Here is a 144,179-nt window from a genome sequence, read left to right on the forward strand (position 1 = left end):
ACATAAGTATTGAAAATTTTAAAATCAAAATAACAAATTGTAATTGAGAGAGACAGTTGAGATGAGATGAAATGAACATAAAGATGAGACTCAAACATATGCTGTAGTTTCAAATTGTGAAACTGAAATCAAAATACATAAGGAAAAAAATGATGAGGTATGGACAGAAACAATATATTCTGTCCACAAAATCACATATTTTTTTCAAAATTACTTGGGATTCTGAACCTATTTGGTATCATTTGCCATGATTATTATATAGATTAATTGTGGAAAAAAAAAAAGCAAAGCCCATTTGATTTCTAAATCAACTCATGACCATTCACATGACGGAAATCAAATCAGCCGAGAAATAACAAACAAATTTTAAGGGGGAAGAGTTGATACATTCTCTTTTTATTAGGAGGTCTACACAATTTCTGTTTAGATTTTTAGTTATTCTTTCCTAATTTTTAATTATTCAGGTAGGTTATCTTATCTCCTGATTTGTAACTCATTTAAGTTTGTCAACTACTTGTAAGGAATTTTCCTATTTTGTTGGGACTTACCATTGTATTGAGGCCTGTTGTATACGCAAGTAAATAATGAGATAGTGCGTGGAGTAATTCCCTAGCACCTTGGTGTATTTTCATTACAAATTTTGGTTCCCTCAATGTAACCAAATTAACCATTCCACCTACCTTTCCTTTTTTACTATCTTGTTAGCATTTAGAACTCTTAAAGATAAGGACTTCATCAACCAGCCAGCCTATACCAGAAAACCAAAACAACACAATGCCACATGTCATTGTGGATAAATTGTGGGACTCTAGCATTTCTCAATAACCCATAGAATCTTCCAACCCATCTTCGGGTTAGAATCATATTGTGCAATCAAAACCTTCAATTGATCAATAACATTATACATTTGATGATCAAGCACTAAAGCATACTACCCTAAACAGCAAAATAATGGAAACCCACAAATTTCCAAATGCAATCAGACAAATGAAAGTTACTATGTCAGTTCGCGAAATCATCACTGGTGGTAATGCAAGATCTGTAACAGTGAAGTAAATGCAATTTCAACAAAATTTTCATTCAAAAAACCATGCAGACAGACTGAAAGACTGTATGCTTGTAAATTTGAAAACAGGGAAACGAAAAAATGAAGAATAAAGTTAATAAGAATATCTATAACCCATTTACCATCATCAGAAAGAGTGTCTTGCATCCATTCCTCATCAACAATATCTATAAGAACACCCAGGCTCAGTTCTACCATGCTCGGTGTACTTCAGATAATCTCCTTTCACAAATACAGAATTAAAGAACAATAAAATTTAATTATAGATAAAATCAAATCCACTCCACAATCACTAAACCCAACGGTATAAAATTTGGAACAACAAAATAATTCACTCCACAATCAAATTTTTTTCAACATTCCTTATTTAATTTACTTGATAATCTGAACCCATTTTGTAAATCAGAAATCACATAATAGGTTCACATAATATAGGTTCACATAAAATTTTACCACAAATTTTACCAGAAATCACACAATAGGTTCACATAATATAAATCACATAAAAATCACATAATATAAATCACATAAATCATATAAATCACACAATCAAACCCGAATGAGAAACAAATCACATAAAAAATTAGACACCCAACGAAAACCCAAATAAAATTTTTGAGGCATTTTACAGAACATAAAACAAAGAAACCTTAGATACCAATCTCTAAAGGCACAAAGAGACACACATAAAACAAAGAGAGAAACCTTAGATATGCGTAGAAAAGGGAGGAAAATTTTGAAGAGGATACCGACCTCTTTCTTGTTGGTTGCGTCGACCGATCTACCGATCTACAGTGCAATAAATTACGAACACAAAATTACCGACCTCTTTCTTGTTGGTTAAGTCTAAAAAATTGCGAACATTTGTGATAGTGCAAACAAACAAACAAACAAACAAATCAAAATACGAACACATAATAAATTATACGAAAACATAATAAATTATAAACACATAAACACAAAAATAGGAACACCGTTTTTTTTTAAACACACACACGCACACAAATTAAGTAAACAAACAAACCAAATTTTTTAAAATTGAATTTATGCACAATTTGTATATACAAAATCTTTTTATATAATACACCTAATATTTTCTTAGTTGATGATTCAAATTATTATTATTATTATTATTATTATTATTATTATTATTATTATTATTATTATTATTATTATTATTATTATTTTCAGGATCTTAGAGTTTGCTAGGGATGAGTAATTGAGTTAATACTGTAGGAGTAGACATTCTTATGGGATGATTTTTGAATATTGGAATTATAATTTATCTAGAAATAATCTGGAAAGGTGATTGGTATGTATATAGCTAATTCAGTTGCTTCCTAGAGTATATTAAAAAAGATTAGCCTTGGTAAACTGACCAAAAGATTAGCCTTGCTTCCTGGTGATTGGTATTTATCTAGAAACCTATTTCAAAACCAAAATATAGAGCCGCAAACATACAAACCGAAATCATACAAATCCGAAATCAAAATACATAAATAGAAATACATAGAAATACATAAATACCAAAATACAAAGATTCGAAAACTTATTTCAAAATCAAAACTGAAATCATACAAACCCATTTCAAAATCAAAACCGAAATCATTCAAATCCATTTCAAAATCAAAATTAAAACTGAAACCATGTCGAAATCATATGCAGAATTCTGTAGAAATCATATGAATTAAGCCTTAGACAATGAATTAAGTGGTCTAGTAGTTAAGCCGCCTTTGTCCCCATTACAATTGCCTCCTAAAAAAAAAAAGGCTATAATTGCTTTTGTCATTGTATATTCTGACTTGTGTAGAAGAATGATATGGACATTCAAAGTGAGCTTCAGACCAACCAACTTAGATGCATATTATGTAATGAATACAAAATTCAAAGTCAATAACCAACTTGATCGCAGATTATGTAACGAATACAGAGCTTAATGCAATAGATGTGTTTTGACTGAAATTGTTGCTGAAAACACTTGAATTCTATTAGTGAAGACAAAAAAACATAGCAAAACAATATTTGAATTACAACTTGACATAGTTTACAACAACGTTTATACCTTGGGGACAAATAGCCGTTCCACTTGAGACCAAGGGATTGATCAGCCAAAATTCTGCAGAATTCATATGCAGAATTCTTGCCGAAATCATATGCAGAATTCTTCTTTAGTTTTACTCAATAGCAAAGCAATATATCAGTTGGCTCAATATCAAAGCAAAAGCCAAACGTTACCAAAGCAATAACAAAAGAAAAACAATAAGAACCAAAGTAATAAACTAACTGAGCAGCCGAGCAGGATGTCGAGCAGCCGTAGTGAATAGCTGAGCAGCCAAAGTGATGAAGGCAAAAGCTCTGATGAAGGCAAAAGCTGAGAGAGGGAAAAAAAAATTCAAGAAGAAGAACAATTACCCGATGAAGAAAAATTCAAGAAGAAACTCTTGGTTATCCTCCATGTGAATGAAATGATAATTTGTAATGATAAATGCTGTGAATTGGTTGATTCCTATTCATGAAAATGCTAATCATGAAATGCTAATTTGTAATAACTCTTGGTATTCTTCCATGTGAATGAAATGCTAATCATGAAAATTTCTGATGACTATTCAACTGGATAGCTATTGTAAGTTTTAGGATGTGCAGTTAAGTAGCTTGAACTGAATAAATTTTCTTTTGGCAGCCAATTAAAAGGAAAAAGAAAGGAGAAGAGAAGAGGATGACCCAAGAAGAGATGCTTCTGGAAGCAGCTCAAACAGGTTTTATGTTATAAGTTTGATTTGAAGAGATAGTCTACCAATTTTACTTGTGGGATGATCTCAAATATTCATGATCTCAGATAGTCTACCAAAAATTCAAGAAGAATACTAAAGTCATGTTTTCAATAACTCTATTGAACCCAGCAATTAAAAACTATAGTTAAGAACCCAGCAGTTAAGAACTCAATAACTCAATATATATATATATATCATTCAAATAACTCAAAATCCAAACCCAAAACCAAAAAAACAGAGCAAGGAAAATGTGAGCCAGACGGTAGACAGAGAGGGAAATGGAACCACTTAAATTGTTATTTCCCTAACTTCTGATCCTTTTGATGCTCAAAAGTATTTCTTATCCATACTTTTTCTAAAAAAACAAATGCAATTGAAAGAACATTTTAGCTCACAGACTGGGTTGTGAAAACATTTGTATCACAACACAAACTTCTATTATTTTCATTTTTTTTCCGCCCGAAGGCAAATGAAATCAAATTATGAATCGGATATATGACATAGTAGTTGATTTCACAAAGGGATTATCTCATTCCTGATCGACATATAATCCAAGTAGCAACAGGAAGTTGCATATTCTTTTCCAACCTTCTCAAATCAATTTTGCATGTTATCATCAAATGCTATAACAATATATACAATACACACCTCACTATCTACTTCTCTCAACTCTGCAGCAGTATTTGTTTGTCCTTCATTCACATTATATTTTCTACAAAATGGTATAGCCAAGCCAAGCTTCTCTTCAGAGAGTAGGAATGGGAAGGTAGATAGAAGGTATGGGAAGATAGATGGTGGACAGAGGGTATGGGGGAGACACATAAATGTGTTGGGCGGGAAATGTTAGCCATCCAAAGCAAATCTAAACCATTGAAATAAACTTGGGATTAATCTCAGCCATTGGATCAAAATGTATCTCACATACATTTTTGACATAAATTCAAAAACCATTGTGAATTATTATACAGAAATTTGTATTTCTATAATTATTATAAAATTTCACAAATTCACAATTGGTAATAGTATTTTTACGTATTTTAATAAACAATGAACTCCATGCACATGGAGCTTACATGCGACGGTGACAACAACGTAGGGGGCAGATGGTATACTCATTTAAATAGGTACTCACTTCTAATCTATTTAAACAGAGTGGTCTTTACCTTTAGTTTGAAAAGAGTGAGCGAAGTGATCGACTCGAGACAAAAAGAGAAGGGGAGCGAGCAGTTCCGACAGAATTAGAATCTGAAACCAACAAAAAATTCTTAGAGTAGAGCTCGATAGAGAGAATTCTGGTGCGACGCAGAACAGCCCAACAGAGAGAAAATCTAACCTCACCACATATAATTTTAAACAAACAAACAAAAAAGAGAGGAATTTTTTTATGGATTTTGAATAACAGTATTTTAAACAATGAAAAGTTGAATCAAATAACCCAAACAATCCCAATGTGGCCAACAGCTAACAAAACAACAATAAATAAAAAATAAAAAAAATCAGCAGACAAATCACCAGAAAACAAACACCAAGGATGCGGGGGTAGATGTCAATCCCATGTCCATTATTAGTAGGTTAAGAGAAAACTGTGTAACTATACCTTAGTATCATTCCAACTTAATGTAGATCAATCATAAATGTTGATTGGTCAGCATTCATAAATTTGCTTCCCATGGCACAAAATATCCTATTTGAGAGCCATCAACCCCATTCGATACATATGATCGGCTATGGACTCTGGATTCTCAACATCCCTTCGCTCCCATCCCGTTCTCTTCGTCGTCTGATCAAACCCCAAAAAACCCCCAAACCCAAAAAACAAAATCACAAATTTAGGCAATGATATTCGAGAGAGAATCGATACATATATACATAGAAGGGTTGGATGAGGAATACCTTGAGACGGTGACAGAGAGACAGAAAATCGATGGCAGAAGAAGCGGGGACCGAGGATGAATCGCCATTAGAGGAAGCTGAAGCGGAGTGTGGTGGTGATGATGAGGATGAAGAAGGAGGCTCGGTGGCCATTCGAAAAACCCTAGAAGGGTTGGATGAGGAAGTTCGAGCTCTGAAAAACTTGAATCGAATGAGTTCGGTCGAAGCGAGTGAAGGTACCGAGAAGGATTTACAGAACACTCGACTCCCATTTGAAATCAAGAAGAAGAGAGGGAGAAGGGTTAGGTGGGAGGCAGACCTGTGAGAGACAGAAGAAGAGCAGTGTTTGATACACTTGGTAGAAATGAGAGGAGTGTTTGAGAGACAACCGCTAGATGTTGATCGGGAAAGATCTCAACCATTGATATAAATGTATCTCTCATACATTTTTACACATTTTCAAAAACCATCCTCCCTTATTATGTAGATTTACTATTTTCAGATCTCTGTGCACTCTATTGCTATAAAACCCTCGTTTTTTTTTTTATAAAAAAAATTCAGTTTGGAAATTTCAGCACTGATTTTTTGAAATTATACACTTAATTTGAAACTTAACTTCTAAATAAAAGTGATTAGTTCTACAAATTTGTTCAAAAAAAGAAAAAATTCAGCAGTTGATGTCTGAATATAATAAAATAATTCGGTACTGATTGTCCGACTGAAAACGCGAAAAAAAAAAGTTCTGCACAAAAAAATTAAACTTTTCATCACTAATAAAGTATAAATCTCGAAATTAAAATAATATGAGAGTTGTTATGAGAGTATTATTTTACAAGTAATAGATAAATATAGAGTGTGTAACAAGTAAAGTGATAACAATAGAAAACTATGGTTTAAACTTTTTTCACTTAAAAGATATATTAGATTTTTATTTTTTATTTTTAAAAGATATATATAAAAAAGGGATTTTTTTTTAGGGTTCCTGGTATTAAGATTTTATAGTATAAAGGACATCTAATATTTTCATAATGTCTAAGGTCCCTCAATTTGATCCAGAGAAATTCTGCTCTAGAGAAATTCTGTCCAGAGAAATTTCAACCCAGAGAAATTTCCATCCAGAGAAATTTCAAGCCAGAGAATTTCTCTGGTTTGTTCAGTTTTTTTGATTTTCTATGTTTTGAAATTTCTCTAGGGTTGAATTTTTTCTAATTTTCTCACAACTAACTCTGTGATTTGCTGCTTTGGTTCTTCATGTGATGATTGAGCCTTATCATCCAAAGCTTTCACATATTATAGGGATGAAATACTGGAATATCTTGTCAATAATTGCCTTAAATCACATGTGGTTTTCGTTTTGGGGGAATAAAATGAGCAACTTCGTAAAGAAATTTTAATCAATGGGCAAACAAAGAAAAAAGAATTCAAATGAATTAGAGCATTAAGAGAAGAACTCTGTGGGTTATAAAATGAATTCAATTCTCAAGTTGACATCATTACACCTTTATACATACCAAAGATTAAAAAAACATGATTTCCAAATCAAAGAAAATTCACAGAAAAAATGTCAAATTTCTCTAGACAACACTTGAGGATTAGTTCAATTCAAACTAGAGAATTTCTCTGGATCAACCCAGAGAAAATTCAGTTCAAACCATAGAATTTCTCTGGACCAATCCAGAGAAAATTCAGTTTAAACCAGAGAATTTCTCCGGACCAATCCAGAGAAATTTCAGTTCAAACCAGAGAATTTATCTGATTTCAACCCAGAGAAAATTCAGTTAAGGTGATCGTGATTTACCATTTCTTTCTGATAATGGATCATCTGAATCAGCTTTTCACTGCCACCGCAAACCTGCCCTTCCTTTGGTTCTTCATGTGAGGATTGAGCCTTGTCATCCTCACCATCAAGAGAGAGAGAGAGAGAGAGTCTCCGATTAGAAGAAAGTTTCAACTGTTCCAACAATGGCGAAAATCTCAGAAGTAGAACCACCCGTATCTTATTCACCAGACTCCCCAGAAAACAACAACAAATCAAAAATTCCTTTGGGCTTCAACCCCAACACCATGCGAATCACCAAACCCGGATTGAAGCGTCTCATTCTCTCCCTCACCGTTCTCTTCTCCTTCCTCTTAGGTCATTCTCTCTCTCTCTCTGTATATATATATATATATATATATGTATATGAATTTGGTGTTTCGATTGTGTTGACAAGTCTTCCATTCTTGCTGAAATCCATCGAGATATACCGTGCACCTCTTCCATTTCGCGACATCGATTCACTTTCAAATGCAATCGAATCGACTCCACTGGTCTTCCCTTGCCGCTTTCACGCAGTCTTTGTAGGTTTCGATCACAAATCCTCACTCGAGTCGAGTGCGGATAAGCTAGGGTTTTCAATTCTAGGTCATATGACCAAGTTTACTGGCGATGATTCGGTCTGTGGCTGCTCTGCAGTAGAGGAAGAGAGATAAAGAGTCAAATTTCTCTGATATATGTTTAGGGACCTTAGACATCAAAAAATAATTTTGTGGATCTCTTCTATTACGAAAAGTGGGAGGGGGACTCTAGACTAATTTTTTCACATAAAAAATATTTTTATATAATTATTTTAATTAAAAATATAATTATTATTAAAATAATATTTTATTAAATATGTGTTAATACGAAAAGGGGGTATCACCAGTTAATAGGAGAGGGAAACGGAAGAGAGGGGAGCGAGTGGGAAAGCGCAGGTTAAGGGAGAGGCTATAGACGGGCAAATGATGGTTAAGAGAGGGAAATAAGAACAGAGAGAAGGAACTAGAGAGAGAGAGAGCAGATTGATTGTTGAAGAGATAAGAAATGACATTGAACGCGTCGGCGACGGCGACGGCGACGGCGGCATTCGCAAAACCCTTGTGTCCTCCTTGTTGTAAAATCCTAGTCAAGCAATTTCTTTTATCTTCTTCGAGGCATGTTTTCATAACAAATTCACATTCTATGTCCAATTCTACAACACTTACCGCCAAACCCAACAAACTCAAATTCAGGGTTTCTACTTGTAGAGTTTCAACTTCCAGTTTGAGCTCTGTTCAACTTCAACAACAAGAAGAATATGAAGAAGACGACTCCCAGTCAACTCAGCTATTCGAGGTAGGTGTGTCACTAGTTCATTTCCCCCCTCAAATAACACTGCTGCCCTGGTTTTGCATTGCCTTGTTTGCCTCTAATGAAAAAAATAAAAAAAACATAAATGAAAAAAACAACTAAACTATGAGAGATTTTATCTGATCACCAACCAACAAACAGGATGTCAGTAGGTTGTTTTATGGCAGATATTACTTTCTGATTTGTGATATTAGTTTCTATTTTATGGACATTGGTAGATAGCTTGCTTATGGACAAACTAGCGGTAGTGATGCATGTGCAACTCGAAAAAAAGTCATATTGTAAGAATAATGACAAAGAGGAATGCTTGTATGTGTTGTTCAAGTGGTAAGTGCCTTCTTTATCAAACGCATGATCTTGGTTTTGAGTCACAATCCCTCTTAATATAATTTTTACATAAACACCAACTATAGGAGTACCCAAAATTTGAGACATTAACACCATCGTAAGTCTTCACATAGATAATAGTATAGAGAGTTTTATAATCTGAATCATTTAAAAGTCTATATACATTGCATGGGTTTCCAGAAGTTGAAGGATGTGGAGAGAGAACACATAAATAAATTGGAAGAGCTTGGGAGAAAGGCTAATATTCAGTTAGAAAGGCAACTTGTTATGACTTCAGATTGGAGCAGGAAGTTGCTGACGATGCGGGGAAAATTAAGGGGATCAGAGTGGGACCCTGAAAACTCACACAGAATTGACTACAGTCAATTTTTGAGACTTTTCAACTCAAATAATGTCCAATTTATGGAGTACTCAAATAATGGGCAGACAATATCAGGTTGGAAAATCTTCTCCCTACTTATTAGTTACTTCTTTATTGCATTTTTTTTTTTCTTTTTGTTAGCTGGTATGTACATGCCTTAGTTTTACCTCAAATTGAACACTTGTCTCTAATTTGTAGACAAATAGATACGCAGATATTTGGTGCCATTTGGTAACGTTTAGAGTTTATTGTTTTTTGTTTTAAAAAAATAAATAAATATGTTTATGTTTTTGGTGAAAGCAAAAAGCATAATTGGTACACATGTTTTTAAAAACTTTGTTTACCATGAGAAAACAATAGTTGACGTAGCGACAGATTCACAGAATATTCAAAAAATGATTATTATTACTCTCCTCATCCGTCCTACACATAATACATTATTGAGGGAACAAAATACAATTAGTTTGGATCAAATCATTGGTATCGAGCTTCTTATGTGCCAAAGGCATGTAAATACTTTAACTTTCAGAGGCACTAATGCTTTTCAAATCTTTTAGTGAGAATTAAAAAGTGATACATTTGCATTATCAATAAGACTATCAAAGAAGGATTTACAAGAGAACACTTCGAAAGGATGAATAAACCAAATCTTCCTATCCGTTACATTGTCAAAGAAACATCATGAAGAATATATGGCATAGATGTCAACTCGTGAGCCTCAATCGTTCTACTTCTTAAAGAAATTGAATTTTTACGAGATCGGCACTACAAAAGAAGGAAATATTGACGCAATAGAAACATTTTGATTTCGCGAAAAACAATACCAATTATGGAATAAATAGTAGAGGTCACCTCCCTTTTCCACACATCTTTGCAAAATCAAATATTCTTCCCATCACCCAAATTGAAATGAACAAGCTGAAGAAAATGGGAGTATCCCTGAGAAATACATTTCCATGGAGCTCAAGAGCTTTCCCTGACAACTACTTTAGAATTCCAACCATCAGGTTGCAACCCACACATACTCCTACTAACAGAGTACCGTAATCAGTATTGTTCAACTAGAAACCTTCCTAACCACTACCAAAAAGAGCCAAATTCTTAGCTACTATTTTACCGACTCCCAAGCTCCCTATTATTTGGAAGGTACACCATCCCCTAACTGATAAAATGTCCCATCCCTTGTCACTACCCTCCCACACAATGTCTTTCATTAATTTCTCTATTTTATTGGGCACCCTGCCGAAATTTTGAACAAAGATATAAAATAGGAACACTAGATAACCCCAATTGAATGAAAGGAAGCCTGCCGCCCTTAGAAATCAAAGTGCTTTTTTTCTTGTCCACGCGTCCAAAGCATTTTGGATTTCAACCTGCATACATTCCAGTTGCTTTCAATTTAATTAAATAGCTACATTGCTTGATTGACATCAGTTTATGAAAGTTTTAGGACTCGCAGCCCATTCGGATTGTGAGGTGAGAAAAGAAAAGAAATGAATTGAATGTGGTCTGCCACTATCATGTTTGGATAGGTAAGAAAGCAAAGCATGTGAGAGAGGGATGTGAGTGAGATTTCTTTTTCTTTCTTTGTATTTTAAGGGACAATCTTGTTACTATAAATATTTTATAGGGGGAAATTCATTTTTTACCCCATGTGGTTTAAGCCTGGAGCACTTCACCCCTTGTCTTTTAAAATAGCCAGTTACCCCTCATGTGGTTTTGACCGTTTTACAATATTCTCCCTACTGTTAATAAGTCCGTTCAAATTGACAAAATTTGTGACGTGCGCCGAAACCTAGTTTCATCTTCTTTCAAAAACCTAACCCTAATCATCTTCTTCCCCAATTTTATTGGCCTCCCTCGCTACCCCTTCCTCTTCCTCTGTCCCCCGCCACCCCTGTAACCCTCTCTTACCATCACAGTGCTGCTGCCACTTTCTCCTCCCACACCCACACTCCCATAACCCACTCACTACTACACTCCCGCTGCACTCCCTCTCCCCTTATGCACATCCCCGCGACGCCTTGGCACCATCCCATCACCACTGCCACTCGCTCTCCCTTCACCTACACCTCTGTGAGTAGTTGGATTTTAGCATTAAGGTTGAATATGGAGAGATAATAGAGGCAGAAAAGAGAAAAGAAAGAACGCAAAAGTTTAATGTGGTTCGGCTAATATTGGCCTACATCCACACACACAAAGCCCTAGGGGACTATATCTTTCATTCACTTAATTTGATACTCTTGTTTACATGATACACCATATATATAGAGTGGGAGATACAATCAAATCCATTTAGTTAAGGAATTGAAATAAATCAAAGATACAAAAGAATCATAATATTCACAAATCATGGGATCTTCATATATTTTGATATCTTCATATCTTCTGATATCTTTGACAATATAATTTTATTTCCAATATGAATCTGTTCTTATTTGTGAAAAATAGATTTATGGACTTAGATGGCTAGTCATAAGATGGAAACTTGATGCCTACAATATGGAAATTGATGCTTGACAACTTGTTTCGAATGCAAAATGCTCAGATCTGTTCCAGATGTATATATAATGTTTATATAGGCGTACTACGTTACATGGACTCGAGTGCCGATATCGGGTGCCGGTGCACATCCGGGGGTCGGACACTTCAAAACTAAAAATTGAGGATACGTGGATATGGGTCCAAATTTGGATACGGGTATGGAGATACGTTAAATAATTTTTTTGAAAATATATTTATTATATGAAAATGAGTTAAATAGTTATTTTTTAAATATATTTATTATTTTTTATTGATAATATTTTAAATTTATTTATATATATATAATTTATTTTTAATTGACATATATATATTATAAATAAATATGATTTATAAATAGTTATTTTTATTGATATATGACATATATATTAATTAAATATCGTTTGAGAGAGAGAGAGCAGAATAGAGAGAAAGAGAGAAGAGAAGAGAAAACAGAGGAGAGAGAGAGAGAGAGAGAGAGAGAGAGAGAAGATAGATTGAAGATCATCGAAGATGAAGCCAGTGAAGATAGATCGAAGCTCGTTTTACGGTAGTGCTCGTCGAAGTCGAAGGGGCCATGCCCCGCTCATCGAATTCGAAGGGGAAGTCGAAGGGTGTGAGATCGAATTCATCGAATAGAGGATCGAAGCCAGTGACCAGGTACTCTCTTTGCCCTCTCTTTCGTTTCTTCTGCATTTAGAGCAAAATAGAGCCGTATCCATTTGTAGAGGGCCGTATCCCGGCCGTTTCTCGGATCAATACCCGTGTCGTGTCGACACGGGTACCTCCAAATTTCAAGGAGTCCGCGTAACGTAGTATGCATATACACAAGTATAATTAAAAATCAATTTGTATAATCACAGTTGGTAAATATATGCACAGTGTGTAGGTGTGTATGTGCACTATGTGTATATCTATATGTAAATATATTGTATATTATTTATTATATAATATAATGTAATATGATATTAAATTAGAAATAAAGTTAAAAGTTAGAGAAATTAAGTGATTATATATTATTTAATTGGTTAATTGTGATTAAATTAAAATTAATTGTATAATAAAAAAGATAGAAGGAAAAAGAAAGAGAAAAAGATGGGTGTTAAGGTCGTTTTATGTTTAAGGTTAACGGTGTCAGTGTCACACTTCTGTCCAAAACGACATGAGGGGTAATCGACTATTTTTAAAAGAGGTGAAGTTCTTGAAGCTTGAATAATCAGCTTAGGGTATGATGAGATATCACTCCTTATTTATAAATGAAGATTAGGGTTTACAAACAAGACAATTACAAGATGATCCCTGAGGGCATAACAATGATTACAGACCCTAGTGCCTTTCGGCTAATAAAATACTAAGTGACTTTCGGTGATTATAATATGCCAACACTCCCCCTCAAGCTGGTACGAAGATATCTCTCATGCCCAGCTTGCCTAATATGTCATGAAACGGTTTATTCCCAATTCCCTTGGTGAGAATGTCAGCAAGTTGTTCACCAGACTGAACAAAAGGAGTACAAATGGTACCACTAGTGAGTTTCTCCTTAATGAAGTGGCGATCAATCTCAACATGTTTTGTCCTGTCATGTTGAACTGGATTGTGAGCAATGTTGATGGCGGCCTTATTATCACAATATAACCGCATGGAGTCCGTCTGAGCAATACCTAGATCACTCAACAATAATTTGATCCATAAAAGTTCACACACACCTTGTGCCACAGCTCTAAACTCAGCTTCTGCACTTGACCTGGCAACCACATTTTGTTTCTTACTCCTCCAAGTAACTAGGTTGCCGCCGACAAATGTGCAATACCCTGAAGTTGATCTCCTATCAGTTACTGACCCAGCCCAGTCAGCATCTGTATAGGCTTCTACACGAAGATGATCATACTTTGAAAAATACAGACCCTTACCAGGAGCAGACTTCAAATACCTCAAGATTCTCATGACAGCCTCAAAGTGAATCTGATGAGGAGCATGCATAAACTGACTAACTACACTGACAGCAACAGCAATATCAGGACGGGAGTGAGATAGGTAAATGAGCTTACCCACTAATCGTTGATAGCTCCCCCTATCCACAACTTCCCCTCCTTCATCATCTCCCAATTTTTGATTGGGTTCCAGTGGGGTGGCACATGCCTTGCAGCCAAGCATCCCAGTTTCCTTCAACAGGTCAAGCACATATTTTCTCTGTGAGATAAATATCCCATCCTTAGAGCGAGCAACTTCAATTCCCAGAAAATACTTCAAGCTTCCCAAGTCTTTGATTTCAAACTCTTTGGCTAAGTATTTCTTCAACAGAGGTATTTCCCCACTATCATTGCCTGTAAGAACTATGTCATCTACATAAACAATAAGTGTTGTAGTCTTACCGCATGAGGAATGTTTCACAAACAATGTGTGATCTGCCTGACTTTGTTTGAAACCATATTTAAACATAGCCTGAGTGAATCTTTCAAACCAAGCCCTTGGAGACTGTTTGAGACCATATAATGACTTCCGAAGTTTGCATACTTTCCCTTCTGTTTGATGATCCTCAAAACCCGAAGGAATGTCCATATATACTTCTTCTTCGAGGTCACCATGGAGAAAAGCATTCTTGACATCAAACTGATAAAGCGGCCAATCTAGATTAGCTGCTAGAGAGAGAAGTACTCTGACTGAATTCATTTTAGCCACGGGTGCGAAGGTCTCCTGATAATCAATGCCATATGTCTGAGTAAACCCTTTTGCCACAAGTCTTGCCTTGTAACGCTCAATAGACCCATCTGCTTTGTGTTTCACAGTATATACCCATTTACAGCCCACAGGTCGTTTGCCCGTAGGTAACTCAGTCAATTCCCAAGTGCCATTCTTCCTAAGTGCTTTCATTTCCTCAATCATGGCTAGTTTCCACTCAGAGATAGCAAGAGCATCCTGAAAATGGTTAGGAATGCTAACAGAGGAAATATTGGACACAAACGCTCTATATGAGGATGACAAATGAGAGTATGATACAAACTGTGAGATAGGATGTTGAGTACAAGATCTCACACCCTTCCTTTTGGCAATAGGAACATCAAGATCAATGGACTCACGAGATTCAAAGTTACCTAGACTCTCATCAGAAGCAGGAGATGGCAGTGGAGTAGCAGAAACGGTCCCTTGTATCCAGTTAACTTGTTTTCTGTCGATGTCCCGGACATAAACATGCCCATCCTTATTCTTGGTGACAGTGGGTTCTATAGTTCCAGTAGAAGAGGGGGGTGCAAGAACAACTGGTTCTACCATAGGAGGCACAGGACTCACTTCTACCATAGGAGACACAGGACTCACTTCACACCAAGGCTCCCCCGGAAATGAGGACGGTGACACCGGAGAGGACTGGGACTCAAAGAAATAGGACTGGGACTCAAAGAAAGTGACATCCATGGACACAAACCACTTACGAGAAGAAGGGTGGTAACATTTATACCCCTTTTGAGTAGGAGAATAACCAAGGAAAACACACTTGAGGGAGCGAGGGTCCAACTTACCACGAGAGGGAGAGTGATTATGGACAAAACAGACAACCAAATATTTTGGGAGGAATAGAAAACAAGGACTGAGAACCGAGGAGGACGTGAAGCGGAGCCTGTTTGTCCAAGACCTGGGTAGGGAGACGATTAATAAGATGGGCAGCGGTGAGAACAGCGTCGCCCCAATAGGGTTGAGGCACGTTCATAAAAAAACACATGCACCGAGCCATGTCAAGAAGATGCCGATTCTTGCGTTCGGCCACCCCATTTTGTTGAGGGGTATTGGTGCAAGAGGTCTGATGGATAATGCCATGAGTAGAGAAATATTGTCCTAACCCATAATCTATGTATTCCCCGCCATTATCAGAACGAAATATTTTGATAGTGGCCCCAAACTGAGTACAAATCATCTTATGAAAAGTGCGAAACACAGAGAAAACTTCACTCTTATCTTTCATGAGATACACCCAAGTAGCACGAGAAAAATCATCAATAAATGTAACAAACCAGCGATGACCTTTCACAGACAGAACACGAGAGGGACCCCAAACATCAGAATGTATTAATGAAAAAGGAACTAAGCTTTTATTCAAACTGGGAGCAAAAGAAGCTCTATGTTGTTTTCCAAGTTGACAAGACTCACAAAGAAAGTCAGACACATGATGATTTGCGAAACTAGAAGGAAATAAATGCTTAAGTAAATGAAATGAGGGATGCCCAAGACGCCGATGCCACAACCATACATCAGCGGGGGTAGTAGGAGACGTGGTGGAAGAATAAGCAAGTTTGTCCGGTTGATCTAGGAAATAGAGACCATTTTCTGCACTACCACTGCCAATCGTCCTCCCCGTGACAAGGTCCTGAAAAAGACAATGATCAGGAAAAAACGTCACACAACAATTCAAATCCTGGGTAAGACGACTTAAGGATAACAGATTAACAGAAAACTTGGGAACATGGAGAACAGAAGATAGATGCATGGTAGGAGTGACTTGGACTAAAGCTTTTCCAGAAATGGAAGAAACGGTTCCATCGGCAATCCTAACTTTGTCCTGACCTGAAGAGGGCTTATAGGCAGAGAAAAGATCAGAGGAGCCAGACATATGATCTGAGGCACCAGAATCAATAATCCAAGGCAAAGATGTATGACACAGGAAAGCACAAGGAACAAATGCTAAGTTACCTGAGCGGGCAAAGGACGAGGAAGCGGTACTGAGAGCAGTAGAAGATCGGCGGTCCAACAATTGGCGCAAAGCATCCTCCAGCTCAGTATCAGAAGCTTGGGTAACAGAAGTAGAATTAGAATCAAGGGTATCAACGGCACTAGACTGATGAGCCCGGGAATAGGAATCACGTCCTCGAGAGTGGCCTGACCGACCTCCTCGAGAACCTGACCGATCACCTCGACCCCCAGATGGAGTCCCATGAAGCTTCCAACATGTCTCACGAGTATGCCGCGGCTTCTTGCAATAATCACAGAATACAGACTCCTTAGCAGCAGACGGAGGAGGTAGGCTGAGGCCATCTCGAGGAGTAGACAGTAATGCGGAACGGTCAGTAGAGACAGGGGACATCATAGCTGACCGACGACTCTCCTCATTTTGTACATAGGCAAATGCCTCCTGTAGTGAAGGAAGGGTGTCCATACTCAGAACTCGACCCCTAACTGGATCATACTCCATATTTAGGCCGGCCAAAAATTTAAAGACCCGTTCCCGAGCAATGAACTTCTTGTACCCGACAGAATCAGTAGGGCAAACGGGCTTATAGTCTTCCAGGTGGTCAAGGCGTTTCCAGCCGTTGGTGAGGAAAGTGAAGTACTGAAGAACAGTCTGCTCCCCCTGAAGTGTGCTCTCAATAGAGCGACGCAACTCAAATGCCTGTGAAAAATTTCCTTTGCGGGAATAGGTAACAGCCACAGCCTCCCAAATGTCCTGGGCAGTCTCCATAGACAAGTAGCCCTCACCAAGTTCTGGAACCATCGAATGGATAAGCCAACTCATAATCAAAGAGTTGGTAATCTCCCATTGGCCATAACCTGAGTCAGTGGTACTAGGTGCCTGTATCCTGCCATCAACATACCCCATCTTTCCTCTGCTTTTCAAAAACAAAGTCAAACTTTGAGACCATGCTAGGTAGTTCTGACCATTAAATAGAGAGGTGGTGATTTTCAGACTAGGGTTGGGATTCTCAGTCATGGTAGTAGGTAGAATGAGACTCTCACTCTTTGGTGTTTGAGACGAAGAGGACACACTAGTGGAATCTGTCATGGATACAATACTACCAAACCCACAACAAACTAGTAGAAATCACAAACCCGGAAGGTGGTAGTGAGATAACAGGCACAATGACCACTATAAAGACATAACAAAAAATTAAGAAATGATTTTTTTTTTTTTTTGAATATATATATATATTTTTTTATTTCATATTTATTTATTTATTTATTTATTTTTAATTCTAAGTTGATTTATTATACATGTCTTTATATATAACTATATATATATCCGGCTCTATTTATATATATATCAGGATATATAGGTATATATATATATATTTATATACCACAGTGAGATCAGAGGCTGAGGACGACGAAGAAGACGAGCGACGAAATGGCTGGAGGAGGTCGCCGAGCTGCGGTGCTGTCGGCCGAGTGACGATCGACAGAGGAGGTCGACGAGGAAGATGGCTGAGGAAGACGAGCTGAGGGGATGAGGAGATCGACTGAGGAAGACGGCTGAGGAGATCGACTGAGGAAGATCGACTGAGGAAGACGGCTGAGGAAGATCCACCCAGGTAAGCTTCGAACCCTAGAGTGTTGTTGGTGAAAAGGTCTACCAACGAGGGTGAGCCGAAACCCTATAGGTTCAGCTCTGATACCATGAAGCTTGAATAATCAGCTTAGGGTATGATGAGATATCACCCCTTATTTATAAATGAAGATTAGGGTTTACAAACAAGACAATTACAAGATGATCCCTGAGGGCATAACAATGATTACAGACCCTAGTGCCTTTCGGCTAATAAAATACTAAGTGACTTTCGGTGATTATAATATGCCAACAGTTCTCTGGGGCTAAACCACAGGGGAGTAAAATGAGTTTTGCCCTATTTTATAGCTAATCAACTTGTTTCTCACCAAATCACACCACTTTTGGTGAGAAATGAAATGGGCAAAATAAGAGAGTTCTCTTTCTTAGCATTGCTTCCTATGTCGGACCTAATTTATAAACCTAACATGATCAAGAGTTCTCTTTCTCACCAAATCACCCCATCCAAGCAGAGTGCTAAGTTCCCCTTTAAATTTACTCACTCCAGAATTGATGATAAATGGAATACTGAAATTAATCTGTGAAAGTTTTACTTTACAATCTTACTTTTAACTTTCCCTTCTCGGCCTCCTCTTTTCCCAATCCTTTCCATCCGGAACTGACGTTCATTAATTTGCTCATCTTTAAGCCTTTATACTATTGCATTCATTTCTATTGTATGTCAATCTATTATGTATGTATATGTTATCTGATGTGCTTCATCATGTATTCCATGATATTGTTGTATACGAGTTTGTTTCTGCATCGAAGTGTACATCTGTTCTAAGAATTTCAGCATTTCCATTATAATCTGACTTAGGTCATTGGGTGGTTCTTGTGATTCCATTTGCTTAGGCTTGGGAATACATAATTATTGTTTGACATAGTTGCATATCTGATGTAGTAGAATAGATAGGTTAAGTGTTTGTTAAATGGCCAATTAGTTGTACTCTATAAATAGGTGATGTAATATTCCATTGTACTTAGTTTTTGATTAAAGAATATACATTGTGATTGGAGTAAAGCTTGGTTTCTCTCTCTAGCCCTTGGGGGTAAAACCCCTAGTTGGGGCATTTGTCTTCTCTCTCTCAGTTTGATCTTTGATTTGCATTTGGATTGTATTATCATCACTTAAAAACTATATAACTATTTCCATTTTCTTCTTTCTACTGTCAATTTTTTTTAATTACTTGTCCTTTTCTGAATCTCTGCAGTGATTCTCCCATACTACAAAGATGAAAAAATGGAAGGACCAGGAGATTCAAAGAAAGAACTTATCTTTTGGCACCATGTGGTTGACCGTATGCCAATTGATTGCCGGAATGATGTTTGGGGAAAGTTGCGTCAACAACTGATTAATGTTGATGTTCGTCATGTGAGTACAGTTCCTGCTGAAGTTTACTCTACCATTGCAACTGCAGTGGTTTGGTCTTTGCGGCTTGCTCTTTCTATTACAGTATATCTCTGGATTGATAATATGATGAGACCGATTTATGCAAAGTTAATACCTAGTGATTTGGGGACACCTCCAAAAAAGACAAGGCAGCCTGTGAAGCTTTGTGCTCTTGGATCATTAGGCAAGAGTCGGTAAGTGGATAATGATGTTTTTCTAACTTGATTGTCTGATATGAATTTGGATTTCATACTTATTTCTGAGTACCCTATAGCATTCTTTCTGTTTTCCAGTTGCTATACATTCACTTTTTGGGGTGGTGGGTGGTGCCTGGGTAAGTGAATTCTATGTCTGGAGTAGGCTAGCCTAAAAGGTGATTCCATTTACTATTATGATATTCATAGAAACTGACTACTACTTGGTGTAGAACTAGAGTAGACGAAATGACAAATAGGGCTCTGAAAAAACTCTCAATTAATATGCATTCATCAAACACAAGTATTTTCCTCATGCTATCCCCATATATATGTGTGTGTGTGTTCCATAACTAATAAGAAAATTAAACTTAAAATTCTAAATCTCCTAAAGTTAAACTAGGTTTCCAAATGATGCCTCTTGCGCATTAAATATGCTTTCATGCCTCCTATTCCTTGATCCCCATCATTTCTCCCCAGCTGAGGACTCTCCTTAGGAGAGTCATGACTAAGATAATGCTCCAAAAGTTTGGGATCAAGACGACAAAACTCATCCTATGTGATGCATGTATAATCAGTGTCTGGGCGATTCTTCCGTCTAAAAAGATAGCGGCTATAACCGTGGAAAGAACCAACGTCCCGAGTGTCAAGAGCTTCGTCAATCTAAGCATCATGAAACTATAGAGATGCTCGAGGACAAGGACAAAATGGCACTGATAGAGAAGGAAATCTTGTAGGCAAACCTGTTGACAAGGTGGGAGGTTTAAAGTGCCTCGGTAAGAAAACAAATTCTTAACATTGACAACATGACTAACATAAAGCAAACAAATTGGCATCACTGAAACGAGACTAATTTTCGTAGATGAAGGAAAATCTAGTAAATATGCATTAGGTTTCAAGTTTTCAAATGATATGAAAAGGTTCAGTGGCTCGAGCATGAAATTTCTCGAAAGAATTCGTAGGACAGCACTCAGGATGCACACAGACCCTGACATGGTCCCCTTCATTAAATTTTAGTTTCCTACGATTCACATCAGCAACAAGTCTATAATTGTCATTACTCATGATATTTTTCCTAATATTGACATTCAAGTCATTGAATGTATTTGGAAAAAGATTCAGCTGATTCATAGGGATGAACGTCAAGAGGCAATATAATAAGGTCAATGGGCTGGTCTGGGGGTATACCTTGAACAATCTCAAAAGGACTACCAGTAGACCGATTGACTGAACTATTGTAAGCAAACTATGTAGTTGGTAACACTAATCCAAATTTCCCAATTTGTCACCCACAACGCATCTAATCAAATCACCCAAACTTTTGGGGTTGAAAAACTGAAGAACATTTCAAATTAGTGTCGAACAATTTTCAAAGTATCTTCCATACGTAATTAACAACCCTAACGTCTCTATAAAACATCATAGAATTAGGTAAATCATGTAGTCTAACAACCTCCGTGGAAAACAATTTAGCGACATGTAAAGTATCAGTTGTTTTACTGCAAGGAATAAAGTGGACTGTTTTAGAAAACCTATCCACTACCATTTGATGTGGAACGTGACATGAAAATTTTATTTATTTTGTAATTTTATATGTATGTTTTATTTTATTGATAGTTTAATTAGGATTTTAGTATATTTAGTTACTTATTTTGTTAGAGATTAAGTTTCCAAATAATGTTATGAACACGCATTCAAAGGATAGACAACGGGCCACATCAAGGACATTCATCCCTAGGAACACGCATTCAAAGGATAGACAACGGGCCACATCAAGGACATGACGATTTTTCCTTTCAACAACACCATTTTGTTGAGGGGTATTAGTGCAGGAAGTTTGATGAATAATGCCATGAGTGATGAAATAACTGGCAAGATCAGAGTCAAGATATTCCCCCCATTATCAGAAAAAATCAAAATTTTGACAACTGCCCCAAACTGAGTGCAAATCATTTTATGGAAGGTTTGAAATACAGAAAACACTCCAAACTCAAGTTGGTTAGTTTCTATCCTCCTTGAGTTTGCGGGGGGCTGTTAGAATTTCCCATCTTTACCTTCACCTACTCCACTACACACTCCACTTCACCTACCTCCACTTCACCACACACTCCACTTCACCTAACCCACTATCACCTCCACTAACACCCTCTCTCCACTCACTCCTTTTATTATTTTTTATTATGCACACACTCAGACTCCATGTGCTCTTTGACCCTTTTTATCCACCCTTACACACACCCACAAATCTATTTTGATTACCCTTCCAAACCAAACACTCTCTCTTTTTTTTTATTTGTTCTGATATTCAACGTAACAAAAAAAAAACAAAACAAAAAAACAAAAAAAGAAGACGAACTGCACACCAAACTCATTTTATCATGTCGGGGCTCACCCCGATCACCATTTTACACCACAAAAAAACAAAAAAACAAAAAAACAAAAAACAAAAAACAAAAAACAAAAAAAAAAAAAAAAAACAACCCACACACAACAACCTCATCCACAGGCGGGGTTTTTTTCTTCTCTACTCTGCCGTCGGTCTTTTCTTCTTGCCTCCGTCCTGGGTGGCCCTTGCCGGTGTTGCCTCCGTGTTTCCCACTCCACTGGGCATGATCACTACTCCCTGCTCCTCCACTGCAGCATATGGCGGACCTCCAAAACGGAACATCACGGTGGCCTTCCGCTTCAGTTCCTTATTTTCCGCCTTTAGCACACTTATCTCTGCTCGCACATCCTTATACATGCGTTGGAGCAGAGCCAGCTGGGAGTTTAACTGTTGCACCTCATTTGTCCTGCTCTGCAGCCGGTGCGACAAGTTTGTGACCGCAGTCATGGTTTCCACACATGACTTCAGAGTATACTGATTGGCCTCCACATCCGACTGCACTGCCATTCTTTGCTCCACAGACCGCATCGGAAAGTTCAGCGGAGTAAACTCCGGGGCACTCGGTTGAGGTTCCAGTGCCACCGCTCCAGTTCTCTCTCTTGTTGACTCGTTGAGGTCGGGAAAGAGAGTGAGCAGACTCCGGGAAGATGAAGCCATTTTCTGGGCTACAAAGTGTTCCACAGTTTCTCTCTCCGAAGAGGCAGAGTTTTTCAGAGAAGGGTTGGTTTCAGAGGTTTCAGAATGGTATGCCTCAGCCTCAACCTTCGTCTTGGTTAAATAGCCGAGGCAGCCACGCGTATCGCGCGCCACTTGCCGCCAGACGACACACGGGCACGCCAACCAAGGCACTCACGTGCCTCGCCATCATGTCCGGCACACCTTTTGATGAATTGGGCGCGCCTTTTGAGGGCGCGACTTTTGAGGGCTCACTATATATATCCATATATATATATATTTGGGCAGCCTATATACACCATCATACAGTGTATTTTTTTAAAGGGTCCGACAAGACTCTGTAAACTGTCCCGACATAGATTCCGGTTAGTTTCTACAAGGGTCCGACAAGACTCCGTAAACTGTCTTCTACAACGGTCCGACATGACCCCATAAACTGTCTTCTACAACGGTCCGACATGACCCCATAAACTGTCTTCTACAACGGTCCGACATGACCCCATAAACTGTCTTCTACATCGGTCTGACACCACCATACAGTGTCCTCTACAACGTTATGACACCCCCATACAGTGTCCTCTACAAAGTTATGACACCCCCATACAGTGTCCTCTACAACGTTATGACACCACCTTTCAGTGTCTTCACCAACGGTCTGACACGACCATACAGTGTCTCCTATCCTTTTTTATTTTTATGTATTTTCTTGTTTTGTTACTATCTCCAAACTCAAGTTGGTTAGTTCCTCTCCCCTTTGAGTTTGCGGGGGGCTGTTAGAATTTACCATAAACCTACCACCACTACCACCTCACCTACTCCACTAAACCTAACCCACTACCATAAACCTACCACCACTACCACCTCACCTACTCCACTAAACCTAACCCACTACACCACTACCACCTCCACTTCACCTACTCTCCACCTACTCCCAAACACACTCCTATATAATAGGAATCCTTGTAATTGTAATAACAACACATCAATTAATCAATAAAACAATTATTTCTCTTTATACATTAAATTTCTACACACTTCACTTTTATCTTTTAGCAGATAGGCCTAAGTTGCCCTAGAACAATCATCTATGAAAGTAACAAACTCTTTTTGAACCTTTTAAAGACACAAAACGTGAGGGACCCTAAACATCAAAATGAATCAAAATAAATGGAACTGGATTTTTATTAATAGAAGGAGCAAAAGAAGCTCGGTGTTGTTTCCTAAGTTGACAAGACTCACATTAAAAATCAAATACTATTATTCTCAAAAACAAAAAGAAATAAATGCTTAAGTAGTAAAAAAGAGGGATGTCCTAAACAACGGTGCCACAGCCAGAGGTGTTCCTTGGTGGATGGTAACTGAATAGATGAGTGAGCCAGTCTGTCTGTTTGATCGAGAATGTAGAGACCATGTTCCTCTCTACCACTGCCAATCTCTTTCCTCGTGATAAGGTCCTGAAAAAGACAATGATCAGGAAAAAAACGTCACGCTACAATTCAAATCACGAGTAATACGATTCAAAGATAAAAGATTAACATTAAAATTAGGAACATGGAGGACAGAGGATAAAGGAAGGGAAGAGGTGACATGAATTAAACATTTCCCGGATAGACCCAAACTGAGTGCAAATCATTTTATGGAAAGTTTGAAATACAGAAAACACTACACTTTTATCTTTTAGCAAATAGACCCAAGTTGCCCTAGAATAGTCATCTATGAAAGTAATAAACCTTTTTTGACCTTTTAAAGACACAAACGTGAGGGACCCCAAACATCAAAATGAATCAAAGTAAATGGAACCTAACTTTTATTAATAGGAGCAAAAGAAGCTCGTTGTTTCCCAAGTTGACAAGACTCGTATTAAAAATTAGACACTATTATTCTCAAAAACAAAAGGAAATAAATGCTTAAGTAGTAAAACAGAGGGATGTCCTAAACAACGGTGCCACAGCTAGAGGTCTTCCTTGGTGGATGGTAACTGAACAGATGAGTGAGCCAGCCTATCTATCTGATCGAGAATGTAGAGACCATGTTCCTCTCTACCACTGTCAATCTCTTTCCTCGTGATATGGTCCTGGAAAAGACAATAATTAGGAAAAAACGTCACGCTACAATTCAAATCACGAGTAATACGACTCAAAGATAAGAGATTAACACTAAAATTAGGAACATGGAGGACAGAGGATAAGGAAAGGAAAGGAAGATGTGACATGAATTAAACATTTTTCAGATATAGACAACATAGTACCTTCAGCAATACACACTTTTTTTTGACATAAATGAAAGGAACCGGACATATGGTCGGAAGCACCAAAATCAATAATCCATGGCACAGTGGTATGAGATAGTAATGTAAATGGGGTGGAAGCCAAGTTACCTGAATTGGCAAAGGAAGAAGAGTGTGCACCTGTGGCAAAAGTGGAGGCACGACAGTTTAGCAAATGGTGAAGGGCTATCTTAAAATTTAAGGCAGATAACCCCGAAACATCAGCAGCCGGTGAGACAACGGGAGATGAAGGTGGTGGCTCAATCGTGTCTAAAAGATGAGCCCGAGCATTGGCTCCTTGGCCTCGAGACGGGCCAGATCTACCCCCGCGAGTACCAGGACGGTCTCCGCAACCACCAAAAGGAGTCCCATGCAGCTTTCAACAAGTCTCTCGGGTGTGTCGAGGTCTATGGCAGTAGTCACAAAAAAGATTATCCTTCTCAGAAGGACGAGAACCATGAGACATATGCTCCCCAGCTCGGGAAGGTGCAGAAACCAAAGCAGAACGATCAGTGGTGGTAGAAGGAAGTATCGTAGACCGGCGACTCTCCTCATTCTACACAAAAGCAAAGGCTTCCTGGAGAGAAGAAAGCGCATCCATCCAAGTACTCTACTCCGAACCGGATTATACTCCACATTTAGGCCTTTCAAGAACTTGAAGACCCGCTCTTGCGCTACAAACTTCCGGTAACCAGCAGAATCAATAGGATAGACAGGCTTGTAATCTTGAAAGTGATCAAGTCGCTTCCATCCATTGCTAAGGAAGGTAAATTATTGGAGGATAGTCTGTTCACCTTGTACCGATCTTTCAATGGAGCAACGTAACTCGAAGGTCTGTGAGAAGTTTCCTTTCCAGGAATAAGTAGCAGTTACGGCCTCCCAAATATCTTGGGCAGTGTCCATAGACAAGTAGCCCTTGCCAATCTCCGGAACCATAGAATGGATCAACCAGTCTATAATTAGAGAATTGTTAATCAGCCACTGGTCATAACGAGGGTCTGTGATACTGGATGCCTGGACCCTCCCATTAACGTATCCCATCTTCCCTCTGCTCTTCAAGAAAATAGTCAGGCTCTACGACCACGCTAGGAAGTTCTGACCATTGAATGGAGATGTGGTGGTTTTAAGGCCATGGGTAAGGTTATCAGTCATAGTAGAAGGGATGACAAAACTCTCACCTTGAGAGGGCTGAGAGGTAGTAGATTCATTAGTTAAATCTGCCATGGAGGTGCTACTAACTATTCCTCAACCACAATACCAATCACAAACCCGGAAGATGAGAGTGGAGGAACAAGCACAACAGTAACTAAAAACTCATAAAGAATTAAGAATCAATATATATATATATATTTTTAATTTTATTTTTTCTTACATCACTAGTTTGTTTGTTTGTTTGTTTGTTTTTTTTTTTTTTTTGGTGTGTGTTTAAGAGAAAAAAGAGGTTTAAAGAACAACCATTACAACCATTACAGACGAACCAGACCTTGTTTGATGAACAACCATTACAGACGAAGGAAGAAGGCCAACAGAGGTAGATAGAGGCTGCCGACAGGGGCCACGTAGGCCAGAGGAGCTGTTGCCAAGCCCCTAAATGGGCAGAGGGACTGCCAACAGGCCCTTAGAAGCTTAGAGAAGTTGCCGACTAAGCCTAAGAGACTGTCGAAAAGTGCAGGAGGAGAGCCAAAGACTTGGGTATGGGATTCGGGGCTATGGGTTGCCTGGAGGTACTGCCGACAGGTCTGTTGGAAAGATAGAACTACCGATAGGTGAGAAGAAGGGCAACAGAGCGATGGGCTAGGGTTTTGGCTCTGATACATGTAAGTTTAGAGAAGAGAGAGTTAGGGAATAGGTTAGACCTCATCCCCTTTTATATTGATAATACTGAGTAATTACAGAAGTGCCATAAGGTATAAAATATGGGCTAGCCCATTACATCAATTAAGGAAAAAATAAATTAAATAACAAATATTCTTTCCTATTCTAACAATTATTTGGTCTCCAACTATACTTGGTGACCAAGACTAGTACTATCCTAATTAATTAGTTTCTTATATTTGGTCTCCAATTATGCTTGGTGACCAAGACTTTATCTAGTATAAATACTCCTGTAAGCCTATAGGCAAGAGTCCTTTCACCACTCTCTCAGTACAAGGTTCAGTGTTTTGAGTATGAGGTCAAGCTGTAAGGTGCTGTAGGGGGAAATGGTGTTTGGAAATTTCTTGATTTTTTACTGCAAAGAACTGTTATTTGGTGGACAGAACTGTTATTTGTTTTGAAGTTTGTAATGTGGTTTTGTGCGCTGATGCCATTCAGAGAGGTGACCAAATCTTTCCATGCTGCATTGCTCCAACTGCTAGGGTTCTGAATCAGAAATTTGTTTAAGGAAATTCAGAAGCTGGGTACCTCTCTGCAACATCAAGGCATACCTTCCTGCTATTTTTTACCACAGGGAACTGTTATTTGGATGGGAAATAAGGTGGGAAACTGTTGAGGAAGTACCATGTTGGAATACAGTTGCTATGATTGTTCTGGATCAATTTATCACCAAGAATGCTACCTTGACAAATGAGATGGAAGTTGCTATGAAGTTTTTTTTTTTTTTTGAACGAAGTTGCTATGAAGTTTGTAATGTGGTTTTATGCGCTGATGCCATTCAAAGAGGTGGAAAGAAGTTCAGAAACTGTTGAGGAAGTACCACGTGGGAATACAGTTGCTATCAATTTTTCAACAAGAATGCTACCTTGACAAATGAGAAGGAAGTTGATGCAAGTTGTTTGTGTGAATGTCCTGTTGGGGGAAGATCTGGAGAGGTTATCCATTATATCTTTTGGTTTGCAGAAAATTAAAGAAAGTTTTTGAAAACTCTAGCGTTTGAAGTTCTTTGGTTTCTAAATTTGATAGGTTCATATGCTATTAGGCTTTGGTTAATTGCTTGGTAGATTATTGTAAATTGCACTGTTTAATGGTAATTTGCATTAGTGAAATTTATTTATTACTGCGCTTTTAATTACTATGATGATAACACTTTTTTTCTTTGAAAATAATTTTTACTGTTGTATGCGAGAAATCTACTGAAAGTCTGAATTAAGCTCTTGTTTCTTCTCCTAGTTTCTTCTCCAAGTATCTACTTACTGTTGTGGATGCACATTCACAACAGTGGTGACTGTAGGTGATAGACTGGCTTATGGTGAACATTCACTGACAACATGGGTGATTGGTAGTGACTGTGGGTGATTTTGTTTGTCTCCCAATGTTACCATGAATTACTAGTCACTCTATTCGGTTATGATTTTTCAAAAACAGTTTTTGAGTTTTCAATTCTTATTTTTTAGCTCTAGTATTTTTTTTTTCTCCTCATACTTTAGTTAAATTTTTTTAGTTTAAAAAATTGATTTAAATATGAAAAATATTCACCAAAAATTAATAACCATTTGAGGCAACATTAAGAGCAATCGAAATACATTCCGGTTAGCTCGATTGTTGGTCAACTAAAGACTATAATCTCTGGAGGGTATGGATTTTCCCTCTGTATTGAAAGTTGTTCTTCTGAAGCAGACACAGAATCCAATAACCTTGCAGTGACCTTCAGCATACAATGATGAAATTTGGCACTTACTGAAATGAAATTTTTTTAGGGGTCTTGCTAAAGGCGTCAATTAAGGAACGAATAATGATTAAGTAAAATAGGACTTCAATACACATTTCACATATTTCCATGTGTTTTTCTTGTATTTCATTATACTTTTTACACACACATCAAGGTTACCAAGCGCTCAATGGCCAGTAATTAGTAGTTCTCTTTCTAAAAAGAAAATAGAAAAAGTGAACAAAAATGTTTAAATGTTTCTATGTATCATTTGAAACATTTCCCCGTAGAGTAGAAAATATATATAGGAGGGTACTATGATTGGAGTCTCCTAAAAAGGAAAGACCTTCAAATTCTCCAACAATTGGGTACTTGAATTTTGTTAGAAGAAAAACAGAGCTGGTATGTCAAATTGAATCATCACTCTGCTCTCATCCCTGCCTCTTCACCCCATTTTCTAGTTCCTCCCCTCCCCTCCCCTCCCCTCCACTAGACCCTCCACGAGGTTCTCAACCCTGAACCAATTCTCTCACTCTCGTTTTTGAGCTGGGCATTTTTTCAAACCTCTCTCTCTCTCTCTCTCTCTCTCTCTCTCAATACATATATGCACATTAACATATGGATGTGTATTATATTACTTGGATTTTTTTGTTTTTAACTATGTTTCATTCTACATCTGTAGGAATGCTGTTAATGAAAAATTTGCCATTGAGTGTCGGAATCTGAGTTTCTCAATCACCACAGGGCAGGGTAAATTTGTGTCAATTCTTAAGGACTGTTCACTATGCATACCTTCAGGACAGTTTTGGATGCTTCTTGGACCAAACGGTTGTGGAAAATCTACCCTTTTGAAAGTACTTACACTTTTTGCAACATTATTCTTTCTTAAATTGCTTTCAGTATGTGCTTTTTGCATAATTCTGTTCAAGCATTTTGTGCAATAAATGAAACTGTAACTGGCACAATTTTGTTCAATTAAAACTCTTTTCTGGTAAGTTTGTTTAACAAAATCATGTTTTTTTTTCCTATGTAAAAGTAATGATTTTCTGAATTATGCAGATTTTGGCAGGTATCTTGAAACCGACTGATGGATTTGTGTATGTGAAGAAACCAAAGAGTTTTGTTTTCCAAAACCCTAATCATCAGGTCAGCATCAGTTGAATTTTCTAAACTTTGGGTTTATGTTCCTCAACTATCAAAAAGTCTGTGATCATCCTTTTTCTTTCTTCTTTTTATATTTGTTTTGTACTAGATTTGTTAACCAACCTTGCTTTTAGATGCATGGTAAATAGATTTAGGTAAGAGAATTAAAGTTGATTATAACATATTTGTAGGAGATGTAAGATGCATGTGCTAAGAATGGAATGCTAAAATTAAAAAGAAAAAAGGAAAATATACTCATCACAAAAATGGAAAAAATGGAACAGAAGTCAGAAATGTGTATTGAATTGACTTTTAAATATTACACTTTGAAAATAGTCTTAGAACTGTGAACATCATTTCCATTTGCTTATTGCATCAAAAACCAAGAATCTGGTTAGGTATCTTGCAAAGCTTTGTAGATTAAGAGTGAGCCATTCTTGTATCATAGGTACCTTGTCTACTTTTCTATGTATCCAAAAGATTGAGAGCCCTTTTATACTATACCACAATGGTCTTCTATGGGACATAAAGGAATGAAGTACCATAGCTCCTTATTTATTTCTTGGAAAATGATATAGAAGTCTGCTGTGTAAAAGAGATGATTGGCTGATGATTAGAGAAGACACGAGAGAGAGAGAGAGAGAGAGAGAGAGAGAGAGAGAGAGAGAGAGAGAGAAAGTTGCCTTAGATATTCGAATAGACTACCAGATCATTGGGTTTCAGAAGTGGGTCTAACTTTTGGGCTAGAGTAGAACTACTCTTGTTTCTTTTATTAAATTTGAAACTTCTTAGAGGAAAAAAATCAGAGTTTCTTTTTGTTCATTACTTTCCAGAGGGCTGAAATGTTATTTAATAAAACCAACAGGACTATGCTTGCATGGTTGTTTGCTGCAACTGAAATAATTTAATCTGATGGAAGATTACATACTATGTTGTGATCATAGTTGTCAAATTGTGAATTGAAATGACCTTTTACCAAATCGTGATTTGTAAAGATTCAGTCACTTTTTTTAAATTACTTAGAAAAATATATCTACACACTTGTATGGTAAATATATCTTATGAATATAAAATATTTAGACTTAAATCAATGAAAATGTTATTTTGAATAATGTTCATGTGGTCTAATAGGTGAAGTTAGTTCTTATGTAAGATTACCATCTTACCTTTTCCCTGTTTTAGATATTGCTTATCAACCGTTCTTAATAAAGAAAGAAAACAAAAAAAAACTCTCAATTTTCAAATAACAATAACTTAAGAATGAGGTTGATATTTTATAAGCATACATACCTTTAGAAGTAACAATGACCCAATAACAAAGAACTTGCAGAACCATTAGGTTTAACTAACCTCAACCATGTAATATTGAAGCATATTTATTTCAATAAAATAACAATAGATAAATTCATATTGAAGTTATTTTAACCTTAAACATCTTTAGAATATAAATTATGATTTTTTTTAACGGAAAAAAAAATGAGAAGAAAATGTTAAAAACATGTTGGGTTTGATTGAATTTGATTGGATCCTATTAAAAGCTCCTTGATCTCCAAAATAACAACAAATCATATGTATATATATTGGTTATTTTCATACTAAATACTATTAGAAGTTGTATTATGTCATTTTAACTTAAAAAAAGAGAAACAAAAAATCATAATATGTCAAAAATGATAGTTTCAAGAATTGCATGAATCGTAAAAAGTGAATCAAATCGTTAATCGATTATCGATTGTGATTCACTAGAGATTAACCCATAGATTAAAAATCGTGAATTGAATCGTGAATCGTAAGATTCTGATAACAAAGGTTGTGATTATTTTATATACCCTGAAACGCATTCCCTTCTGCCTATTCATTTTTATAGCAGCATTCTCAAAACAATGCTAAAACTCTACAAAACAGTCTGGCCGAAACTGTGTACTCCCAAATCCATCTGCTGTGTTGCATTCATAATCAAAGTGATTAACTGAGGTGCGCTACAGTGCTAGTTTTTTGTTCGTGAAGTTATAGAATGATTGAATGAATTTTGTATTCGTGAAAGAGTTACTACGCTAAAGATGCAGACTTTTCCATTTCTTTAGTTTTCACAAATGCAAATGCATGTTTCTGACAATTAGGATAGAGAAACTCAACCCATTAAAGGACCAATTTTAAAACTTGCAGTTTGTTTTCTGAGTTGATTTTGATTTCAACATATTAAGTGGCAGGTCAAACTATGCAGTATGCTTCTTCTTTCTATACAGGATTAGATGAAAGTATGAGTTTGGTATACAACCATGAAGGATATAAGGTGCCTAGATGAATATTTCTTGTGCATTTCATAACTTTGCAATTCCATTTAAACTGTTAAACAATGAGCTAGGCAGCATCCTTGATTTAAGGTCTTTCATTTTTATTGTTGGGAGCCACAACTACCCTTTTGCTTATCAATGGCAAACCTTCTGTACGTGGTGCAAATTTTAATTACCTTTTCAATTTGGTGGAACAACATCTGCATATATGGTGCCATGGATACTCGTATAAAACTACATTTTAGGTTTTGACAAAGTTTTGAGCACACAAAAGCAGATTGTTTGTCTAATACATAATTTTAAGTGGGAAAAAGTAAGATTGCTGGTAAATTTTGTTTCTATTACCTTTGTGATTGTGGAATTTGTCATGCCTTGGATCCGAAGAGCTAGAACTGTTAACTGTGCTATGTTATGAAAGGACAAGTGACAAGTGATTAATATTATAAAGATTCATTAAATAGGGTTAATAATTAAAAGTGATGCTAATCCCAATATGCAGTCATCTCATTATAGAATTTCTGAACTAACTTATCCCGTTGTGTGGAAGTGCGAATAGTCATCTTGAGCTCATATTGCTTAGCAAAAATGGACTTGAGATACATAGTCTTCAAGTAATCCCAAACTTTCTTAGCTGTAGTATACTTGGAAAAGTTCATACCAATGCTTGGTTGTACAGAGTTGTGGAACCAAGTGAGAATCTAGGCATTCTCTTTGTCCCATTTGGCAACGTTGGTCCCATTTGGCAACGTTGGCCTCAGTTTCTTATCAGCCTGTACTGTGACACCAGTAACATAGCCCCACATGCCTATGCCTACTTTTAAATTTTTTTCATGACATATGACCAATATGAATAGTTGGACCCATCCAACCTAATGGTGATAGCATGTAGTTTACATCAGACATATTTGCAAAATTTAATGAGAATAGCAACCAGCCCAAACAATATTCACCAATCAATATGCAATGGTAACCGGCCCAAACAGTTCTCAGCAATACTGATAAGAAAACTAAAGTACCCAGCAATGAAGAACAACCAGAGAAGAAGCAGAAGTTTGATCAAAACAAGAGGAGAAGCGGAAGCAGAAGTCGTAGTACTCAAACACCAAGTAAGTCGAAATTGGGAATCCAAGAAGAGAGCAGGAGAGCCAGCTGGTCAATGGGTCAGATACCCACAGTAAGATGGGTCAAAATCTTCAACCCGAATGACCTGAATGGTTCACAAGAGGCTGGAGAGAACTTGCGTGAGAGCTGGGAGTTGCGAATGGCTGGAACGAAGTCGTTTGAAGGTTGTGATGGCTGGAGGGAAGTATTACGCAGGGTTTGCAAGTGGTTGGAGAGAACTCGCGTGAGAGTTGTGAGTTGCAAATGGTTGAAACAAACTTGTCTGAAGGCTTCAAACACGATACAGGACCTGCAAAAGATTTCTGGGTCTGCAATCACACGTATGCAAAGGGTAAAAGGACAAACCAAGAGAAGGCTACTCGTATGTGCTAAGGCTGCTGTTGTAACCTAGCTCTGATACCATATTAACAAAGGTAATATTTTGTATTATTCAATGATTAACCGAAAGCTGAAGTACAATATATATACTAAACTACCAATACCCTAAAGTCCTAATTACATGCATAAGACTAAAATACCCTTAAGTAAAAGACAATAAAATAATATAAGCCTCGAGTTGCCATGGATGAGTGTAGTTTTTGGCACTAGAAGGGTCATTGGAAGCCTGCTTTTCCCACGCTTTTGCAGCCCAAAGGTTGTCCTCCAACTTATGCATCATCTCCATCCCGTCAACGACCATCCCGTCGTTCAGCTGCTCTTGCTACCCCCATGTCTGATCCAGCTCCATCTCCCACTCTATATTCTATGTTTGAGCAGTTCACATCTTTCATGGTGGCCAATCTGAATATCTCATCCTAGGCCTTTGCTATAACTACCACTCAGTTAGGTTTGCCTAATTCATCTTTCTCAGGTGGTATATCCACTTTGTGGATTTTTTTATTGTGGTTGTTCTCATCATATGACTCTTATTGCATCCCTTGGTGATTGTGTGTCACCCTCTTCTCCTATTACTAGTGCGATAACTAATGGTTCTTCTATGTTTGTTCATTCTGTTGGTTCCATTTCCTCTCCCCACTTACCTGTTTACCGTGTCTTTTATGTGCCTCATCTCTCTCTCTCTCTCTCTCTCTCTCTCTCTCTCTCTCAGTCTTATATCTATTAGTCAATTGTTTGATTATGATTTCGATATTGTTTTCTCTTCTTCTCATTGTGTTGTGCAAGATTGGATATTCAAGAGGCAGATTGAGGTTGGACATAGAGTTAAGAGAACTTTACATTTTGAAAAGCTTACATGTTCCTCTGGATGTGTCTTCTACTGCTTTATCTTTGTTTTGTCTAAACAATAACTCTTCTTTATTTTATATTTGGCATTGTAGGTTAGGTCATTGTTTGAAGTTGTAAGTTTAGTTTGGTTATTTAGGTAATTTGTCCATTAGTGGTATTTCTGAGTGCATTGGTTGTAAATTGGCTAAATTGTCCGCTCTCCTCTTTAATGAAAGCATTTCTTCTTATCCCTTTCAATTGGTTCATACTGATATTTGGGGTCTTTCCCTTGTTACAAAGGGTGGTTCACAATATTATGTCTTTTGTTGATGATGACAGTCGGTTACATGGGTTTATTTGATGACACACAAATTTGATTTTTACGAAATTTATTCCAATTTTCACTCCATGATTTGCACTGAGTTTTCTATCACCATTAAAGTCCTTCATTCTGATTTGGGGAGTGAGTATAATTTGTCCCAATTTACAGAGTTCTTAGTTGCTAATGGTACTATTCATCAGTCTTCGTGTTCTTACACCCTTGTGCAGAATGGTCGACCTGAATGCAAGCATTGCCATCTCCTCGATACAGCTTGATCACTACTTTTTTCATTTTCTATCCCTTGCGTGTTATGGGGAGAAGATGTGCTCACTGTTGCATATCTTCTTACTCCTCTTCTCGAGTTCCTCTCCATATAAGCAACTACTTGGTACCATTCCCAATTACTCTCTTCTTTGTGTTTTTGGCTCTACATATTTTTTCTTCCTACACGGGATTGTTCCAAGCTTAGTTTCTATTGTGTCTTGTGTGTATTTTTAGGGTATGGCATTCATCAAAAGGGTTATCAGTGTCATGATCTTGTGACCAAAAAACTATATGCGTCTCAACATGTAATTTTTTTTTGGAAAAACTACCTACTACACTGTATCTTCCATACCTATCCCCATTGTCAAGGATGAGTTGGTTTCATCCTAATGTTCTCCCTCAATGAGTTTGTTTCTGATCTTGAGGTGTCAACTTTGCCTCTTGCCAGTGCTCCAGATCCTTCGCCAGCTCCTTCTTCACCGGCTTCTCTTCTTGTTTACAAGCGTCACAAAGCACCTCCTTCCTCTTGCTCTACTACTCCTCCCACCCTCTCTAGATCCCGCTCTTGAATCTTGCTATCCCACTAGGGACCGTCATCCTCCGATAATACATGTTTTATTGCCTCCTATGAGTCTTTTCTCTTTTGTCTACTTATTTTGAGCCCAGGTCTTACAAAGAAGCTTGTCATGATCTAAATTGGATTGCTGCCATAATTGATGAGTTAACTGTTTTGGCTAAAACTCAGACTTGGGACTTGGTTTCATTACCTGCGGACAAGAATATTGTGGGTTACAAATAGATCTGTAACGCTAAGACACTTTTTGATGGTTCTTTGGAATGGTACAACGCTCGTTTGGTTGCATATGGGTTTTCTCAGGAATGTAGGATTCATTACGACCACGCTTTTACCCCCATTGCCAAGATGACTACTACTAGCACTCTTTGCTGCTACGCATTAATGGTCCTTATTTCAGTTAGATGTCAAGAATGCTTTTCTTAAAGGGAATGGACTTCTTGCTGAAGAAATGTATATACGTCCTTTGCCTGGCCTCTCTCACCCTCCTAGTCTTGGTTGTCATCTTGGCCGTGCTCTTTATGGTCTTAAGCAGTCTCCTCATGCTTAGTATGTGATATTTCACTTTGTTGCACTTTAGCTTGGCTTTTGCCCTAGTCTTCGTGATTCTGCTTTATTTGTTCGTCATACTTTTGTTGGCCTAGTTCTTCTTTTCTTGTATATGGATGATATGATCATTACCAAATCTGATTCACACTATTCAGGAGGTTAAGCGTCAGCTGTTTTAGGAATTTGAGATAAAGGATTTTAGATTTCCGTAGGTATTTTCTTGATATTGAGGTTGTTACTTCTCTTACTGGGTGTCTTCTGTCTTAGACTAAATATGCTAGTGATATCGTTTCTCATGCCAATATCACTAATGACAAAACTGTCAGCACACCTATTGAATTGCATGTAAGTTTTCAGCTTCTGATAGTGTTCTTCTTGAGGATCCTACTCTCTATCATGAGTTGGTCGGGTGCCTTGTTTATTTCATTGTATTCATCTCGATATCTCGTATGCTATGCACATTCTCAACTAGTTTGTCTCTGTTTCTCATTCCACCCACTGGGCTGCCTTACTTCATACTCTTAGCTATCCTTGTGGTACTTTGTGGGTGTTTGGGAAGTGGGTTTTTATGTAGGTTTTTTTAGTTATAGGATATTATTGGATAAATTTTTTTTGGTATTTGGGAAGATAGTTGGGTTTTTTTGTGGTTGGATGTGATGTTTGTGAGAGAAAAAGTGAAATGATTATAGGGTTGGATGTGATATTTTGTTTGGATTTATTTTTTTTGGTTTTGCAAAAAGTTTGTCTTTTAGTGGAAAAAATAAAAAAAAAATCCAACACACAAACTTCCCAAACACCACCTTTGTTGCAGTGCCTCCTTCTATATGCTTTTTCGGATTTGACCCTTTATGCCTATGCTGATGCTGATTAGTCCAATGACATCTCTGATCACAAATCTATCTCTTGCCTGTGTTTTTCTATTAGATTCTCTAATCTCCTAGAAAAGTAATAAATAATTTGTTGTTGCTCGCTCCACCGCTAAGGTTGACTACCGTGCCATGGCTCAAGCTACTTGTGAGATAGTTTGGCTTCATTGGCTTCTTTCTAATATGGGTGTTTCTCTTTCTTTCCTAATTTTTTTATATTGCGACAATCAGAGAGTTGTACAAATTGTCCATAATTCAATCTTTCATGAGCGTACGAAGTATATTGAGATAGATAGTCACTTTGTTAGGAAACATTTTCAGACTGACACTATTATACTACCTTTCTTTCCCTTCTCTCTCCAATAGGTTGACTTGTTTACGAAGACTCATACTACTACCCGTTTTTGTTTTCTACTTGGCAAACTTTGGGCAACATTAGGAAAACATAAACAAAACTAAATCAAGCTTTAAGTCCCATCAAATGGGGTCAGCATGAATTTTTCTTCTCCATTCGGCTCTATTAAGCGTTATTTGGTTCGTCAAATTAAGGAGGTTCATATCTCTATATACTACACTATCTCACGTCAATCTGGGTCTACTATTTCCCACAGCACTTCCATCTACCGTAACTATATCGTATCTTCTCACTATTGCCTCTGTTGGTCTCCGTTGTATATTACCAAATCACTTCAATCTATTATCTCAATTTATTTTTCTATCGGTGCTACTTCTACCCATTCATGCATATATTCTTTCTTAACTATCTTTTCTAGTTTTGCCACACAACATTAAGAAAACATAATCACTGTAAATCACGTAAAACAATTCTTTTCACAATGTTACATAAAATAAAAAGGGACAATCATATTACTATGCACAAATTAACAATGATATGTATACATGCCAAAACAAACATGCATGCACCGTGAAACGAAGTCTTACATTGCCTTAGTACTAAAGTAATGTTAAGCATATAAGCATGAGGGCACCCTCACCTCTTGAACTAGCTTTTGGGGTTGAGTTCTACCATAAACCATATAATATGGTATCATAGCCGGAGTACTCACGGATGGATATGGTGTGTGTCCTTGGTCTGCATATGTCGTAGGTGTTAGGGAAATTTAGCTATAAACCCCTTTTACCTTCCTTTCATTGTTAAAAGGACTAAGAAAAAAATTATACTTTCTAAACCCCCTCATAATTATAAAATCTTGCATAAAGGACAATTTATTATTTAAATATTTTATAGGACTATTATACCCTCAACTTCTGCATATATAATCAGCTTCGTCAGCAATTGTATCATAATCACCATAGTTGCATCTTCTAAGCTTCAGCAGAAGGTCGTCGACAAGCCGCCGCCATAGTAGCGTCTTCCAAGCTTCAGCAGAAGGTCCTCTCTTCATCTTCATAATTAGCAACGATGAGGCTTTGAGTATGTTGAAATTGAATGAGGATGTCGTTGGAGATTCGAAAGCTAGGGTTTCGGAGCAGATGGAGATTCGGAGTGCGGTGGAGATGGCTCAATTGGAAGCGGAGAAGAAACATGATGAGGTTGTTGATGAGATGCTGGCGATGTTGAATGCGAAGGCTGAAGCTTCGAGATTGAAAGAAGTTGAACAGGAGGTTGGGAAGGATGTGGATGAGGAACAGGAGAATATATGTATATATATATATATATATTTGTGTATATGAGTGTTGTTGAACACATGTATTCTTTTTCATTGAGATGTGTGATTGTTGATCGAGTTTTAGAAGTTTTTCGTTTCAATTTGATATGTGGATTTGTTGATTAATTTGTTTTGTTTTTGTTTGTTTGTTTGTTTTTTTTGAAGTTTTTTTTCTCAATTAGATATGTTGATTTGTTGATTAATTTGTTTTGTTTTTGTTTGTTTGTTTGTTTTTGATTTATTTTTGTTGTTTTGTATCTAATTTCATTTGACAGAACCAGAGTAAAATTTTACTCTGGTTCTATTGCTCTGTTTCTTTCATTTGACAGAACCAAAGTAAAATTTTACTTTTATACAGAGTAAAATTTTACTTTTGTGTAGAGTCTAACATTTTACTAGTTTTTCAGAGTAAAATTTTACTTTTAATTTTAGAGTGTAACATTTTACTCTTATTCAGAGTAAAATTTTACTTTTATACAGAGTAAAATTTTACTTTTAATTTCAGAATGTAAAATTTTACTTTGATACAGAATAAAATTTTACTTTCATACAGAGTAAAATTTTACTCTGAAATATATAGTGAAGATGGCTTAATAGGAGAGTTGATAGATATGAGGGTAATATAGTAAAAAAAACAAGTTTTAAAATATTAGGGGGTTTTGAAAGTACTTATATAATTCTTGTCCTTTTGAAAGACAAATTAGATAGTGAGAGGGCTATCACCAAATCCCCCTAGGTGTTATCAATTGAGCACACTGGGTGTGAGGGGGGAGAGAACCAAAGTTCCACATTGCTCGAGTACTAAAGTAAGGCTAATAATATAAGCTTGAGGGCACCCTCACCTCTTGAGGTAGCTTTTGGGGTTGAGTTCTACCTAAGACCATGCAGCATGCACATGCACATGCACATGCACATACACATACACATGCACACATTCCTGGGATTTTCAGTCATTCATTGCATTTGGTCTCAGCCTAAGTTAGTGCAATTTCTCACACCTTGCCTTAGCATAAGTTGAGTAAAATTCAGGCTTTACCGGTTACCACTTTGAGGGACCCGTCATCTCATCACATAGGTTCCTTTTTCCACTTGCCTTGTAGGCACAACACAATATCATTCCTCCCCAAGGGAGTGCCAACGTGATCAATACCCAGGTTACTTAAAACTTTACAACATTCCTCCCAAAAGGAGTACCAATAAAACCCTGTTTCAATTTTTCAACTCCATCTTGTAATTTCTCCCAAAAAAATGCTCAATCCCCCCCTTTTTGATTCCAAGGCTATACCTTTGAGTTATAATTTCATCGATTTGGCCACATTTTCAAATGTGTATTATACAATCAAATTTAACATTTAGTATGATTTTACCATCTACCAAGCTCTACGTTAACATGGTACATCCTAGCATTTCTAAGTTATAACCTGGCGCCAAGGTTCACAATTCATTTGTATGTCTAGTACCTTACTATGTTCAATTTCAATATTCACATTCGACTTTCAAACCCATTCTTCATGATTTGAAATCCCAATGCCCATGTTATTTCCATCCCTCATATGAATTCAAACTATACAAGTTTCACTACCTGGTAATCACCTATCACACACCCATATGATATTCAAATCTACAATTCCTCATAATGAGTAGAAAAATACCCTTCATATTCTTCAACAATTGAGTTTAGAAAACAATACACATGCATATTCTTATTACCAGGTAGTGAAACTTGTATAGTTTGAATTCATATGATATTCAATTAAATCTACAATTCCTCATAATGAGTAGAAAAATACCCTTCATATTCTTCAACAATTGAGTTTAGAAAACAATACACATGCATATTCTTTGGAACTTCAAGGTTATAACAAAACCTTAGCTTCCTCAAATTTGGGAGTTTTCTCCAACATGCTCGTATACAAATTAAAGTTGCTACATGCTTAAATACACTACCAATGACAACATTAAACTACAAAATCATGTATACATGCAAAGTAATACCAAAAACACTAACCCTAACATGATGGATCAGAAAGTGCAAAACAATAAACTAAGAAAAACATAATTATATGTAAAAGGAAGAAAAGAAATCCCCTACCTCAACCAAAGGGAGAGGAGGGTGAAAACCCTGATGAATAAATCTTGGTGAAACGAAAATCCAAAATGGTAGGATTCTAGCCTTCGGCGAGCTCGACAATTTTAATAAATGGTAGGATTATAGCCATCAGCAAGCTCTACAATTTTAATACTCGGACCAAAGATCGGTCTTTACTCTAGCTAAATCAAACAAAAGATCAAAGGTCTCAACAATGGTACGTGAAATGGGATTGGGAATGAAATACTCTACATTCTCTAAAATGTGGTACTATAGAATTTAACATGCTTCTGGAGCAATTTTCATTTAATAATTGGATTTAGCCTTTTCTTTTCTTTTCAATTTAATCAAGTTACAACACATTTTGTTAAGCATTATGTGACCAGCACGGGTAGCCTAGCAGCGAAGGTTTAGATCCTAGGAGGCTGGAATGAACTGTAAACTCAGATATCTTGAGTTTAACCAATGGAAAGCCCAGGCCACACTTCTCCTTAAAACCCAGATCTTAAAGAGAGGAAAACTGGAGTCTTATAAGCAGCACAGATGGCGTAACTCCAGGCGATGTGGGACACATTCCAACATAACTCTCGCTAGTGTCTCCTAGGCTTTACAATACCTATGGTTTGTGGTTTATTGCAGGTATCAGGGATTTACTTTGCAAGGGCCTTCGGGAGATTCTTCGTCATAAAACATATATATATATATATATATACATTTATATGTTAAGCATAATGACTCATTTTTTATGTTTTGTCAAGCTAAAACACCACTCTCCTTAGATTTTAGTTTATTATATTTTATTTTTTTGCCCTCTTGAAGAAACTTTTAAAATTTATATTGGAAATTATTTTGGGATCGCTTTGAATTGCTAAATTCACCGTTTTAGAATGAAAGTGTACCCACCATGTTTCAAATTGTGTTCTAAAACATAAATTGCTAGGGTATTAGTATTGTATGGTGACACTGTGCTTGAGTAAATTAAGAGGGCATGATCTCTTTTATTTTGCAGGTAGTGATGCCCACAGTAGAATCTGATTTGGCTTTTGGCCTTCATAAATTCAACCTAACCCCAGATGAAATTAAGTCTAGACTAGCAAGAGCTCTGGATGCTGTGGGCATGTTTGAGTACTTGAAAGTATGTCATCAATAGTTTTATGAAACATATTTTAAAAACTGTTGAGGCATTTTATGGATATATTCAACTTTTTGTTGCACTTCTCAGACACCTGTTCAAACCCTAAGTGGTGGTCAGAAGCAAAGGGTGGCCATTGCTGGTGCTTTGGCAGAAGCATGCAAAGTGTTGTTACTGGATGAACTCACAACATTTTTGGATGAAGGTGATCAGGTATTTATTGTAATTTGATGTGAGCAACCATGTTGTATTCCTTTATGGTAACATATTTACTTTGTCAACTTGTGGATGCAAAAGCTTAGTTATAAGATAATAATTGAACACGTGTTAAGCAGAGCACTTAGCTGCCTGAAGCAATATTGTTTGATATGCTTGTGGGCTTGCAATTTAGAAGGATGTGTTATCAATCAATATTGAGTCCAAATGCAGGTGAAATTGAAGAAGAAAATAAGTTAGTGAGAAATGAACGGCCTAGCAGCACTCGACTCTGCTGACTGTTTCCACTTCACATAATGGGGTTGCTTTCTATGAATAATCAGATCATAAAACTAAGTGACATACTGCATACATGTACTTCTGCAGATGCTGAGAAGGGCAGCAATACATAATTTTTTATTTTTTTATTTCTTGGCATCCTTGCCTTCAATTCATTCATTCAACTAGTTACTAATTCAGTGGAACAATTATTGTTATTATTATTTAACTGAAAATAATTGTTTTGGTTTGCCAATATGTTTTGTTAGATTGAGGTGATAAAGGCAGTCAAGAACTCTCTACAGAAATCAAAAGATGTTACAGCATTATGGGTGACCCATCGCCTAGAAGAACTCGAGTATGCAGATGGTGCTGTGTATATGGAAGATGGGAGAGTAGTCATGCATGGTGATGTTTCAACCATATTGGATTTTATTACTGCCAGACAAAACTCTTACATTCGCCAAATAAATTCTTGATCCTTGTATAATATGGATTTCATAGTTTCAGTCTTGTATAATATCAATATGGTTGGTTACTTTTTCACCTACTGTTTGTTGCACCATTTCTTTTCATGATGGTGCAGATGACTCACTATTTTCACTTTCTTTCATTTATATAGGAGCCATAGGTTAGGCATCATGTATCAGTAATCAACCTTCTGTTTGTTTTGTTTTTTAGAGCTGCAATGTTCTGCCAGTGTTGATTTTTATTTGTTGGCAACAGATTCACTTGAAAAGGGAGTTTTCCCAATCGAGTTGCCCAGTTTCGTTATGATTTTTATTTTTTATTTGCTTTTATATAAGAAGAAGAAAATTAAGTTGTGCCTGTATTGAAACCAGGGTTTTCTTTGGTCACCTACAGACTTGGAAAGATGTAGTCTGTCATTAGTTGGTATTAGTGTTGTGATTCTTATCATCTTGATCATGCAAGTGACCTTTTGTTGCGGTAGATTTTTTTAACACTAATCCAACTTGTTTATTGAGGTTGTATCAATTTAACATGTCATTAAATTTTTTTAATCTTAGTCATTACTACAAATGCTTGATTCTGGCAACACAGTCTACCATCTGTGGGTATATGGTCTTTGTTACACATTAAGCATATAAATTTTAGGGCAAATTTTACTTTATCTTCTTGTGGTTTAGGCTAGGTGCGGATTACTTTCTAACATTCGGAAATTATTATATAACTCACGTGATTTATAGATTAAAATGCACCGTTAATTTTTCTGTCTAAGATAATGGGTTATGGGAGTCACACGTCTATATAGAGTATGTCTACTTTTAGGACGAAAATGTCCTTTATACATCTTCAAATTTAGTTAAGAATGCCATTGTTTGTTTCTCTTTTTATTTTTTTATTTTATATATATATATATATATAATGTTTTCCAATCAAAGTTATATATATTATATGTATGTATATATATATACACAGGGAACTCTCTCTTTCTTCACTCTCATCGTGTGTAGATTTGCCTTGAGAGGTAAAACACTCATTTTACAGACCCCTTTCTTCCGATGTGTGGATTGCAATTTCAATCTCCATGTCAAGTGTGTTCCAACATTGCCACCAACTGCCAAAGATACACTTACACAGGCATCCCCTTACTCTCACCAATTCTCCTAACAAAGATCGTCCACTGTGTATGTATGTATATACACAGTGAACTCTCTTTTTCCCAATCAAAGATACATATATATATATATATATATATGCACAGTGAATCAAAGAATATAATTTTAAATTCTGATTCATCAAACATCACCAAATCATCTAGTTCATCAAATGCTCCCAAATCATCTAGTTCATCAAATATAATTTTAAATTTCTTTTATTTTTTTTTTCTAGATAGATGTTTTTACAGATATTGATGATTAAGATGAGGGATTGGTGAATCAATAAGGATTTAGTGAATCAACAAGTAAGGAGTGGAAAGAGAAGAGAATGAGAATAAAGAGGAGTGGAGGTGGTGATTTGGTAGCGATGACTGATGCCACGGTTGTTGCCATAAGAGAGAGAAGATGCAAGAAGAACATAAGTTAGATGAAAGGATGAAGAAGATAAGGGTGGGTATAAAGGTCAATTTACCATTGCTGTTAACAGAAATTAGATGTGCACTTGTCCATAAATCACGTGAGGCTTATGTGGTGATTTTCGAATGTCAAGAAGATAATCCGCATCTGGTCTAAACCACAAAGGGTAAAGTGAAGTTTGTCCTAAATTTTATGACAACTTGTTAGTAAAAGTTCTGTTAGGTTACAATCAACAGGTGCCTTAGAGCAACTTTCAAACAATGACCAAGCTATGTGTTGAGGTTAGATTTGCCTTGATAGATTCAAATTTTTTTTTTGGAATAATGCTATTTTGTTTGGGCGGAAAATATTTTTAAGGAAGTAGCTTGCCTCCAGTCCTTAATCGAACTGGACGGTAGTATTCGGCCCGTGGGGGTTTACTACGGGTCTCATTTGGATAATCTGAACCATTTAATATATAGAACTCGTTGTGTATTATATATTTGTAAAAATCACGTTGATCGGATATCGATAGCTATGTGATCAAATCAGTTTTGTATAAAAAAAATAAATGGTAAACAAATTAACGGTTGATAAAAAATTGATAAGATGAGATAGCTATCGATATCTGTTTAACATAATTTTTTACAGGCATATAGTACTCAATGAGTTATACATATTGAATGATTCAGATTATCAAAACGAAACCCGTGGTGGGCCTCAATGGGCCGAACAACATTGTCCAGTCCGATTAAGGACCGGAGGCAAGTTGCTCTCTATTTTTAAATGGAAAACATTTTTTAAGGAATTTTTTTTTCTAGAAAATGTTTTTTGGAGAGTATTTTTCTATGTTTGGTGGTGGTGACAAAGGTGTAGGTGGAGGTAGTGGTATAGTGGTGGGGTGGCGGCGACAACGATAGTGATGGTGTCAATGGCCGTGGTGATAGAGGTGAGAGTGGTAGTATCGTGTGGTGATGTTGGTAAGATTTTAATTTGAATTTTTTTTCCAAAGTAGAAAACATTTTTTTGTCCATGTAGGCTTATATTTTTGTTGATCATGGAAACTACTTGTAGTTGATTTTTGTTTTTCATTGTATCATATATTAAAAATTACCTAAAATATTTTTTTAAAAATATTTTACAGTCAAACAGACGGTGCTGGAGAGAAATGAAATGAATGAAAGAATTTCAAGGAAATGAACTATAAATTGAACTTCTATTGTGCTGATAAAAACAAAAATCTTCAAAGCCATATTTGTTCGAAAAATACACGATTAAAATTACTTCACCACGCTAATGTTTGATACAATTGTAATTTTGAGGAAAGGATAATTTTGTGATTCTCTTTCTTTTGTTTTGGCCAAAATTACATTATTTAGTTTTTTTTTTATTATCAATAATTTGTTAATTTTATGCATTAAAAATAATATTTTTAAATTTTTTTATACATAAATATATATATACTACGATTATTTATTTTTATATTTTCGTAATATCTGAATTAATTTTAATTTACTTAATTTTTTTAGAAAAAAAAAGATTGGTGTATTCATTATTTTAGAAAAAAAAAGATTGGTGTATTCATTATCAATTAAAAATTGTTGTATTTTATTAGAATTATAAAAATTATTGAATTTTTATAAGTGTAATTTACCCCCATATTTTTGGTACTCGAATTGCTTGTTGGAATTGTTGGAGAAATAAGGAAGAAATCAGGAGTAAAATGGAGGAGAGGGGAGAGAGAGAAGACGGGGGAAATAAGAAATAGAGAGTAGAGAGAGAGAGAGAGAGAGAGAGAACAGGTTGATTGTTGAAGAAGATAAGAAATGACGTTGAACGCGTCGGCGTCGGCGTCGGCGACGGCGACATTTGCAAAACCCTTGTGTCCTCGTCCTCGTTGTAAAACCCTAGTCAAGAAGCCATTCCTTTTATGTTCTTCCAGGCTTGTTTTCATTACAAATTCACGTTCTAAGGCCAATTCCAAAACACTTACCACCAAACCCAACAAGCTCAAATTCAGGCTTTCTACTTGTAGAGCTTCAACTTCCAGTTTCAACTCGGTTCAACTTCCACAACAACAAGATGAAGAAGACGACCCCGAGTCAACTCGGCTATTCGAGGTAGCTGTGTCACTAGTTCATTTCCCCTTCCAATAACACTGCTGCCCTATTTTTGCCTTGCCTTGTTTGGTGAAATAGAGATTGAGGTTTCTTTATCACTTGTTTGTGAAACAATAGTTTGATAGAGAGAGAGAGAGAGGATAGAGAGAGAGAGAGACACTGAATTGTCTGTCTGTGATTGTGTGTTTATTTTACAAAGAGAATGCACTCCCTTTATAGAGAGAATATGATGCATTGGATTCCCACCGAAAGCATAAAGTATTTACAACATAAAAGATAAAGTGCTAAAGGTAGAATGCTAAGCTATGATGCGCTATAATGCTAAGCTATGATGCTATAACAGCTATTAACAATTATACACTAACATAATTATACACTAACATCCCCCCACAAACTCAAGGAGGGAAAGCATCAACCAAGTTGAGTTTGGAAACAAGATCATTGAAGCGGCCAGGAGGATGAGCCTTAGTGAAGATATCAGCGGGTTGATCGACTGAAGCAATAGGGAGAAGATGAACAGTACCACAGGTAACATGCTGGCGAATGAAATGACAATCAATTTCAATATGTTTGGTGCGATCATGAAAAACATCATTGTGAGCAATCTGAATAGCACTCTGATTGTCACAATAAAGAGGGGTAGGACCAGAAGAAGAAACACCCATATTAGCAAGGAGCCAGCGAAGCCAGGGAAGTTCCTGAGTAGTATCAGCAAGAGTTCGGTATTCAGCTTCGGTGCTAGAGCGGGCAGTGAGGGATTGTTTTTTGCTACGCCAAGCAAGAAGAGAATCCCCTAAGAAGAAGCAGAATCCCGTGGTAGAGCGTCGATCCATAGGATCCCCAGCCCAATCAGCATCGAAAAAGGCACGCAGTTCAAGAGAGGAAGAAGCAGAGAAGTGAAAGCCATGGAACAGAGTGCCTTTGAGGTAGCGAAGGATGCGGAGTAGAGCAGTATAATGGGGAGTGCGAGGAGCCGACATGTACTGACTGACAATGTGAACAGCATAGGCAATGTCAGGACGAGTTACTGTGAGATAGACAAGACTGCCGACGAGCTGGCGATAAAGAGTAGCATCGGAGAGAAGAGTCCCATCGAGACGAGTGAGACGAATCTGAGGATCAACTGGAGTAGAGGTAGTTTTGCAATCAGTAAGACCAGCACGAGTCAGAAGATTGGATGCATATTTGGCCTGGGACAAATTGGAACCAGTAGAATCATGAGAGACATCAAGGCCTAAGAAGTAGTTAAGAGTACCAAGGTCCTTCATCTCAAACTGACGGTGGAGAAACTGTTTGAGGTGGAGAATACTAGCTTCATCATTACCAGTGATAATCATATCATCCACATACAGAAAAAGAGTGGTACCATGAGGAGTAGTCCGTATAAAAAGAGCAGAGTCATGGGAGCTAGAGGTGAACCCGAAGTCATGAATGGTAGAACTGAACTTAGCAAACCAAGCACGAGACGCTTGCTTGAGGCCATAGAGAGCACGCTGTAGTTTGCAAACCTGATGAGGTTGAAAAGTGGACCCAGGTGGAGGTTGCATGTAGACCTCCTCAAGAAGATGACCATTGAGGAAAGCATTTTTGACATCCATCTGAAAGAACCCCCAGTGGCGAGCAGCAGCAACAACAAGTAAACTGCGAACAGAGGTAAGCCGAGCAACAGGGGAGAATGTCTCCTCATAATCAATACCATATTCCTGGTTGAAACCCTTGAGCTTTGTAGCGTTCAATAGAGCCATCAGAATGTGTTTTGATTTTGTAAACCCATTTGCAGCCAATCGCAGTCTTGCCAGGAGGAAGATCAACAAGATCCCAAGTATGAGCTTTGTCCAAGGCCTGGAGTTCATCAGTCATAACTTGCTGCCAAAGAGGATTAGTACAAGCCTCACGATAGGAGGTAGGCTCATAAGTAGAGAAGGCAGCAGATCCAACAATATAATCACGAAGATGGATAGGAGGTTGAGTTACCCGGCGTGGTCGACCCGTAGGAGGATCGGTGGGAGGAAGAACCGGTGGAGAAGGAGGTGTGGCAATGAGAGGTAGACCTTCAGGGAGAGCAGGCTGGACGGGATCAGGAGTGAGCAAGGGTGTCTCGATGAAGGAGGAACCTGTATCAAAATCATCAGAGAAAAGATCTATGGAAGGATTAGTAAACAGTACAGTAGTGGAAAGTGCGGGTAAGTGAAAGGAGGATAGTGAGAAAAACATTTGGTGCTTCCAGAAAACGACATGGCGGGAGATACGAAGACGTTTAGAGAGAGGATCCCAACAGCAAAAGCCTTTATGTTCAATTCCATACCCAAGAAAGCAACAAAGACGAGAACGAGGTTCAAGCTTGGTGTGTTCATAGGATTGAAGCAGAACAAAGCAGGCAGAGCCAAAAACCCGAAGATTGGCGTAAGGAGGGGGAGTGCCATGCAGACGTTCAAAGGGAGTTTGATTATGGATGACAGGGGTAGGAGCACAGTTGCTAGTGTAAACAGCAGTGAGGGCAGCTTCCCCCCAAAAGTTTTCAAGGCAGGAAGAAGATAGAAGGAGAGCGCGAGTAGTGTCAAGAATATGCCTATGTTTTCGTTCAGCGTGGCCATTTTGCTGGGGCGTGCCAGCATAGGAACGATGAGGCAGTGTACCATGATGCTGAAGAAAGGAAAGAAAATCTGAATCCCGATATTCCAGAGCATTGTCAGAGCGAAAATTTTTGATGGCTTTGGAGAATTGGGTGTGGACCATTTGGGCAAATCTATAATAAATGTGTTTAAGTTCAGACCTATTTTTCATGAGAAAAAGCCAAGTAAACCGGGAAAAATCATCAATAAAAATAACAAAATAGCGGGATCCCCCCATAGTAGTAGTAGGGGAGGGGCCCCAAATATCCAAATGTATAAGATCAAAAGGTGCAAGGGAAACAGAAGTACTTTTATTAAATGATAAAGCAGGTTGTTTGGCAAGTTGGCAGGGTATACAATCGAAATTATTGGGAATTACATGACCCAACTGTCCACTAGAAATCAAAGACTTTAAGTGATTAACAGAAATATGCCCTAAGTGACAATGCCAAAGGTGAAAGGGAGAGAATGAGGAAGTAGATGCAGGAGCAGCGATCTGAGGAGAGGCAGGAACATGAGGGTGAATGAGTTCATAGAGATGTCCATGCTTACGGCCGATTCCAATAGTCTGTCCCGTCTGAGGGTCCTGTACCAAATAATCAGTAGCAGAAAATGTGACAGTTAGACCAAGTTCACATAATTGACCAATGGAAATAAGGTTTAAGGTGAGAGCAGTGATATGATAAACTTGAGGTATAGATAAAGATGTGGAAACAGTACCAACATGACGGACAGACATGAGGGAACCATCAGCAGTATGAATTGAGGGAATATGAGGAGATGAGGAGAAGGAAGAAAAGATAGTAGAACTAGAGGTCATATGATTACAACAGGTAGAGTCAAAATACCAAGAAGAGTTACCTGGGATCACAGACAAAGCAGTAGGAGGTGGTGTACCAGAAGGGGAGAGAAGTTGTTTGAGCATGGCCTCTACATCCGTTGGAGAAAAGCGAGGGGTAGACGGAACAGGTGACTCAGAGAACCCCTCAGAGGCAGCAGCATCAGTGTGATGAGACTGATTCCCGGAAGCAGCAGCAGCAGCAGCAGCAGCAGTGTGATGAGACTGATTCCCGGAACGATGAAAGCTTCCCCGGGAAGAGCCACCGCGAGAGGAGTGGCTATTGGAGGATGATCGGGATGGATTGCGAAAACAATCCTGTTGCAGATGACCAGGACCAAGTTTGTTATAGTAGTGGGAGGATCTGACGGGGCAATTGACTAGGAGATGGGTTGAAGGAAGGCCCCGATTCTGACAATAGAGGCAGGCAGTGGTCCGCTGGGTAAATGATGGCCGGTATGGAGGAGTGGCAAGAACAGAGTCCACATGATGAGTTTGAAGAGTACCGAGACGAGTCTCCTCTGATGGCAACTCAGAAATTGCTTGTTCAAGAGTGGGCAATGGATGGCGATGAAGCAGAGAGGCACGTACGGGCTCAAAAGAGGAAGTAAGAGCCATGAGAAAGTGCACCAACCTTTGCTAGTTGCGATAGATAGTAAATAAAACAGCATCGTCTTGGTTATGCCAAGTTGGTTCTGAAAGAGCAAGCTGATCCCAAACAGAGTACATTTCAGAAAGGAAGTCATTAATGGACTGAGTGGATTCTTGGCGCATGCGGTGAAGTTGGTTTTGAAGTTGATATTGATGGGCAAGACCAGTAGTCTGGTATCGTTCTTTCAAAAAATCCCAGATGTCTTTTGCAGGAGTAGTTACAGAGTAAAGCTGAAAGCGACCAAACTGAAGACTAATAGAGGTAACAGAGGTATTACGAAACCAGGTAATGATTTGGTAATTCTTACTGTCCCATTCCTCAAGTCGGTCTTCATATGTAGCAGTAGGAGCAGTAGTTTCATTAGTGTCACTGTCTTTCACCGGTTTAGTTACATCCCCGGTGACAATTCGCCAGAGCTTCTTTCCTTTGAGGAAAGAGGACATGGCTTGGCCCCACAGAACATAGTTTGAACCATTCAAAATAACGGAAATGGGATGGGAGGCATCATGACGATCCATAATACTAGTTGAGTCGGACTAAATTAATAGGAATTGACCTGTAGGAGCAAAATTAGGTAAAACAGAGTGTACCAATGAGTCCGGAAGGTCGAAAATAGCTAGGAAAGGTGTGCTGTGTAGAGATGATGTCAGCAGAATGCAAGATGATGTCAGCGGCGCACGTTAGCAAAATTGGCGCAGGCGCGGCTCACAATAGCAGGATGGCGCAGGCGCGGCTCACAATAGCAGGATGGTGCAGGCGGGTGCACGATAGTGGAACGGCGCAGGCGCGGCTCACGGTAGAGGGATGGCGCACGCGGGTGCACGGTAGCAGGCGCAGCGCACGAAGGAGCAGACCTGAAGGCGCGTGTGAGAGTGGCGATGGAAGAAGTGACACGCCGATCACAAAGGAGGCGCGTGAGAGCGCGTGAAGGAGTTTTTGATGACGTGCGTGGTGCCGTTGGAATCATAAGGAGATTCCGAGCTGTTTGGTGTAGTTCCACTGTGTACGGGACTAAACACCAAAATTGAAAAATGCCAGAATTGTATACCTGGGCTTTGATACCATGAAACAATGGTTTGATAGAGAGAGAGAGAGACACTGAATTGTCTGTCTGTAATTGTGTATTTATTTTACAAAGAGAATGCACTATCTTTATAGAGAGAATATGATGCATTGGATTCCCACCGAAAGCATAAAGTATTTACAACATAAAAGATAAAGTGCTAAAGCTAGAATGCTAAGCTATGATGCTATAACAGCTATTAACAATTATACACTAACACAATTATACACTAACAGTTTGGATGATTAATGAGGTGAGTAATGGTGAGAAAGCCAAATCAAACATAACTTAAATTTTGTTTCTCACCAAAAGTGGTGAGATTTGGTGAGAGACCAAACTTACTATTTTAATCATATTCTATCCAAACTAGAAGGTGAGAAACCACAATTATTTATTTTCTCATCTCTCAATCCAAATGGAGTGCTAGTGAAAAAAAGAAAAAGAAAAAAAAAGGAAGATAAAAGAAAGAAAAAGAAGAAGCTAAACTAGAGAAATTTATGTCTGATCACCAACAATCAGGATGTCAGTAGGTTGGTTGGTTGTATGGCAGATAGTAGTTTCTGATTTGTGATTTTTCAGTTTCTATTTTGTGGACAAATATGATTATCTTGGTAGATAGCTTAGCTTGCTAATGGACAAGTAGTTTTCTAATCTAATCTAAATCATTTACAAAAGTCTAAATACATACATTCCATGGGTTTCCAGAAGTTGAAGGATGCAGAGAGAGATCGGATAAATAAATTGGAAGAGCTTGGGAGAAAGGCTGATATTCAGTTAGAAAGGCAACTTGTTATGGCTTCAGATTGGAGCAGGAAGTTGCTGACCATGCGCGGAAAATTAAAGGGATCCGAGTGGGACCCTGAAAACTCACACAGAATTGACTACAGTCAATTTTTGAGACTTCTCAACTCAAATAATGTCCAATTTATGGAGTACTCAAATTATGGGCAGACAATATCAGGTTATAAAATCTTCTCCCTACTTATTAGTTATTTCTTTATTGCTTATTTTTTTCTTTTTGTTAGCTGGTATGTACATGCCTTAGTTTTACCTCAAATTGAACATTTGTCTCTAATTTGGAGACAAATAGATTTGCAGATATTTGAAATAATGACTTTTAACTTGCCTTGCCCTTTTCTCTCTTGTCTCTTCCCTTCACATTCTTTAATTTGCTTGTCTTTAAGCCTCTATACCATGGCATTAATATCTATTGTGTGGCAATCTGTTATGTATAAATATGTTACCTGCTGTGCCTAAAAATCATTGCTTCATCATGTGTTACCACAATATTACGAGTTTGTTTTTGCATCCAAGTGTAAATCTGTTCTAAGAATTTCATCATTTCCATAATAATCTGACACATGTCCTTGGATAGTTCTTCTGACTCTACTTGCTTAGCCTTGGAAGTGCATAGTTATTGTTCGAAATAATTGCAGATCACTTGAAACTTTTATAACTATTTCCATTTTTTCTTCTTTGTACCGTCAAAATCTTCCTAATTACTTGTCCTTTTCTTAATCTCCTCAGTGATTCTCCCATACTACAAAGATGGAAAAATGGAAGGACCAGGAAATTTGAAGAAAGAAATAGTCTTTCGGCGCCATGTGGTTGACCGTATGCCAATTGATAGCTGGAATGCTGTTTGGGGAAAGTTGCATCAACAACTTATTAATGTTGATGTCCTTAATGTGACCGCCGTTCCTGCTGAAGTCTACTCCACTATTGCAACTGCAGTGGTGTGGTCGATGCGACTTGCTCTTTCTATTGCATTATATGTTTGGATTGATAATACGATGAGACCGATTTATGCAAAGTTAATACCTTGTGATTTGGGTACTCCTCCTAAAAAGACAAGGGAGCCTTTGAAGCGTCGTGCTCTTGGATCATTAGGCAAGAGTCGGTAAGTGGATACTAATTCTTTGCTAACTTGATTGTCTTATGTGCATTTGGATTTCATACTTCTTCTTGGGCACCGTGGTAATTCTCTCTGTTTACCTTGGTGATGCTAGCAAGTGACTTCCATGTCTGGAGTAGGCTAAAAGGTGCTTCCATTTAATGCTGGTATGATTCTGATAGAAGCTGGCTACTTGGTGGTGTAGAACCACAGAAGACAAAATGGCAATTAGGGTTTTGAAAAAAACTCTCAATCAATATTCATTCATCAAACATAATTATTTTTTCTTGTACAATCTACATATGTGTGTGTGTGTGTGTGTGTGTGTGTGTGTGTGTGTGTGTGTTCGTTCCATAACTAGTAAGGACATTAAAAATATATGAGAAATAAATAAAAGTATAAACAAACCTAGGCTTCCAAATGACTCTTCTTGTGCTTAAAATATCTCTTCATGCCTCCCCTACTCTTCGGTCAATCCCCTTATCAGGCTCTGTATTCCCAACCTCCCAATTATTCCCTCCTATGTGTCTTTGAGTCTGCTTGTTTTGTCCTTCTTCCCCGTAAAGATCGGACCAAACTCAGTACCCGGTCTGTCTTGTGTGTCTTTTTGGGCTACAATCTTACTTAGAAAGGCTACCGTTGTTACGATCCTGTCTCTCGTCGCCTTTATGTCTCTCATCATGTTGCCTTTCTCGAACGTCTGTCTTACTTTCAACTTCCCCTTCTCACTGCTCCCATTGCCAAAGAGGATTTGGTTCACATTGACCCATTTTCTTCTGAGGTCCCATCAGATGATATCGCCACTGTTCCTTCTGAGGCTATTCCTAATTTTCCTTCGCCTCCTCCGTCACCTATGGCTCCTTCTTCACCTTCGGCTACTTCTTCCCTTCCGTTGTTGGTCTATTCTTGTCGCAAGGCTCCCCCACCACTAGTTGTCTCTACTCCTATTGTTACTCCTTCTGCTTCTGACGACTCTGATCTTGCTGCACACTGCTATCCTCATCGTGAGCGTCGTCCTCCAAACAGGTTGGGTTGGTCTAACATATGTTTTTTTGTTTCCTATCGTACTTTTTTGTCTGCTATTCACTATTTTTCAGAACCTCAGTCTTACAAGGAGGCCTGTCAGGATCTTCATTGGGTTCAAAAAATGGAGGATGAGTTGTCTGCTTTATAGAAAACTAGTATTTGGGGGTTGGTTCCTTTGCCTACTGGTAAGAATCTGGTTGGTTGCAAATGGGTCTACAAAGTCAAGACTCATTCTGATGGTTCTCTTGAGCACTACAAAGCTTATCTGGTTGCCAAAGGTTTCTCATAGGAGTATGATATTGATTATGAGGAGACCTTCGTTCCTATTGCCAAGATAACTACTGTCCGTACTTTGATCTCTGCCGCTGCTGTTCGTTCTTGGCCTCTTTATCAGATGGATGTTAAGAATGCTTTTCTTAGTGGCCATCTCATTGAGGAGGTTTACATGCGTCCTCCTCCTGGCCTTCACCATTCCTCTGGACATGTTGTCGCCTTCTGCGTGCTCTATATGGTCTGAAGCAGTCTCCACGTGTTTGGTATGATCGCTTTCAGACTGTTGTTACTGAGCTTGGGTTTCATCGTTGTGCCCAAGACTCTGCTTTATTTCTTCTCCATACCTCAGTTGGATTTGTTGCATTATTACTGTATGTGGATGATATGATCATCACTGACTCTGACTCTTCTGCTATCTCTGAGGTCAAGCAGCATCTCTTTCGCACCTTCAAGATGAAGGATCTTGGCCCTTTGTGGTATTTTCTTGGTATTGAAGTTGCCTCTTCTCCAAAAGGCTATTTTCTGTCTCAGGCCAAGTATGCTAATGAAGTCATTCACCGTGTTGGTCTTACTGATACTAAGGTTTCTGATACCCCTACTGAGCTTAATGTGAAGCTCAACTCTACTGATGGTGTTCCATTGGATAATCCCACTTTATATCGCGAGCTTGTGGGTTGCTTAGTTAATCTGACGGTTACTCGTCCTAATCTTGCTTATGCTGTGCATATGGTTAGCCAATTTGTTTTTGTTCTTCGCTCTCCACATTGGGCCGCATTGGTTCGGATTCTTCGCTGTCTCCGAGGTACTATCTTTCAGGGTTTACTATTGTCCTCTACTTCCTCTCTGGATTTGGTGGCCTATGTTGATTCTGATTGGGCTGGTGATGTTACTGATCGTAAGTCCACGTCTGGTTTCTGTATGTTTCTCGACAATTCCTTGATCTCTTGGAAAAGCAAGAAATAAACTGTTGTTGCTCGCTCTACTACCGAAGTTGAGTACTGTGCTATGACTCATGCTACTGTTGAGATTGTTTGGCTTCGTTGTTTATTATCTGATTTGGGTGCCCTCCAGTCTTCTCCAGCCTCCCTTTATTGTGACAACTGCAGTGCTATTCAGATTGCCCACAATACTGTCTTCTATGAACGGACGAAACATATTGAGATTGATTGTCACTTTGTCCGACAGCATCTGCAGTCTGGCTCTATCTCGCTTCCTTTTGTCTCTTCGGCTTTGCAATTTGCGGACTTCTTCACCAAGACTCATACTACCGCTCGGTTTTAGTTTCTTTTTAGCAAACTCTCAGTATTTTTTGCTAAAACACCTTGAGTTTGAGCGGGGGTGTGAGAAATATATTGTGTATAGAATTAGGGAAGATTGTATTGTTTATAGAATTAGGAAAGATTGTGGTGGTGTAACTATATGGCATGGTATCATAGGCATGGCATGGTATTTGACTGTGTTTCCTTTTTCGTATTTTCTTTTTTCCATCATAGGTTTAGGGTTATATAAATTAGTGACCTCCTCTTAAAGATACACAATTGAATATACAGAAAACCATTCAGAAAACTTACAAATATCGCTCCAAAAATGTGGGATCAAGACGACGAAACTCATCCTATGTGATCCGTGTATCATCGGTATCTTGACAATTCTTCTATCTCACAAGATAACTACGACACCTACCATGGAAAGAACCAACATCTTCAGGAAGATAAACAAACCTTAAAAGCTAAATCTCCTACAATTATTAGGCTTCCAAATGATGACTCGCGCTTAAAATCTCTCTTTGGCTCCCTTTCCTCGACCCCCATGATTTCTTTCCGATTGAAAAGGACTCTACTCCGGAGAGTAATGATTAAGATATTGCTCCAAAAAATGTGGGATTCAAGACGGCAAAACTCATCCTCTATGATTCATGTATCATTGGTATCTCGACAGTTCTTTCATCTTGCAAGACAGCTACGATAACTACCTTGGAAAGAACCAGCATCCTGAGTGTCAAGGATTTCATCAATCCTGAGTGTCAAGGATTTCATCAATCTGATCATCATGAAACTGTGGAGGTGGTGGAGGACAAGGAATATAAACTGGCATTGATAAAGGAAATCCTGTAGGTAAACTTGCTGACAATGTAGGAGGCTCACTAATTACTCCCACTATAATAGACCTAATAGGAGGGGATTATGGTGGGAGGAATTAGTGGGGCCCTTTCTAATTGGTTCTGGAGGGGATTTTATGTGGTTTGATTTGTGTCGGAAAAGCTTAATGGGATTTCATTAGATAGACGCATGAGGGATTTTGATACTTTTATAAGGGAATGTAGTCTTGTTGACCCTCCTTTGTTTAATGCCAAATTCAAAAGGTCAAACTTTCAGGAAAATAGGGCATGTAGTAGATTAGATCGATTTTTCTTCTCATTGGGGTGGGAGGATATGTTTCCAAATATCAGACGTGAGGCACTTTCAAGATTAGTTTTTGATCATTATCCTGTTGTTATTGAGAGTTCCTTTTAAGTAGGGCTCACCACCTTTTAGATTTGAGAATATGTGGCTGAAGCATCGCTTATTTAGACATTTTTACAGAATGGTGGAACAATATTAGTTTCCAAGGATTGGAAGGTGTTAATTTTATGAAAAAGTTGAAATGATCAAAGGAAAAAGTGAAGGAATGGAATAAGGAGATTTTTGGAGATCTAACGGAGACAAAGAAATCATTCATAGAATCGAAGAGGTGGATGCAATTGATGCTAGTGAGGGCTTGGATAGAGCTTTGTGGGAGGAAGGGTTGAGCTAAAAACGAAGTTTGAGTAGTTCATTTTTAGAGAAGATTTTTTTGGCTCGAAAGGAAAAATAAAAATTGTTAAAGGAGGGGGACAATAATTCAGAGTTTTTTCACAAGATTGCTAATGGAAAGAGGGTAAAGAATTTTATCAAAAGATTAGAGGTTGAACAAGGTGTGTTTGCATAATGAGGATCATATTACCAGTGGAATTTTTAATTTTTATTGAAATTTGTATTTAGATAGATGGGTTGTTAGGCTAGGGATTGAAGGTATTGAGTGGTCACCAATTGAAGAGTCTGATGCAAGGTGGCTTGAGACATCATTTGACGAGTTGGAGATTAGAGAGGCTGTATTTGAATGACAGAGCTCCATGGCTGGATGGATTTTTTATGGCAGTTTTTCAAGATTACTGGGAGGTGGTGGAGGGATTTGATTAACTCTTCGTGGAATTTCATGAGAAATGAATGGTAAATTTGTGAACAAACTCATCTTTCATTTGCTTGGTACCTAAAAAAGAGAATCGAGTAAAGATCAGTGACATTAGTCCCATTAATTTGGTTACATCTTTGTACAAGATTCTGGGGAAGATCCTATCAAAAAGATTAAGGGCAATTTTGTGTTCTACTATTTCTCTAGTTGAGGGAGCCTTTGTCAAGGGACGTTAAATTTTAGATGTTTCATTGGTGGCAAATGAAGTGGTAGAAGAATATTTAGAGGTTTGAAAAAGGATGGTCTCATTTTGAAGGTTGATTTTGAAAAAGCGTATGATCATGTTGATTGGTAGTTCTTGGATCTTTTTTTTGGGGAAAAAAGGCTTCGGGGTGAGGTGGAGTAAATGGATTGGGGGTGTTTGTCTTCGTGTAGTATGTCTGTTATAGTTAATGGAAACAATGTTTTGAAACCCATACCGTTGGCCAAACTGGAAAAAGGACTAGTTCTTGGTCTCTAGTTCAATCGCTGGGTCAACTGGAATTGAACCGTGATGCCATAATTATCTATATTAATTAAATATTATATTTAAATAAATATATAAGTATTAAAATATGTTGATTTAAAAGAATTTTTATATTTTAATATATATTATATTGATTGTTTGTAAAAAAAGAAGTTAATTGTACTTGTTTTTTAGAGAAAACATACTAGATGTAATAAATAATATATATGTTATTTGTATTAGTGATACTAAAAGTGGTTTAGTACGTTGTTATCAGAATCTTACGATTCACGATTTGATTCACAATTTTTGCAAAATTGATGAGAATCTATGGGTGAATGTATTTGGGGAGTGTATCTATGGTGAATTGCACGATTCACAATTGATTCACAATTTGATTCACCTTTTGCGATTTATACAGTTCTTGAAACTATATTGTTCGGCATATTTTGATTTACCTTGTTTTTTTTTTTTGTGCAAATAACATAATACAATTTCTAAGATGGTTTAGTACGAAAATAATCAATACCTATGCAAACCTTGTGTTTGTTGTTAGGTTACTAAAAAATATCGGAAGTGTAGTTTCTCAACCTTCATTGGGCACTACGTGCCAAACTACCCCGAATAATCCTACACTACAGATTACCAAATCTAAGCTTAATGGGTTCAATTATTTGTCTTGGTCACAATCTGCCAAGTTATCAGAAGTCCAAGGAAAATGGGGTATATACCTAGAAAAAGTGTGCAACCTGAGGAAGATGATCCTCTTTATGATCAGTGGGATTCCAAGAATTCCAGTCATTTCGTAGCTCCTCAACTCTATGGAGCCTGTAATCAATTGTGGTTATTTGTTCATAGATACTGCAAAGGAGATTTGGGATGCAGTTGCATAGGTCTACTCAAAGAAAGGGAATATGGCACAAGTGTCTGAATTGAAGTGCAAAGTTCACAATACTAAGTAGTGGGATTCTACAATTACTTTTTTCCACACTTCGTGCCTTATGGAAGGAGCTGGATCATTATTAGACACTTGAGATGAATAGCGCTAGGGATGCCTTAAAATTGCAAAATTTGATTGAGCAAGAACTAATTATTGAGTTTCTTGCCCGGTTAAATCAAGAATACTATGAAGCACAAGTACTCCAAAAATGTTGCCGTACAAGTATCCGGGTGCTTACCGGGTACACCATATACGGTATGGGGAAGTTGGGTATGCCATGGGTACACGGTGGGTACTCCATGGGCATGGGGTGGGTACGCCACAATAGTTGATTTTTGTTTTTTGTTTTTTTTTCTCCACAAGTTGGAATTTGATGCAAGTCTACAGTCTTATTCCTCTTTAATCATCTTCAAAAAATTTAGGTAATTTGGAACCACCCACTCTTTACTATTATTGAGTAACATTGCCCTCTTCTACATATTGTTGTATACTTAGTAGACAATTAGAATTATATAAAATAAAAATAAAAAATTAATGTTTATAGGAATATTGAAAATTATATTGATGTTTCATTGTTACTTTCATAATATGTTCTTAAATTGTTATTTGAATATTTGAAAATTATATATTTGAATGAAGTGAAAGAATTCACAGATTATTGTCTTAATTAATGGTTATAGGAATATGAGTTTGTAAAATTCAGGATTTTACTTTAGTATTGTGTTGGTATTGTTGAATATTAATTTATTTTGGTTTTGTAATCTCTTTTTAGTTATTGTTTTGAACTTTTATTTGTGGGTGGAATGTTTAGTTATAAATTAAAAAAAAATAAAATAAAATTGTCGCACTCCAGCCGTACTCGTACCTGTATCCGTACCTTTTAGATTTTATTGTATCGGTATACCTGTTTGTACCCGTACTAGTGTAGATTTAGAGAAGAGAAAGAGATAGGGATTGAGTTAAGACCTCATCCCTTTTTATATTGATAATACTGAGTAATTATGTGAGTGCTATAAGGCATAATTTATAGGTCAGCCCATTATACCAAATAAGAATAAAATAAAATACCACCAATATTAAATATTATTTTCTATTCTAACACTTCCCCTCAAGCTGATGCAAAGATATCTCTCATGCCCAGCTTGTTGAGAATGCCATGAAATGGTTTGCTCCCTAGTTCCTTGGTGAGAACATTTGCTAGTCGGTCCCTAGTCTTCACAAATGGAATACATATGGTGCCACTAGTGAGTTTTTCCTTGATGAAGTGCTTGTCAATCTCCACATGCTTAGCCCTATCATGTTGAACTGGATTATGAGCTGTTAGAAAAACTGATGTATTATTGATTGATGTATTGATATATTACAATGATTCCTATATATAGAAGAGAGGATGTGGGAAGAGAATAGGTGAGTGTGTAGTAGGTATGGAGTAGGTGAGTGTAGTAGGTATGGAGTAGGTGAGGAGTAGGTGGAGAGTAGGTGAAGTAGGTGAGTGTGTAGTAGGTGGTAGTGGTAGGTGTGTAGTAGGTGAATTTTAACAGCCCCCCGCAAACTCAAGGGGGATAGGAACTAACCAACTTGAGTTTGGAGAGAGTAACAAAACAAGAAAATACATAAAAATAAAAGAGGATAGGAGACACTGTATGGTCGTGTCAGACCATTGGTGAAGACACTGGATGGTGGTGTCATAACGTTGTAGAGGACACTGTATGGGGGTGTCATAACGTTGTAGAGGACACTGTATGGTGGTGTCATAACGGTGTAGAGGACACTGGATGGCGGTGTCAGACCGATGTAGAAGACAGTTTATGGGGTCATGTCGGACCGTTGTAGTAGACAATGTTGTGACAGTTGTTGTGACAGTTTACTGAGTCTTGCTGGACCCTTGTAGAAACTAACCGGAATCAATGTCGGGACAGTTTACAAAGTCTTGTCGGACCCATGAAGGAGCTAACCGGAATCAATGTCGGGACAGTTTATGGGGTCATGTCAGACCGTTGGAAAAGCTAACCGGAATCAAATGTCGGGACAGTTTATGGGGTCATGTCGGACCGTTGGAAAAGTCGCACCCTCAAAAGGTGTGCCCAATCTTTCAAAAGGCGTGCCATCAAAAGGCGTGCCCAATTCATCAAAAGGCGTGCCATCAAAAGGCGTGCCATCAAAAGGTGTGCCCAGGTTGGCGTCGAGCGCCGAGCGGCGCATGATGCGCGTTGCTGCCTTGGCTATTTAACCAAGGTTGATGCTGAGGCTGAGGCAGAGACAAAACTTGCTAAAAAAACTCTGAAAAACTCCGCGGTTGCTGAGAGAGAAACGCGGTAATACTCTGTAACACTCTGTTGCCCAGAAAATGGCTTCGTCTTCCCGTGGTCTGCTCACTCTATTTCCCGACCTTAACGAGTCAACAAGAGAGATAACTGGTGCGGGGGCCAGTGAACCTCAACCAAGCGCCCCAGGGTTTGCTCCGTTGAACTTTCCTATGCGGTCTGTGGAGCAAAAAATGGCAGTGCAAACTGACATTGAAGCCAATCAGTATACTTTGAAGTCCTGTGTGGAGACGATGACGGCAGTCACAAACTTGTCGCACCGGCTGCAGAGTAGGACAAATGAGGTGCAGCAGTTAAACGCCCAGCTGGCTCTGCTCCAACGCATGTATAAGGATGCGCGAGCAGAGATAAGTGTGCTAAAGGCGGAAAATAAGGAGCTGAAGCGGAAGGCCACCGTTATGTTTCGATTTGGAGGTCCGCCATATGCTGCAGTGGAGGAGTATGGGGGAGTAAACGTGCTCGGTGGCGTGGAAAACACGGAGACAACACCGGCAAAGGCCGCCCAGGACGGAGGCAAGAAGAAAAGACCGGCGGCAGAGTAGAGAAGAAAAAATCCCGTCTGTGGATGTGGTTTTGTTGTTTTGGTTTGTTTGTGTTTTTTTTTTTTTTTGGAATGTAAAATGGTGATCGGGGTGAGCCCCGACATGAAGAAATGACAAGTTTGTGAAATGAAAACGAGTTGGTGGTGAATGGATTTTTTTTTTTTGGTATTGGAATAAAAATAAAATAAAATAATAAGAGAATGGAAAAAGGATGATACTCACCAACTGTGTTGTAGAATATTGAAGTATTGATGAAAAAGAAAGATAGAAAAAATAAAAAGAAAATAAAATAAAGTTTTGTGAAAAATCAGTATATATATATTGATGAATCCGTGGATATAGGGTGAGTGAAGGATAATAGTGTGGGAAATATATTATAATAATAAAAGATAGTGGGGTTGATTAAAGTGGACAACGGGACCAGAGAGAGAGATAGTGGGTTGATTAAAAAAAAGATTGTGGGGAAAGAATAAAAAAAGAAAAGTATAGGTTGGAGTTTTTTTTTTTTTTTTTTTTTTTTGTTAAAAAATAATAATAAGAATAAAATAAAATAGAGAAAGAAAACAGAGAATATTTTTTTTTGGGGAGAGGATGTGCAGGCGGTGGAATATAAAACACTTAATTAAAAGGAAGAGAGAGAGAGACAATGCATGTGCAAGGCTCTTGAAGCTGTACCAGCAGATTCATGATTAGCCCCACTTAGAACATCCATTCCTTGTTCTTGGTTGTTTGAAGCCTGCCCGTGTATACGCTGGGGCTTGGCATTAAGATCAATTATTTTATTGTCCATCATGCCACTGTCATCAATATTCGTGTCTGGCACTGGAACAGAAGACACCCTGTGATGTTGCTGGTTCTCTCCCATTGTAGGCCTAGGTGGCTGATTTTGTTCCCTCTTTATTTCACCAGGTTGCATACCTAGCTCATCAATATGGCCAGGTTTATCCCCTGGAAACTCAACTCCTGCGGAGAGTACGGCTTTGAGGTCAGGAGGGAATGCGAAGCCGAACTCAGCTTCGGCTCGGGTAAACTCGGCGTCGGACAAGCCGGGGTGGACGGGTAAACCGGCGGAGAGAACCGCTGGAGTTATCAGAGTGCCTTTGGAACTTCGTGTTGTGGGATGAGCTGTTTTGCCCTTGCCTGTTCTTTCTTCTCGGATGCGACGACTGTGGGATGAACACACCAGTTCCTTTGCTTTCTCTTCTGCAAGTTTGCTGGTAGGAAAATGGTGGTGATGGGTTGACTGGGTGAGTCAAGGATAGCGACTCGAAGGAGTTGGGCGTGAAGGTGGTGAACTCGAAGAAATTTCAAGGTATGCGTAGAAAATTCTAGCGGATTAGGTTGAGGTCCGGCGGGCGGCTAAGGTGAGGTTGCCGCCCGCTGGGGAAGCGAAAATACTAGGTTCTAAACCTGCTCTGATACCATGTTAGAAAAACTGATGTATTATTGATTGATGTATTGATATATTACAATGATTCCTATATATAGAAGAGAGGATGTGGGAAGAGAATAGGTGAGTGTGTAGTAGGTATGGAGTAGGTGAGTGTAGTAGGTATGGAGTAGGTGAGGAGTAGGTGGAGAGTAGGTGAAGTAGGTGAGTGTGTAGTAGGTGGTAGTGGTAGGTGTGTAGTAGGTGAATTTTAACATGAGCTATGTTGATTGTTGCCTTGTTGTCACAGTATAGTCTCATGGAGTCGGTCCGATGGATCCCCAAATCACCTAACAATAGCTTAATCCATAGCAACTCACATACACCCTGAGCCATAACCCTGAATTCTGCCTCAGCACTAGATCGAGCAACCACATTCTGTTTCTTACTTCGCCATGTGACTAGGTTGCCACCAACAAATGTGCAGTATTCGGAAGTTGATCGTCTGTCAGTGACTGATCCAACCCAATCTGCATCAGTAAATGCCTCCACACTAAGATGGTCATGTTTTGAGAAATGGAGACCCTTCCCAGGAGAAGACTTCAGGTATCTCAGGATTCTCATAACTGCTTCTAAGTGGGAAGTTCTAGGAGCATGCATAAATTGGCTAACCATGCTCACGGCAATGGCAATATCTAGACGTGAGTGGGATAAGTATATAAGCTTGCCCACTAATCTCTGGTATCTGCCCTTTTCCATTGGCGCTCCCTCTTGATCCTCACTTAGTTTTTGGCCTTGTTCTAGAGGTGTATTGCACGGTCTACCTCTAAACAGTCCAGTTTCTTTTAGCAAGTCAAGTACATACTTTCGTTGACATATGAAGATGCCATGCTTGCTCCTAGCTACTTCAATACTCAAGAAATACTTTAAACTACCCAAATCTTTGATTTCAAACACCTTGGCTAAGTATTCCCTCAATCGAGCGATCTCCTCAACGTCACCCCCTGTCAAAACAATATCATCAACATAAACAATAAGAGCTGTAATCTTACCTTGTAAGGAGTGTTTCACAAACAAGGTGTGATCAGCTTGACTCTGCTTGAACTCATATTTTAGCATAGCTTTAGCAAACTTTTCAAACCAAGCCCTAGGAGACTGCTTTAGTTTGTAAAGTGACTTTCGGAGCCTGCATACTTTACCTTTAGACTTAGCGTTTGTAAAATCAGGGGGAATATCCATATAGACTTCTTCTCCTAGGTCTCCATGAAGGAAGGCATTCTTAATATCAAACTGATGAAGTGGCTAATCCAAATTTACAGCAAGAGAGAGTAAGATTCTCACAGAGTTCATCTTAGCAACCGGTGCAAATTTCTCATGGTAATCTACCCCATAAGTCTGAGTGAAGCCCTTAGCAACCAATCTTGCTTTGTACCGTTCTATGGAACCATCTGCTTTATGTTTTACCGTTAGGGGTGGACGCGGGTCGGTTGCGGCTACGGAACTTTCAATCCGCCATCCGTTCGCCAGATTGGCGGATTAGAAAAAATCAATCCGCATCCGTCCGCCAATCCGATGGATGTGGATTGAGCGGATTGGCGGATGGATGCGAATTGGTTTGGCGGTTTAAAATTTTATAAATTTTCAACATAATTCAACTTGTGCATTTTCTCCAAAAAAAAAAAATTACAGTCAAAGACTTAATAGAGTATTATAATCACTGTATGCCTCATCCAAAGAAAGAAAGTTTGAAACTTTATCCACATATTACAATCACAAAATGCCTCATCCACATAAAGTATTATAATATGTGGTTCTTAAAATATAAAAATAATTCAAACCACCGAAACCATGAACAGAGCAGTAGTAGAGATTTTATGCTTCTGTATTGTTACATCCATATCTGTTTTTGAAAACAAAAACCAACCAACATATATAATCTTTTTTATTTATTATTTTTAGAATTAGATTTAAAAATTAAAATATATAGATAAATAATATATTTATTTTTTTCAATTCAAAAAATATATTTAAGTTGAAAACTCTTTTTCAAGATAATATATTCAACAGAATGTTTAAACTCTTTTTCAATTGAAAATACAAATAGAATATATAAACAAATTGAAAACTCAAAGTCTTATAAATTACTAGGGGTGCTCGGCGTTTTGGTGGTTCGGTTGTGGCCAAATGAACCTCAAATCCGCCATCCGTCCAAAATTAGGCGGATTGAAAGAAATCAATCCGCAACCGTCCACTCGTCGTCACGCATGCGTCCAAAATGCGACGGATCGATTTGGTTCGGTTCGGTCGGTTTGGGCGGATCGGTATATCCGTTGCTCACCCCTATTTATCGTGTACACCTACTTACACCCAACTGGATGTTTGCCTCTAGGTAACTCCACTAACTCCCATGTGTCACTTTTGCTGATAGCTCTCATCTCTTCCATCATGGCATGCTTCCATTCAGGAATAGAGAGAGCATCCTGAAAACTGGTAGGTAGACTCACAGAAGACACTTTAAACAAAAAGGCTTTATATGACAAAGACATATTAGCATAAGAGACATGATTAATAATAGGATGCTGAGTATATGACCTAACCCCCTTCCTATTAGCGATGGGAACATCGAGATCAGAAAAATCAGGAATATAAGCACTAGAATCAGAATTACCAGGACTCTCAGGAGAGGGGGTTGACTCTGGACACTCACCCGGAGAAGAAGTTGGCAGTAGATGAGGGAAAGTAGGCTCTTGCATCCAAGTGACTTGTTGTCTGTCCTTGTCCCTGATATAAACTTTGCCTGCATCCATTTCCTCAACAATTGTTGGCTTATCATCCTTTATAAGTGCAAACCCTGGCGGAAGTGGAACAGGAATCTCTTCACACCAAGGCTCCCCCTGAAGGGAGGACTGTGATACTGGGGAGGGCAGAAAATAAGATTAAGACTCAAAGAAAGTGACATCCATGGAGACAAACCATTTGCGAGTGGGAGGATGATAACACTTATAACCCTTTTTGGTGGCAGAATACCCAAGAAGACACACTTAAGAGACCGGGGATCTAATTTACCACGAGTGGGTGAATGATTATGGACAAAGCAAACACAGCCAAAGGTCTTAGGAGAAAAAGAGAACCCAGAAGAGGTAGACCTGAACAGAACTTGGAAAGGTGTTTGTTTTTGAAGAACTTGGGTAGGAAGACGATTAATCAAATAAGCGGCAGTGAGAACCGCTACCCCCCAATAGGATCAAGGAACCCTCATCTCAAAGGATAGACAACGGGCGATATCAAGAAGATGGCGATTTTTGTGTTCGGCAACACCATTTTGTTGAGGGGTATTAGTGCAAGAAGTTTGGTGAATAATGCCATGAGTGGAGAAGTACATGGAACTCATGGCAAGACCAGAGTTAATATATTCCCCCCCCTCCTAATTATCAGAACGTAGAATTTTGACAACCGCCCCAAACTGAGTACAAACCATTTTATGGAAGTTTTAAAACACAGAAAATACTTCACTTTGTCTTTCATCAAATAGACCCAAGTGGTCCTGGAACAATCATCTATGAAGGTAACAAACCATTTGTGACCGGTTAAAGACACAAAACGAGAAGGATCCCATATATCAGAACGAATCAAAGAAAACATAACTAAACTGTTATTAAGAGAAGGAGCAAAAGAGGCTCTGTGTTGTTTTCCAAGTTGACAAGACTCCCAATGAAAATTTGACACATTATTTTGCTAAAAAACGAAGGGAAATAAATGCTTAAGTAATAAAAAAGAGGGATGTCCAAAGCGACGGTGCCACAACCAAATGTCTTCCTTGGTGGATGGTAACTAAATAGACGAATGAGCCAGCTTGTCGGGTTGATCCAGAATGTAGAGCCCATGTTCCTCTCTACCATTGCCAATCCTCTTCCTCGTGACAAGACAATGATCAGGAAAAAAATGTCACGCTACAATTTAAGTCATGAGTAATACGACTCAAAGATAAAAGATTAACACTGAAATTGGGAACATGGAGGACAAAAGACAAAGGAAGGGAAGAGGTGGCATGAATTAAACCTTTCCCTGACACAGATGAAATGGTATCATCTGCAATACGCACTTTTTCTTGACCTGAAGAGGGGTTATACTCTGAAAATAAATTAGAAGAGCCAGACATATGGTCGGAAGCACCAGAATCAATAATCCATGGGACAATCATATGAGAGAGCAATGCATGTGGGGAGGAAGCCAAGTTACCTGAATTGGCAAAGGAAGAAGAGGGTGCACCGGAAATAGAAGTGGAGACTCAGCGATCTAGCAAGTGGCGAAGAGCAATCTCAAAATTCGAGGCAGATAACGCTGAAACATCAGCAGTAGGGGAGACCACCGGAGATGAAGATGATGGCTCAACAGTGTCTGAAAGATGTGCCTGTGCATTGGTCCCTCAGCCTCTAGCCTGACCAGACCGATCCCCTCGAGTACCAGGACGGTCTCCTCGGCTACCAGAGGGGGTGCCATGTAACTTCCAATAAGTCTCTCGTGTGTGGCGAGGTCGACGACAGTAGTCACAGTAAAGATTATCCTTCTCAGAGGAAGGACGAAAACCACGAATCACACGGTCGCCATCACGAGGAGGCGCAGAAACCAAGGCCGAGTGATCAGTAGTAGCAGAAGGAAGCATCGCAGAGCGGTGACTCCTCATTTTGCACAAAAGCAAAGGCTTCCTGGAAAGAGGGAAGCACATCCATGCCACGTACCCTGCTCCGAACTGGATTATACGTCACATTTAGGCCTTCCAAGAACTTAAAGACTTGCTCTTGTGCCACAAACTTCAGGTAACCAACAGAATTAGTGGGACAAACAGGTTTGTAATCTTGCAGGTGATCAAGTTGCTTCCACCTATTGCTAAGGAAGGTAAAATATTGAAGGATAGTCATCTCACCTTGTACCGACCTTTTAATGAAGCGACGTAACTCAAAAGCCTGAGAGAAGTTCCCCTTTCGGGAGAAAGTAGTAGCGACAGCCTCCCAGATATCCTGGGCAATGTCCATAGACAAGTGGCCCTCTCCAATCTCAGGGACCATAGAGTGGATCAACCAACCCATGATGAGGGAGTTGGTGACCTCCCACTGATCATAACTCGGGTCCATAGTGCTGGGTGCCTATATCCTGCCATTGATATACCCCATCTTCCCTCTACTCTTCAGAAAAATAGTCAAACTCTGCCACCATGCTAGATAGTTCTGACTATTGAGTAGAGATGATGTGATTTTAAGGCTAGGGTTGGGGTTATTAGTCATAGTAGTAGGTATAATGCAACTCTCACTCCTAAGTGTCTGAGAAGTAGTGGACACATTGGTGGAGTCTGCCATGGAGACGCCACTACCCAACCCACAACAAAAAACTAGGACCAATCACAAACCCGGAAGATGATAGAGGGATACAAGCACAATGACCATGAAGAATATTAAATAATTAAAAATGCATAATTTCTCTCCTTTTTTTTTTTTTTCTTCTTTTGGGTTTACACGTAATACATAAGTATAACAAGGACAAGAATAGACCAGAACCAAAGACGACACTGAATAACCCTTACGTCATGCCCAGCAACCACCAACGACCCTTAAAGAGGCAGTCGAACGACACCCAACCAGCAACGAGGCTGGGCGTTGTGAGGAAGACCCTTAACAGGGCCTGGAGGAGCTTGCCGAGGGAAAGGGAAGAAGAGAAAATGGCTAGCGACGCTGGTGAGGAGGTGAAGAGAGGCTGTCGGTGCTGGTGCTGTGGTGTAGTAGGGCTGTCGGCGCTGGTGGAGTGGTGTAGGAAGGTTGTTGGCTTTGGTGGGGTGGTGTAGAGAGGCTGTCGACTGGTCTAGGTGAGTTACAAGATTGTTTCGGGTGTTGGGCAGGCAAATACGAACAGTAGTGTCGGCTAGGCTAGGGAGCTAGGGCATGGCTTTGATACCATGTATATTTAGAGAAGAGAAAGAGATAGGGATTGAGTTAGACCTCATCCCCTTTTATATTGATAATAATGAGTAATTACAAAAGTGCCATAAGGCATAATTTATAGGTCAGTCCATTACACCAAATAAGAATAAAATAAAATACCACCAATATTAAATATTATTACCTATTCTAACAACTAGTACTTGTATTGGCACTCGTGCTTCATAGCCAGAATATGATCAAATTCAAATTCAATTATTGGGTAACGAACCGATTTTGTCCCTTCAAGAGGTCTTTGCTTATGTTCAATATGAGGAGAGTAGGTGTGAGGTTATGCTACATCCCCAGCCCTTTCAGTGTTCAACTCTTTTTTCTACTATTCCTAGAGACTCTAGGTTTGGTGTTAAAAAATTGGAAAAAGGTTGGCCTAGTGATTCTTCATATGACAAGGATAAGATATTTTGTGATATTGCAACTTTGCGAGGTCTGATAGATAGCACTATTGGAAACTTCATGGTCGTCCTCAATAAGGATATAGAGGAGGTCACACTAGTGGCAGAGGTGGATCTTGTGCTCATCGTACCATTGTTTATCAACCTACTGCTACCGAGCTTGTCTCATCTGTTCCTGTTGCTGGTGGTTCCTCATCTGAATCTGTGGTTCTTACCAAGGAAGAAGTGGAAACCTTTTGTCGCCTTATGTTATAGATGGGTGCCTCATCCTTTACATTTTCTTTTGCCCATTAATGTAATGCTTCTACTACGTTGAGTGCTTCTTGTTAGCATTCTTCCCTTCTCTGGATCATTGATTCTGGGGCCTATGATCATATGACTAGTTGTATGTTATTAGAAAAAGCTAATACCCTAGCGAATTATGTATTGGTACGCATGTTCTGAAATATAATACACTTTCGTTTCAAAACAGTAAATTTAGTATTCCAAAGCGATCCCAAAAGTTTTTTTTTCAATATATGTCCTTAAATGTTACCTTAGGAGGAAAAAATTCAAATATAACAAACTAAAATATAAGGTGAGTTAAGTTTTGACAAAAAATAAAAAAATGGGTCATAATGTTCATAGAAAATATTACATTTTATTGGATGTTTAATAGTTGAAATTTTTTTTTACCTTAAATACTTAAGTATAATATGTACAAGTTTACACCTATTGTACTACATTTTAGAACACGTGGCGTACCGCGTACCACGTTCCCGTTCCCGTTCCCGTTCCCGTTCCACATACTGAAACGATCCACATTCCAGGTAACATAGGATTGTTTTATCCAATTTTCTCTTCATATACTATATATTTAGGACAATTTTAAATTGTTGATGGTTCTCTCCCCTACGTGTCTGGCAAATGTTCAGATTTTGTTACTCCATCCATGCCTCTCTATTTTGTTTTGCATGTTCCTAATCTTTCGTCTTTTCTCTGTATGTAGTCTAACCAAACAACTAAATTGTTGTGTGATCTTTTCCACTCATTGTGTTTTCCACTATCTTATCACGAGGTGGATGATTGGTAGTGGTGAGGAGAGGGGAAGGCCTTTACTTTTTGGATTCTTAGTGGATAGATGGAGATCAAGTTAAGTAGGCTCACCAGTCTGTGACATGCTACTTCTGAGGAGAAGCTTTGGTTTCTACATAGGAGATTAGGACGTCCTTCATTTCTGTTGTTACAAAAACTTTTTCCCTTTTATTTTCTCAGTTAAGACATTTCTAAATTTTTTTGTGAACCTTGTGAACTTACTAAACACCATCGAGTGTCTTTTCCTCTTAATAATAATAGAAGCTCTTCTCCTTTTAGTATTATTCATACCGATGTCGGGGGTCCTATTATGGTTTTCTATGAGTGTTCCCTAGGTTCATTAGGCTGATGATGTTCTGACAGTTGCTTATCTCATTAATCACATGCCTTCGAGGGTCCTTAGGTTCAAATTGCCTGTTGAGGTTCTGTAGCCTTTCTCCGTCTCCACTTTTTCCACTCAAATCTTAGTTTGTACTCATGTATTTGATTGTGTTTGTTATGTCTATGTCCCTCAGCGTCTCCGGAGTAAGCTTGATACAAGTGCGACCAAATGCATATTTATTGGTTATTCTCCCACTCAAAAGGGTTACTAGCGTTATCATCCTTCTTTGAGCAAGCGGTTTGTCTCCATAAATGTCACTTTTTATGAGACTATGTCGAATTACCCTCTTGTGACTTCTCTTCATGGGGAGCAATTGCATGAAGATCTGTCTTTGCCTGTGTTACCATATGTGCTTGTAGATCCATTGGATCAAGGTTCTAAGGAACCAGAGTAGGAGACATCTATGGAAAAAGAACTTGGACATGATCATGAGGAGTTGAAAGTCTATTCGAGAAGATAGAAGAATAAGATTGCCTCTTTTCCACTCACTTGCTAATCAGATTCTGCTAACTCAAGTAATCCTAGTTTTGTTTCTATTTGTGAACTCTCTGATTCCAATCTTGATCCTAATTCTAACTCTGATCTTCATATTCCTATTGCTCTTCGTAAAGGTGTGAGATCATGTACTTAATTATCATATTTCTAATTTTGTTTCCTCGTATCATCTCTCATCCGTGCTTTTGCATCCCAAATATCTTTTATGTCTATTCCACAAAATTTCGAGGAAGCACTTAAGGATCCCAAGTGGAAAAAGGCAATGTGCAAAGATATGCATGCTCTATAGAAGAATGATACTTGGGAGTTGGTAAAATTACTTGAAGGAAAAAAACCAATTGGATGTAAGTGGTTGTTCACGGTGAAACATAAAGCATATGTTTCTGTTGAGAGATATAAGGCTAGGTTGGTAGCCAAGGGATTTGCTGAGAATTATGGAATTGATTATCAGGAGATTTTTGCTCCAATTGCTAAGATGAATTCCATTAGAGTCATTCTCTCATTGGCAGCTAATTTGGGGCCTCTTTAGTAGCTTGATGTAAAAAATGCGTTTCTTCATGGTGACTTGGAAGAGGAGGTATATATGGATATTCCTCTTAGATTCCCACTTCCCAATAATAGTGGAAAGGTTTGCAAGCTAAAGAAGTTACTATAGGGTTTGAAATAATGATTGAGAGCCTAGTTTGAGAGATTCACCAAAGTTATGCTTAGATTTAGGTAGCATCAATGTCAAATTGATCACTTTGTTTGTCAAACATTCCTCATTCAATAAGATAACTATGTTGATAGTGTATGTTGATGATATTGTATTGACCAGGCATGATGTCGAGGACAAAATTGAAAAATTTCTTGGCCAAGGAATTTGAAATAAAGGATTTGGGAGATTTCAAGTACTTCTTGGGTATTGGAGTTGCTCAATCTAGACACGGTGTTTTCATTTCTCAACGCAAGTATATACTTGATCTTCTCAAGGAAATTGGGATGTAGACCAGTTGACACTCCTATTGAACAAAATCATAAATTGGGTTGTGAAAGTGATACTCTAGTTGATAGGGGTCATTATCATAGACTTGTGGGTAGACTTATTTACCTTTCATACACTCGCCCTGACTTAGCTTGTGTAGTTAGTGTGGTTAGTTTGTTCACTCATCTCGTGAGGTTCATTTACTGATGAATTCAAAGTCAGCACCTGGTAGGGGAATATTGTTTTCTGAACATAATGGCTTGTAGATAGAAGCCTACCTGTTACAGATAGGAGATCTACTTTAGGGTACTGCACCTTTGTAGAGGGTAATCTTGTGACATGGTGTTGCAAGAAGCAATTTGTGGTTGCCAGGTCAAGTGCGAAGGTAAAATTTAGAGCTATGGCTCATGAAATATGTGAATTTCTATGGTTGAAATTACTTTTGAGGGAATTAGGTTTTGATCATAAAGGTCCTATGTAGCTCTACTTTGACAATAAAGGTGCTATCAATAATAATATTGCCTACAATCCAGTTCAACATGATAGAACCAAACATGTGGAAGTTGATAGATACTTATTCAAAGAAAAGCTGAATGATTGCTTGATTTGTACTCCGTTTGTCAAAACTGGTGATCTAGGAAGCACGGATACGGATATGGGATACGGATACGGATACGGATACGATACGATACGGCGATACGACAAAATTTAAAAAACTAGGATACGGATACGGCGGGGATACGTTCGTAAAAAATATTATTTTAACAATTTTTAGTAATGCAGTATGCATAAAAATAAAACTTAAAGCAAAAGACAACTTGATAAAGAAGAAAGATTCCTACAAAACTAAGAGTCTTCAAGATCAATAGCTTCAACTTGTTCCCCTTCATCCCCTTCATCAGTGAATATCACAAGACCTTAGCTAAAGCTAAAGTCAAAAAACCATTCTTAAATAAAAATTTCAGCAAATATACTTTTTTAAGTCATCAATGATAGCCTAGGAAGCATGGATACGAATATGGTAATATGGGGATGTGGATATGGCGATATGTCAAAATTTGAAAAAGTATGATACGGGTACAACGGGGATACATTCACAATTTTTTTTTTTTTTTTTATATGATTTTAATAATGTAATATGCATGAAAATAAAACTTAAAGTAAATTAATAAATAAAGAGAGGGATTCCTATTAACCTAAAAGTGCTCAAACATTCATAAAACATCCAAAACTAAAAGCAAAAGCAAATGAAAATGCAAATGCAAATTAAACATCATCCTTACATGCCAACACCAAAAAAAGAATGAGAGCAGAGAGAAGAAACGTGAGAGAGTGAGAAAGCGAGAGAGAAGTGAGAGAGACAACAAGGATACATCAATTTGACAAATTCTATTACTTTAGCTCTCACTATATTCCTTTTATGAAAGAACTAAACAAAATATTATAAGTAATATGTAACTTCGAGTATCCGATACTTCAAAATTAAGTATCCGATACTTCAAAATTAATAAAAAATTAATTAAGAAGTATCCGATACTTTTAAGAAGTATCCGATACTTTTAAGAAGTATCCGATACGTATCCGCAGGTATCCGAGGAGTATCGGTATCCGATAAGTATCCGGTACGGATACGTCACCTTTTTTGAAGTATCCGTGCTTCATAGCTGGTGATCCACTTGCAAATATTTTGACTAAAGGTTATTCCTTTTTACTCTCTCTTCTTGGCATTGGCAAGTTGGGTGTTCACAATATCTTTGCCCCAACTTGAGGGGGAGCGTTGGTTATATTAGCTAGAAAGGTAGTCTTGTAATCATCCATTAAGTACAATTATAAGGGATTAAGGGAGAGAACCCTACTATTATTATTCTCTCCTTTTTTTATTTATTTATTTTTTTTTATATATGTTGTTGTCTCTTTGCTCGCTAATTCCTCTATTCTTTCTTCTCTTTATCATTCTTTTTTATTTTATTGTATTTTATTTTAATTCTTTTTTAAGTCAACAGTTGATAGCACTGTTATGAACTCAGTAGGAGGGTTCTTTTTACTAACAAAGTACTTGAATCTAATTTTTCCATCTTCCATTCATCTAGGGCAAAATTTATATCTGCGGAAGAAAGTACTGGTGTTACATTCGATGATTTTGCTGGGCAGGAATATATAAAGAGGGAATTGCAAGAGATTGTTCGAATACTAAAGAATGAGGAAGAGTTTCAGAATAAAGGCATCTATTGCCCCAAGGGTGTGCTCCTTCATGGGCCTCCTGGTACTGGTAAAACACTTCTGGCCAAAGCAATTGCTGGTGAAGCTGGACTTCCTTTTTTTGCAGCTAATGGTACTGATTTTGTAGAGGTGAGACCCATTTTCTTACGGCAATTCCAATACAAACTGATATAATTATGAGAACAGGAGACTGTTAAGAAATTGTTACTTCAGAAGAAAATGGTATCTGGGTGTTGCTGTCAATTGCTAAGGCTGCATTTGGATATCCCATTGGTGGTGATTATTTTTATTTATTTGCCACAGCATGAAAAAGCATTCAAGTTAGAGCTCCATCTTTTAGAATGGAGTCAGACATCATTACAAACAGCAGTAAAACAAGGAAATATTTATATTATGAAATTCTACAAAATTATCGCCTATATGTTGAGGGTTATGCACAATAAGAATGGTAAGTTTGACATGCAAAAGTTCTTCATAAAGCACAACGGACTAATTTTGATCTTGCAAAATTTCTGATTCTCTCAGTATATAAACTGAAAATAGTAAGGAGTTCATTCAGAAAAATTGATTGAAAATTACTTCAGAGTCAGATGAGATGTTTTAATGCTATTTGTTTATTTGTTCTCTTTCTCTCTTCTCTCTCTCTCTCTCTCTATATATATATATATATAATATTAAAAAGGACCAGTCTTTCATGCTATAGATCATGGCCATGCTTAAGATGTTGCATATCTATGTTTCTTTGTAGAAGCCATGAACTGTAGGCAATTAATTTCCATGGTAAGCTTTTGCCAAACTATTTCTCTTCGCATTTATGGCATGATGTTGATACCTATGAAAATACTTAGAGATCTAGCCACCCGCTTTGTTGTCCTCATCTGATAATTGTTTCTTGGTTAAATTAGTGTCTATGATGTGTAGTTGCTGTTTAGCATGGATATTTAGGGCTGCAAATGAACAAAGTTGAGCCTATTGGGCTGTCAAAGGTTGGCTAGACTGAAACATGTACCTTTAAGCTTGGCTTGAGCTTCTCCTGGTAGAGCCTGTTCTTTTGGACTCAACTTGCTAGTGTGGCAACATGCTCATAGCCTGTTTAACTTCCTTTGGCAATTTGTACCAAGCATTTCAAAAACAATTTTGCCCAGAAACTTAAAATAGTCTTGTTGTCTGTGAGTTTAAATTTTGACTATGTAACGACACAAGACAAAATATTAGTATGATGCATTAAAGTGTATTTTGAATTGCATATCATATCGTATTATGTATTGTAAGATATTTTAACATATTTAAAAATAGGTAGAAAATAAATATAGTTGTAGAAAAACCAAATATCTTGTAAGAATAGAACACTAACAATGTATAATTCTTAAAATTGTAAAATTAAGATTCGTTGAATTAAAGATATGCATGCATCATCAATTCATACGTATAACAAAAGATATAACACTTCAGTACATTATTATATGCTCCAATCTAATTTCCCCTCAATTTTTCTCATTTTTAGTAATTTTGTAATATGGTTTTCATATTGTCTCAACTCACTATTTAGATTTTAAAATTTAATATCTAATTGTGAGAATATTAGGTTAGGTTTATATACATGGTAGTGTATATTGTGTATATATATGGCAGTGTTTCCTTTTCCTATATGATAGTGTTAATATTAGGGTAGGTTTATATATATGGTAGTGTATATTAAGTATATACATGGCAGTGTTTCCTTTCCTATATGACAGTGTTTCCTTTTTAGTCTTAGGGTTGGGATTACTAAATAATCAGATGTATTCTTTGTATTATGACACAATTGAATATACAGATTCTTCAGAAACTTACATGGTATCAGAGCTTCTTTGGTTCTGATCTTTGGTTCGCTCAAGATTACCCATCATTGGATCGTCGGGTTTCAACCTATTGGTTCATCCCATCTATTCGTCGCTTCTGTTCATCGTGACTCATTGAGTTGCTTGATTCATCTAAGTTCATTAGTTCGACCCATCTAGTTGGGTCCTCGGATTCAGTTGGTTCGAGAGACCCATCTAGTTGCTTCGTCTCCTCTGTTCGTGGGCTTCTCATTCATCGTATTTGGTTACTGATTCATCTTCTCCTTTGCCTCGCGACCCATTTGCAAAAAACACTAGCTGGTTGTTCGTGATCTCCTGAGTCGCGATCTCTCTGGTTTCAAAATCGCGACATCAGGTTGTCGCTGGGCTTGTGAAGTTGAGTTGTCGTCATCTCTCAACTCGTGAGGTTTGGTCATCGTGACATCGAGCTGCCTTGTCTCTCTCTGCTTCGACTTTTGGTTCTCTGGCTCGTTCTCCTTCATTCTCTTTGCAAGTCTGCTCTTGAAGATTGGTTGTGAAGTTGGTTCATCGAGGCACTTGGTTTATCGGGTCATTGGATCTCTAGTTTGGCTGTTTTTGGTCTATTTTGAGTTTATTATACTTGAACCCCTTAAAATTTTGGTTTTTACTCTTCGACCCTTGGTTTGGGTCTTTCGGTTCTATTTTGGATTTACTCTACTTGAACAGCTTAAATTTCTGGTTATTACGATGTCTTTAGCTTCTGATGAGTGTGCTTTCTGTCATCATAAAGGCCATTGGAAGTATCACTGTCCCAAGAAGGGACGTCTGCCTGCCACGTCTTCTCAGCAGTCTCAAACCCAGTTTTGAGCTCCTCCTTTGAGTACTTTTTGTCCTTTCGTTTGTTCCATTGCATCTGCTCTGATTCTTGAGGTATCTCTTTGTCTATTTAGATTTTTGAGTCTAGTGCTTCTCATCATATGACTCCTTATCTCTCCTTACTTCAAAATTATATTCCCCCTCCCTTTCCTATTACTGTTAATGCTGCTAATGGGTTTAGTATGTTTGTTATATCTGTTGGGTCTGTCCTACCGTCTGCTATGTCTATTGTCTCTATTCCATCTGTCCTTTATGTTCCTTAGTTATTTGCCTGTTTATTATCTATCAGTCAACTTGATGTCTCCGGTTTTGATGTTATCTTTTCTTTTTCTATTTGCTCTGTGTAGGATTGGATGTCCAAGCAGCAGATTGGGACTTTGCTGTAGAGTTGGAGACTTCTATGTGGTGGAGTGCTGCATTTGCCTATGATAACTTCTCTGACTGCCTTTTCATCTTTGCAATTAAATTCTTTGTCCAGTCCTTTCTACTTGTGGCATTCTAGATTAGGGCATTTGTTTGTTGACCGTTTACGGTCTTTAGCTTAGTCAGGTATATTGGGTAAAGTTTCTCCTAGTGAACTTACTGAGTGTCGGGGGTGTAAACTTGCCAAAATGACAATCGTACCTTTTCGTAAAAGTACTTCTATATTTGATACACCGTTTTCTTTAGTTCATACTGATGTTTGGGGCACTTTTCCTGTTTTTACTAAAGGGGGTTGTGCATATTATGTTTCATTTGTTGATGATTTCACCCGTTACGCTTGGGTTTATCTTATGACTCATAAGTCTGACTTCTACCAGATATACCGTACTTTTCAGTCTATGGTTACTACGCAATTTGGGTTTACTATTAAATTGTTGCGGTCTGACTTGGGTGGGGAATACTTTAAAACTAAGTTCTGTGAATATTTGGCTAATTTAGGTACCATTAACCAAACTTCCTGTACTGATACAACTGCTCAAAATGGTCGAGCTGAGCGTAAACACCGTTATCTTCTTGAGACAGCTAGGTCTTTCCTTCTCTCTGCCTTCATTCCGGCTTCGTTTTGGGGCGAGGTAGTTTTTACTGCTGTTTTTCTTCTTAATCGTATGCCTATCCCCTTCTTTTTGGTCGGTCTCCTTATGAAGTTCTGTTTTCTCAACTTATTACTCCATCCTTTGTGTGTACGGGTTTGCTTGTTTTGTCCTTTTACCCCATAAAGATAGGACTAAATTTAGTGCCCAGTCTGTCTAATGTGTCTTTTTGGGTTACAGTCTAACTCGGAAAGGTTATCGTTGTTATGACCTTGTTTGCCATTGCCTTTATGTCTCCCGTCATGTTGCCTTTCTCGAACGTCTACCTTACTTTCAGCTTCCTCCTCTCACAACCCCAGTTTCCAAAGAAGATTTGGTTCATATCGATCAATTTCCTTCCGAGATCCCTTCTGATGAGTACATCTCTGTTGTTCCCCATGAGCTTATTCCCTCTTCTCCTTGTACTGAGTCCTTCTCTACTGATCTCAGTGAGTCTGTTCCCTCCTTTCTTTCTCCTTCTTCGCTTGCTCCTGCTCCTGCTCCTGCTCCTTCTTCTCTTCCTCCTCCTCCTCCTCCTCCTCCGATGTTAGTTTATTCTCATCGTAAGGCTCTCACTCCATCAGTTGTCTCTGCCCCTACTATTGATCCTCCTACTGCTGACGACTCTGTTCTTACTAACCATAAGTATCCCCTTCCCATTCGTAAACAGGTAGTCAAACTTTTTTATGCTAAAACATGTTTTTCTCCTTCGTACTGTACGTTTTTGTCTGCTATGTACTCTTTTCTAGAACCTCAGTCTTACAAGGAGGCCTGCCAGGATCCTCATTGGATTCAAGCTATGGAGGATGAGTTGTCTGCTTTGCAAAAAAACTAGTATTTGAGAGTTGGTTTCTTTGCTTGCTAGTAAGAATCTGGTTGGTTGCAAATGGGTCTACAAAGTTAAGACTCATCTTGATGGTTCTCTTGAGCGCTACCAGGTTTGCCTAGTTGCCAAGGGTTTTTCACAGGAGTATAGTATTGATTATGAGACCTTTGCTCCTGTTGCCAAGATGACTACTTTCCGTACTTTGATATCTGTCGCTGCTGTTCGACATTGGTCTCTTTATCAGATGGATGTTAAGAATGGTTTTCTTAATGGTCGTCTTGCTAAGGAGGTTTACATGTGTCCTCTCCCTGGCTTCATCATTCCTCTGGACAGGTTTGTTATCTTCGGCGTACTCTGTATGGTTTGAAGCAATCTCCTCATGCTTGGTGTAATCACTTTTAGACTGATGTTACTAAGCTTGGTTTTCATCCTTCTGCTCAGGACTTTGCTTTGTTTCTCCTCCACACCTCTGCTAGTTTTGTAGCCTAATTACTATATGTGGATAATATGATTATTACTGGCTCTGATTGTTCTGCTATCTCCGAGGTCAAGTAACATTTCTTCCGTACCTTCAAAATGAAGGATTTGGGCTCATTGCGGTACTTTCTTGATATTGAGGTGGCTTCTTCTCCCAAGGGCTACTTTCTGTCTCAGGCCAAGTATGCTAATGAAGTTATTCACTGCGCTAGTCTTACTGACACTAAGTTTGTTGATAACCCTATTGAACTTAATGTGAAACTTAACACTACTGATGGTGTTCCTCTGCCTAATCCTACTTTATATTAAGAGTTTGTGGGTTGCTTAGTCTATCTGACAATTACTCGCTCTGATTTTGCCTATGCTGTTCATGTGGTTAGTCAGTTCGTTTCTGCTTATTGTTTTACACATTGGGCTGCTTTGATTCAGATTCTTCGTTATCTTTGGGGTACTATATTTCAGGACTTACTGTTATCTTCTACTTCTTCCTTGGCTTTAGTAGCCTATGCTAATGCTGATTGGGTTGGTGATGTTACAGATCGTAAGTCCACTTTTGGTTTCTGAATGTTTCTTGGCAATTCCTTGATCTCTTGGAAAAGTAAGAAACAAACTATTATTACTCATTCTACTGCCGAAGTTGAGTACCGTGTTATAGCTCATGCTACTGCTAAAGTTGTCTGGCTCTTAATTGCACGAAGCGGGAGCGGGGGCGGGAGCGGGAGCGGGAGCGGGAGCGGGGGCAGGAGCGGGAAAGCGTGAGCCGATAGAAGTTTCTTAGGTTAGAGCGCCTCGGGGAGCGGTAATATATATTATATATATATATATATATATTTTTTTTTTAATACACATTAGAAGTTTTTTATAAATATTTTTATTTTAATACACATTAAATATTTTATTTATTTATTATATTTTTTAAATAATGTATTATTGTTAATTTATTTTTTTATTTTTAATTGATATATATTATAAATAAAAAATCATAATAAATAAGGAATAATAAATTATGTTAAAATAAACAAAAAAAAAAATTAGATTTTTTGTTTTATAATTTTTTTATTATATATGATTTTATTTTATAATTTTTTTATTCTATATGTTAATGTTTAGGATATTGAGAATATTAAAAATATAAAAAAATAAATAAAAGATGTAAAACGGTTTTTTTATTACTAAAAATAAAAAAAGGTAAAAAAAATAAAATAAAGAATAAAAGAGAAAGAGAGAGACAGCAACGAAGAGGGAAGAGAGAGGAGTCGAATAGAGGGGAGGAACAGGAGAGACGAACAGAGAGAGAGAGGAGACAAAGACGAAGATGAACTCAGAGAGAGGGAGATACGAAGGACGAAGGAGACGACGACGAAGAGCATCGAATAGAGGGAGAGCGAGAGTCAAAGAAGATAAACAGGTTCGACTTCGACGATGAACACAGAGAGAGAGATAGTCGAACACACAAATTGGAAGAACATACCTTTATCTAGTCTCGATTAGGGCTTCAACAGGTTTTTCCCCTTTCCCTTTCTCTTTCTCTTTCTCTGTCTTCAATGGGTTAGGGTTTCTGTCTGTTTTCTCTTTCTCTGTCTTCAATGGGTCAGGGCTTCTCTCTGTCTAGGTTTCTGAGTTGTTTTATTTCCACCAACGATCCCATCTTGGACAGGATCACGTTTCTCTCTCTACAGAAATGCGATTCTTACACGTTTCTTTCTAAGAAACGGGGAATCGCGTTTCTTACGAAGATTCGTCACCTGGTTGCACGATTCTACAACTAAGGTTTGACTTCGTTGTCTTCTCTCTGACTTCGGCGTCCCTTAGCCTTCTTCGACCTCCCTCGATTGTGATAACCATAGTGCTTTGACCTCTCTCTATTGTGATAACCGTAGTGCTATTCAAATTGCCCATAACAATGTCTTCTATGAGTGAACAAAGCACATTGAGATTGATTGTCACTTTGTCTGTCAACATCTGTAATCTGACTCTATCTCGCTTCCTTTCATCTCTTCAGCTCTGCAACTTGCTGACTTCTTTATCAAGACTCACACCATTGCTCGGTTTCTGTTTCTTCTCGGCAAACTCTACTTGTTTTCTGCTAAAACACCTTGAGTTTGAGCGGGGGTGTGAGAATATTAGGTTAGGTTTATATATATGGTAGTATATATTGTGTATATATATGGCAGTGTTTCTTTTTCCTATATGGCAATGTTAATATTAGGTTAGGTTTATATATATGCCAGTGTATATTGTGTATATATATGCTAGTGTATATTGTGTATATATATGGTAGTGTTTCTTTTTCTTATGTGGCAGTGTTTCATTTTCTTTTTAGTGTTACGATTAGGATTACTATATAATCAAATGTATTCTTTGTATTATGACACAATTGAATCTACTGATTCTTCAGAAAACTTACACTAATATCTATTCCTATTGATCATTTGAAATAGTTTGTTCAAACGGTTTCTCAAACATTATGTTGATATTAACTTTTTTCATTCTATTACTATATTTACACATTTTTAGCGCATACCCATTTCGCTTACCTAAAAGTTTGTTATTGCAGATGTTTGTTGGTGTGGCTGCATCTCGTGTGAAGGACCTTTTTGCTAGTGCCAGATCATTTGCACCTTCTATCATTTTCATTGATGAGATAGATGCTATTGGTAGCAAACGTGGTGGACCTGATATTGGTGGGGTATGATAATAGGCTTCATCTTTCATGCCATTTGCAGACTATATATATGCACAGACATATCTTCTTGAACATGCTCCACAGTAGTTATCTCTTGTTAGGATGTAACCTGTCTTGCAGTCAAAGTTTAAAACTTATTCTGCTTCATTAGTCATTTTAAAATTTAAAAAGTAGGCTTGTAATGGGTGGAAGTTTCTGAGAGGCTTGTTTTAATGGTTTGTTCTTTTTTCTGTTACTAGTTTGATTCAACATGCATTGCACCTGGTAGGAAGATGTGAAGTATTGCCACCCGTAGTCGTATTTTTATTTTGTAGTTTTTCTATTCCTGGGTGCTTCATCATGAAGTAACCTCCTTAGCTATTATATGTAGGGCTGTAATCTTTGTTTTAGGGAGGTTTTTGAGAAATTGAAATATCAGATTTTGGTATTTTGTTTTAGCATTGCTTTGCTACTTCCTAGGACTTTGTTTTATGCCCCATAGTTCGTGAGATTTGAACCTGTTTGCTGGATTTTGCAGAATCCAGTCTTAAAATCTGATTCTTTCATATTTTGGCCTTGATCCAAGTGTTATTTGGGTTCATCTTTGATTGTAGTTGTTGGAGCCTCCAACCAAACTACGTCACTCGTATTTCACATTTTTATTATTTAGTCCAATCCATATGCACTTGATAGTTCCAACTGACTGCCTAAAATCCTTATGAATGCATCTGGTTCTCATAGGGTGGTGCAGAGAGGGAACAAGGCCTGCTTCAGATACTAACCGAGATGGATGGATTCAGAGTGTCAACCTCACAGGTATTCCTATATGAATCTCCTATAGCAATAATCAAATGAATTAAAAAAAAAAAATGAGATTAACTGCTTTGCTTCTCAGGTGCTAGTTATTGGTGCAACAAATAGATTGGATATTCTTGATCCTGCCCTGTTGAGGAAAGGCCGTTTTGACAAGATTATAAGGGTTGGTTTGCCTTCGAAGGATGGTAGATTGGCCATATTACAGGTATAGTTCCCTTATTTTGCTTTCTGCAATAGTTTTCTGGTTCATGAAAATTTTGTTTTGGTATCATGATTCCCCATTGTTTGCAAACTTTGCACTATAGGTTCATGCTAGAAATAAGTTTTTTCGTTCAGAGGAGGAGAAAGAGACATTACTGCGAGAAATTGCAGAGCTTACAGAAGATTTCACTGGAGCCGAATTGCAGAATATACTGTAACCCATGTGTCCATTCTAGTCAATACATGGAGAGATCTAACATTTTCAATCCATGGAGAGATCTAATATTTTCTTATCTGAATTACAGGAATGAAGCTGGAATTTTGACTGCCAGGAAGGATTTAGACTACATAGGAAGAGAAGAACTTCTTGAGGCTTTGAAGAGGGTAGGCTAGAAATCTGAGCAAGATCAAACCTTTTCACATAAATGTGCATGACATGTACCTAATGCATTCTCATATCATTGTTATCTGAATTGCAGCAAAAGGGCACATTTGAAACAGGTCAAGAAGATAGTACAGAAATCCCAGAGGAATTAAAACTGAGATTGGCATACAGAGAAGCAGCTGTTGCTGTTCTTGCATGCTACTTTCCAGATCCCCACCGTCCTTTCATTGAGGTCCATAGATTAATACATCATCTACTATTTTTTTCTGAATCCATGCCACCAGTCTTTCTAGATCTAAAACCATGTTGATGTAAATTTTTGTTTTACCTTCTTCAGACAGATATCAATTCCATCTGTAGCCAGCCAAATATGCGTTATATGGAAACATCGGGAAGGGTTTTTAGAAGGAAAGAAGATTATATGAACTCTATAGTTGGTGCATGTGCTCGTAAGTTATGCAAAATTTTGTCTTAACAAAATGATCCTAAAATTGCTCTTGCAATCACTTTTCATTGTTTTCTATTTCCTGCTTGCCACACTTAATGATTACGTTGTAGGTTTATCCAGTCATTGGTATAACACAAGCCATGAGTTCCTGTTAGACAAGTTTTTACAGAATGTGGTTATAAATTTACTTTAAATCGCCTGTACTTCGTTTTGTAATATGTATTGAAAAAAAGAAGATACTTGTGACATAAAGCTAAACCAGATTGCGAAGTGGGCCATATAAATGAAAGATACCATACCTTATTTTTTAATATAAGTCGAGTGGATTCAATTACATGACAGCAATTTGATGTATCTTAAATTCATGATAAGATTGCCCTTCAACGTACTATGACATTTAGAAGTATTGATATACAGTACCTTATTTGCATCCAACAATATTATTATCAAGTCATCTCTGAAAAAATAAATCAAAAATTGCATCCAACAAATATTGCAAGGGCAGCCATCTGCTTTTCCTACAAACTTCAACTCATTTCACAACCAATTTCTACCATTACAAAACCTAATTACATGAAATTTATCAATATAAAGCACTTCAAAATCATATGAAACTCTTGAATTTCAAGTTCTTTCATAAAAATTCCGATTTTTTTTCTTTCAATATTATGATTTCCCACCAATTCACTCCTTCAACCTAGCCTCTTTTATTTTATTTTTTCTCATTTCAAACCTATTTTAAACATGAGTTCTACTAACCATGAGAATTGCTGCATGAAATATGGATCAAAATTTTACCTTTGAGCCAATTAAAAGTGATTTCTAAGTCAAGAATTCAAGTTTCTATCTTCCTCTTTTCTTCTACCCCTTTTTCTATTCTTTCTTCTTTCTTTTCTCTTTTCTCTTCTCTTCTTCTCTCAAGTTTTTTGCTCTAGCAGATTCTCTTTCTAAAACTCTTATTTATTTATTTATTCATTTTTATTTTGAGAGAGAGACTTGTCTCTCATAGGTGCATATATATCTAAACAAGCAAGAGGTATCCTAACACCTAAGGTGGTGTGTGTGCTTCATCTGTTCTCCCTAATCTTCCGTTAACCTAATTGATCAAGTTTAGTTCTAATTAATCAAGGTTAAGTCGCTAATCTCCATTGTCATAATCAATCCAGCTTAAGTTTAATCCAGGTTAATTTTTTTACACAATTCATGAAGTCAGCTAGTACATTAGTTCAAAGCCATTCAACACCTTGATTAGGATTTTAGAACACATTTGCACACTAAATTCAAAAGAAAGCTATCCCTTAACTCTTTAACACTTAGCAAAGAAATTCACATATTCAAAGCTCTCAAAACCATATAGTATTTCTAAGTTTCAATCTATTAACTTCATATCACAAGACTACAAATGTAATGCAAAACAGACAAGTATGAGTAAAAGTATGCTCATGTCATGCCAGAATGTCTTGGGTGTTACAGAAATTGTCCTCAAGTTGAAGGACCAACACAACACAACCGGGATAACAAGACAACCCTCCCGAAGTTGAAGTTTCCTCTTATGCACATCAATGGCAATTTTAGTTACAAATGTGAGGAAATGGCACATTGAACTTGCCTCTTGTAAGCCAGAGTGGCAACAAGATAGAGCACCACACAATGCACACGACATGCCAAAATATAGATTCCGTCCAAAGATCCATCAAGCAGTGCCAAGAACTCTTGCCTCTCCATCGATGGCAAGTTGAAATGATGTCTCAAAAAGTCAGTTTTTACCTTTAGAGGCTCCCATTAGTGGCAACAAAATAGATGGGCTTTGTTTTCAACTAAGGTTGAGAATGTCTTTGAAGTTCCAAAAGTTTTCGAAGAGACCAAAGAGCAACAAAACAAAGCCAACTAATGGTCAAGTTCACAATGTTTCTCTATATTCTCTTTTGTAGCAACAAAAATAGAGGAAGAGTCATTGGTTGTCACTTTTGTTGCCTTTTTCTGCTTCATGGGCAGCAAGGTGTATTGGTGGTCATCCTTGACAATGGTGTACGTATTTCTCTTGCCATCATGTATAGTTTGTCTATCATATTGCCATGGTTGACCAAGTAAAATATGACAAACATCCATAGGCACGATATCATTACACACATCATCAAAGTACTCACTAATAGAGAAGCTTACCAAACACCTCTTTGATACCTTGATTTTCACTACCTTCATTAAGCCAGGAGTGTTTGTATTATCTTCCGCTATGAGCTTCAACTTGTCAATCACCTCTTGAGAAACCACATTTTCACAACTCCCTCCATCAATGATCATGTTGCAAACTTTTCCGCCCACATTGCAGGTCGTATAGAAAACATTATTTCTCAACCAATCATACTCATTTCTTGGCTTTGGCACAAAGATTCTTCCTCATCATAAGAGCTAGGCCTTCCTTTTCAACTAAATCTCCTCCAATTTTTTTAATTATGGGTTGATCAAAGATAGTCGTATGATCCTCACAATCTTGCCTTATTGATCCTTCCCTAAAAAGTGTCTTTTGGAAATCCAAAGACTTGTGACCCGGTTCTCTGCACTTGAAGCAATTAAAGCTTCCACCTTGAGGCAGATTCCCCATTGGTACGGAGAACTTGAGGCAGAACAACCGTATCCACCTGCTCGATATCCACACTGGAAGACTAGCCTTGGCAAAGCTGGGAGTAGAAGGGCCCGGCCTAAATTCCCCTTGGATGCCACCTTGGAAATCACCTTGATAGTATGTCTGATAAGCACTATGATTATGTTGCTTCTCAACAGGAGGATTTTCCTCGACATCATAACCCAAATTTTGAGCAAAACCCCTCCACGGCCACCCCGTCATCCTCAACCTCTATTAGCCATTAAACAAGTCAACAAAGTGCAACAGTGTAATGTTGTCTCCACTTCTGAACTAACCAGAGAATTATGACTTCACTAAGGAAAATTACTGCACTCCTGAACTGAGATCGTCCAGAAGTGTAGGTAACAGTTGAAGCACAAGAGTAAATCAAGATCAACAAATTGTGACACCAATACACAGAATGAAACCAGCTCCCAATGTCATACACAAGAAATCAAAATTGCAAGGCAGGAATTGAATTGGAATCCTCAGAACCAGATCAAATCAAGTTGCAAAGTTGAATCTTGCCGAAGTCATCTCCGAAGTCAATATCAAATCACAATGTAAAGATCAAATTGCTAGTCAAAAGTTCGAATTCAATAGAAGTCTCACAATGTATTTCTAATTGCGATACAACTTGAGGAAGGTTTTTAGATATTGAAAAAAAAAAAAAAATGGTTGCAACAACTCTAAGACAAGATTGAAGCTATACGACTTTGAAACAGGTCTTGAAGTCCAAGACAAAGTCAGATTGCAGATCGCAATCAGGTCAAGGTCACAAGAAGTTGATTTTGCAGATCACCTACTCAACTATCAGGTCAAAGAATATTGAAGTTGTATCTGAGGGAGAAGTCGATTTTTAGATCTGAGTCAACAATTGCACATCAAGCGAAGTCACATTCCTTAATTGCAAGCATTGCTAGGGTTTGAGTTGCTGTGTAGAGGCAGAATCAGGGTTGATTTTGACTTATATCTTTGAATTCATAATTGATTCTAACAAGCTAGGGTTTGCCAGTCTGATGATAGAACTAAACCAATCAGGGCTCACATCCAGTAACAGATTTTGTTCTAATCTCCGATTGATAAATCCAAAGTTCCTAATAATTAAGTACAGAACCTAAGCTCCGACACACGCGCGCGCACACAAATAGAAATTGATGGAATCTAGAGAGAGAGAGAGAGAGAAGCTCTAAGACAATCTCAGGAAAATATCTATTACAAATGATTCAAAAGTTTGACACCACATGACCTATTTATGGACAGCCATTCATGTACTAGAGAACTCACGCTCATACAAAGTACTCACATACTAACTAAATTTGATGTAAATTTTTTTTTTTGTTTATATATATAATTTTTGGTAGGTAGTCATTAGAATAGTAGTTGTAACATGATGGGGTTGGAATTGGGCGGTCAAAGGGCAGATGCATATATTTGGCTCATATATCAGATGCATGCTTGATGCATGTGAGTCATCAAAACTTAGTGTGAGGTGTACAATCTACACATCTATTTACATAAATCACAAATAGTTTGGAAGCAAATTCAATGTAAACCAGGCATCATTAAATTAATGTCAAAAAATTCAATCTTATCAAACTCAAATATATATGATTCTAAATATATGCAAGTGTTAGAATATATGATAATTTATTTTATTGTTATTAATGGTTATTAGTGAGGGTATTTTTATCATTCTAATATAAATAGCAGCTGAGGTACAGGTTATTTTATATAACCGTAATGCCTATTCCTATAATTCTCTCTTCTTTGTGTCTCACCTTCTATATCTCTAATCCTAATTTCATAGCTTTCTACACTTTAACTTGTTATCAGAGCAATCCGATTCTGCTGTAGAAGGTCTAGTATGGCTCTAGATATCATCTATTCTAAGGTTCCACCCAAATATTTTTACAAAATTTAAAAAAAAAAAATAAAATTAATAATAACGATATTAATAGAAAATAAAGGTCAAAGGCTTGTCAAGTTGTGGGAGATCCTTTGTGCAATCATGTTTTTTTTTTTTAAATTTTTATTTATTTATTTTTTAAATGATATTAAAAAGAAGGTTTAATAAAGTTAAATGAATACTAGAAACACAAAAAGAAAAAGATCTAAATGCTTAATTGGGCAAAGGATTCATAAGAAATGCTAGATTCTAGTTGCAGGGATGGAGGAAACAAAAGTACAAGTGATAATATTTGTAGATATATATATATATATAATAACAAAGAAATGACTTAACTATATTCATTTTCTCAGCTATCTATCTCTCCGCCTCTCCTTTCTACTTTTTCATATTTTCTTTCTAATTTAAGTTTTTTCAACTCTTATATATTTTCTTTCAACAAAAAAGGTAAATAGAAGTAATACTTGTTAGATATTTGTAATAAGCGAAATAACTCAATTGTGTTGAATTTTTCATGGAGTTCATGTATTTTTTGGTGAAAACATTAGAATTTCGGTTTTTCACTGTTGTTTTGTCTCAGTTTCATAGAAAACAGATATGTTTCATCCATTTCAGTGGAAATGAGACAAAATTTTGTTCCTTGTCTGGTGTTTACTTGGTTGAGCTTTCAGACATTTGCTTGAAAGCCATTTTTTATGGTTATATTGTTCTCTTAGTCAGCCCTGGAGAACAGTTTTGGCTGAATACATAATATACTAATATTGTTCCTTTCATGTTTTGGTAATTGCTCCATTGAGTCACTGATAGCTTCAATTTGTAGCTAGAGTAATTGAGGAGGAGATGTTTGGCATTGATAATTTGTGTTGGATCTCTTCAAAGGCTACATTAGAAGCTTCGAGACTTGCAGAATTTTTAATTTTGCAGACAGGGATGACAGCATTTGGGAAGGCTTATTATAGAAATCGTGGAGATCTAGTGCCAAATGTGAGTTTGTGGGGATGGGATCTAAGTACCTTAAATCATAATTATTGAGATCCTGCTTCTTACGTAGATCAGTTTTCAACCAAGATTGCATGAACAATCTTAAGCATCTTTTGCAGCTTGCAGCCAAACTTGAAGCTCTCAGAGATGAGTACATGCGCTTTGCAGTGGAGAAGTGTTCAGCTGTACTGAGGGAATATCATTCTGCTGTAGAGACCATCACAGGTTAGTTTAGCTTCCTTTTTTTAAAACTCATTTAGTAATCACTTTCATGAGATTCTCCATTTGAACTATGCAAGCTTACTACTAATCTTGAAATATATGGAGCTTGTGATTGGAACAATGATCTAAGCTTTTGCATTATGAAAGGACTTGTTACTTTAACCGCTTCCAAACTCATTGGGTGCATGCTCTTTTTCCTTTGTTGAGTTTTTCCTTTTTTATTATTATTATTTTTAAACATTTTGTTGCATGTTTTCATTTTGTCCAGACATTCTACTTGAGAATGGAGAGATCAAAGCTGAAGAAATATGGGACATCTACACAAGGGCTCCTCGAATACCTCAGGTAGATTTTTAATTTGTTAACATTTTGATTTTCAAAAAGTGCTGCTTGGCCAAATGGTAAGGCTTGCCGTTAAAATGGGGTGGTTAAGGTTCCTTCAAAGCATTAAAGCATCCGCATCTTTTTGAATGTTAGTTTTACAATTTCTGAGAGGAAGACTAACTCAGGTTCTTAGAACATTGAAATCATAATTTAAAGTGCATTCCAGTGCATCCTATCTTTGGCACCCCGATTATATGTACGTACGATTTTCCCACAAACTTGTTCATCTTTTGGTGATTATGTATTCGATAATACTATGTACTCTTAAAATTAACCATTTTAGCTATGATTCATATTACACTAATTTTGAATCTACATTACACACCCTTTTAGGATAAAATTTTGGATGGACTTTTTTTCTTTTTTTTTTACATAAAGGACCCAAATTTCAAGACTCCGTCTTGGGTCCAAAAAATCTCAGGGCCAGCCCTATGTGTATTGGTTGGTTTTGGTCGGCTTCGGTATACAATATTTCAACCCCACCACTGAGCCAAAACCTAATTATATTTTAAGATGGAAATTGATCAAACCGTTTTATTTGCAAAAACCAACCAAAACTGTAATTTTCAGTTGGTTTTAGTAGGGTCATTCGGTCTGATCAGGTTTTCTTACACTCTTAATTGGAGGCTAGAACTCAAGGTTTGTTCAGGCACTCGCCGAGCTCTCCGTCAGGGATGAGACAAGCTTGAACTAGTCTTAGAGAGATCAAGGCCTGATATACCGAAGGTTGTATCATACCTAACTCTGAGTTGTCCAGGCATGCCCAGAAAGGAATATATCATCCTATCCTCTAACCACATCTGATACACTCACTTGAGGTCAACAATAGAAGTTGTCGAGTTGCCTCTGTTTTCTTCCATTTTACCTTGCCAAGGGGGTCACACCATGTGTGCTCAGCTAATATGGCTCGCCACACCCTATATAGAGGGGTCTTCAATGCAATCACAACCATCATCATCTACCTTGCAATCGAGCTCTCTGGTGCTCCATTGACATCCTCTATCTTTACTAAGGCTATCCTTGGCTCTCTTCTCTCCTATTTCTGGTGATCTCCAGCCGTACTAGTGTCTGCCATCTTCTCAGATGGCACTCCTAAACCAGCTCACTTCTCATCATCCACAAGGGGAGAAAAATGAGGATCTACCTAGTTTAGAGTTTCCAGATGGTGAAATAATATTGGGTCTGTTCGGCATGCATATATTTTATTCAAAGTAAAAAAAACTACACCCAGTTTAGTCCTCATTTGATGGGGTTCTGGGAGGGGTGGATTGGGTGCAAATCTAACATTTGGCATAATTTGCATGAAGTGGCTGCTGTTAGGTTTGAACTCACCACCTCAAGGTTAGTAGGCCGAATTGCCAGTCCCCTGTTATATTTGATTCAAAGTATGTGATCTTTTTCTTTCTTTTTTTTCTTCCTTTTTTTGTTGCTTTTGGTGCTCGCTATTCAGCCTGCTGTAAGTCCAGTTGATGAATATGGAGCCTTAATATATGCTGGACGATGGGGAATCCATGGCATTTCACTTCCGGGAAGGGTGACTTTTGCACCTGGAAATGTGGGATTTTCAACTTTTGGTGCTCCTCGTCCGATGGAGGTAATGGAAAAGGACACCTTAAGTCTGCTATATTTTGTTTACACATGACAACTGATAGTGGTATTTGTCATTTTCTTCCACAGACCCAAATTATCAGTGATGAAACTTGGAAGCTAATAGATGGAATTTGGGATAAAAGGGTTCGGGAAATTAGAGCTGAAGCCTCTATGGAGATCGCAGAAGAGAAGGAGAAACCACAGCTTTTGTTGGCCAGTCATTTCCTATGACTATGAATGTGATGTTCATCATATGTTTTCTAGTTGGTGGGTGTGCAGATCCTTATCATTTGTGTTACTACGTTAAAAATTAAACAGTGTGTGGTGGGTTTGTCCACCTATGATGGTGAAAGACTCGAGCAGGCCTTGATTGACAGTTTTTGTTGTTAAAGGGTGGAATGAAGGTGCTACTCTTCCACAAGACCTGGAGGTACGAAAGGAAAAAATAATAAAAAAAATCCCCACCATCACACCAAGCAAATTGGCTGTCTACATGGTATTGATACGAATTTTTATTTTTATTTTTAATTTTTGGAATGCTTTCTCGAGCCCTAACTAGTTTAATTTTTTTGCAGGATATTTCTTTGGGTTTGCATCATTAGCTATACAAGGAGCTGTAGGACAACATTGTTGCGGTAAAATGAAGATTAGAATTTCTTATGCATCTTTAAGCTGTAGCTTGAAATATATGTTTAGATGTCGCTCCAAACATGTTTGAATTTCCTACCATGGGGGTGTCATTTTTGAGTTGTGAAGCAAGTTTTCCAGAAATTGTTTTAATAATATTTCAGATGTGTCTTGGAATGGAACTCTTAGCTTAGCCGAGGAGGCTCAGAATTGTTCTACTCTGAAGAGCTGTTTGTATCATGTGGGGGATATTTCACAGGCAGTTGCAGCTCTCTTACACTATTGTAAATCTATTATGATCAATAATGTAATTATTTTTAAATCCAAAGTAAAAATTAGAGATTGAATTCTCTCTTCACCATGACACAGCTGCTGCTGCTGCTAAGTAGTAGTGGTATGAGTGAGTATATACCACCTGTTGTTGCTGCTCAGATTTATATTAGTTAGGGTTGTGGTGTGTGTCACTAAAGCCCAACTTGGGTTTTTGGAAAGGGGAAAAGCATTGAAGAGTCTGTGTCAAATAATTGTCACAGCCCCATCCACCCCAAAGTAAGATAGGATGGTGATTGGCCATTAGCCATAAGCTACTAAAGGCCTGACTGTACAATTTTATGGTACTCCTGAAGAGAATTGGGGTAAATCATTATAAATAGCAGAAATCTTTAAAATTCTTTAAAATATTTAATCCCACAACATTCATTCAGAGCAAATGCACAGATAGATGTAATGAACACAAACATTGTTTTATTTATTATTACAATATTCACTTAGTCATAACAGAGTACAACTTAAAACAAAGCTACTGTATATTTCATTTACCAAACTAACTATACACAGAGTTGTTACAAAAATGTTTCTTCTAAAGAGAAGGCAAGACATGTGTCTTTCCGGTCATATACACATAAAAAGGGGGTTAATCATTACTGCCATCTCCCACTCCTTGAGCGCTAAGCTGGGCACGGTACCCCCTGTTTCACAGCTCATTTCATTTGCTACCATGTTGGCTTTGCTCATATGATAAGACAAAATGAATTTATGATCCTCTCGGTATTCTATCCAACGTTTTTAGTTCCCATTGTTTGAACAAATACTATAAACTTTTATTATCAATGCAGACCCTGAACTTTTTGTACAAGTAATGTTGCTACGTGTTAGGCACATGAACTATAATCACTTGCTTCATGTCAAGCGTGGGTTAATCCTTCTCGAGATTCTATTGAAAACTGTAAACCACCACCTTGCTATTTTACATTAGCATACATCTTAATCCTTTTTTAGAAGTATTGCAATACATACTATAATTGATGTCACATTCTAGTATGATTAGGATAGCGGCGCTGGTTAACCTGTTTTTAAGTTCTTGAAATGATCATTCGCAAGCGTCGTCCTATTTGAATTTGAATCTTTTTTGGGTTAAGCATGACATCAGTTTGACTAATTTTGACAAATCTTGTATGGATTTACTATGTAAGTCTGCCAATCCAAGGACAAATTTCAGAAGTGGTGTTGGGTGCTTCCATTCTGTGTTAGATAATGTCTCAATGGGACCACATAATTAAATGTGGTGTTATCATTTATAAGAAGCCTACAATTTAAGTGATTCAATTTAGTTAATAGGCTTAAGGGTATATGTGTTATGAACCTAATGTGTAGATACTAGTATAATTTCTATTTTTATTTCTAGTTGTGGAAGTTCAAAAGGAATGAAAACCAACTTTAACCAATATGTTTTAATTTCTATTTCTGCCCCTCATAGAAATAGAAATTATACAACTAGTATCTACACATTAGGTCCATAACACATATACCCTTAAGCCTATTAACTAAATTGAATCACTTAAATTGTAGGCTTCTTATAAATGATAACACCACATTTAATTATGTGGTCCCATTGAGACATTATCTAACAATCTCCCACTGGACCACATATGTATCCTGAAAAATGTGCTTAACTTTAGTGAGCTCAGAAATTTATTATCATAACTTGAGGGTATCCAAACAATCTTGTCCATTAACTATATTAATATAGGATCAAAGCGGTCTTCGTTACATCAATCGTAACTCGACCCACCAATGGTCACGTATACTAATACAGCTAAATGACATAGATCAATCATGGATGCGTAGCATGGAAATTACATGTGATGTGATCCATACATGCCTATTTCCAACTGGTCCTACTTAACTTTATTGAGATCAATACTTCACAATACGTAACAGAGCGTAATAAACTGAATATTTCATTTCTGCAAAAATTAATCTAATTACATAGATAAAACTCAAGGCTGACATAAAGCAGTAATATAAATACAAATTCCCACTAAACCAGAATGTTCTCAAATAGAACAACACCCATCTGAGCAGTGTGCTCATGAAAGACCTTGGGTGGTAGTCCCTTCATAAGTGGATCTGCTATCATGGAGTTTGTCCCAATGTTCTCTATGGAAATTTGTCCACTCTACACTACCTCTCCACATTACCATTTGAATCCCTTTTGGTTTTAAATATCCATTTACAACCTACGGGCTTCGCACCAACTGGTAATGAGACAAGTTCCCAAACTTTATTGTCTTGCATAGACTTATATTCTTCATTCATGGCTTCTATCCACTTATGAGAGTTGGAACTTTCCATGGCTTGACGAAAGTTGATTGGATCATCTTTCGACATTCCATTTTCTACCTCATGTTCCTGGAGATATACAATATAATCATCTGAAAATGCAAATCTCCTTTCTCTGGTGGATCGCCTTAATGGCGTAGATTAGAGTTTGTTCCTCAGGAACAATTACCTCATCTTCACATTAAGTTACCAAACAGATAAGCTCTAAATAAATTAATTTAATGACAACATCTCAAGATACCTAGCACAACATTAATACCAAGCCTTTGGGTAGTGATATTAACTGTAAGTGGTATTCTTGTTGTAATGATCAAACATTGACAATAAGTTATGTCAAATAACAAATCTATCTTTTGATGGATTTATTATTCACATTAGGTTTCCTTGACAATTGGCACATGTTTATCACCACAAAATGTGTGTGTAATTCTGCCAAGTCTTAACCATGTCTTTGGACCGATAAATACCCGCATGAGATACACAGACATGAACTTCAAAACATTCCATATAAAACAATCTAGACAAGAGAGATCACTTTTGTGACATCTTGTTTGAATTGACTTATATTGAGAACGTTAGAAAATTAAATTTCTGTAGACGTTGTATGAAATTACATTAAATTTAAAGATTTCTAAATTTGTGACCCCGTATATGTTATATAATCTGCAACAATTCCAATTATATACATATATATATAATTGACGGTTCCAAAAACAAATAGTTTTTTTTTTTTTTTTTTTTTTTTTTTTTTTTTTTTTTATGATGTTCAAAATGAAACCGATCAAATCACAAGATATATCTATATATATATAAATACATGATGTTCATCCATTTGAAAAATGAACCGCCCATCCGAATTATGTTCCATTTCCAGAAAACAAAACAGAATTTGCAGCAGAGGAAAAACAGAAAAACAAAAAACAGAATCTGATTCCAGGAAACTAAATAGGATGAATAAAAGCATATCTATTCTGATAATACACATGATATAACCGCTCTGATACCACTTGTAAACATAAATTTCAGAACATAAACCTTACACTTTGGATCATTTACCATGTGTATTATCAAGAAATCAAGACAAAATGACATACCTGAATCCATTGATGAATGGTTAAACGGAAGCGTCTGATTGTCAATAAAACCTTAATATTGACTTTGTTAGAGCCTTCTAATCATTTCCCTTTGGTGCCTTATGTTTCTCCTTGAGAGGATTTAGAAAAACAAAACAGTATTTTTATTTTTTCACCTTGGGAAGGAATAGGGACCATAACCTTTTAAAGGTTGTAATTGGTTTTCATAACTGAAAGGTAATGAAAATCAACTTTAACCAATATGTTTTAATTTCTATTTCTGCCCCTCATAGAAATAGAAATTATACAACTAGTATCTATACATTAGGTCCATAACACATATACCCTTAAGCCTATTAACTAAATTGAATCACTAAAATTGTAGGCTTCTTATAAATGATAACACCACATTTAATTATGTGGTCCTATTGAGACATTATCTAACACTGATATGTCAGGAAAAAAGGAATTTTGTTTATGCCCCTTAAAATAGGAAAAGCATTTCATAAAGTGGAAAGGTTGTCACTATATTATGGTAGCAATCTACAACTGCTCAGTGGACCAATAGCCAGTCTATTCTTAGGATCACGTTGAAATTAGACATCTCCATAACTCGCAAGACACGGTTAATCATAAACCAGCACTGCTGGAAAATAGACTTTTAGTGGCGTTTAAAAAACGCCGCTATAAGTGTCAAAAACGCCGCCAAATCCTTTTGCGACGCTTAACACCAAACGCCGAGGACGCGGCCGTCGCTATAGCTTTGTGACGTTTTAAAAACGTCGTGAGATTAGTATAGGCGGCGTTTTTAAAAACGCCGCCAAATGCCCTACTAAACACACTGACGTCACTGACAATATTTCGTGACGTTTTGGAAAAACGCCGTCATTTCTTTTTTTGAAAAAATGACCGTTAATAAGTAGGGTTTAAGAGGCGTTTGTAGAAACACCGTCATATACCCTTTTTTTTTTTTTGAAATTGTGTTAATTTTATTTGATTGAACTAAAAAAATACCTGTAATGAAACATTAATTCACTTTCTCATTCAATTAATATTCAATCACCATTACCCACAAAATTAACATATCTAAAATCCAAAAATCACGTTTTAACATTAACCACAAACTAACATATATCAAAAAAATCATGTCTTAACATTAACCACAAACTAACATATATGTAAAAATCATGTCTTAGCATTAAATTTGTAGTCTTCACTGGTCTACATGCCTGCATCAAAACATAAACTGCAATCAGATTCACCAAAATAAATACAAATTAAAGAATTTGTACCCAATACTTATAAACAGTACTTGAAGAAGCACTAACAAGAAGATTTTATCACATACCAAGAAACACTAACAAGAAGATTTTATGCATAAGTGATCACATAAACAGGGGAGAAATTTAACGGATGGAATTTAGCTTGAATTATAATTACTTTTGAGAGAAATCAGAAGAATGAAGACCAAGAGTTACCTAAGATGGCAAAGAAATTAGATGTGAAAACTACAGAAGGGTCTCGAGTAACACCAAAAACTGCTGGTATAGAGTCAACCTGAAAATGGGCATCAAATTATCACTAAAATACTAACTACAAAATCCTCAAGCTCTTTGAATGTATACACCTAACATGGACAGGGACAAAGGGAACCCACTGCAAATGCAATATCACTGAGCTCAACAACTGCCACTGTCAGAAGTAAAAGTGTAGCATGCCAAAAATGTTTGATGCCCACTAAAAGTCAATTTAAACTATAATTTAACACAATCAATGGCCTTTAAATTTCTGTGCAATAAAAGAAGTCATCTGCTGATCCAGAGAGAATTTTGAAGTCCTTCCATGCAATTAAAAATTATCTCTTATTAAGTATGCTGAATAGATGATGCAGCAAAGTTGCAAAAATATTGCGATAAGAAAACCCATCAAGGACTTACTTTCCACACACCATCCTAAATGGTTATGAATCGATTTCCGTCATAGTTAGCTGCAATATCAAGAAAGAATGATAGCAGATGAGGATCTTGAGCTACAAAATAGACAATGCGTACTAAAAAAATGAATAGGTAAATTAAACCATTAACCACCAGTCGAATGATATTTGGAGTGAAAAGACCCTAAAGATGGCTTAGAGACACAAACATAGGATTAACACAATAATAACTAACTTTTCTCAACTGGTTTGAAATCTAATCACAGGCCTTGTAGCCAAGTGGTAGCAGAGGCACTATGAAAGCAAGGCTCCTCGTTTGTGACCCAGCACAGTGTTTTCTTAAAAAATAAAATCAAATCATGAAAGAATGATCAATTTAAGCAAGTAATTGTGCATGATTCATTAAGTTTTAAAAGCAGCAGCCAAACGGGGAAAAACAGGGTTTACCGATCCATATCTCATGGCATGCAACTGAATGAGACCACAAGGTTCAAATCTACTAGGGAGCAACATAAAATCAGACCCAACAATAATCATGTGGGCCAAGGGTACGTTGAATTTTGCCACTCCTCTGGCCTTGTCGGGATATATTATCTCGAGCTGTTCTAGCTGCTTCTCCATGTATTTCTTGCCAGTGCCCTAATAGAAAGAGCAAATCCATTTCACAATTCATACCAGAAAAAAGCGACAAATAAAAGTTCTCTTTAAAAAAAAAAAAAAGTTACCTAAGAAAAAAAAAAACACTAAACTTACAAGAACTACAATCTGAACATTCTCTCTAATGAATTTAGGAATGGCAGCCGCTAGGATATCCGAGCCTTTCTGCTCTTCTAGTCTACCAATGAATCCGATCAAGGGGATGTTTGCGTCCACAGGCAACCCAACTTCTGCTTGAAGTGCTTCCTTCAAAAGAGGCATTGCAGCCATGACCTAAAAAAATCACAATTGTAATATGCTAAGGCTTTTTAAAGCCACAAAAATATTGAGAGATTAATGGAAAATTAAGACAGTGGAAAAAGAATTAGAAGAATCTTACAGTTGTGGCATTATATTTGACATCAATGTATTTATCTGTACATGGATTCCACTCCTGGACATCCATGCCATTGACAATACCAGTTATACCGGTCTTACGAATGATGTTATCCAATTCCACACCCTTATCTATACCAGAAACAAGTTCCTGGGCATAGTATGGGCTCACTGTTACGACCCTGTCTGATTCTAATATTCCACCCTTCATCCAGTTAATTTTCCTTCCCTTGGCAGGCTTGTCATACCTGCAACATGCAAAAACTTGTCATAACTTGACAAGAGAAAAAAATTTCTCAAACCATAGCAGTTGGAAAATTCCATCCGATGTTAAGACATCTCCGGTAATAGCAATTTCAAATACTCAAATCTGCATACATACCCATCAATAAAATCAAAAGAGCCCTTAAATTGTTTCGGAAGATTGAGAAGAGAGAAGTCTGCAAAAGGAAATCTCCCTCGGTAGGCAATGTTATGGATGCAGAAAACAACCTGCCATCATTTGTCAGTACTAGTGTTAAATCCCAACAAATAGTCCTTGTCATTTGGCTAAAATTCTTCTGTTTTAATTTTATTCTTTGCCTGAAATTCTTAACGACGTAATTGAGCAATCTTACTCTGGCATTCTTGTAGATCCCCATAGGTTTGTACTTGGTCTTCAGATAACATGGAAGAAGAGCAGTGTGCCAATCATTGGCAATGAAGACAACATCCTCCCCTGCATTTGTACGAGACAGATATGTTACACCATTTATAATAGAATGAAAAATAAATAGATAGATAAAGGTACAAACTTTGAGAATGGAACATACCATAAGGTCCAGAGAAATATTTATTGTTGTTTAGATTCAAAATCCTTGGTGCCTCCAAAGCAGCCTGAGTTCAAAGTATGGATTCCAGGTTCCATTCAGGAATAAAATGAAGAATCTTGCAACTTTCTGTTACAATGCCAAGGTACAAACACGAAGGGCAATAGAGGATTTCATATTTCTTATTTTTTTATAAATACTGAATGCAATGGGGGATAAAGCCTCTGGTAATATTGACTGCAGCAAGGATAGCCTGGAAGCCAACTTCAGAGTTAGGGTAAACAAGCACATGCTACAAATTTCCTTCATGTGTTTCTATTTGCCAGTGACATCAGCTTATACTTCAACATACCTTATAAGAGATGCTCAATCACCTCTCTAATAATCAATTAGGCATAAAAAAATTTTTATAATGGCTTATTTATTAAATTTTAACCTTCAATTATCTTTTTAGGATTTGGATGCATTTGGATTTCTCGAGGTTGGAGCTTTAACATTGAATGAAGAAATTTCAAACAAAAGGATTGGAACTTGCTGATGGGATCTATCAGAGTAGCTGCCAAATGACGAGTATGAACCTTCTAGAAAAGAAAAATTAGCATATTTAAAATTGGTCAATTATTGTCCTGATCAAACTAGGAAGTTTATTTGAGTTGGAGTTAGGACACAAACTGAAAAAGTTTGTTTTAGTTACAAGGAGACATTAACTTTGCAACATCATTAATCCCATAGCTCTTTCCATTCTTTGGAGCTCCAAAGAGCTAGCGGGTTGGGCTTTTTAACAATCTTCCAATGTTATTCTTGTTTCTTTCATCTTTTCTTTTCTTTGAAACATGACAATGACCAAACAAACATAATAAGAAGTTTAGTGTGTAAAGGAGTCAATCCTATCTCTCAATGCAAATGTTTCTAGCTTCTAACTATAGAGTTCCCACAAAGAAATCCCAATATAGTAGCAAAGAAAAACAAATTATTAGGTACTATACCTTTGGTTTTTGAGTACTGCTCAATGACATCATCAACCAGGATATCAAAGCTTGGAATATATCCATGAAGACCTTCTGAAAGACCAAATCCTGGATAATCCATCGCAAAAACTCCATATCTAGAAAATACTAACTTCCTAGCAATTCCTGTAAACAATTCCATAAAACAGTTACATTCCATTTGTCTCACAATATGAATCTACTTTCTAATATATGTTACGAAGTACATGCCTTCAGCCAAGAATTGCTTTGGGGGAGCAGGTTTTTGGAAGCCAACTTTTTGTGAAAATTTCCACGCCTCTAGAGTTCACTCCATATGACTGCACCATAGAATCTCAAATGATCATCACTGCATAAATATTCATGTATACAAACTCAAAAAGGACTCAGTTTCAGTTGCCCTTCTGTATAGATTTATGATTAACCAAGAAAGCTCTATGGGTTACTATAGAAGCAAAACAAGTCAAAGTTAAAAGTCATCCAAACATAATTCCAGAAACAATATAACTAAAACTCATCGATGTTTTTAAATATCTAATACTGTGAATGAAGAATTAAAAACTTGGTTAGAAGGAAAGTCTATTGACCATCAAAATGAAAATTAGGCTTCTGGGATTTACCGGATGTACAGTAGCCAATGAAGGCCGCACATTCAAATGATTTTCACAAGCTGTTGTGCCGAAATTTCTTTCTTATTTAATTTTATTTATTTATTTTTTTGGCTCCAAGTAGTTAAGCTATGAAGCACAGACACGGATATGAACATGGGACACGGTGATTTCAAAAAAAAGGGAATACAGATACAGCGGGAGACACTGCAATTTTTTTTTAAAATTTATTTTTTACATATATTTGCTATGTAGATCAATATTATGTTACCAAACAATCAAAATTAATAGAAACTAACATCAATTCAATATATAAATAGCTAAAGTAGAAATTTTCAGATTAATCATAAACCAGAGGCTTCTAAGTTGCACGACTTACACACAAGATCTATTCAGATTGACTGCCTAAGGGTGGTGCTACACTCATGGTCATCTCTAATCTTCCATTTCTAAGCCCAAGGATAAAAGAATGTGAAACACCGAGATCAAGGACTACTAAGTAGCTAGATATATCACAGTAGCATCAACTAAGATATGGACTAAAGTAGAAATTTTCATTCCATAGTTTAAAAGGTTCACAAAGTACGGGACGGTTTACAACAATTGAGGAATTAGAGAAAAGGTCGTCTACGCCTATCTGTACTAACATAGACAATTTAAAATTAGCAGTTCATACAATGCAAGTTAACAAAGTAAAGTAGCAACCTAGTTTTTCTACCCGTACAGCCCTAATTGAACAACTTAGGATAGTCTCTCCGAACTTTGGACTCTAACTCAAGTGGACTTTATCGGCTCCTTATCATAGGCATGAGAAGTTCTAGCTGATGTCCCGACATCCTACAAGGGAAAAGGTAACCAACTCAATTGTGGTAGGGGTACTACAAAAAGATTGGGTTCACTAACCATGAAAAGGAGGGTCCTAACTATTACCCAATGTCTCAAGAGGTTCTAAACCTATGCTTTGATTCCAAATAGTGACGCCCTAAAATTTTAAAACATCAAGTGTAAAAAAAAACAGACAGATGAAGGAAAATTTTAATCTAATAAATAAATATAATAATTAAGTACAAGTTATTACAAGTAAAATATGCATGAATGCTACCAAAATTAGGTGGCTAACCTATAACCAAGACGGCTTGATCGCATATGGGTCATGTATCCATATAAACAAGCAAAAGAATAAATATAAAAAATAAATACTACTAGCCTTTCAAAGTATAGAAACATTGTAGGAAATGCCCTCATGATCACTATGGCGAATGCTTTGCTACCCTCAGGTTTTTCTCTTTTAAAAAATAACTAAGAAACCTCATTCCCTCTCTCTCTCTTACAAACCCTAACTATTCTTTCTTTCTTTGCTCTTTAGGAGGGAGAGGACGGTGCTTTTAACCTTCCTCTCGCCTCCGTTTCTTTTCCTATGGTTTTTATCACCATACTAACCACTATTGCTCCTCTTGTCTCTATCATTGACTTGCCATTGAGGAAGCTTTCAAATCTTGACTCAGATCTAATTCATGACCAAGATTCGATGTTGTTAAACGCGTTGTTATACGCTAAGTAACCACCTCAAATCCAGAATGTTTTATTTTATAATGTAGAGACAGGGATTAAGGTACCAAAGCTACTGGTTGCGACAATGAATGGATCGTGAATGTGATTGGTATTGTTTGTTTGGTGGTAATCATTTTTTTTTTGTTTTTTTTGTTTTTTTTGATGTTGCAATAATAATCTCTCTCCATGTAGAGGTTTCCTATTTTCATGGAGGTTTTCTTCCTCCCTACATGGAGGTTTGTTTTTTCTCTATGTGGAGACTCATATCCTCTCAGCTTAGAGGTTCTCTTTATCCCTTTTGAGATTTATTTTGTACTTCGATGTCCTTTATTGGATGAATTATTGTCGAATGTGCAATATATTAAGCCTTATGCTTTCCTATCAAAAAAATAAATAAAAAATAACTCCTGTGGGTGTTAATTTTTTACCACACAACCAAACGGGGAATTCAGCTGGAGAGCACTGGCAGAATAGATTAAGCCCGAACAACCTGTCACAGAAAGATAAGAATCCGGCGGTGATTCGTCCACCCGGGGGCACTCCGACGCTTAAGTTAGTAATCCAAATATCTCTCAAAGATAACAAATTGTGCTTAACTCACAATATAGAACTTACTGTTCACAGTATTTCACACATACCTGAGACCTACGAGGGTGCCCTACTTTTATAGCCAGCATTGACCTGATCCCTGTAGAAGCCTCATTTCAGTGGACTCAGGCTCAATGCTCATCCTAGACTCTCAACTAGATAGGGATAAACTTCCTAAGAGCTTTATCTTTATCCAGACTGAGATCCTCTCCTGTTCTAGGACTCTTGTCCCTTATTCGCTTATCTCGGATTCCGACATCTCCGCAGATAACCTTGGCCTTACCGAGATCACCTCGGCATCAGGACTAGGCCACGTGGCACCTCGACTGACTCTTCAGCGTCACCTTGGCCATGTGCTTTCATTCACAAAATATGTCCCCATAGTTGCCCCCTAGGTTCTATTACCTCGGCAATCTGAGGTGATGGAACCTATATCGCTTGTTCATATACTATGTTGGCTAAAATTTATTCCTTCTCCACGATCAAGATCATTACTTGTCGGCTTCAAATATCCAGCACTCAATTGTCCATTTTTATTAGGGATCAAGAACCAAGAACCAAGTTATTTGAGTATCTTAACCGAGATCGTTCTTCTAGTCGACGTTTTTTGCTTCATTAATCAAGAATTCCAAGAGTTTTGTCTGCGCATGAGCTATCACGTACTGTCTTCCCAACCGTTTCCTACACACGTCGTTTCCTCACTGGATCGTAGATGACACGCGCTATCAGGTCGCGTCGCCTTTGCGCACGCCGCCTGACAAGCATGTCGTCCAAGGCTACTTCATTATATTTTGCCGTCTTTTTGCATTTTTGACAAAAATTTTCCTTCTCTCTCCGTCTTTTCACTTTTGTAATTCACAATTTCCCTCGTCTCTTAGACTCTCTCTCTCTCTCTCTCTAACATTTCTCTTTCAAACCTCCATTTTCAAGTTCTCAAGCTTTGCAATCACTCCATCCACTGCTTTCGGCAAAGTATTCATTACTCTGCTTTCACAATTGTCATCATTTGACTCCGACGAGCATCTCTCCATCATCATTTCCTCAGTTTTACTTGGTAAGTTTCCGATTTCTTCTTTTCAATTTTGGTCTCTAACTGTTCTTGAATATGATATTGTTATGCAACTTCTTGTATGTCTGTTAAAATGCCTCAAATGTTGCCATTAAATCCACTTTCTATTTTTCGTTTATTCTCATGTTCTGGTCATCATGAGTCACTTCTGGTTTCTTGAATCTTCACTGTGCTTTGAAGTTCATCATTTAGAATGTCAAACGTGCTTGTTTGCGATTTGTGTTGTTCTCTCTATCTCTGTGTCTATATATACTGTTCGTGGTTCTTGCACACACATATGCACTGTTCATGTGTTTGATGCTTTAACAGTTTGTCACTGCTTTTGACTTTTGCACATTCGTACACACCTACTTAGTGTTCTTGAATCTTCATTGCTTTCTTGAGTCTGAATCATGTTCTTTTCTGTTTCTCTTTGACTTGTTTTCCAGATTCTTGCCTTCGATTCTTGTTTCTGTAGTTCTAGGTTTGGGGTTTGCTTTAGAACCCACACACTTAGGAAAAACTGAAAGAAGTTTTCCCTTAGATCTTTAGAATCCTTAACCCTTTGTCTTTAGGATTTAGCCGAGGTCTTTAACCCCTTGTCAAGCTGTTTTATCAAAATTATGTTTACTGAACCCACTCTAGCCGAGATAATGGGCATGTTTAGGTGGAGAGTAGACACCCCTTCCAAACTTGAGTACTTTAGGCAAGAATTTTCCATTCTAGCCGACGTTCAACTCCGGCTGGCTGGAAAGGATGACTCTATCATGCCTGGGACGGACTACATACCCGTTTCCATAGTCTCCATAGTTGAGGGCAAAGTCAGGTTTCCTCTAGACATTCTTTTTTAGGGAAGTCCTCCATTACTATAAGCTTAACCCCATGCAACTGGTCATAAACTCCTTTAGAATCATCAACGGCATTGCCGAGTTGGCACGCCGACAGAATGCTAGAATCACACTATTCGACATCTAATACTGCTACATTATGTGTGGCCTAAAAATCAACTCCGGCTATACATACTACCTCAAGCCGAGATCGACACAGTACAAGTTGATAGCTGACATTCCAGATATCAATAAGGGCGCGACCAATGACTACCTGATTGTCTCGGGCAATTGGGAGTTTGTGCCTAATGATGAGCTCTATCTTTACCCACTGGTCTGAGAAGTTTTTAGGGACGACAAGGGTAAGGACGTAGTTCCTCCCACCCCAAAGTCCCATTTTTTATTACTTTATTTAGCTATCTTTCTGTTTTGTATATTCTAACATTCTCTCTTTATCCTTGTAGCTATCCCTCAGCCAGAGAAGAACTTTCACCAATCCTACGTGCCAAGCAAAGACCTGATTCGACTTCTCCGCCTTTTTATCGACGATTGCAAGGCCCCACTCCTTCTCAATTACATATTAACATATCAGAGCCCTATGCCCAACGTTCCTCAAAAAAGAAAATCTCCCCCTTCTGCCATAACTCCCCTTGCTGCTTTATCACCTAGGCCAGATCAGGCCTTCACATCCAATCCTGCAGACCAACCATCCACTTCTACCCCCAGCTAATTCCTCCATCCCAACACTAACGCCGTCGCCAAGCTCCTGCAAACGCTCCCGCCTACAGGACTCGAAGCAGGAGACGCCGAGGTCTTGAGTTTTCAAAGTCCGACCCTTTCAATCCGCCAATTGCTCTTCCAGCAATTCGCTTCGGCACCAAGGTTACTATCACAGCGACAGCCGACGAGATGGGACGCAAATCAGCCATCTTTGAAGATCTTCTTGCCAACCTTCCTGGGGCTGTGACTATCCAGTCCTCTTCTTTCCCATCGTAGTCCAAACCAAAGCCTAAGAGAGTGAAGAAGGCTAAGGCTACAGTGACTCAGGTTGATTTTGAGGACACTGTGCCAATCTTAAAGCTGGCCGAGATCGGAAAGAATACATCCACTGCTGAGAAGAGGCCAGTCGAGGCCACAACACCCGATGTCTCCCCAACAAAAACTGAGGTCAGATCGCTCCAAATGTAGCAGCAGCTTTCCTCGTAATATGATCTGGGTGCCCCGAAGTCATGGTAGAGGGCTGACCTTTGACAGCCGGCGACAGCGCGATCCAGGACGTTGAGGTCGGTGCCGCCCTATTAACGGCCGTGCTCCTACCCGAAGACATGAATCACATGGCCGACCTGCATGAGTATGAGAACTTCGACCTGATGATGCAACACTCCGTATTGGTAAGTCTCTTCCTTTACCATTTTAAGGCTTTTCAATACTTAGTCAAATTTCACTAATCGATTTCTCTTTTTGCAGGCCATCCAGCATGCGCATTCATACGCGGTTAAGATCGAGATGACGAGAAAGGAGTTGGTTAAGAAAACCCAAGAGGTTGCCAAGTTCCTGTCCTCGTTGAACCACGCCGAGGCCAACAACAAAAGCCTGCTAGATCAAGCCAAGGCTGTGCAAGACCAAGCTGAGGCCACTGCCGAAGCCGCCAAGGTCAATGTTGAAGCCGCCGAGGCTGACGTTGAGGCTACCAAGGTCAAGGCAGCTGAGTTGGAGGCTAAGCTGAAGGAGGCCGTTGAATCCAAAGATGTCGAGGTAAAAGCAGCCGACGAGAAGACTTTCGAGGAAGGCCAGGCCGTCGTTCTAGATCAGTATAAATAACAAGTCAATCAGGCTTGTAACTGAGGTTATTACTTCAGCTGTATGGCGGCGCTTAATCAACTATCTATCCCAATGGACTCACCCCTTCGAAATATCAGCCAACTCCAAGTGAGGCCTCCCAAGAAATTTGTTGATGAAGCCGACAAGGATGATGTCGATGCTGATGACGCTGATGATGGAGAGAATGCTGCTAATGGGGCCAAGTCCTTAACTTTGAATGATCAAGTTTTGGACTTGACTCAAGACAAGGAGGAGGATGAGGTTCTCAAGAGCTCTTCTCCAAAAAAGACATCCTCTGAGGCCGAGGTCCAGGCGGCTGAGAAGAGTTTAGATTAGACCCTACTTGAGATAGACGTCAAGATCGTGGCAGAAAAGGAAGCAACACTGCCAATCGAGGCTGACACATCGCCAACAGCTGAAGTTGAGCAGTCAGAGACCCATGCCAATGTCCCCGACAGTTAGGAATTTTCTTATTTGTATTTTTTCCTTTCACTTGTAACTGTTTGAACAGTTTTTAAGTTTCACTTTGGCCGACATGCCCTTTTTGTCTTTGTAAATGAACAAGTTCTCTTTGAATACAAGCATGCCTTCTTTCTTCCTTCCTAAGTGTTGAATGCTTTGCTTCATGTATGCTCACTGCTTTCCTTTTATGCACGTTTGCATACTTAGAATTTTTTTTTGCATTTCTTCAAAGTACACCTTGACTGTGTAATCGCTTCGGGGCAGAGTACCTCGGATATAAACCTTGAATGTTTATCTCCGCCAATAATAAGAATAACACAAAAAATATCTTGAAATACTTTTACAAGTGCTATTTTTTAAACTTATTCAGTCAAGTAGTGCTTCTTTACTTCCACTTGTTGTCTTCTACTAAGACTTCAACCTTTCCATCCTTCCAAGCTTGACAGGCTAGTTGGTTTTCTCGGGGAGTAAATACCTCGGATATCCCTTTCACGATTACTTCGGCTAACTTATAAATTTTTTTTTCTGAAATTTTAACAAGTGTCAAGCCCACTCTTTATTACCTCAACCAACTTCAACTTTGTAAATTGTTCTGAAATTTCAACAAGTGTCAAGCTCTCAAGCTTATTTACTCTAATGTGAACCTAAGTTCCACTTAAGTTCACGTTAAGCATCTATGGCCTTTCGCCGAAGTCAGAGTCAAACAAAGACTAACTGAGGTATTTGTAACAACCCTTATCCGTAATTAGCCACTAATCCGTATTTAATGATGTTAATGAGAGGATTAAAATAAATTATGTGTTTATTCTGCACTTTGTATGATTTTGGCCTTCTATCTGTTACTTATAGAAATATTTGTTTGGAATTCCACTTTAATTTGTAAATTGAAAGCCATATTGGCATCCGAAATCGAAATTGATTACGTCAATATGTTATTTGAAATTTTTAGAACCATATGGAAAATTTTATTAAAAATTGATTCAGTCTGATTAATTAAGTCATGTTTGGTTAGTCTAATATTCTAGTTAATGTGTTTTAGCACCATAATATATATATAAGAGCCTTAACTCATTTTGAGCTCATTTCTTTCATCTCCCTTAGTGCACAAATCTGGTGAAACATTTTAGAGAGAGAGGGAGCACAATTCTAGAGAGAGATAAGAAGAGATTAAGGAGAAATTGAAGGCTATAGCTTGAATTGATCAAAGATTGTGCTAGAACAAGAGTAATTCAAGACTTTAGGTAAGATTACAACCTCTAGATTGTGCAACTAAGTCATTTAACATGAAATTTCTTCAAGATTATGAGTTGATGTGTATATTGAGCTTAGAATAAAGATTTGAGTTGCAATTCATGCATGTATGTATATTTTCTCACAAATTGAGCATGAACTCCAAGAATTCTCTCATGCATGTTTGAAATTCATCTTAATTTGGGAAAATCATCAAGTTTCAAGTTGTTTTGTGGTGTTTGATCATGTTTTGAGAAGTTTGATACAAGAAGAATTCATGTATGTTGTGTTCATAAACATTCCTGAAGTTTAAGTTAAAATTGGGAACTTTTGGCAAACCCTTGGGCCATGATTTTATGAAATAATCCGTAATTCTTCATGTTTTACAAGTTTACTATGTTATCTCAAGTTTTGGGGCCCAAGAGATGTGTTTTGAAGGATGGAATTCGAGTTTTGAGCTTGAAGGTGCAATCTGGAAATTCTAGAATTTGTATCTACGCTCGAGCGTGGGAGTTCACGCTCGAGCGACAACTCTAAGTGCGTGCACTCCGCTCGAGCGACCAAAAGTTTGCTCGAGTGTGAATTGCAAGCTCCCAGAAGTTTCATGTCTTTTACAGATTGCTCGAGCGAAAGAATGTGCGCTCGAGCGACCATTCACATTTTGCACGTCCGCTCGAGTGAGGAAAGCTACGCTCGAGCGTGGACCTTATTTTCAAAAATTTTGCCTAAGTATTCCAAGGCATGTTTTGGCATCCTCATTGCATCTTAGGCATTCTTAAGCCTTAATTAAGCCATAGTGATGAGGTTATGAATTAGAAACACACTAAGAAAAGAATGTACTAAGTTTTGAGACTGCAAGTGCGTGTGTTTTAGGCAATGTGATAAGAAAGAATAATAACGAATGTAATGAAAGCTAAGCCTTAATGGCCACTTGAATGTGTAATGATAAGGCATGCTTGTGTTATGTATTTTGTGATTGTAGGTCAAGACTCGAGGATTGATTGACTGCTTACTGGAACCACTGTGAGTAACGTTATCGTAAAGATACGTTTATATGAATTATGTTCCAAATGAAATGTGATAAGCTATGTTTTCTGAAATGATATCTGTTTTTGTGAACGAATATTCCGTATTTGAAATTTATTATGGCATCCATAGATAGTCCCAAGTCATGGGGGACAGCATGAAAATGCGGGTCCATGACATTCATGTGTTTACGAGATCTCGTTAGCCACTTCATTGTGGTGATATGTGTTTAATCGGTATCCGGAACCGATTACTCTAGTCGGAAGACATTCTGTGATGTGTTCTATGGGATGTACCATTATTATGTTATGATATGAGAATGATTATGCTCTGGTCTGTTTTCTGCTTATGATATATTCGGATTTCGTTCACTAAACCCATTACCTTAATGTTATTCACTGGGCTTTAGCTCATTGTGTGTACATATATGTGTAGGTGAGCATTCTGGAGCCCGAGCCTGAAGGTTTTTTATCTGGATCTGTGGTCTGTTGTCAGCCAACCATTGTGCCTCACGTGGAGGTTCCCGAAGTGTCATGTGTTCAAGTTTTGTTGGTTCTGTGTATATATATGACTTGATTTAATTCTGTTGGCTGAACTTAAGATACTACAATGTGTGTGGGTATAATGTATGAATGACTATTGCATACTTATTTAAAGTTTTAACTATTCTGTTCATATAAGTCAGCACAGCTCATTGGACAACTATATTTATGTATTTGCTTCCGCTAGCCCCTTAATCTTGTTAATCCGTTCAGAGGCCTTCGGTAGTCCAAGGATTATTGGCCGGTTACGATGCTAAACCTATAGGGGCGGGTTTGGGTCGTGACAGTATTCGACCTTGGTTTCTCTGTTAATCTAACTAAAGCGAACTTAGTTCCATTCTGCCAACACACTAAGCAAGTTTGAGTTCAACGCTGCTGATATGGCAAGTCTAAGTTAATTTAACTTAGTTCAACTCTATCACATGCGAGTATAATTCAACTCTGCCATACAATAAGTCTAAAATATTCGTCATGCTTTGTTCAGAAACATCGCCAACTTATTTCAACTCTATTATATGCAAGTATAATTCAACTCTGCCATATAATAAGTCTAAGTTATTCGACATGTTTCAATCAGAAACATCGCCAACTTAGTTCAACTCTATTATATGCAAGTATAATTCAACTCTGCTATATAATAAGTCTATGTTATTCATCATGTTTCAATCAGAAACATCGCCAACTTAGTTCAACTCTATTATATGCAAGTATAATTCAACTTTGCCATATAATAAGTCTAAGTTATTGTCATGTTTTAATAAAAAAACATCGTCATAGGATTGGTTATTCCTATCGCACAAATTTTAAATTCATAAAAATCAAACTAGCACTTTATTATTACTTTGGCTAATAAAATCATGACATAAACTTCATAAAACAAAAGACCAATGATAAAAAAAATTTTAAATTGCTGGTGTTCCATGGTTTTGGCAACTCTTTGCCATCAGTGTCTTCAAGCCGATATGCCCTATTGCCGACAACCGAGATAATTCTGTAAGGTGCCTTCCAGTTTGGGCCAAGTTTGCCCTCCCTAGGGTCCTTCTTGTTGTCGACGACTTTTCTAAGGACGAGGTCCCCAACCTTGAACTCCCTTGGGTTGACCTTCTTGTTATAAGCCCTAGCAAGTTATTGTTGGTATGCCCCCAGCCAAATTGCTACTCTTTCTCTTCTCTCCTCCGGTAGGTCCAGATCTCAGGCCAGGAATGCCTTGTTAGTCCCATTCTCTACTCCCTGGGTTCTGATTCCAGGGATGCTGATTTCCAGTGGGATAACTACTTCAGTGCCATAAGCCATGGCAAAAGGAGACTCCCCAGTTGATCTTCTCGGCGTAGTCCGATATGTCTAGAGCACATTGGCAAACTCCGCCACCCACTTTTCTTTTGTTGCTTCCAGCCTCTTCTTGATCCCATCCAAGATAGTCCTATTGGATGCTTCTGCCTGACCATTGCTCTAAGGAAAACTTGGAGTAGAGTAGTAGTTTTTGATTTTGTACTTTGCACAGAAGCTTTTGATTAGCTTACTGTCAAACTGTGTACCATTATCTGCTATTTTCGCCCTTGGGATCCCAAACCTGGTGATGATGTTCTTCTATATGAAGTTCTTCATGTCAATATCTCGAATCTTTGCAAGTGGTTCAACCTTTACCCACTTCATGAAGTAGTCAGTTGCTACCAGCAGAAATTTCCTTTGCCCAGTTGCTTGGGTAGTTGTCCAACAAGATTCATGCCCCACTAGGAAAATGGCTAAGGGCTGGATACTAGGTTCAAATCTGCTGCTGGTTGATGTATTAAAGGTGCAAACCTTTGATACTTCTCGCACTTTCTGACGTAGGCTTCACATCCTTTTGCATGTAGGGCCACCAGTACCTCTGAATGATGGCCCTATGAGCAAGTGATCTGCCCTCAGCATGGCTTCCACATACACCTTCATGAATTTCATACAAGAAGTCCTCAACCTGGGCGAGATGAACATATCTTAAAAGAGGCCTAGTAAAGGACCTTCTGTACAGATGGTCTTCCGCTGTTAGGCTAAACCTGGCCGACTTCAACCTTGTCTTGTGCGCCTCTTTTCGGTCGTCTGGCAGCTTACCATCCCTAAGGAACATCACTATTGCATTCATCCTACTTGGACCTATCTCCACACATAGTGCTTCATATTCTGTTATTAGAGGTTCCACACTTGGTCTTGTCAAGTAATCAATCATAGTTGTGCTTCTCTCTCCCAACTTTATTGCACCAGCTAGGTTGGCCAAGGCGTCGGCGTGATTATTGTCATCTCGGCTAACTTGCTGTAGCCGGAAATCTTGGAACAAGGAAAACAATCTGACAACCTCCTTCACATAGGCTAGCATTCGTTCATCTCAGGCTGCATACTCACCTGTTGCCTGATTCACAATAAGTTGGGAGTCACAGAAGACTACTACCTCATCGGCCTCTATTGCTGCTGCCAACTTCAACCTTGTAATTAGTGCCTCATACTCTGCTTCATTGTTTGAGGCCTTGAATCCCAGACGAATAGACTACTCTAACATTCGCTCATCTAGCGACACTAACACTACTCCTCTCTGTGCTCCTTGACGGTTTGAACTTCCATCAACAAACAGGCGGAAGGAATCTCTGATGTAGATGTCGCAGGGCTTTGATTTTTCTTCTTTCTTCTGTTTTGCTACAGTTGGGTTCTTGGGCCCCAGTTGGGTTTCTTCTTGCTCCCTTGGGTATCCCAAGCCGCGGCTGACCGGAGTTCGACGCGGGATGGCACCAGGGGTGAACTCGGCCACAAAGTCGGCCAGAACCTGGCCCTTAACTGCTGTTCTAGGCCTGAACTCCAAGTTACATTGGCTCAGCGCTATTACCCATCTGGCTATTCTCTCTGCTAGATCTCCATGCTGCAATAAGGACTTCAAGGGATGCTCAGTCAACACCACAATCTTGTGGGCTTGGAAATAATGATTCAACTTTTTGGAAGCCATCACTAAGGCTAGTGTTAATTTTTTCATGGGCGGGTACATGGTTTCTGCTCCGGCTAGGGTCTTACTTATGTAGTATACTGCCTTTGCTCTCCCTCCTTTTCTTGGATTACTTTCGCGCTCACTGCGTGTTCTGAAACTGCCAAGTACAGGAACAATTCTTCTCTTGGTACTGGATTTGATAGAACTAGAGTTGTTGTCAGGTACTTTTTCAAGTCGGCCAAGGCAACTTCGCACTCTTCTGTCCACAAAAAAATATGTGGCCTTCTTTAATAGACTAAAAAATGGTTTACACTTATCAGAACTTCGACTGATAAACCAGTTCAGGGTTGCCGCCTTACCGGTCAAAATTTGGACCTATTTGGCTGATGTCGAGCTCTTTAAGTCAAGAATGGCCTTGATTTGATCTGGGCTAGCCTCAATGTCTCTTCTGGTGACCAAGTATCCTAAGAACTTACCAAACCCTACTCCAAATGCGCATTTCAAAGTATTGAGTCCGAGCCAACATGTTCTCAGGATATCAAAAACTGCCTTCAAGTCGGCCAGATGACTCCCAGGTTCTTTGGCCTTCACGACTATGTTATCAATAAATACTTCTACTGTTTTGGCAATCAGATATCTGAACACCTTGGTCACCAATCTCTAGTAAGTTGCTCCTGCATTTTTCAACTCAAAAGGCATCACTTTGTAGTAGTACAGCCCTTTTGGGGTGATAAATACAATCTTCTCCTCGTCAGAGGGATACATTGCTATCTGGTGGTATCCCTTATAAGTATCTAGGAAGCTCATCCTCCCATGCCCTAAAGTAGCATCCACCAGCTGATCGATTTTAGGCAGAGGGAAGCTATCGTTAGGATAAGCCTTATTCAGACTGGTGAAGTCCACACAGACTCTCCACTTCACATTCTTCTTTTTCACAACTACTGTGTTGAATAACCAGGTTGGGTAGTTCACCTCTCGAATAGCCTTGGCTTTCAACAGCTTGTCCACTTCCTCTTCTACTGCCTCCACATGAATCAACGTCGGCCTCCTTGCTTGTTGAATGACAGGTGTAGCCGACCTGTCTATATTGAGCATATGGCATGTGACCTCAGGGTCAATGCTTGACATCTCATATGGTGTCCAGGCAAATACGTCCATGTTAGCCCGTACGAAAGCCTCTAACTCCATTTCCTTCTTCTCGGTCAAGCCTGAGCCGAGAAGGAAGAAGCGTTCTTCATTCCCTTTCTGGACCAAAATTTTCTTCAATGCTTCTTCGCTCTTCTCTGCTAGTTATTTGTTGACATCATCTAGAACTTCCATGTCCTTGTCCTCAATTTCCACTTTTCCTGTCTCTCGCAAATTGTAGTTGGATTTCATTGTTGCTATGGAGCAATTCTTTGCCTGCACTTGACCCCCTCTGACTTCCTCAATCCCCTGTTTAGTTGGAAATCGTAACAACTGGTGCAGCGTTGAGGGAATAACCCTCACTGTGTACAACCACGGTCTTCCCAATATAGCATTGTAAAGGGAGGGGGTATCAATTATTGTAAATTTTGTGCTAATATTCCTGGTGCCTGCCTGCACCTCCAAATTTATTGCTCCCAAAGGCCATGTCGGCGTTCCATTGAACCCAACCATCGAGTTGTTGGATTGCTAAAAATTATCTTGGTAAAGGCTAAGCTCCTTGTAACATCTAATATACATGATGTCACAAGAGCTGCCTTGGTCGATTAGAATGCGCCTTACCTGGTATTCTCTAACCTTGAGGATCACTATAAGAGTATTGTTGTGTGGATGCTGCACCATGTCTAGGTCTGCCTCAGTAAAGGACACCATTAGTCCTTGGTACTCATATGTCCTAGGCTTCTTTTGCTGGACCTGATACACATGTTGTAAGTGTCTCACCTTTTGTGTCTCTCTTCACATATCATTGTCATTAACCTTTGCATGAATCACATTGATCACCTGAGGTTCTGTGTGCTGCGGTTATGTCGGTGGTGGTGCCGCCGGTGCCGGGGGAAGCCTTGCATGCTTTTCCCTCGTTCTGGTCTCATTTACTAGGTCCCTCAAGTGACCCCGTTTGACTAGGTCTTCCAAGAGTGTCTTCAGGGCTCTGCACCCCTGAGTCAGGTGCCCATTCTCATTGTGGTAGGCACAGTGCTTTCCAAGGCTCCTTCCCATGAACTCTCTATGGACCTTCTCTGGCGCTCTATAATACGGCTGGTTCCTGATCCTTTCTAGGACTTTGTAAACCGGGATCCAGAACACAATGGTGATTGCCTGTGCAGCCCTCAGTCCTGTTTCCTGCCTATTAAAGCTTGCGTTACCTTGGCCTCGCTTCGGTGAGCCGTTCATCTTCTAATGTTTCAGTGCCTTCGTTCCTAGCGTGTCCTCTTCTGCTCTGGCATATTTCTCTATTCGTGTCATGAGCTCATCTATACTCTTTGGTAGAGTTTTTGCCAGTGACTTTCGAAGCGAGCATTCATCTTCTAGGTCGTTCTTAAAAGACACGACTGCCAATTCCTGGTTGCATCTCGGTATTCGGTTGAACACCTCATAATACCTCTTGGCATAAGCCCTGTGGCCTTCACCTTTGCTAATTTTCAGAGCCATCAGGGAGTCTACCCTTAGTGGCTGCAACTTGTTTGTAACGAACCTGGCTACAAACATCTCGGCCAAGCCTTCCCAACTCTTTATAGTTCCTTTCAGCAACTTGTGAAACCAATCTAATGCAATTTCTCCAAAGAATGAGGGGAACACCTTGCACAGTAACGGTTCGTTCCCGGTATACAAAGCCATTGAATTAACGTAAAAGTTCGGATCAGACTTACTGTCATAAATTTGGAACCTCAGCATATGGAACCTTTTTTGGGGTCTCAAACCTATCTAACTCCACTGAGAACAGCATTTTCGACTTGATAAAGGATGTGACCTCGGCATTCCGCCGTTTCTTCTGGAGGTAGTCCCTCAAATCCTCCTTAGTCCGACCAGGAGCTTAGCTGTCAACAGATTTCAGTCTTTTTGGTGCGCTACTCCTAGTGTCGTTATGTGTCCTCTTGGACTTCTTTTCATTCACTGTGTCAAAACACAGGCCCTTCCCCTGGATATCCCGGGGTTCTTTAACATATGTTCCCCTGGTATGAGGTGTCCTCTGTGAGTCACCTCTGACCGACTCTCCTCGCTTGACATCCTGTGAAGGCCGATGTCAGGGCTTCTTTTCCTTGCCATGCTGCGGGATTGTTGGGATTATTTTCTGCCCCCTTTCTGGGCATCAGTCTTGGACCCTGGCATCGACGTGTCCTACAACGAGAACGGTGGTTGCATGACGTTGTTCTGCATCATGAAGTTGACAACCGATTGTAGATCTGCCAACTTGTTAGTCATTCCGTTCATCTCGTTGTTCCTCCTCAGGTATCTATCTTTTCATACCTAGAGGTCGTTTTCGTTGTAATACTCATCTCGGCCTGATTTCTTCGGGGCATCTCCCTCCTTGCTGACGTCCTTATCCTCGAGATTCTGATCCCGTGCTCCTTCATTATGATTTTCTTCCTCAATGTTAGGATCGGCATGTTTACCACTCCCATATGGGATGTCGTCTCTGATCTTTTCTTTCTGCCCGTCGTTGGCCATCTATTCTCCTTACATTCCCACAAACGGCGCCAAATTATAGGTGTTGATTTTTAACCACATAACCAAATGGGGAACTCGGCTAGAGAGTACCGGCAGAATAGATTAAGCCCGAACAACCTGTCACAGAAAGATAAGAATTCGGCAGTGGTTCGTCCACCCGGGGGCACTCGACGCTCAAGTCAGTAATCTAAATATCTCTCAAAGGTAGCAAATTGTGCTTAACTCACAATATAGAACTTACTGCTTACAGCATTTCACACATACTTGAGACCCACGGAGGTGCCCTACTTTTATAACCAGCATTGACCTGATCCTTGTAGAAGTCTCACTTCAATGGACTCAGGCTCAATGCTCATCCTGGATTCTCAGCTAGATAGGGATAAACTCTTTAAGAGCTTTATCTTTATCCAAACTAAGATCCTCCCCTGTTCTAGGACTCTTGTCCCTTATCCGCTTATCTCGGATTCCGACATCTCCGTAGATAACCTCAGCCTTGTCAAGATCACCTCTGTATCAAGACTAGGGCACGTGGCACATCGGCTGACTCTTCAGCGTCACCTTGGCCACGTGCTGTCATTCACAAGATATGTCCCCACAACTCCTAACTTGCTTTCAAGTGAATGCACCAAAGACTAACTCAAGTGAAACTTTTGAACTAAGTGGCCACATCTAAACAATGCTAGACAACTTAGATTTATCTACATGTAAAGTAATTGTTTCAAACTCGGGATTTCAAATTCTTGAATAAACGATACTAGGTGTGAAGGGGGTTTATATGGGCTCTTGGGAAAGGGATTTTGAGCTCCAAAATTGATGTGAGATTGCACAAAATCAGATACAGATAAGATCAATTATGTAGTCGAAGGACAAAATAGAAAGACGTTGTCGCCAAAAAATTGCACATAGACTTAGTCTGGCTCTCTCACATGGCTAATTTGACCATGGATTGGCCTAGGAAAATGGGTTACGGTCGGTCCAACCATCCGTTTCTGTTTTGCATCATTTTGTGTTTTTTGCAAATCCCAAGTGATTGAAAATGTTTCGAAATGGGCCTTCGGCTTGAGCCACCCAATTTTTCTAAAAAAATAGTTCATTTTACTAATAATATAAGCCCAAAGTAAAATAGAAAAAACTCGATCTAATTCTGTTTTGTAGATTTTGTGAAAAGACCATTTTATTGTCGTTTGATGAAAATTGACGAATGATTGCAAAATATGCTATCAAATTTTTGTTTTAAATCGGAGTTTGATGAATTTTATATCATTTTTTTTATAAAAAAAAATAATAATATAGACTAGAGTGGGTCGATTTTGAAAAGTCCAAGAATTTTAACATAAAATGACATGCAAATGATAATATCAATTTTGAAACTTGTGCAAGGTGAAGAGAAAATTGAAATGAATTGAATTTTGAGGGTCCAATGTAGTTCAAATTGGCTAAGAATGGGTTGTTAAGGATATTTGGATGGGCTAAAGTTAGTCTCAATGCATTCAATTCTGGATTAAAGCTGGCAAATCAGAAATTCTCAATTACTCTTAAGTTTTTAATAGGGTAGCATTTCCCAAGCGAGGCAAGCGTTATAGACAATCATAATGGGGTGTCTATAATGAGTTAAATCAACAATTGAGTTAAAGCAGATCAACTCAACTTAACTCAACGAGTTAGATTTGAGAAGGATTGAAGTGAATAGACCATATTATCCCTAAAACTTGGTCATGTGATGTGCATGTGATGACTTTTGTCAAAAAAAAAGAAAAAAAAGAAAAAAAAAGAAAGGTGTTAATGATTGGATTGATTCAAAATAAAAAATTAAAGGATTAATATATTTCAATTAAAATAATAAGGACTAAAGTAAGGCTCAGAGGAAATTATATGGACCATTAGTGAATTTTGTCTTAAAATTATATAGGCCTTAGTTATAATTTTTGAAAATTTGGAGCCTTTAAAATTTGTAGCGTAAAGCAATGGTTTTAGTAGCTTAATGGTTAAGCCTGCCTGCATCCCTTCAGTTATGATTTAAAATGATTTAATTATGATATAAAATAATATTAGTATCATAAAATGTCATAGGTAGATAGGACATATTTTTGGAAGGGAACAAATTATTAGGTGAAACAAGGGTACCACATGCCCTTATCTCCCAAGTACCACATGCCCTTATCCTTCCCTCCCCTCCCCTCCCCTTCCAACTAATCACCAAATGCCAAGTGTTGTTCTACCATATCCTAACACAAAGCTATAAACCAACCCTACCCCTTTCACCAAACACAACACTCTTCCCACCAAATAACTTCTCCTCGAGGGTATGTGTATTGGAGAATGTCCCAAACAAACATGATAATTCTATTTACACAACAATTTTGGCTCATTACACCTCTTATTTTCATTTTATTTTTATTACAATTTTCTTCTTTAATAAAATTACTTTTAGTATTCACCAAAAAAAAAAAAAACTTTTTAGACCCTCAAATCCTAAAAATTTGAAACCCTAATTTCTTTACACACACAACCCTTCGTACTACATGCCACCATTGTCGCCAGCACTACCCATCTCAACACGCCATTGACACCACCCCACTCAACTCACTACCAGTATCCACTTTTCTTTCTTCCACCGTTGCCTTCCTCTTCTTCGTTGCTTCTTTTCGCTATCCCTCTACAACTGTCTATCTCTCAACTTCTCCCATACCCCTTTAATCCATCTATGAACCCCTATTCCTCTATTTTTTGTGAACCACTCCAGCCCCTTTCCAATAAAACCACTACATGCCTCTTCACTAGTCAGTTCGGTGGTTGGTCTCCGAAGAAACAATATAAGTTTAGCATTACGAAATTGAATAGAGGACATATGTTCAACATTGGTAATTCGAACTCCAGCCACGTGTCTGGCACTGGTAGGTTAAATGCTCTCATTAAAAAGGATGGGTCACGACGGAGGTAGAGAGAAGGGGGGTTGTAGTGGTGAGAGAGACTGGAATGAGAGTTAGAGACGAGAAGTGTGGCTGGTTCGTAGCCATAGCGGTTGGAAAGGGGAGGCAGTGATGGAAGTGGTTGCATGAAAATGATGGCTAAGGAGGGGCCTTGCCAGTGGCGAGAGCAGCTGAATTTGGTAGTTGGAGTCGATGACAATGACTACTGGAGTTGGGGGTGAGATCTATGGTTTGAAAAGTAGAGGTAAAGAAGATGGGATTGAATTATACACGGACAATCCGTAAAGCACTATTTTGCGGATCACCATTTAAAAGTTGTCACGTATGTATTCATAAACCATTTCATATTGCTCTAGGTTTTGATCTCACGTAAGCTCGCAAGAAACGTTATTTAGAAGAGGATCCGCGGTGGTAGAGGTCGTCGGAAGCCTTAACTAGAAAGGTACCCATAGTAGTCGACAAAGACAACCAAAAGGGGATTCACAATAGTAGAAGTTGCTGAAAACCTCAACTAGAAGGGCATCCATAGCAGAGGAGGTCACTCGAAACATCAACTAGAAGAGGTCATAAGAAAGGCTAATTAGAAGGGAAAATTCTATTTCCACAAACCTAATTAGCTCAGGGCACACACTTAATGAAATATTAATATAATGACAATTATATCTTAAATAAAAATGATTATAATAGACATCCAGCAACACCCATAATCCTATATAAAAAAATTATGTATACACATCTTTTAAGAACAATAAAATTTCAATATATACCTTTTGAGTTAAAAAAAAATTAAGCCCTAGTTTTTTTTCATTGTTGTCACTTTACTTGTTACACACTCTATACTCATCTATTGCTTGCAAAGTAATACTATCAAAACATCTCTCATATTGCTTTAATCTTTAGGTTATACCCTATTATTTAAATTATTTTCTTATTAGTTCCACAATTTTTACTTGATTTTGATATGGAAGAGTTGCAAACCAATAGAAGTTCAAACTCAAGCAAAAATATGTTCAGCGACAGCAAAATCAGTGATGAAAAGGTTATTTTTTATTTTTTTTTATTTTTTTCAGTCGGATGGTCAGTGCTGAATTTTATCAATATATTCAAAAATCAACTTCTGAAATATTATTTATATTTCGATACGTAAAATACAAAAATTGTACATTAATTTGATAGTCAAGTTCCGAATTGTTTTATATTTTTCGATATTTAAATTCTGAATTTTTTACTTTATTTCGGTACTAAAGTGTCAAATTTGTTTATTATTTTAGGCTTTGTAGTGTTGAATTGTTTTATTAGTTTTAGCTTTGTAGTGCTGAATTTTATTATTATTTTCGGCTTTGTGCAATTGAATGAAAATTATTTTTCCCCCCTCTTCAAATGGCATGCATTGAAGAAACTGAGGTTCGATCGGATATTATGGTGAACTGTACTAGTCATTTTACAGCTAAACATGTAACCTTTAACATGAAATTCGTAAGTTCATGATTTTTATTGTTTAGTTTGTTCTTATGAAAGTTGTGTGACATTATATACAAGTTTTTGACAACAAAGATGAATTGCTCACTTGTGTACGTGATATTGGAAGGAAAAATGACTTTGTTATTATTATAACGACTTCGGACCATGTTGGCGGTTACAAGAGACCAAGAATTTATCTTGCTTGTGGGCGGAGTGGGAAGTATAGATCACGTAAGAAGTTGAAAGATGGCTCGAAAGACTTATTCAAACAAACTGGTACAAAGAAGTGTGAATGTCCATTTGATTTGAGGGCATACAAGTTGAAAACAAACGATGAATGGAGATTGAATGTAGTTTGCGGATTGCATAATCATCCAACTGTGGAGCATCTCCAAGAACATTCATATGTAGGGAGATTGTCAGCTAATAAAAAGTCACTATTAGTAGATATGTCAAAGAGCAGAGTAAGACTAAAAGAGATACTCATTACTCTCAAACAGAGGGATGTCCTTAATATGAGCACAATGAAGACAGTTTGCAATGTACGACATCGATGTAGAGTTTTACAAAAAGCTCCCAGATGCAACAACTGCTGGGCGAATTAGCAAAACATAAGTACATTGAGTGTCATCGATGTGAGAAAGGCTCTATGACTATCACAGACTTGTTTTGGGCACATCTAGTGAGTTTGGATTTGCTTCGTACATTTCCTCGTGTATTGATTATGGATTGCACATATAAGACGAATGGATATTGGCTTCCTCTTCTTGAAATTGTAGAAGTGACATCAACTCATATGACATTCTCTGTGGCTTTTGCATACTTGCAAACTGAGCGGGTTGATAATTATGCATGGGCGTTATAAACATTGTGTGATCTTATGGTCAACAATGTTTTACTTGAAGTCATTGTCACAGATAGAGAGCTTGCTTTGATGAATGCCATTGACAACACTTTTTCGAATGCTTGACATTTGTTATGTCGTTGGCATATTAATAAGAATGTATTGGTGAAATGCAAGAAAATGTTTGAGACAAAAGAAAAATGGGAGAAGTTTAACACTGCATGGAACTATTTGGTATTGTCATTGATTATACAATGATCACTTTGTAATACTGCATGAGGATTTCAGTAACTATTTGAAGGCAATCAAGTATGTTACTGTGAGTCGGTTGAATCCATATAAAGAAAAATTCATTACAGTACATACAAACATGTGCATGCATTTTGGCAATGTTACAACCAATCGGTAATATTTGTTTTTTTTTTTTTAAATTTCTTATAAATCATATTCTTATCTTTAATTATTATGCTTGACTACTTTTGTTTACATCCATATGAATATGGTTGAGAGTGCTCATGCTAGATTGAAGAGGAAATTAGGTTCAAGTCAAATAACATTTGAGATTTCATTTGACAAAATACATTGTCTACTTGCGTTGCAGCACATTCAACTAAAAGCATCATTTGAGAAGAATCAATTCAAACCTTCTCAATTCAGAGAGCTTTGGGGTAATGTGTCTATTTGTGCATTGGAATACGTGTTGGCAGATTCAGTTGGAATTGATGTTGCAGCATGTGGGTGTGTTCTTAGGCAAACGCATGGTTTACCTTGTGCTAGCAAGATTGCAGATTACATGAGACAAGGCCGCCCTATTCTACTCAGTAGTATACATGTACATTGGACGCGACTTACTATATGTGTGCATAATCCGAAGGTTGAGAAATTGAAATTGACTTGTATCTCAGAACTTGAGATGATTTTGAAGCGGTTCAATGAGTCTGATATTGCCACGCAATTGGATATGTTGAAGAAGTTGAGGGAAATTGCAAATCCAGCGAGCACTTTTCTTATTAAGCTTGATGTGAAGCCTAATCCACGTCGAGGACATAAGAAAATTTATATATCCTGTCATTGTGACTTGTGTGCATTTGAGTTAGTAGACGATGGCCATGATAGCCAAAGCACATTAGTTTCCAGTCAGTCAAAGAAAAAGAGAGCTTCGAAAGTCCATGAGAAGAAGCGAAATGTAAAGACAAAGGCACATTATACAAGAACAAGTTTACTGAGTACATATGCTGCTGACTTCCCACCTATGTTAAAACCATTCATAAGGTTGATGAAGGATGTAGATGGTGATGGGAATTGTGGTTTTAGAGTTATTGCGGATTTACTTGGTCTTGGAGAGAATGACTAGGTACAAGTTAGGTGTGATTTGCTACTTGAATTGAATAATCATAGAGATGAATACGTCGTACTATATGGGTCGCATGAGAGGGTTGATGAGCTGACACACATCCTTTCATATTTTGAAGATAACCCAGGCTTTGATCGTTGGATGACTATGCCTGACATGGGGTATCTTATTGTATCATTTTATAATGTAATCTTATACCACTTGTCATTACAATAGTGTCTCACTTTCTTACCTTTGAGATCACCGCTAGTAACCCTAACTGTAACATGCCCGGGGGTACCCGTGTGCATTAAAGAGTTTGGACCCTCGATCTCTTTGATCTAGTCTCACTAGTGCAATGTGAAACATAGATGAGAGTCCAGATTTGACAACTTTTAGAAAATCCATTTTTATTACAAAATCTTTTGCCAGAAATGGACTACGTCATCAGATCTCAGAGTCGCCACTTAATATTTTGGAAAATTAGGAAACCCATGACTCGTACCAAGGCCACTGTTCGTCATAACCAAAGTTGTCTCGGTTCAGAACCTTAGGTATGAGAGGGGAAGGTCATTAATTGAGCACCCCCGCTGACCTAATCAAAAGATCGACCTTTACTAAACCATGATATGAATTTTATTTACTTTATATGTTCATATTTCGATTATTTAATAAATTCTAAAAATTACTATGTGAAGGATACAAGTATAGATTATGTCATTTATTTTAAAATAATTTGATTTCATATATTTTGAAAGAGCTTTGAAGATATACAACCCAAATAAATTGAGTTTACAAACATGAAAAATCAACATTATTCGAAATTAAGCGACACAACCTCCATCCACTGGCATTCATATAGTTATATCAAGTAAACAAGTAGCCACATGGTAGGATGTTTAAACATAACAAGAAAAACACACACAAATAGAAACCTAAAGCATAAAAACTTACATTTTTACCGACGTCCCCCGAACAACTACAAAACAAAGTAAGTAAAGCACGTATGATCTTATATACAAAATCCTAATACAATTCACTCATGAGATGCAACTAAAGATTCAGCTTCTAAGATATGACAAGTGAATCATCTCAAGAACATGAGGTAGCGCACATAATCACATAGGAATTAATTAAATCCACAAATGCAAACTTAGCTGAATTAAGATGCATGAAACATGGATGCAAAACATGGATATAACAAAAATAAAAAAATAAAAAAAAATAAAATAAACGTGATACATATCCACAAATAAGGAAAACAAGTAAAAGAATGGGATAGCAAGAAGCGGGGAAGGAAATTATTACAACACTTGAAAGAATAATTACAAACCAAATTAGAGAGGGATGGGAGAATATTACAACAAAATAAAAACGTCACAAAACACTCAAAATAAAATAAAAGAAAAAGCTTCATATGCCTTGGAAACCACCAGAAGTTGGTTAACATCGGGAGACAATGCCGTTTTGTCCAAAAGAAGCTAACCGGCCAGCCAAATAGGCCCGTCGGCTAACTAGGCCTAGCCAAAACCTGTATTGTTGCAAAACCAAGAAAAGGAACAAACAAGAAATATGTAGGTAGCTCAACTGACTACTACCGGTTATATTAAAACAATGAAATAAATATAAAATAGAAAGTGCAAAATTACAACAAAACTAACATGAATCTAAAACAAGAAAACAAATATAAAATAGAGCATGCAAGATGATAACAAAACTACGAAACTAATACAAGAACATAAGTATAAGTTAGGAAATGCAAGATTACAACACAACTACTATGAAACTAAAACAAGAAAACAAATATAAGATAGAACATGCAATATTACAACAAAACTAACATGAACCTAAATAAAAAAATAAATATAAGATAGAACATGCAAGATTACAACAATACTAATATGAAACTAACATAAAAAAAATGAATATAAGATAGAACATGTAAGATTTCAACAAAACTAATATGAAACTAAAATAAGAAAAAAAATATAAGATAGAACATGCAAGAGTACTATAAAACTAATATAAAAAAAACAAAAAACAAATATAAGATAGAATATACAAGGAAAAAAAAATGAAAGAATTAAAATTCACCTTCCAAAGAAAGATTGAACTTCTTGATTTTCAAACTTCCTCTTGATCAACCTCAAGGTTATGAATTATGATCTTAATCCTTAATTTAAGAGCTTGGAATTTGAGCTTGGAATGACGGTTTTGAACAAGGGTATGATCATTTTTTTCTTGGCAAGAATACTCTTTCTTTGATTAGGGCTTTGAGTGGTTTTGACAAGGGAAGATAAGATGTAAGAGCTATGTAACTTCACTAGTTTGGGAAGATAACTCTCTTGTTTTTAAGACTTTATTTTCTTTCAAATTCTAACACAATTTTAGCATTCTTTCTCTACACTTCTCTTTTTCAAAATTCATCCTCAAATTCAAGACTAGAGCTTTCATTATATAGCCAATGCAAGTGGGCAATGGTGGAAGACAAAGTGGAGGATAAAGTGGAAGACAGAGTGAAGCATTTTTTTAGGAAGATAATGGAGTTAATAGAGGACAATGTGTAAAAGAGGTGAACGATGAATGGTGATGGTGGTGTGTGGATGGTGGGATGTGAATATGAAAGTAGATGGTAAGGGGGGATGGTGGGATGTGATTATGAAAGTAGCTAGTGAGTGGGGATGGTGGGGTGAAATTATGAAAGTAGATGGTGAGTGGGGATGGTGGGGTAGAATTATGAAAGTAGATAGTGAGTGGGGATGGTGGGGTGCATTTATGAAAGTAGATGGTGAGTAAGGATGGTGATGTGTAATTATGAAAGTATATGATGAGTGAGAATGGTAGGGTGTGATTATGAAAGTGAATGATGAGTGGGGATAGTGAGGTGTGATTATGAAAGTAGATGATGGTGGGGATGGTGGGGTGTGATTATGAAGCAGTCAAATATTATTTGTAGGGAAATATAACACAATGTGATGCTTTGGCAGAGTGGTTAAGGCTTAAGATGTGGAGTCTTAGGTTAGGGGTTCAAACCCCTTCACTAGCATTCTTATTTCTCTTTTTTTTTTTTTTTCTTTTTGGGTAAAGACATGTCATCACCACATCATCAACACGGACCAATCCAGTCATGCCATGCCAGCAAGACCGCCACGTCAGCGTCATAGTCAGCATTGACGAAATATTTTGCATATGAACGGAATATTCCCTGACTTAACAGAATATTTCTTCACATAACAGAATATTCCTTGAGTTTTGAAAATTATAATTTGGCCCAGAAGTTTCAAATAATTGTGCTATGACCTAGATTTTGGGAGAATTTTTCAGTGAGGCCCCCGAAAGTGCAGCGAATGTTGATCCTTGCTAAACGAATTATTCTGGACGCAACCATGAGGTCAGAATATTCCCTCGGAAAGGTAATTTGTGGCTGTTTAGGTTTGGAAACAGGGCTCAAATTCCAAGTTTTCTTATTGAGGATTCTGTGAGAAACACCTTTTTGCTTTCATCATCAAGTGATTAAAAGAAAGCACCCAAGTCTGAGAGCCAGTCAAAATGGGGTGTCTACAGTTACCCTTCTTTGACAGAACTCGAAGTCATTTCATGACGTGAGTGAATGTCAAAGCTTGAAGATGACCCTGTTAACAAGACCGTAAGACTTGAGCAAACAAACAAGATGCAATGCAAGTGGTTGAACCTGAAGGTTGCCTACGTATCTCATTTCAAGGAATCAAACCGCCGTAGTTCAAGGGCAGAATGCAAATGATATGCTCAAAATACCACTTGGAAGTTGGACTTACATGCTTCGTGTAGCCCCTTTGTTTTGAAAATTTATGATTATGTAATAGGATGCAATGTCATGGAGTGATGAGAAAGATATGAAGATAATAACATATGAGATAAGCCTCGTACAAATGGTATAAAGCATAACAGAGGGTGTAACGCATATAAATGTACCACAACACAAATAATAAAGAGAGTGCATCGCATACAAATGTGCCACAACTCAATTGATAGAAGAAATGTGAACTCAAAATCCAAACACGTCTCAAGCAGAAAGAGGTGTAGTGGTGTAACCAACAGATGTTCCTAACCATATTTCATACGGAGAGGGGGAAGATTTTAATCGGATAAACATCAAATCCTAACACATTTCATGTGAAAGAAACAAAGGTGGTGTAACCAACAGGCGTACCTAGCCATATCTCATACGGAGAGGGGTAATGTTTTAACTAGGTAAATATTAAATCCTAACACGTTTCATGTGAAAGGAGCAAATGCGGTGTAACCAACAAGCGTACCGAACCGTATCTCATACGGAGAGGGGGAATGTTTTAACTGGATAAACAGCAAATCCTAACACGTTTCACGTGAAATGAGCAAATGTGGTGTAACCAACAAGCGTATCTAACCGTATCTCATACGAAGAGGGGGAATGTTTTAACTAGGTAAATGTTACATCCTAACACGTTTAATGTAAAAGGAGCAGAGGTAAATTCGAAGTCCAAACGCGTCTCATGCAAGTGGAAAGAAGGTATAGTAGAATGATTTCTTCTTTTGCTTTCAAAAATCATTTTTTTTTGGTTGTTGTATAAATACCAAATACCGTATACATATACACACCATATCCATAAAACAAATATATATACAGGCACACGTAGGCAAGCTATACACATATACGGAGGCACACACACACACACACACACACACACATATATATATATGAACAAAAACACATACACAGACATATACGGTATACACATATTCATATACAGACAAAAGACATACAGATATGTACATATGGTATACATATACACATTCGGGGAATATTCCATTACTGATAAGGAAAATTTCATTTGCTGATGTCAGTGTACGCAAAACACGCAAAAATAAGGGAGAAACACAAATGCGTTGATACGGGGGTTCGAACCCCCAATCTCAGGCTCAGCCTCTCAATCCTTAACCGTTGAACCAGACCACCTACTAGGCCACTCTTGTGAAAAAATTTTCAAAGAAATATATATATTTATAATACATAGGTATACAACATATATACACATATGCATACAACTCTCCCGCCTCTCCTGTTTTTGTCTTTCTCTCCCTTTAAATGTTGCGCCTGACACACAGCTTCGACTTTTGCATCAGCCGGCCGTCAAAACTAGACCCTCCTCGATTTGTAACGATTGCCTCAGCTCTCTCTCCCTCTTTGTCTTCTTATCTTCCGTCTTCTTCTTCTCTTTCGTCTTCTTCCTAATCACTGTTTGAAAGAGATAGAATAGAGAGACTAAGCGGAGGAGAAAGGTTGCCCAAAACTCAGTCTGCTCTCTACTATTACTCTGCGACTCCTTTTTTTTTACACTTCTCTCCTCTAACACATAGCCTCATCTTGTCCCCTCACTCTCTTTCCAGACCTTAATGATCCTATAAGCTCCTCCAGACTGAGTGCCCCTGCTCCTACTTCTCTTAACTTTTCTACACTATCGGTCTAACAAATAATGGCAGCTCAATCTGACATTGAAGCTAACCACTACACGATGAAGTCTTGAATAGAGACAATGACTACGGTCTCCAAATTGGCTCACCGACTGTAGAATAGGACAAGTGAGGTACACCAGGTCAACGCCCAACTCCTCTGCTCCAGCGCATGTACAAGGATGCGCGAGGAGAGATTTGTGCACTAAAGATGGAAAATAAAGAGCTGAAACGGGAGGTCACCTCCATGGCCCGATTTGGAGTACCTTCGTACTTTGCCTTTGATGGTCGACAGGGAGTCGACTCTTTCTGCAGAAGCACTGGAGCAGGGTCTCCAAGGATCTCCCAAGATGAAATTAAGATGAAGAGATCGACAAGAGAGTCAAGTAAGTGAGGTTGGCGTGTGGCCTTTATCGGAGAAGAAAATCAAAGAAAAAATCCCTTTTTTTTTTGTATATATGCTTGTACAAATTGGATCAGGGTTAATCCCTGACATTAATAAAACAAGTTTGTTCTGTAAGTTCGGATGGCATGAATGGCACAACACTAAGCATAAAAACATTTTGTTTTGAATTTTGAACTTGAAAATGGTTGTATTTTAATAAATTCTGAGCTGAATATCGAGCCTATAACTGAGCAAAACACAAAATACAACTTAATAAAAGGAAAACAAAGCAAAAACCATCCCAAACGCACCCCTATACACTTGTTGGAATAAAATGGACACAAAATAGAGCAACATCGCTCGACTACACAATGGAAAAGCATCGCCAGCGACAACAAGCAAAAACCATCCCAAACGCACCCTTTTATGCTTGACGAAATAAAATGAACACAAAACAAAACATCACCGGTCGACCGCTTGACGGAAAAGCATTGCCGGCAATAACTACTGTGCATTTTCCGATGATTGCTTGATTAAGGTGACAAGAATTCAAAGTGCGGGTAAAAGACAAAAACCTGACTCGACTGTGCCCCTAGTTCATCGTTTTGCCATTTTCTTTGGGTTTTTGATTAACATAAGAGTTTGATTAGCATGCTTGTTAAACTTCTCAGTTTTGAAATCATGTGAATCAGGCTATGAGCACTGAAAAGTTTTCCTTTTTGGTCCGAAGAATGGTCTGAGTTTCGCAAAAATTGAATAATTTTTTAGAAAATTAGTCAACTTCATTAAAAGTGGTCAAAATCTATTTTCGCAAATGACCACTACCCGATCAACATGAAATCAACCTTTGAGATGTATAACTGAACTCGTCTTGCAATTGAACCTGCCATGAAGGAGAAATAAGACAACTGAATCAAATGGGGATGAGCCAATCAAATATGGATAGCTGAGTCGAATAGAGATACACCAATCAAACATGGATGAGATGAGTGAGTTGAAAAATAATTAGGGCCAAACTTCAAGATGAAGTTGCCTATGTATCCTAAAGATAGGAATCAGGCCATACGTAGTTCCAACTAAGGTTCACTCAGGTATTGAAACTCTTCTTTGTGCTCTAACTTTTGCTAAAGCCGCCCTTTCGAGTTTTCAACCTTGCGAGCTTTTCATTTTTTTTTTCTTATTTTCTATTTTATTTTATTTTTGTTTTAGATATATATATACATATATATATATATATATATATATTTATGCTCTAACTTTTGCTTGGGTCGCCCTTCTAGGTTTTCGGCCTAGCAACCCTCTCAAGGGTAGTACTTCTTTAGCTTTGTGCATCTTAATTGGCTGTGAGAACTCCAAACCATCCAAATCCATGAGAATAATTGCTCCTTCTGACCAGATTGATTTAATGATGTAAACTTGCCCCTAGGGTCATGATTAGGAGCTCGGTTGTCTTTCAACACTAAGTCCTCTTCCCTCAAATTTCTGGATCTAACTTTTTTGTTGAATGCTCAGGATTAGTGGGTTCCCTAGCTTAGGCGGTGATAACACAGGTGGATTCCGTAGACACTGCTTGACTTGCTCGAACGCAAACTGACATCGATTATCCCATTGGAACTTCTTCATTTTCTTTAGGAGACCAAACAGTGGTTCACAAGTCAATGTTAGCTTTGAAATAAACCTCCTTATGAATTACACCTTTTCTAGAAAACCCCGCACATCCTTTTCAGTCATTGGTGGAGGCATTTCTAAGATAGCCTTAATTTTGGATGGATCAACTTCTATTCCTCGCTGTGTGATCAGAAATCCTAACATCTTGCTCGTAGTTACCCCAAAAGTGCATTTATGTGGATTCAGCCTTAGCTTGTATTCCCTAATTCTCTCAAAGAATTTCTTCAATGCGGTGTAATGGCTTTCCCGATCTTTGGACTTGACAATCATGTCATCTACATACACCTTAACTTCCTTGTGGGACTCTCTGATAAGTGGCCCGGCATTCTTCAAACCGAATGGCATAACCCTGTAGCAGTATGTCCCCCATGGTGTGGTAAATGCAATATTTTCTCTGTCCTCTAGAGCCATAAGGATTTGATTATACCCCGAAAAACCATCCATGAATGACAGTAAGGCATGCCTTGCAGTGAATTCTACCAATTCATCAATATATGGCAATGGGAAATCATCCTTCGGACTAGCCTTGTTCAAATCTTGGAAGTCAACACAAACTCGGATTTTGCTATCTTTCTTTAGAACTGGCACAATATTGGCTAACCAAGTAGGATATTCTGATACAAGCAAAAACCCAACATTTATTTGCTTGGTAACCTCTTCTTTAATTTTCAAGGCCCAATCCGGATTAATTCTGCGAAGCTTCTATTTGACAGGTCGGGCTTCAGGATTGAGAGGGATTCTATACTGTACAATCTCAGGGTCAATTCCTAGCATGTCTTTGTAGGACCATGTAAAAGCATTTTTGAATTCTTTTAATAAAGAAACTAGTTGTTCACGTTCCTCCAAAGAATGTAGAACCAATCTGGATCAAGCGAGGATCTTTCTTAGTACCCACATTTACAAAAACAATTTCATCCACTAATGGCTTAGCACGCCTTTCTTCCTTCCAATCGATTAAATTTTTCAAAGCCTGAGGAATTTCTTCCTATTCGTTTTTATCAAGATTTTGAAAATTTTGGTCAATGTTATAAACTATGGGCATAGAAAAGTAAGTGGAAATCATAACATCTTCATTCAAAGCCTCGGGCTCACAAATTATAACAGACTCAAAAGAGAAAGAAAAAGAAGACTCAGATATCTTAGACAAACTTGAATCTGACTCTAACCCCACAGACCCACCAGACTTAGACCCAACAGCCGATTCAGAACTCTTAATACAACTCTTTTCAAAAGGCCAATTTATTTATGAGCTATTCATTGTATCCATGATGAAGCTTGAGTAGTCAGCAGGTACCTTTTCCCGATCACGGCAATGGTCATATCCCCTAAATTCATCAATTCAGCGCTACTATGTGACTATGTCAGTAAATCAGCCAGTGTTAGACCCAGGACTTCCTCTGTGTTGCTTTCCGAGCTGACTTCTCTATCTTGTCCGATGTCGATACTAGGATCTACCCACTTTTCGTCACTATCAGAGAGTTGATGATTGAAGAAGATCTCAAACCTAGGGTATCTCTTCCTCTCCACTTGAACAATCCAGGGCTCAGGAAAACCACAGAAAGGGAAGTCTTCTCCTTGGTTGACAAAGCGTCCATTCAAGATCCCATGGATTGGCCTATAAACCAGTTCATACTTCTTTCCAGTCTTCTTTGCATTGATTCTCTCTCTCATTTCCTTCTCTTTCTTCTCCTAGTCTTCTACTGTTGGTTTATATCCCAACCCAAAGGCATGTAGGTTGTGGATCACCTTGGTTATCTCTGTGGTGCCTTGTCGACCACTCCTTCCTAACCCAAATCCTAGGATGTATCCTAGCTTGTTCATAATATAGACTGACTAAGCACTCAAATGTGTACCCTCTTCTTTTTCCATGATTGTCTGCACTAGCCGTGCTTCTGCTAAGGTAAAACTCGAGAGAAAAACATCTTCATTTCCATGTTGTATTTTCAATATTGGCATTGTCACTTATGGAGGAGGGTGGATCGTAGAATTGCCAAAAACTATGGCAATCCCTCAATTGTGTGGGTACTTTACCAACTGGTGTACGGTTGAAGAGACCGCCCTCATCTTATACAACCAAGGCCTGCCCAACAATAGGTTGAAAGTTGTCGGGACGTCCATGGCATGGAATTCTGCCTCATTCTCAGAGGGACCAACTAATATCTAGACCTTGAAAGTCCCCATGACATTCTTGCTGGTGTTGTCATATGCCCGGATAACTTGGCTTGTTGGCGTGAAGTTAGCCTAACCCGATCACATAAGCAGTCTTTGATGGGCACACATAATGGTTGAACCGGTATCTACCAAACCTACTGGAATCCACTTCTTTTTACATTTCAAGGCCACACAAAGGCTTGTTGTGGTCAACCCCCGCTGGTGGTAACTCTTTATTCGTAAATGATAACATAGGGGTTGTGTCTCTAGGTATGATGAAAGATACTAACTGATCTGGCGTTGTCTCAATGGATAGCTTGGCCTTGTTTAAAGCTGACAACATTGCTTGTCGGTGTTCTCGTGAAGCCATGAGAAGTCTCCAGATGGAGATGTTTGCTTGGATCTTTTTTAGCTGTTTTAGCACCAGGTCTTCTTCTACTTCTTTCTCTTTCTCTTTCTCTTTATCAATGTCTATATCTTTAACCAAGGACTCGCCTTAGTCTAGTTGCGGAGGTTTAAAGTAACACCCACTCCTAGTTAGGTGATCAATTTCCTCAGAATACCATGTCTCATCAGGCAAAGTACTACCCCATTCATTATCGGTGTGGGCGAGCTGCAGATTGCTATCATCCCACCATTCGCCTTCGTTAACCGAAAGGCAATTGTCAGGCTCTACATGAATCATTCCCATGTTATGGCGGACTTTTTGATTCTTCTTCTCTCTTGGAACCCCTTTCGTTGTCACTATTTTCAAACTTTCCGGTGTCAATTTCTGGTTCATCCTTTTTTCCCTTAGTTTTCCTATCAGGACCTTCATCATCGCTTGCCCAGCTGTGAGTAGCATTGGAACTTCTTGGATCCCACTAGCCGATCTGCACATTTCCCAAATTCAATTCCTCAAAGAATTTGAGATTGTCCAAGTCTTCTTCTAGATTGGCTAAGTCATCTCATTCCTATTCAAGCAATCTTCTGTAACGACATTGATGGCACATGAGTCGGGTAGGATAACTTCCGGCCAACAGGTACTATGTATTTCCAATAGTTTCCAGTCTCAACTATGGGTACTTCGGTTATGTCTTCTTTGGGTCCTTCTCTTGATACGGTCTTTTCTTTCTCAATTTGCAATACCACCACCACTATGGTTTGTTTGGCTTTGGTTGGGTTAAAGGTACATCCATCATACATAAATCAATGCTCTCTGGAATGCATACCTTGGGTTTGGATAGATGGACAGGTGTGATGTATATACTAGGATTAAAGGTGAGTGGAAGTGTATGGATATGGTTGAGGCGATGAAGTGGTTGATTTTTGTCATGGGGTGGCAATGAGTTGGTAGTGACGTTGGGTTTTAATCTCATGACGAAGGCGAAAATAGCAGTCAGTGTCATGTCCAAGTTGTTGATAAAAGGCACCGTATTTGGTAAGGTCGTGTTTGGCTGGGAATGGATCGGGAAGAGGTCGGGGGTCCAGAGGCTTGAGATACCCTATTTCTTTCAAGATTTTCATAGCTTTGGCCGGGGACATGTAGAGAGGGTTAAAGGTTCTGGCAGTGGTTTGGGTTGAGTTGATTGTTTGTGGACTGGCATTGGCAAATGGGTCGGCTATTTTGGCGGTGGTGGTAATGACTGAATTGACCTCAGAAGGTCTTACAATTGTACTACTACCAGTAGTAGCATTGGAACTGCGACCCAAAGGTTTCCGAACAGGTTCCTTATCATCCACAGTGATTCCCTGTTTGATGGCATCCTCTATCTGGACCCCTATTTCATGTAAGTCTTTAAAAGTGAAGAGCGGAAGGACTATCATTTTTTATAACATCTTTCCATGCAGAGTTCTGATTATCATACGGATTTGGTCTTTTTCGAGTGGTCTGTTGGTCATCATCGCCGCCTTAGCCCTCCATCTGGTGATGAAGGCCACGAAACTTTCATTGGGCTTTTGACAAGTGGCCTCTAATTCCCGAGTAGTCACTTCAATCTGGGTGTTATAAGCATACTGGGTAATAAAGGCCTCGGCTGACTCTTCTCAACTTTGTTTTTTCGAGTCCTCTAACTTGGCATACTAGATGACAGCCACTCCTGACAAAGTTCGTCCGAATAAAGTGAGCTTTTGCAGACGAGTCAAACCCATAGGCTTTAAGAAATTAGAGAACAGGCGAATGCGCACCATTGGGTCACCGGAGCCATCAAACCTATCAATGTGTGGCATTTTGAACCGTTCTGACAACTTCACAACTGTCTCAGTGTACTCGTCTTTGATGTCCAGGATTAAATTGACTCCTTGTGACCTTTTGAAAAGTTTTTCCAACTTGGACAGTTTCAACATAGTTAGGTCAGACTCAGGTGCTTCGTAAGGAAGAGGCCATCCCGCTAGTTGTGAAAGAGGAAATGATCCTGCTGAAGTTTGTACAGGAACCCTCAGATCTTCTGGTGAATTAAGTTCGGGAAACTGGTCAGGTGGTAGAGGTGGAGGTGGAGGTGGAGGCAGAGGTAGAGGTGGAACTGGATGAGTCATCGAAGGTGGTTGAGTAGTGGACGCCTCAAATGGGCGTTGCAGCTCAACAAGAGTATTGCCTTGAGCGGCAAGAGTAGTGCCTTGGGCAACAACCGTAGTGGTAATGGTATCCATGCTCTGTTGAAGGGTCAATAGTATGTCTGCTAAATTTTCTAGAATCTGAGCCATCACTGATTCTGGTGAGTTGAGTGGTGATGATCTATCAGGTGAAGAAGGAGTATTCTGGACAGTTGATGAGGCTTTTGTTCTTCTTCTTCATGTAACCGATGGAAAAGAAACTAACACTGGTTGTCCCTCAACTAGATTTGAGATCTTACAGAGACTACTAGCGCGAATCCAAAGAACTTGAGGGGTATCAGGCCATTATGAAGCTATTGTGCTACGACTACCTCGTTGAAATAAAACGGGAACCCCCGATTAGAATTTCATTAGCATCTCGGCTCAACTGATTACTACTATCTCATGCTGAAAAATTGAACTCAACCCCACAAACTGAAATGATTGAACCATTCATCTGAATTGGAGAATCCCCATATATTGCACATAACACATAGCAGGAAAGAGAACAAACACCTCTATGAGGGCTAGGTTACCCTGTCCTACCTTTGAAATGATCAAGGGTTTCATTATTCAAACAAGTGGCATCATACATACTAGAAATGGGAGAGCATCATATCCTAATTTTGGAAGGTACTATAGCTCATTATATGCACAAGGTTGGCTCTACTCTAGGGGTTGAAGTCAAGGTGACGTTGCCAAAGAGTCCTTCGGGTCATAACCAATGAAGATCTTAGGAAATCAAAAGAGTCAATAGAGCCTCTCTTCAAAGTCTGAGAACCTTCAGATCTCAAAAGGTTATAACATAAGGCCTCCAAAGTAATGTAGAGATAGGTGTAGTGTCACAAAAAGTGTACTTGTGCTCCCACCAGTATCTGGGCAACACAGGGACTTTAAGTGCACCAATGCATGCAATGTAATAAACATATAATTGAAAACAAAAGTCATGTCATGGAGTTTAAGTCAAGGTTTCATAAAATCTCTAATAGAGTCGCCAGAAACTATAACATGCCCGGGAGGTACCCGTGCGCGTTAAACAGTTCGGAACCTTGATCTCTTTGATCTAATCTCACTAGTGCAATGTGAAACATAGATGAGAGTCCAGATTTGGCAACTTTGAGAAAATCCATTTTTATTACAAAATCTTTTGCCAGAAATGGACTGCGTCATCAGATCTTAGAGTCACCACCTAATATTTTGGGAAATTAGGAAACCCATGACACGTGTCGAGGCCACTGTTTGTCATAACTAAAGTTGTCTCGGTTCAAAACTTTAGGTATGAGAGGGGAAGGTCATTAATTGAGCACCCCCGCTCATCCAATCAAAAGATCGGCCTTTACTAAACCATAATATGAATTTTATTTACTTTATATGTTCATATTTCGATTGTTTAATAAATCTTAAAAATTACTATGTGAAGCATACACGTATAGACTATGTCATTTATTTTGGAATAATTTGATTTCATATATTTTGAAAGAGCTTTGAAGATGTACAACCCAAATAAATTGAGTTTACAAACATGAAAAATCAACATTATTCCAAATTAAGCGACACAACCTCCATCCACTGGTATTCATACAGTTATATCAAGTAAGCAAGTTGCCACATGATAGGATGTTTAAACATAATAAGAAAAACACACACAAATGGGATGCTAAAGTATAAAAACTTACATATTTACCGACGTCCCACGAACAACTACAAAACAAAGTTATTAAAACATGCATGATTTTATATACAAAATCCTAATGCAATTCACTCATGAGATACAACTAAAGATTCGGCTTCTAAGCTATGACATGTGAATCATCTCAAGAATATGAGGCAGTGCACATAATCACATAGGAATTAATTAAATCCACAAATGTAAACTTAACTGAATCAAGATGCATGAAAGTGGATAATGTGCCTGTTTGGCAGAGCTTAATTACAGCTTATTTCAGCTTTCAGCTTAATTTAAGCTATTTTGATGTGTTTAGTTTAGCTTATAGCTTATAGCTTATAGCTTATAGCTTGTAGCTTTTTGGAAGTCAGAAATCAGCTTATTCTTTGAGTGGGGCAAGAGATGCTTTAAGAATAAGTTGGAAATCAGCTTAAGCTGAAAGTTATAAGCTCTAAGCTATTGAGGCATAAGCTATAAGCACTTTCCCACAACTCTACCAAACAGGGCCAATGAATGGGAATGGTGGGGTGTGATTGTGAAAATAGATGGTGAGTGGGGATGGTGGGGTGTGATTATGAAGCAGTTAAATATTATTTGGGGGAAAATATAACACAATATGATGCTTTCGCAGAATGGTTAAGGTTTAAGATGTGGGGTTTAAACCCTTTCACCAGCATTCTTATTTCTCTCTTTTTCTTTTCTTTTTGGGTAAAGACATGTCATCGCCACATCATCAGCACCGACCAATCTAGTCATGCCACGTTAGCAAGACCGCCACGTCAGCGTCATGGTTAGCATTGACGAAATATTCTGTATATGGACAGAATATTCCCTAACTTAATAGAATATTCTCTCACATAACCGAATATTCCTTGAGTTTTGAAAATTACAATTTGGCCCAGAAGTTTCGAATAATTGTGCTGTAACCTAGATTTTGGGAGAATTTTTCAGTGAAGCCCCCAGAAGTGCAGCGAAGGTTGATCCTAGCTAAACGAACTATTCTGGATGCAACCATGAGGTTAGAATATTCCCTCGAAAATGTAATTGTTGGCTGTTTAGGTTTGGAAACAGGGCTCAAATTCTAAGTTTTTTTATTGAGGATTCTGTGAGAAACACCTTCTTGTTTTCATCATTAGGTGATCAGAAAAAAGTGCCCAAGTCTGAGGGCCGATTAAAATGGGGTGTCTACACTAGCTGATTGTCGCAAAATTGCCATTGGATTTGTCAATAGAAATCATTTTGTGTAGGTATAACTTATAAAAATAACCTAACATTGTTGTTTAATATTTGTGTAATTTCATATTTGATGGATTTGGTAAAGATATGTAATTTTTTGGATGTACATGCATGTATTTTTGGAGGCTGGTCATCCAGTTCCTCTAATTGTTGTGCTTTGGCGAGTTCACCATCACCCTTGTGCATCAGAATGGGAGAATGCATATGTTAGCCGCATTAAAAAATTCAAAAACAACATAGGACCTATTGTAGCTACTCGAGAGACATTTGATGTAGTTGATATAGATTGATGTATTAGAGAGCAGTCATGAGAGATTTAATACATTAGTTTTTATGATTTACTAGCATGGAGTAACGGGATGGATATCATTTTGCCATTGGATTTTGTAATGGTCATTTTTCTTAATAGAAATATCATATGAGTTATAGTTCTCTTATTTATGGAATGGATGTCATATTATTTTTACATTGTCTGAACACAAAACGTAATAAAAATAATATTAACCAAGTGTAACTACTGTTAAAGATTATTCATATTAAACAACAAGTATCTAAGAAGAAATAATAATATTAACTAGTAGTTCAATCCATCCACATCATTACAAAATACATGTCTCCTTGTACGTTATCCAAAGATAATAATAATATTTGTCTCTTTATACATCCACCCACACCATCACAAACTACTTGTGCTAACATTATGAACTACTATCAACTACGTGACCGATGAGTGTAATGTGCTCCAAAACGATGTGCAATAGAAGAACTGGGTGCAGACCGACCTTGAGCGGATGTGCTGGGCGTAACTTCACTAATGTGCTGATCTTGAAGAAGCTTTGCATCAGTTGTGTAGTAAAGCCTATCAGGATGTTGAACACTGTCCTCATAGCCAGCCTCAACGAAATGATGAGTAATCTGATATATCTATGACATACGCTGCATTACAAGAATAAATACAACATTATATATAAACTTATAACAGTTTACATAAATAATTTGTAATGTAAATACAAAAAAGGATATCTGTGCATCTTGGCTAGGATTCTGATAATGATAAATATTCGGATCCACCTGAGACTGACGTGCTGGGTTTTGAACATATATATGGGTAATAGTTTGGTACCAATCCATATAACCAAGAACACAATCCCAAGGTTTCCATACCGGTGTACTCCTCCTCCGATCAGATAACACATGGTTGTCCTATGCCTCCTAAATGATGTCCAAGTATGCACACATAACATTGTAGCGTGGAGCTGTGGCTCCTCGAGAAGCACGCATAGGGCGAAGTGGTGGATTAGGGATTGTCTACACTCTACCAAACTATCTCAAAACTCTATCAAGGTGATATGGTTCAACTATTTCCAAACACTTTAGGCAACTATGGTAGAACTTAATTGGGTGACATGAATGGACATCTCTGCAACTCTGGTATAGGTCCCAAATAACCTACAAACAATAACAACTGTAAGATATGACAACTGTAAATTTTGTATGAAATAGAGTTTCAAATTTTGAAGGACTTTTTAATTTATATCATGTACACCTAACCTATCAAGCTCCTCTCGAAAAGCCTGCAACTGTGTCTTTTCACCAGACTCTCTCTGAGAAGTCCAACGGTAAACATGTGGCATGTCTTGAGTGTAATTCATATTCAAGTGTGGTTGGAATCCACGAAAGTGCTGATAAATCCATCTTTCAAGGAGTGTCATGTAACCAGCTATTTGTTTCATGCTGGACCTGCTAGCATACCCCAACTGTCTATATAAGTATGCCAATGCAGCAGCACCCCAAGCATATGAAGATACGGTAGTCAAATCGGACGACAAACTCAAATAAACAAAGGGAACCCTTGTACCAGTCTTGTTACTGAAAAGTGTACAACCCAAGTATACTCTACCTACACATACAATTCTTTCCATTGAATCATTGTTTGTGACATTATGAAAGTGTGCCCTCAACCACTCAAGCCTCACTGAATTGTCTCCAACACTAGACATCTCATGTCTAACCTCTTTCTCATCAATTTCCAAGGTATTAACTACTAATGCAATGGCCTGTCTTTTTAATAACTTAAGCACACTAATAGATTTGCCTACAATGGGAAGCCCTAGGATAGTGGCGACATCATCCAATGTGATAGTCATCTCTCTAACAGTGAAATGGAAAGTGTTTGTCTCCGGTTGCCATCTCTCAACAAAACTAGACACTACAATTTTGTTGACAAAGCGGTACGTGCAACAAGCTAAGTGTGCAAGTCCTGACATCTCCACAATGTTTACAAATATAACGTTGTTGCCTTGTTCCCACCACAGCCACGAACGAATCTTAGACGAGTGATTATGACACTTCAAGGGCCCCCTTTCATTAACACCATTCCAAATAGCTGCGACAACATGACTTTTAAAACTGTTAAGGATTAATGGATCAATTGGCCCTCCCAGAAATGGCTGAGTAAGGATATCTTCATCAACAATGTCAGCATCATCACCAGTAGAGTCATCATCCATAGCAATATCATCCATACCTAGTGTATCATGTATAGGATCATTATCTATGGCAATGTGTGTCTCATCATCACGCGCTCGAGCAAGTCCACTTCCATGTCCACGTCCACGTTCAGCATTCTCTAATTCATGGAGTCTTCTGTTCGAAGTTGTTACTGATCGACGTTGATTGGGATCGACATCAATCTGCATACGAAAAATTGTTCTCATCAACCTAATATAGCATTTATAGTGAAAACACTAACAAATATACAATCAAATAGTTGAATTATAGTCATCAACGAATATAGCAATAACAACTAGTTGTGTTAATAATATAATGTGGGAATACTAGTACTGCACATATATTTTTTCTTCTATTGCTATGTGTTGAAGTTCACAAAAAAAATTAAATAAATAAACATACTCATAAAATAAAATTGTTGGAAAAAAACCTAAGGTAAAACCAATCTTGGTGGCCTATGTAACTTGGTCTTAAAAAAAAGGGAAAAAAAAAAAAACCACGAAAGAACACATACTTTTTGAAACTATAAAACCGAAAAAGTTTATTAAATTTGGGATATAACTATCGAAAATACTGAAAATTTTTGGAACTATAGAACCGAAAGAATTTTCTAAATTCGAAAGATACCTATCGAACATTTTATCTATTTTCAGCACTATTTAATCGAAAAACTCAAATTTATTCGGTTGTTGAGTTTCGAATTATGTGTACAAATTCAGCAAACAAGAGCTGATATCCCCGATTCGTAAACAAGAAGGAAAAAACCGACGATTTTATGGCAATGAAGTGTACAAAGATCTGTAAATGGTAAAATGTAATAACAAAATGAAAGATTCCTTACCTTCAACACTATTTTGGAGGTTTTCAATGGAGGTCTTCCATGGATGTCTTCAATAGAAGAAAAGTGTCTTTGCTTTTTCACTTCAGACTTTGGTCTTCAAGGTGGTCTTTACTTTTTCAGTTCAGATTTTGGTCTTCAAGGTCTTCACGTGGGTGGCTAAAAAATGTGGAAGTTAGGTAAATCAAAAGTGTGTGGAAAGGAGAGATAAGAGGTGTGTGTACAATAATATTTGAGTTTAGTGTGTGGATTTAAAAAATTAATAAATAAATAAATTAATAAGTGTGTATATAGAGAAAAGATGTATCCTGAGTTAATTAGGTGCATGGAAATAGAATTTCCCCATGTAGAGAACTTATTTTTATAAATTCCAAACTGATCTAGAAATTTTTACAGTTTATAATACATAACAATTGAAGCAATCAAAACAATTTTTGGGCTCTATTCCGGCTCTGGTTTTTTCACCATCTGAATATGATATTGATGATTATTTCATGATTTTCATGTTGCTTGTGGTCGATGACGATGGGTGAGTCCGTGGGAGAATTGAAAGGGGAATGAGAGATTTTTAGTATTTCACGTTATACAAAAATATTATAACAAGATGATGACATGGCAGAATAGCAGTGGGTACCTCAAGTAGTGCACATGAGGCGAAAAAATTAATAAAATATTTTTATATAAAATAATATAAATAGCTAAATTTTTATACGTAAATTATGAAAACAATAAAAATATTAAAACTTACAATTTAAGTTTCATAATTTTATCACAATTTATATATCAATTTTTAATTTGTCACAATTTCAATCATGTAACTTTCAACCCCTTGCTAGAGTTGTAAAATTGAGCGAATTCAACTTAAGCAACTCGGGTTAAGTCTGGAATTTTTTAAAGATTGAGTAAAATAATTTTTAACTCGGTAAGGACTTATTTAAAATTCAAAAATTTGAATAAATTTGAGTAGACTTGGGGAATGACAACAAATAACCTGAGCAA

At 37.9% G+C, this 144,179-nt stretch overlaps 5 protein-coding genes across 14 annotated transcripts; 3 read left to right on the forward strand and 2 right to left on the reverse strand.

Moving 5' to 3' along the window:
• Positions 1-8,381: 8,381 nt before the first annotated feature.
• On the forward strand, positions 8,382-43,369 carry LOC114305859 (ABC transporter I family member 10). 5 transcript variants are annotated; one of them, XM_082886287.1, is made up of 9 exons: positions 8,382-8,661; positions 8,755-8,842; positions 9,386-9,641; positions 19,608-19,980; positions 29,576-29,747; positions 29,953-30,039; positions 41,999-42,124; positions 42,212-42,334; positions 42,865-43,369. In XM_082886287.1, exons 1-9 carry the CDS (start codon positions 8,552-8,554, stop codon positions 43,072-43,074), a joined length of 1,545 nt encoding a protein of 514 aa, XP_082742413.1. In that variant the 5' UTR covers positions 8,382-8,551; the 3' UTR covers positions 43,075-43,369. The 5 variants fall into 5 exon arrangements, with proteins under 5 accessions (XP_082742413.1, XP_028106798.2, XP_082742416.1 ...); XM_082886292.1 differs by lacking the exon at positions 8,382-8,661 and adding an exon at positions 9,076-9,184 and having other exon boundaries at positions 8,767-8,842; XM_028250997.2 differs by having other exon boundaries at positions 8,382-8,842.
• Positions 43,370-46,226: 2,857 nt separating this feature from the next.
• EMB3144 (AAA-type ATPase family protein) lies at positions 46,227-93,717 on the forward strand. Of its 5 annotated transcripts, none has more exons than XM_028250995.2 (18): positions 46,231-46,733; positions 52,604-52,859; positions 53,426-53,798; positions 75,369-75,627; positions 83,089-83,220; positions 83,938-84,012; positions 84,092-84,217; positions 84,318-84,427; positions 84,519-84,597; positions 84,693-84,830; positions 84,936-85,047; positions 90,399-90,562; positions 90,679-90,784; positions 91,050-91,126; positions 92,616-92,759; positions 92,843-93,022; positions 93,148-93,251; positions 93,331-93,717. In XM_028250995.2, the coding sequence occupies exons 1-16, from the start codon at positions 46,440-46,442 to the stop codon at positions 92,984-92,986; spliced, it is 2,589 nt and encodes an 862-aa protein (XP_028106796.2). In that variant the 5' UTR covers positions 46,231-46,439; the 3' UTR covers positions 92,987-93,022; positions 93,148-93,251; positions 93,331-93,717. The 5 variants fall into 5 exon arrangements, with proteins under 5 accessions (XP_082742380.1, XP_028106796.2, XP_082742383.1 ...); XM_082886257.1 differs by having other exon boundaries at positions 93,148-93,185; XM_082886260.1 differs by having other exon boundaries at positions 46,272-46,733; positions 52,607-52,859.
• A 5,641-nt stretch (positions 93,718-99,358) lies between these two features.
• Positions 99,359-105,621, reverse strand: LOC114305822 (granule-bound starch synthase 1, chloroplastic/amyloplastic-like). The gene is made up of 9 exons (XM_082915207.1): positions 105,502-105,621; positions 103,376-103,427; positions 101,838-101,984; positions 100,855-100,926; positions 100,660-100,760; positions 100,425-100,534; positions 100,047-100,290; positions 99,764-99,940; positions 99,359-99,649 (listed from the first exon to the last, which is right to left on the reverse strand). Exons 1-9 carry the CDS (start codon positions 105,619-105,621, stop codon positions 99,413-99,415), a joined length of 1,260 nt encoding a protein of 419 aa, XP_082771333.1. The 3' UTR covers positions 99,359-99,412.
• Positions 105,622-123,851: 18,230 nt separating this feature from the next.
• LOC145820205 (uncharacterized) lies at positions 123,852-124,706 on the forward strand. Its single transcript, XM_082915210.1, has one exon. It carries the CDS (start codon positions 123,852-123,854, stop codon positions 124,704-124,706), a length of 855 nt encoding a protein of 284 aa, XP_082771336.1.
• Positions 124,707-140,431: 15,725 nt separating this feature from the next.
• On the reverse strand, positions 140,432-143,354 carry LOC114305830 (protein MAIN-LIKE 2). 2 transcript variants are annotated; one of them, XR_014328603.1, is made up of 3 exons: positions 143,184-143,354; positions 142,359-142,524; positions 140,432-140,767 (listed from the first exon to the last, which is right to left on the reverse strand). XR_014328603.1 is itself a non-coding variant. In XM_082867872.1 (2 exons), the coding sequence occupies exon 2, from the start codon at positions 142,354-142,356 to the stop codon at positions 141,358-141,360; it is 999 nt and encodes a 332-aa protein (XP_082723998.1). In that variant the 5' UTR covers positions 142,357-142,524; positions 143,184-143,354; the 3' UTR covers positions 140,432-141,357. The 2 variants fall into 2 exon arrangements, 1 of the variants encoding a protein (XP_082723998.1); XM_082867872.1 differs by having other exon boundaries at positions 140,432-142,524.
• Between the last annotated feature and the right edge of the window lie 825 nt (positions 143,355-144,179).

The sequence above is a fragment of the Camellia sinensis genome, chromosome 1 (assembly GCF_055761805.1).
Source record: "Camellia sinensis isolate YWXY chromosome 1, ASM5576180v1, whole genome shotgun sequence".
In the NCBI taxonomy this organism is placed as follows: Eukaryota; Viridiplantae; Streptophyta; class Magnoliopsida; order Ericales; family Theaceae; genus Camellia; species Camellia sinensis.

What these genes read in the sequence shown, in the direction of transcription:
- LOC114305859 (XM_028250997.2), top strand. Translation starts at nt 8,552, where the DNA reads ATGACATTGAACGCGTCGGCGACGGCGACGGCGACGGCGGCATTCGCA. An exon ending in GGATCATTAGGCAAGAGTCG is followed by an intron (nt 19,981 to 29,575) that starts GTAAGTGGATAA and finishes CTACATCTGTAG; the next exon opens with GAATGCTGTTAATGAAAAAT. An exon ending in TTTTGGATGAAGGTGATCAG is followed by an intron (nt 42,335 to 42,864) that starts GTATTTATTGTA and finishes ATGTTTTGTTAG; the next exon opens with ATTGAGGTGATAAAGGCAGT.
- EMB3144 (XM_082886254.1), top strand. Translation starts at nt 46,440, where the DNA reads ATGACGTTGAACGCGTCGGCGTCGGCGTCGGCGACGGCGACATTTGCA. An exon ending in TTATGGGCAGACAATATCAG is followed by an intron (nt 52,860 to 53,425) that starts GTTATAAAATCT and finishes TAATCTCCTCAG; the next exon opens with TGATTCTCCCATACTACAAA. An exon ending in CCCACCGTCCTTTCATTGAG is followed by an intron (nt 84,831 to 84,935) that starts GTCCATAGATTA and finishes TACCTTCTTCAG; the next exon opens with ACAGATATCAATTCCATCTG.
- LOC114305822 (XM_082915207.1), bottom strand. Translation starts at nt 105,621, where the DNA reads ATGATGATGGAGAGATGCTCGTCGGAGTCAAATGATGACAATTGTGAA. An exon ending in ATATTTCTCTGGACCTTATG is followed by an intron (nt 100,761 to 100,854) that starts GTATGTTCCATT and finishes GTACAAATGCAG; the next exon opens with GGGAGGATGTTGTCTTCATT. An exon ending in TCTTTTGATTTTATTGATGG is followed by an intron (nt 100,291 to 100,424) that starts GTATGTATGCAG and finishes TGCATGTTGCAG; the next exon opens with GTATGACAAGCCTGCCAAGG.
- LOC145820205 (XM_082915210.1), top strand. Translation starts at nt 123,852, where the DNA reads ATGGTTGAGAGTGCTCATGCTAGATTGAAGAGGAAATTAGGTTCAAGT.
- LOC114305830 (XM_082867872.1), bottom strand. Translation starts at nt 142,356, where the DNA reads ATGGATGATATTGCTATGGATGATGACTCTACTGGTGATGATGCTGAC.